Source organism: Lathyrus oleraceus, chromosome 7 (genome assembly GCF_024323335.1).
Source record: "Lathyrus oleraceus cultivar Zhongwan6 chromosome 7, CAAS_Psat_ZW6_1.0, whole genome shotgun sequence".
Taxonomy (NCBI): Eukaryota; Viridiplantae; Streptophyta; class Magnoliopsida; order Fabales; family Fabaceae; genus Lathyrus; species Lathyrus oleraceus.
In genome coordinates, this window is record NC_066585.1 from 541,626,004 (window position 1) to 541,770,182 (window position 144,179).

At 35.4% G+C, this 144,179-nt stretch overlaps 8 protein-coding genes and 1 pseudogene across 11 annotated transcripts; 5 read left to right on the forward strand and 4 right to left on the reverse strand.

Annotated features, from left to right (window-relative positions):
• The first annotated feature begins 933 nt into the window (after positions 1-933).
• LOC127104894 (GDP-mannose transporter GONST2-like) lies at positions 934-13,065 on the forward strand (annotated as a pseudogene).
• Positions 13,066-20,008: 6,943 nt separating this feature from the next.
• LOC127104895 (uncharacterized) lies at positions 20,009-53,726 on the forward strand. Its single transcript, XM_051042036.1, has 5 exons — positions 20,009-20,387; positions 20,505-20,687; positions 20,764-20,874; positions 20,947-20,996; positions 53,506-53,726. Exons 1-5 carry the CDS (start codon positions 20,236-20,238, stop codon positions 53,724-53,726), a joined length of 717 nt encoding a protein of 238 aa, XP_050897993.1. The 5' UTR covers positions 20,009-20,235.
• Positions 53,727-58,484: 4,758 nt separating this feature from the next.
• LOC127107205 (uncharacterized) lies at positions 58,485-65,738 on the forward strand. Its single transcript, XM_051044498.1, has 9 exons — positions 58,485-58,902; positions 61,061-61,294; positions 61,407-61,509; positions 62,889-62,968; positions 63,058-63,135; positions 63,242-63,333; positions 63,812-63,923; positions 64,970-65,095; positions 65,183-65,738. The coding sequence occupies exons 1-9, from the start codon at positions 58,648-58,650 to the stop codon at positions 65,297-65,299; spliced, it is 1,197 nt and encodes a 398-aa protein (XP_050900455.1). The 5' UTR covers positions 58,485-58,647; the 3' UTR covers positions 65,300-65,738.
• A 998-nt stretch (positions 65,739-66,736) lies between these two features.
• LOC127107206 (F-box/kelch-repeat protein At1g51550) lies at positions 66,737-69,585 on the forward strand. The gene is made up of 2 exons (XM_051044499.1): positions 66,737-67,423; positions 68,135-69,585. The coding sequence occupies exons 1-2, from the start codon at positions 66,997-66,999 to the stop codon at positions 69,088-69,090; spliced, it is 1,383 nt and encodes a 460-aa protein (XP_050900456.1). The 5' UTR covers positions 66,737-66,996; the 3' UTR covers positions 69,091-69,585.
• On the reverse strand, positions 69,535-74,844 carry LOC127107207 (kelch repeat-containing protein At3g27220). The gene is made up of 6 exons (XM_051044500.1): positions 74,375-74,844; positions 73,371-73,600; positions 72,332-72,502; positions 70,373-70,478; positions 70,046-70,252; positions 69,535-69,884 (listed from the first exon to the last, which is right to left on the reverse strand). The coding sequence occupies exons 1-6, from the start codon at positions 74,720-74,722 to the stop codon at positions 69,714-69,716; spliced, it is 1,233 nt and encodes a 410-aa protein (XP_050900457.1). The 5' UTR covers positions 74,723-74,844; the 3' UTR covers positions 69,535-69,713.
• Positions 74,845-80,187: 5,343 nt separating this feature from the next.
• LOC127107208 (uncharacterized membrane protein At1g16860) lies at positions 80,188-83,795 on the reverse strand. Of its 4 annotated transcripts, XM_051044504.1 has the most exons (6): positions 83,603-83,795; positions 81,812-82,527; positions 81,537-81,658; positions 81,189-81,344; positions 80,866-81,077; positions 80,188-80,679 (listed from the first exon to the last, which is right to left on the reverse strand). In XM_051044504.1, exons 2-6 carry the CDS (start codon positions 82,437-82,439, stop codon positions 80,487-80,489), a joined length of 1,311 nt encoding a protein of 436 aa, XP_050900461.1. In that variant the 5' UTR covers positions 82,440-82,527; positions 83,603-83,795; the 3' UTR covers positions 80,188-80,486. The 4 variants fall into 4 exon arrangements, with proteins under 4 accessions (XP_050900461.1, XP_050900458.1, XP_050900460.1 ...); XM_051044501.1 differs by having other exon boundaries at positions 81,537-82,527; XM_051044503.1 differs by having other exon boundaries at positions 81,537-82,513; positions 83,603-83,784.
• A 16,299-nt stretch (positions 83,796-100,094) lies between these two features.
• LOC127107209 (uncharacterized) lies at positions 100,095-102,184 on the reverse strand. Its single transcript, XM_051044505.1, has 5 exons — positions 101,715-102,184; positions 101,077-101,294; positions 100,853-100,981; positions 100,608-100,739; positions 100,095-100,463 (listed from the first exon to the last, which is right to left on the reverse strand). The coding sequence occupies exons 1-5, from the start codon at positions 101,995-101,997 to the stop codon at positions 100,350-100,352; spliced, it is 876 nt and encodes a 291-aa protein (XP_050900462.1). The 5' UTR covers positions 101,998-102,184; the 3' UTR covers positions 100,095-100,349.
• A 7,788-nt stretch (positions 102,185-109,972) lies between these two features.
• Positions 109,973-115,944, forward strand: LOC127107210 (ABC transporter E family member 2). Its single transcript, XM_051044506.1, has 12 exons — positions 109,973-110,268; positions 110,377-110,462; positions 110,566-110,663; positions 110,748-110,865; positions 110,961-111,050; positions 112,179-112,483; positions 112,600-112,795; positions 113,505-113,690; positions 113,774-114,046; positions 114,925-115,170; positions 115,299-115,437; positions 115,528-115,944. Exons 1-11 carry the CDS (start codon positions 110,166-110,168, stop codon positions 115,416-115,418), a joined length of 1,821 nt encoding a protein of 606 aa, XP_050900463.1. The 5' UTR covers positions 109,973-110,165; the 3' UTR covers positions 115,419-115,437; positions 115,528-115,944.
• Positions 115,945-116,479: 535 nt separating this feature from the next.
• LOC127107211 (AP2-like ethylene-responsive transcription factor At1g16060) lies at positions 116,480-121,735 on the reverse strand. The gene is made up of 8 exons (XM_051044507.1): positions 121,517-121,735; positions 121,345-121,427; positions 121,213-121,221; positions 121,032-121,120; positions 120,877-120,950; positions 120,752-120,802; positions 118,295-118,371; positions 116,480-117,189 (listed from the first exon to the last, which is right to left on the reverse strand). The coding sequence occupies exons 1-8, from the start codon at positions 121,636-121,638 to the stop codon at positions 116,732-116,734; spliced, it is 963 nt and encodes a 320-aa protein (XP_050900464.1). The 5' UTR covers positions 121,639-121,735; the 3' UTR covers positions 116,480-116,731.
• Between the last annotated feature and the right edge of the window lie 22,444 nt (positions 121,736-144,179).

The window sequence follows — 144,179 nt, forward strand, 5'->3', positions numbered from 1 at the left end:
TCAATTTAATTTTAATTGTTAGCTTTACTAATGATTCAAAACTCTAATTGATTTTAATTTTCAAATAGATGTTAGAATTGATGTCAAAAGTAATCTTAACAAATTATTGGATTAATTTGATTTTAATTGGTTTTTTTTCTACTGATTTTTTATTATTATTTAAATTGATATTTAAATAAGTCTTGAGTTCATCCATGTATCTTGGTTCATTTGGTTCACGTGTTATCATATGCTCACGGTCCTTATGATCCAATGGATTGGGGTGTTTGTTTCATTCATAAAGTCAAGTTGTTTTTCTTTGTTAAAGCCAAGTTTTAATTCACATACAATCACGTTTTATCCAAACAATTGAGTTTTCATTCATTCATAAGGGTATACATAGTCCACTACAAAAAGAAATCAAAAAAATTACATTTCATTCATGCATTGAGTTCTTAATGATCGTGCCACTCTTCCTTTGTCTTTTGGCCATATGTTTTTGTTTCACAAGTGACGCAAAACAAGCATGAAAATTTGATTAGAGATGATTGAAATGCTATTCCTTATTTGCAAAGAGCCTTCCATTTTGAACCAAAGTGTTACATGGTTGTTATAATACATTTCAAACAATACAAGTTACAGTGCAATTCAATCATAATTATGTCTCTTTTAAGACCACGGTACAACCAACAACAGCAATGGCTGCTTCACTGCCTCCTAAAGAGGGCAAACTCTTCAAGCTTACTGTTAAATCACACAAGACCAAGCAATATAAAGGAGACATCAAGGCAGCCGATGCTATTTTGAAAAATTCCCGGACCTTGGAGAGACTTTATCAATGAAAGGGTTTAACATTAAATTACATGGATCACAGAGAATACAGGGAGGCAATCAAGTGCTATGGAAATGCCTTGAGAATGAATCCTGATGATTATAGGTTATCAATCAGTTACTATGAGGGTCTCCAAAAGTGTGTTGGTTGGGAAGTACTCTGCCGATCAAGTAGATCAGGTAGTTTCGTTGTATGAAACACTTGGGCAACAATATAGGTGGTCTTCTGCAGTAAAGAGAATGCCCCTGGTTTTCTTACAAGGTAACAAGTCTCGAGAAGCTGCAGAAAGTTATATCAGGCTTCTTTTCTTTTAACTAAGGGAGTTTCCACCTCTGTTTTCTGATCTTCCTTCTTTGTACAATCATCCTGGGAAGGCAGACATTTTGGAACAAATTATTTTTGAGTCAGAGCATTCAATTAGGACATCAAGCCAATACCCTGATGAAGCAAGGCGTATGAATCTTGCTGACCGTGAATGTTTTAAGCGGATACGGCAGGTTCGGACCAAGGCGCCCAGCTTATGCTCCAGGAGACGGTTTCTAAAGTCTGAGTTCCTATAAAATACCTGCATGATACACACAAAGAAAATGTCATAGTGTATTCTGTAAAGAAGGGAAAAGCCGCAACTCCTCATAGAAGTGCCATAAAACCTTCAAGCGAAATGGCTTCGAATAATTTAACACAACAAAAATTGAAGGATCAGGGAAAGCTGGACTTGTCATGGAAAGAACGGACTTACACAGGTTACCCGGTCGCTGATAAATTCGATTCGTTTCTTCAATATGCATAACTTTTATCCTGAGAAATTTGCCCGGCTTCCTCAACTGTTACAGCCCCTCAATTAGAGATTCCAGATATGTTTAGAATGTCAGGATTCTCCTATGAATGTCGACGTTGGATTCAATATGGACTTTGCTTCTTCCTCGAAATATGCTGTTGGGATTACCATTGAGACCGAAATCACCATTGAAGAATTAAGAGTTTCTCGTGTTGCCCCAAAATTTTTACTGCAGTAAAAGATAAAACGATTAGTCAAAAGCTGTGAAATTTCAAAAATCCCAATTTGGGCATTAAGACAAAAACAAAAATGAAAGCGTAAGTTCTGATTACCTGTTCCAGAATCCATCATCAGTTAGGAAAAGCACTTCTGAGCGTGAAAAAGCGCTTCTGAAAGCTTTCTTCTTTGAACACCAAATACTTCCCAAACCCTAAAGCTGTGAGGATAAAAAGAAAAGAGGAATCAATCAGGGAGGAGGCGATTCGAAAACCCTAAGGAGGAAAAATTGAGAGAGAGCGGCGACCCCCACAAAACCCTAATTCGAAAACACAGGAAAAGAACCTAATCAACCGAAAAACCCTAAAAAACCATTTTTGAAGACGGCAAGGAGAACAAAAAACCCTTAACAAAAAGAAAGTGGAGATTCACCTTAACGCCATTTTGGACCAAGGATACTGAGAGTAGAGCCGGCGAACGCGCGTCCGAATTCGAGACGACGGAAGAAGAGCATCCGGAAGTGAGGATTCCACATTACCTTTCCTATTCCGTCAATCTCGTCGCAACTGGTGAGTTTTTTATCCTAATCCCCTCTTGATTCAGAATGAAGAAGGAAAGGAATTTGTGTTAACTTCGGTTTTTTGGAATTTGTTGTCTTTTAGGAAAGGATATGAGAAATTCATGGTCTTTCCCTTTTGATTTTTCTTCTATTTTTCTCACGTTGATTTGCTTTTATTGCTATTTAAAAAGAAACCTTCCCGTTTAAAATAATACACATGCCAAAGTTTACTATCCCAACACATTTGGCTGTTCGTTTCTGCCACTTGTCATTCATTGTTGTTGGTCGGTCATTATGAAGGCACTTCCCTAGATCCATTCCCTTTAATTTGGAGGTTTGAGCTTGACTCTTCGTCTCCCTAGGTAGCTTCATATATGGGCCGATACACAAAACAGCATGGGCCTTCTCTGAACCAAACACACACGACCCAAAACGGTACCAAGAATGGTTGGAGGTGCCTTCGGGCCCAAGTGCTCGGCCCATGCTGGCCTTTTGTTATTTGTTTATTATTTCCTTTTTCTGTTTATTTAAGCTATTTCATTGTTTATATGTTTGTGCCACTGCAAATCTAGCAGTTAGCTAGTCATGGCCTGGTGGAGATTGAGAGAACTTATCTCTTCTTGATCCTGGGTTCGATCCCCAGGTGTGTTGTGTTGGTTTCTTTCCAACATTCTTTTCATTTTTTTATTATTTTCTCCTATTTTCTTTAACTCTTATATTTAATTATATGGTCTCACTAATTAACTAACATTTTTTAGTTTATTTTTTATATAACTTAAATGATTTTTCTTTCCTTGGGAATTATGTAATTATTTTTTAGGTGTGAGGTATGTTTAAATCATGATAAGTCATCTCAATTTCATTGATAAAAAAAAAACATTCAAAAAATAATAATGATAAATATCGTGCAATAACACAAATTTGGTATCCTTTAATTGTATCCCTCATTCAAAAACCATTTTTAAACTAAAAATTATTTTTCTCGATTCAACGTCGACCCCTTTTTCACACCCTCGTAAGTCGATTGCTTTTAAGCATCGCCATCAACCTCACATGGCTTACTCTTGGGCCTTCTTACAACGAGCTCTTAAGCAACATCAACTTAACTTTCAATAATTTCAAACCTCGATACGTTAATCGTTTTAATTTAATATTCAAATCATTTTCAAAGTAAAATGTGAAGAAAAAGGTTACCTGGATGGAATGTCCAGTCGTAATCCCGAATATTAGGCTCAAGCTGTAAGAGCTTGCAAGTCGTTAATATTCGTCTTCACTCTAATATTCAAATCACTTTTCTAAATAAAAGTTGGAAGAAAAAGGTTACCTGGATGGAATGTCCAGTCGTAATCCCGAATATTAGGCTCAAGCTGTAAGAGCTTGTAAGCCGTTAATATTCGTCTTCTCTCTAATATTCAAAAATCATTTTCTAAATAAAACGTGAAGAAAAAGGTTACCTGGATGGAATGTCCAGTCGTAATCCCGAATATTAGGCTCAAGCTGTAAGAGCTTGCAAGCCGTTAATATCCGTCTTCTCTTTAACACTCTAAATTCAAAACCTATTCTTATTAAACGTGAAGAAAAAGGTTACCTGGATGGAATGTCCAGTCGTAATCCCGAATATTAGGCACAAGCTGTAAGAGCTTGCAAGCCATAAATATTCGTCTTCTTTTTAACACTCCAATATTCAAAATCATTTTCTTAATAAAGTTGGAAGAAAAAGGTTACCTGGATGGAATGCCCAGTCGTAATCCCGAATATTAGGCTCAAGCTGTAAGAGCTTGCAAGCCGTAAATATTCGTCTTCTCTCCAAAACACCTGTAAATATCTCAAACCATCTTCTTAATAAAGTTGGAAGAAAAAGATTACCTGGAGGGAATATCCAGTTTGTAATCCCGAATATTAGGCTCAAGCTGTAAGAGCTTGCAAGCCATAAATATTCGTCTTCCCTCCAAAACATTCATAAATATTCAAATCATTTTCTTAGCAATATTGGAAAGAAACAGACTGCCTGGGTGGAATGTCCAGACGTAGTCCCGAGTATTAGACCCAAGCTGTAAGAGCTTGTAGGTCACAAGTACTCGTCTTTCAAACTTCAAAATACCTAATTCATACCTTAATACTTTTTCAATAAAGATGGAAATGGAACATGGTGTATACCATGCACTCCTGAGACTAGGATTCGAGATGTATATCTCGCTCATCCAAGTTCTCGCCATCACTCAAAATACATTCAACCAATCAAACTCTTTCTCGCCGCCGTGCGATTAATCAAAACCTTTTTCATAAACGAAAGATATATTGTCTTAAGTGATGCAAAACAATGTTTCGGCCACGATTGTTGAGTAGAGATAAATGACGCTTTTCCGAATGTAGATTTATAAATCCGTTCGATGTGTGGTATGCGTTCACTCCTCATCTGTTTTGGGTAAAATAATGTTTTCGTCGATTAATACAGTATGACTTTCGCTAAAATCGACCAACAAACAAACATTTTTCTACCCAGAACTACGTAAGCCTTGATTTCTCTTTTGAGATACGTAGGAGCAGGATTTGTAAATCTTGTCAGGCCCACTAATAAAAAACTTAGGTTTAGTCCTTCGTTAAAAAATCCAAAAACATCTCTTCTCATCCTTCCTTTCTTTCCCACCTAATAATTCGAAAAGCCTAACATTTCTAACTAACATTAACACACACAACTGACCTAATGGTTCCCGTTGAGTACAACGGACGTGAGGGGTGCTAATACCTTCCCCTTGCGTAATCGACTCCCGAACCCTGATATTGGTTGCGATGACCATATCTTATCCTTTCTTTTGTCTTGGGTTTTATCGATATTTCCCCTTTCCTTTTTAGGAATAAATAAAGTTCGGTGGCGACTCTGTTCAGTCCATCATTGCGAGCGTGCGATCGCGCTTCGCTTTGAAGTCGTATCCCCATTTATTTCGAGGTGCGGCAGATGGCGACTCTGCTGGGGAATCCAAATCCCTAAGTGAGTCAAGCCTAGTTAGGTCGTTTGTGTGCCTTTGTTTGTTTACCTATGTGGCTTTTCTTTATTATTTGTATTATCTCTATTGTCATATTGATATAATCTGTTGTATTGGTTCGGTATGCTTTGGTATTTGGGTATCTGATTGCAAACCTTGTGGAAAAGACTTTTTACCCGAGTCTCGAGTAAAAACATAAGATAGGACGAGGTTGAGTAGTGCGGGTCCGCGAGATGTATTTCTCGTTGGGTCGGTACGAGAACCTTACTTAGAGTAGATTCTTGAGAGGATGTTGTCGCTCGGCAAGTAAGTTGCCGTAAGCTTCGATATTTTCTTTAGGATCCATGACTCTGAGAACCATTTGTAGAACCTTAGTTCTTTGCCTAACTAGGAAAGATGGTTGCGTAGTGTGGGTCTGCGAGATGTATTTCTCGTCGGATCGATGCGAGAACCTCACTTAGAGTAGATTCTTTAGATGGAGTTGATGCCCGGCAAGTAAGTTGCCGCAGGTAGCAAACAGTCTAATGGATCCATGACTCTAGGAACCTTCGTAACCCTAGATCCTACCCGGTGAGAACCTATTCTTGGAGAGCAATCTGATTTATCAGTACCTCAGACTTTTGAACCCGTGTATTGAGAAAAAAACAAATATGCATGGCTTGCATTGCATTCATTCACATTTCATTGCATTTGCATCTCATCATAACGCATGTCATTTTCCAGACAAAATACAAAAAAAAACTCATCCATCCTTTGTCTGTGATAAGCAAAGTGATTCCTAACACACGTTTAGAACAAAGAACCATGTCTCAAGAAATGATGGACGAGCTAAGGAAAAGTCAAGAAGCATTGAAGGAGGAACTTAATATTTTAAAGAGCCAAATGAGATGGGTCTTGGAAACCCTGCAAGCCTTATCGAGGAAAGAGGGCCATCCTATACCCATTGCTACAACAGAGAGAGCTACTACCCCGCATCCATCTGGTGTTACCCCAAGTCAAGGGAAATGTTATGTGGCAACTCCTCATTTACCAGTATATGGACCTCCCTCAAGGCGTCATCATCAACATCCTCTGGCTATTGCTCCTCAAAGTCACCAAAACCAGGTTCAAAACAAAAATCAGAATCAGAATAAGAGGAACAAGGATCACAATGACTCGATTCCGGTGCCATATAGCAAGCTCTACCCGCTACTGATCCAGAATGCTTTGGTGACCCCTCGAGCTCTCACGCTTGTGTCACCATACCTGCCATGGTACAATCCAAATGCAACATGTGAATTCCATAAAGGGGCATTGGGACATGACCTAGATTCTTGCTTCGCGCTAAAAGCCTTGGTACGAGGACTGATTAACAAAAAGAGCTTAGTTTTTGAAGAAGATCACCCGAAGATCAAGTGCGAATACCATACTGGAACAATGGGGCACTCCATCGAGGAATGCATGAGTTTTAAGCTCAAGCTGCAAGGATTAATTGACATAAGGTCACCAACACTCAAGGAGGAAGGCTCAGGTACATATACCTTGATTTCTGGGCCAGATAATGAGAAAGGGAAAGGACCCTTGAGACCCCTCAAGGTTTTGTACCACAAGGAAGATGTCAGGGATGTGGCTAGTGAGCTATCATTGTTTCCTGGTAAGAGCATTGAGATACCGCCTTGGATTTCCAATGTCACGACCCATACCAATGAAAGAAAAGGAGAAGTGAGTAGTGGATCCAGGAAGGTTGCGTTCAACGATGATATTGAAGGAAAGGAATTTGAAGGTCATCATGCCAATGTCAAAAAGCTTGTTGATCCCAACCTTCAAGTTTGAAGAAGTCAATTCCCTAAAGCTTACAATCATTCGGCTGTCTCAACATTTCTTTGTAGTTTCCTTGCATGTTGATTGTTAATTGCTTTTTTGTTTTCTTTGAATTGGTAAGATTAATGAAATGTTTATGCATCTTTTGAGTTAATCCATTCGTATTCACTCGTTTTTCATTTATGTTAAAAACAAAAATACTCCTCTCATTCACTTTTGTTTATCAAATCGTTGTGCTAACAAAGATTGGAGGGAGGATGATGAAAATGAAACACCTGAAATTGTTGTGATATGCTTTTGAAGAAAACTTTGTCGATGATGTAAGGCATTGTTTCAAATCCCCAAACACTGAAGAGATAAGGAGTTAATCCCTAGTCAACCACTTTGAGCCTAGAAGTTGGTGTTTATTTCGGATCTAAAACCCTTAATCTTAACCTGGGGCAGGGTAGTTATGTTCAGATAGTTTGATCATGCAGTCGATCTTTCAAAAATCGTCCATATATACACCCTCCAATTAGGTTCAACCACATGTTATCCTTCGCGCACATGTTGAAGTGTCGAGGAAGTTAAGAAAAGCTAAAATTAGTGTTGGTTGATCCTTATCCACCAATAATGTGGCAGTCAATACCTTTTAAAAAAAAATAAAAAAAGCCCGCTAGGTCAAATACCACAAGATGACTTAGGCAAAAGTTAGGGCATCCTGATGGACCAAAAGCTTCAAAGAAGCGGTCCAGGCAAAATTAGGGATAAAATAAATCAATCAAAAGAGGTCACCAAAATCCTCAACAAAACAAAAAAATAAGGTGACTGCCATTTCAAGAAAATTCGTCTTGAATCCTCATCACACCTTCGAACCTTCGAAGTCGAATGCGTGTATTGAATTAACTGAACATAGGATCTGGAGATCATCAAGAAGAAGGGGTGGGTAAAAATAAATTTTGAGCCTTATATCCTTTTGTTTCAAAAAAAAAAACGCGAACCAGACCACATTACAACCCTCAAAAGACCTAATTGAGGCAAGGTTTATTTTGAAAGCATACTATAACAAGGTTGTGTTAACTTGACTCCAAACGATTTTTGTTAATCATTTGATGGCACCAACTTGCATGCTGTGAATAACTTGATCACCATTGTGTTCTTATCAACAACTCTTTCATTGTATTTCACCCATTCATATCAATAAACTTTGATTTCAAATTTTGGCATAAGTATTGAATTAAAATTACCATTTTTGAATGAACAATCTTATTTGCAATTCAACACTTAGCATCAAAGAAATTCAATACACAGTTGAGGAATTTGATGGAGTGAAAGAAGTCTATTCAGGGGCAAATCGCTTTGAGCATCAGTTAATTCGAGCTAGTCACCCTAAAGGTCATCTAGCCAAGAGTAATCTGCTTCAAGAATCAGACCGGGGCAAGCCACCTCAGAGCTCAGTAAGTCCAATCACTCCATGGTTCAGTTAGCCAAGAGTAATTTGCTTCAAGACTTAGTCCGGGGCAAGCCACCTCAGAGCTCAATGAGTCCAACTATCCAAGGACGGTTAACCAAGAGTCTGCCATTCCAACATTTGTTTAGTCAAGTTCGGACGATTGCAAAGCTTCAAACACTTGGGGCAAGCCATCTCGAGGTAGTCTCATGGCAAGCTGTTTCCAAATCCACTTTCAAGGTGAACATTTCCAAAGACCCAACAAACTGGGGCAAGATGAGCCACAGAGGGGCAGAACCTTTTTCTTCGTGCTTTCAAACTGCTCAAACAAATTCTGCCATACGTCAACAACTATTGAGTTTAAGACGAGTGCCCGAAAATTATGCTAGCACGATTCATTAATCCTCCAAAAGGATCCCATTGGCAAGGTTGTGGCCATCAAGCTTGATAGAATGCTCCTCTGACAACATCTATCATAAAATATTTGGTTGAGTTCTCGGTGTTGAGGAATCATGAGCTTCCATAAAAAGCCTTTACAAACTCCCAGTCCACTCAAGTGTCAGCATTCTCATAGCATGATCATTCATATATCATGCATAAAAGAATACAAATCATGCATGGCCGAAATGTACTTCGTGCTCATTTTGCATTGACCCAGGTCTTGTTGTTGATCCTATATCCTTTGACCTCTAATTCCAGTTTGTCTTTGGTGCCCTTAAACCATCATCCGGTTTTTGCAGTCATTTTCAAATCCAACTCAGTTGGCACCTATTAGAAAATTTTCCATTAAGGTTCATTTTCTTTTTGGATTATCCGATGAATTTCCGGATTACTCCTTGGTTTATTGATGTATTTCCACAACTTGTCTGATGTATTTCCAGATGTTTCCCCATCTATCTGAGGTGTTCTCTGATGTGTCTGTATTCTGATGTATTTCCAGAATCTCCTTGATGTATCCTCTGATGTGTCTGTATTCTGTTATATTTCCGGAATATCACTTGTAATTCTGATGCATTTCCAGAATTTGTTTCTTTTACTCTCTGATGAATTCCCAGACATGTCACTTTTGTTCTGACGAACTTCCAGAACCCCTATGCCATTCCCTGGAATTATTTCAAGACTCATTGGTGTCTCCTAAACAAATCAGTTGTTACTAGGCATTATTCCAAGCTCAGTTGTTACTAGAACTCATTTCAAAGTCCAATTGTTGTTGGCACCAATCTGTTAAAAGTTGGTTGTAATCCTTTGCTTACAGTCAAAAGTCCAATTGTTGTTGGCAAAATCCGTTAAAAGTTGGTTGTAGTCCATTACTTACGGTTAAAAGTCCAATTGTTGTTGGCACGTACAGAGAGTTTAATTACCCTGTCTTTCCTGATGGTTCCGTGAAAGTCATGTATGACTTATCATCTTGAGGAATTTCCAGAAGCTTGGAGGTTTTTCGTGTTAGAAAACTCCAATGATGTTGCTTTGTATGTTTTCCAATGTTTCTCAGGTCATGTATGAACCTATTGGTAAAACTCCCTTTGATTTTTTTCCCAAGTGATGTCAGGTCATGTTTGAACCTGTTGTTGAGCTTCTATTTCGGGGTCAGGTCATACTTGAACCTGCTCTGAAGAGTTTTTCCAATTCTTGTTCAATACTATTCAGGTCATGTATGAACCTGTTGTTGAGCTTTATTCCGGTGTCAGGTCATACTTGAACCTGCTCTGAAGAGTTTTTCCAATTCTTGTTCAATACTATTCAGGTCATATGTGAACCTGTCGTTGAGCTTTTATTCCGGGGTCAGGTCATACTTGAACCTGCTCTGAAGAGTTTTTCCAATTCTTGTTCAATACCATTCATGTCATATGTGAACCTGTCGTTGAGCTTTTATTCCGGGGTCAGGTCATACTTGAACCTGCTTTGAAGAGTTTTTCCAATTCTTGTTCAATACTATTCAGGTCATATGTGAACCTGTCGTTGAGCTTTTATTCCGGGGTCAGGTCATACTTGAACCTGCTCTGAAGAGTTTTTCCAATTCTTGTTCAATACTATTCAGGTCATGTATGAACCTGTTGTTGAGCTTTATTCCGGTGTCAGGTCATACTTGAACCTGCTCTGAAGAGTTTTTCCAATTTTTGTTCAATACTATTCAGGTCATGTATGAACCTGTTGTTGAGCTTTATTCCGGTGTCAGGTCATACATGAACCTGTTCTGAAGAGTTTTTCTCCATGATTATTCCCCAGCATTGTCAGGTCATACATGAACCTGTTGTGGAAATTTCCATATTCAGGCTTAGTAAGTCAAATTGTGAACTTACTCTCTTGTACTCTAAGTACTGCTTATCAAATTCCACTCAGATTACTCCCCAGTGTGTGTCTGATTCTCCAGCAGGACTGTTCCCCCAGCAAGTTGTTTTTACCATTTTTCTGTCTCCCTGTGGGTCATCAGCATTCCCCACAGATTGGTCTGTCTTAGTAGCATCTCCTGTCAAGGGTCCACCATATCCCTAGCAGATAAAAAAAATCACAAAAAAAGAAAATCATGCATCCATGCATATCATATCATGTCATATCATATCATATCATATCACATCATGTCATAGGGATTCAGGATCAAAATCCGGGTCATCTTAGTATTTAACCATCTCCCACTATGATCATATGAAGAGTGTCCTGCTTCATATTCTCTAGTTGAAGACACTTAAATAGGGGCAACTGTCATACCCCGATTTTGGTCCTGAATTTTTTCCATTTTTTTATTTTTGTTTGGCACTTGGCCTAAGATTCATTTGCATACATTCATTCCCAAATCCATATTTTTGTTACACATTGGTCATTGTCTTTTTGATCATGGTGCTTTTGATTATAAAATGGATTTTAATCATTTTATTTAATTTTTCAATTTGATTTTAATTTCAAATTAAGCTTAATTCCAAATTTCAATTTAATTTTAATTGTTATTTTTACTAGTGATTTCAAAACTCTAATTGATTTTTATTTTCAAATAGATGTTAGAATTGATGTCAAAAGTAATTTTAACAAATTATTGGATTAATTTGATTTTAATTGGGTTTTCTACTATTTTTTTTTTATTATTATTAAATTGATATTTAAATTAGTCTTGGGTTATTTCTAAAAAATCCATTTTATATCCATAAGTACATTTCAAAATCAAAATAGCATTACAACATTTCATAAATTACAAAATCATGTTCCAAATTGCATTTCTCAACATTTTCATACAAGTTCATCCCATTACATAAATCCTACAAATACAATCCGAATGAACAATCAAAGCCCCATCAAGAATTTAACGGATCCGCTCATTCCAAGCCCTTGGTGGCTCTTCTCTTCACAGCAGTATCCCTTAACATCCGGCAAACACCCCTGCTATGGACATATCCACATCATGCTGTTTCCGCATCCAGCACATCTTTCAATGGAATTTATGAGCAAGGAAAGTTGTCACCGAACAACCAATGCAGAGCAAAGAGCTTTGTATGATAGGTATCTGAAAAGAAATAAAGCTATAGATGGTGATAAGTGCAGTTTTCATGTTGATGATGAGGAAAGGCATCGATTGCATGGATCGGCCAAGAAGTCTGTACCACTTATCTCCGGAACAGCTTACTGTATTTCCTCTTGCAGCATGATAATGCTGAACAAAATCGTCTTGTCAAGTTATAATTTCAATGCAAGAATATCATTGATGTTTTATCAAAACTTTATCAGTACTCTGGTTGTTGTTCTATTGGCTCACTGTGGCAGAGTTTCAGTTAAAAAGCTCAACTGGAGGTCAATTAAGGTTTGGTTGCCGGTGAATGTGATGTTTGTCGCCGTGCTTGTCTCAGGCATGTATAGTTTGAAATACATAAGCATCGCAATGGTGGCAATTCTCAAAAATAATGACTAATATTTTAACTGCAATTGGAGAGTTATGTTTATTCCGTAAACGTCAGAGTCCCAAAGTGTGGACTGCAATGTTGGTGATAATTATCTCTGCTGCCAGTTGAGGTGTTACAGATCTTCCTTTGATGCAGTCGGTTATGCCTGGCAGATTAAGATTATGAATTATGTTCTTACCGCAAGTTATTCGCTTAGCCTCAGGTGGGTAACGGACGAAGCGAAATCAACAAATCTGGTTCTCTAAATGAAGTGTCAATGGTATTACTCAATAATTTATTGTCTTTACCTTTTGCCATCATCATGATATTCCTTTTCGGCAAGTGGGATTAGGTAATACACGCTGATGTAGTTAAACTACCGGAGTCTTGGGTTGCTGCAACAGCCAGTGGACTGATCGGACTTTCTATCAGCATTACCTCGATGTGGTTTTTACATCAAACTAGCCCTACAACATACAGTCTTGTAGTTTCCTTAAACAAGATTCCAATCTCTATTGCTGGAATTTTAGTGTTCAAAATTGCTCTGAGTGTATCAAATTTATTCAGCATTTTATTTGGTCTCTTTGTTGGTATATTATTTGCAAGAGCCAAGACGTCTTAAACCAGAAGCCATCATAGTAGTAACCATAGAAATGGGAGAAACGACATCCCATTCTGAATATTCAGATGATTAGCCGCGTCATACACTTTTACATTTGATTGACGGGTTTGTTCGAAAGATAAGTCAGCAATACAAAAAGCTGCAGAGTTAATTGCCAGTGTTTGTATCAATGAACATATGCGTATTGCATTCAAGAAGGCTGGTGCGGTAAATCAATTAATATGGCTTTTGAATTCTAATGATGATGCAATCCGATTGACAGCCACTCAAGCATTGGAAGCGCTGTCTGCTAGCAATGTGGTTTGCCGCTTTATTGAGGCCAAGCCTCCATCCTAGAAACATCCATGTAACCAAAATTAGTTGATTAGAAATCAAGTTTCCTGCATCAATGTAAAACCATCGTTATGCTGCAACCATAACCGGTAAACTTAACCTGCATTTGATACTAATCAACGGTTGAATCTCACCTACGGAGTCACTTTCATCCTGTCATGAAATGTTGCAAAATATTGCAACACCTTATGCAATATGCGTATAAGCCGCAGTGAGTTACCGTCATCCATTACAGGAAGTTTCGGTTGCTTCAATAAGTCGTGCACCTTGATCCTGCAGTAGTTGATCCTGTCATGGAATGTGCCTGAAACTGTCAAATTTACAAATCATTACCATACGTGGCCAACTTCTAGCCATGACAACCAGACTGACTGTCAAACTCAGGAGTCTAAAATCGCTCAAGAGCAACCTTCACCTGAAATAGATGCTGAAGCAAGAAGGACCTGTCATGGAACAGATGCAAAAGGTTACCTCTCAAGATGATGTAAGTAATCCTATTCTATCACACAAACAATCCTTTTTGGAACAGCATTAGACAAAACCATAACCAAATTGTAAAACAAACCCTAAAGCTGTGAGGATAAAAAGAAAAGAGGAATCAATCAGGGAGGAGGCGATTCGAAAACCCTAAGGAGGAAAAATTGAGAGAGAGCGGCGACCCCCACAAAACCCTAATTCGAAAACACAGGAAAAGAACCTAATCAACCGAAAAACCCTAAAAAACCATTTTTGAAGACGGCAAGGAGAACAAAAAACCCTTAACAAAAAGAAAGTGGAGATTCACCTTAACGCCATTTTGGACCAAGGATACTGAGAGTAGAGCCGGCGAACGCGCGTCCGAATTCGAGACGACGGAAGAAGAGCATCCGGAAGTGAGGATTCCACATTACCTTTCCTATTCCGTCAATCTCGTCGCAACTGGTGAGTTTTTTATCCTAATCCCCTCTTGATTCAGAATGAAGAAGGAAAGGAATTTGTGTTAACTTCGGTTTTTTGGAATTTGTTGTCTTTTAGGAAAGGATATGAGAAATTCATGGTCTTTCCCTTTTGATTTTTCTTCTATTTTTCTCACGTTGATTTGCTTTTATTGCTATTTAAAAAGAAACCTTCCCGTTTAAAATAATACACATGCCAAAGTTTACTATCCCAACACATTTGGCTGTTCGTTTCTGCCACTTGTCATTCATTGTTGTTGGTCGGTCATTATGAAGGCACTTCCCTAGATCCATTCCCTTTAATTTGGAGGTTTGAGCTTGACTCTTCGTCTCCCTAGGTAGCTTCATATATGGGCCGATACACAAAACAGCATGGGCCTTCTCTGAACCAAACACACACGACCCAAAACGGTACCAAGAATGGTTGGAGGTGCCTTCGGGCCCAAGTGCTCGGCCCATGCTGGCCTTTTGTTATTTGTTTATTATTTCCTTTTTCTGTTTATTTAAGCTATTTCATTGTTTATATGTTTGTGCCACTGCAAATCTAGCAGTTAGCTAGTCATGGCCTGGTGGAGATTGAGAGAACTTATCTCTTCTTGATCCTGGGTTCGATCCCCAGGTGTGTTGTGTTGGTTTCTTTCCAACATTCTTTTCATTTTTTATTATTTTCTCCTATTTTCTTTAACTCTTATATTTAATTATATGGTCTCACTAATTAACTAACATTTTTTAGTTTATTTTTTATATAACTTAAATGATTTTTCTTTCCTTGGGAATTATGTAATTATTTTTTAGGTGTGAGGTATGTTTAAATCATGATAAGTCATCTCAATTTCATTGATAAAAAAAAAACATTCAAAAAATAATAATGATAAATATCGTGCAATAACACAAATTTGGTATCCTTTAATTGTATCCCTCATTCAAAAACCATTTTTAAACTAAAAATTATTTTTCTCGATTCAACGTCGACCCCTTTTTCACACCCTCGTAAGTCGATTGCTTTTAAGCATCGCCATCAACCTCACATGGCTTACTCTTGGGCCTTCTTACAACGAGCTCTTAAGCAACATCAACTTAACTTTCAATAATTTCAAACCTCGATACGTTAATCGTTTTAATTTAATATTCAAATCATTTTCAAAGTAAAATGTGAAGAAAAAGGTTACCTGGATGGAATGTCCAGTCGTAATCCCGAATATTAGGCTCAAGCTGTAAGAGCTTGCAAGTCGTTAATATTCGTCTTCACTCTAATATTCAAATCACTTTTCTAAATAAAAGTTGGAAGAAAAAGGTTACCTGGATGGAATGTCCAGTCGTAATCCCGAATATTAGGCTCAAGCTGTAAGAGCTTGTAAGCCGTTAATATTCGTCTTCTCTCTAATATTCAAAAATCATTTTCTAAATAAAACGTGAAGAAAAAGGTTACCTGGATGGAATGTCCAGTCGTAATCCCGAATATTAGGCTCAAGCTGTAAGAGCTTGCAAGCCGTTAATATCCGTCTTCTCTTTAACACTCTAAATTCAAAACCTATTCTTATTAAACGTGAAGAAAAAGGTTACCTGGATGGAATGTCCAGTCGTAATCCCGAATATTAGGCACAAGCTGTAAGAGCTTGCAAGCCATAAATATTCGTCTTCTTTTTAACACTCCAATATTCAAAATCATTTTCTTAATAAAGTTGGAAGAAAAAGGTTACCTGGATGGAATGCCCAGTCGTAATCCCGAATATTAGGCTCAAGCTGTAAGAGCTTGCAAGCCGTAAATATTCGTCTTCTCTCCAAAACACCTGTAAATATCTCAAACCATCTTCTTAATAAAGTTGGAAGAAAAAGATTACCTGGAGGGAATATCCAGTTTGTAATCCCGAATATTAGGCTCAAGCTGTAAGAGCTTGCAAGCCATAAATATTCGTCTTCCCTCCAAAACATTCATAAATATTCAAATCATTTTCTTAGCAATATTGGAAAGAAACAGACTGCCTGGGTGGAATGTCCAGACGTAGTCCCGAGTATTAGACCCAAGCTGTAAGAGCTTGTAGGTCACAAGTACTCGTCTTTCAAACTTCAAAATACCTAATTCATACCTTAATACTTTTTCAATAAAGATGGAAATGGAACATGGTGTATACCATGCACTCCTGAGACTAGGATTCGAGATGTATATCTCGCTCATCCAAGTTCTCGCCATCACTCAAAATACATTCAACCAATCAAACTCTTTCTCGCCGCCGTGCGATTAATCAAAACCTTTTTCATAAACGAAAGATATATTGTCTTAAGTGATGCAAAACAATGTTTCGGCCACGATTGTTGAGTAGAGATAAATGACGCTTTTCCGAATGTAGATTTATAAATCCGTTCGATGTGTGGTATGCGTTCACTCCTCATCTGTTTTGGGTAAAATAATGTTTTCGTCGATTAATACAGTATGACTTTCGCTAAAATCGACCAACAAACAAACATTTTTCTACCCAGAACTACGTAAGCCTTGATTTCTCTTTTGAGATACGTAGGAGCAGGATTTGTAAATCTTGTCAGGCCCACTAATAAAAAACTTAGGTTTAGTCCTTCGTTAAAAAATCCAAAAACATCTCTTCTCATCCTTCCTTTCTTTCCCACCTAATAATTCGAAAAGCCTAACATTTCTAACTAACATTAACACACACAACTGACCTAATGGTTCCCGTTGAGTACAACGGACGTGAGGGGTGCTAATACCTTCCCCTTGCGTAATCGACTCCCGAACCCTGATATTGGTTGCGATGACCATATCTTATCCTTTCTTTTGTCTTGGGTTTTATCGATATTTCCCCTTTCCTTTTTAGGAATAAATAAAGTTCGGTGGCGACTCTGTTCAGTCCATCATTGCGAGCGTGCGATCGCGCTTCGCTTTGAAGTCGTATCCCCATTTTTTTCGAGGTGCGACAGTTATGTATAGGTTTTTGAAGTTTAAAATGAATTGAACTTTATAATTGTTAGGATATTCAAAGATACTACCTTAGTTATGTATTTTCATCTGGATTAATTGTTTACTTTAATAAGTAGGAAAACCATGGATAAAACATGGATCTGTGCCGATCGAATGACCAAAGAATACGAGAGTGGGGTTTTGGAATTCGTTAAGTATGCTGTTCAACACGCTGAAAACCCCAGACGAATGCATTGTCCTTGCTTGCGTTGTTGTTATATTGGTAAGGTTGACGCACATGGATTGAAATCGCATTTGCTGAGGCATGGAATTGATCAAAGTTATCAGTGTTGGATATTTCATGGTGAGAAAATTAACGAGAATGTTGAATCGAGTGGAAAAAGTAATACGACCTATGCTTCATACGACAAAGACACGGAAACATACGATTGTGATCGAGTTGAAGAGATTGTAGAAGCACTGGAAGAAGATCTTCATGATTGTCCTGAAATGTTTGAGAGGATGGTAAGCGATGCAGAGAAACCGTTGTACAAAGGTTGCACTAAATTCTCAAGACTTTCTGCGGTATTAAAGTTGTACAACTTAAAGGCGGGCAATGGATGGTCGGATAAAAGTTTCACAGAGTTGTTGGCCCTTATGAGAGAAATGCTACCGGATGATAATGTTCTTCCTAATCGAACCTATGAGACAAAAAAAATGTTGTGCTCTATTGGTAAGAAAAGAAAGAGATGTTAGTGACTTAGGTAAATTATCCATGGTTTCTTTATTTATTTTTTTCAATTGTTTTGATTATAAGTTATATGTGATAATGCATGATTTCATTATATTTTTGTTTTCAATTGCTTTGATTATAAGTTATATCTGATAATGCATGATTTCTTTATTTTTTTGTTTTCAATTGCTTTGATTATAAGTTATATTTGATATTTGATGGTTTCCTTGGTTTATTACAGGTTAGACATGGCTGATGACCAACATGAGGAAGTTAGTAAAAAAGTATCCGCGGAAGAAGAAATTCGAAGAGGCATCACAGTAATGAGAAGGGTGGTCCAAGGAAGATCTCGAGGCATCATACTAGATGTCTATTGGAACAACCAGGGACAGCTTATAGAACCTAATGGGCATACCTTAACTAGTTTTATCGGTGCACTAGTAAGGAATGAAATTCCCATTACATGTGATGATTGGAGAAACAAAGAGCTGAATGAATCCAAAGAAAAAATTTGGAGTGAGATAAAGGTACAATCATTTGGCCCTTAATTATACGGTATCAATTATGTTTTTTCAATTACCGATACTAACTATCAATCTGTATGTTTTTCTTAGCGATGTTTTAACATCGAAGAAGAAAGAAGAGGTTTTTGTATGAAATTGGCCGGAAAGCTTCTAAGAGGGTTTCAGACATTTTTATCATCCAAGTTCCTTAAGGATGCGGATGGTAATTTTGTGGATGCGGAGCTTCCTAAAAAATATGAAAGTTTGATATCGGCTGAAGAATGGGAAGCTTTCAAATCCAAAAGACAAGACCCGGTTTTTCAAAGAATAAGTGCTACAAATCGGGAAAGAGCATCAAGTCCCGCATATCCGTACCGAAAAGGACGTGTCGGATATGGACGCTTAGAACAATCCATGGTAAGTATTTATAAATTGCGATAACAAATTTGTTCATCATATATTAGTTTTATCTGATCAAATTGTATGACTTAATGTGTAGCTGCAGAAGGAGGAAAGTTCAGAAACATCTCTTCCTGCACATGTTTTGTGGAAGGAAGCCCGTGTGGGCAAATCTGGAGTTCCTCAAGAAGAAGTTTTACACGTATACCAGAAATGTGTAAGTATAACATTTTTTCATTAATTGAATAACATTTTTATACACAAATATTTGACAAGTATACGGTATTCATCTGATTTTTCAGGAGGAGCTATCTCAGTCTTTATCTCCCGATGATACTAAGGGCATACTTAGTCGGGCATTAGATGTCCCTGAGTATTCTGGTCGGGTGAGGGGTAAGGGATTTGGAGTCACTCCGACCTCCCTGAGTATTAAAAAAGGAAAGGCTCCTAGTAATCGGGAGCTTCATGCAAGATTGGAAGCCATGCAAGCTGAGCTTGATGCATTGAGGAGAGAAAGAGAGGCTAGCGCCTCAACAGTATACAGAGATGCTTCGGACAAAAACAGTATCAACTGTACCTTTCAGCCGAACATTCCAGAGGTAATTACATATAATTGTCTTAAATTGAACTATTTGCTTAAATTATGTATTTGACATATATACACATTAACGATTTCTTGTTATTATTGGTTTTAGGGCATTTCCCATTGTCAGCTGTATTTGTCGTCACCATACTATCGGATGGTTGGCAAGGGAAAAGTGCATAACGTTAGCGGAGTATTACTCCACACTAGAGAGCTCCCTGCTGGATGTTTGAAGGTATCAGTTGATATTGCAGTTGAGCCGAATGCAGCATTACCATATCCTAGCGATGATTCGGATGCAACAACGGTGCACGAAGCAGTAGGTTCGTTTGTTGCATGGCCGACAAACCTCATATGCGTAGGATATGAGGTATGCTTAAAACTTATGTTAACTTTAATGTGTATATTCAAAGTTTAAAATTTATGCTTAAAATTTTACTTACATATTTTCCTTGGTTATGTTAAATAGACTCCCACAAAATCCAAATCAAAAGATAATGCGATTCCACGACATACCGAGTCCACGGTTTCAAGAAAAGAGGTAATATACAATTATATGACATATATTCATGGAAGTTGTTACATTCTTAATTTGATGTAACTATTTATATGACATGTAGCTTCAAGAAAATGAGGTTAGCAATGCCTCCGCACAACAAAAAAAGGAGGTTAGCAACGCCTCCGCACGGGTAAAAAGTTCTGGTGCTAAGAAGATCGTAGCTAGGAAAAAAACTACCACCAAGTATAGGTCGTGCCTCAGGACATTTCTAGAGATGACCGATATACCGACCGGAGGTGTTCGGACCCTACATATGGAGGTAGGGATTTTCGGCTTTGATTACGACCAAATGATTGGTAATGAAGACTTCATGCAAGTTTTTAGTCATGAAGAAATCGGCGTCAACGTTGTCAATACATATATTAGGTAAATCCGGTCTACTTTGTTTTATTAATTAAACAACTTATGTTAATGATGTTTACTTTATGTTAATCCGGTTTACTTTATGTTTCAAAAGAGGTGTTAATGATGTTTTTATATTAGGTTTTTGTATGACAAATTGATGCGCCCCAATGGTTTGGACGTGTCATTCGGATTCTTAGCACCCGCGACCGTCAACTTAGTTTTAATCTTAAATAGACCGGATACCGTGACGGAGTACGTTCTTCGGATCCTCATGGACAATAAAGATGCGGAGAAGTTGTTTTTTATACCGTTTAATACCGGGTTAGCATTTCATTCTAAATTCATCTATTATAATTATTTTCCAAGTTACCATCTAACATTTGCCTAATCATTACAGTGGACATTGGTTGTTGCTCGCAATCAATCCTATCCGAGAAATTGTGTATTATCTTGACTCGTTAGGAAATGATTGGACAACATACCCGGATATGAAGGTCCTAATTGACACGTAAGTGAGAATGTTCAAAATTTTTCTTAGTTTATGTGAATTGTTCTAATTGCTTCATTTTTATTTTATTAGCGTCCTACAAGCTTTTCGGGCCCAACGAGTTATCCAAACCTCAAGGAGGGGCGCCAACTCCATTACATGGATTAAAGTGGCGGTATATTTTTAATTACCACATTTTTTATTATATTAGTGATGACACTTGATAAAACTTAGGATTTATAATCCATATTTTTTTTTCATATGTAGTGTCCTCAACAACGTAATCAAATAGATTGCGGGTATTTCATGTTGAGGTTTATGCGAGATACTCTTGCTTTGGGCCAATTAAAGATTCCCACCGATGTATGTATTTCTAACTTATGAGTTATTTTTATATTTACACATATCTCATATAATTAAATAGTTGGAATTAATTCAAAATATGTTATATTATTATGTAGTACTTTGAGGAATTCAAGTGTGCATTTTATACAAAGGATCAAGTGGACGAAATCAAAGAGGAGTGGTGTCAATTCATGTTAGAGCTCAATGTTTGTTCATAAATTTGTGTAATTAATGTGTACATTTGTAGTATATGTAATGACTTGTAAATGTGTACATAAATTTGTATATATTTTGATACATTTAAGGCAAAATTGGTTTGAATTGGTATATATATATTTGTTAGCCAAAAATTGGTAGAAAAAAGGCCAAAATGGCATATATAAAATGTGATAATTGTCTGTCAAAATCTGGTTGAAAACAGGTAGAAATTCTGGTTTATAAACCTGGAAAAAATGTGGTTTAAAACAAAAGCTTCAAAAATTTTCGTATACCTTAGACAGCGCTTTTGTAAAAAGCGCTGTCTAAGGGGGGGATTAGAAAGCGCTTTAGGCAAAAGCGCTGTCTAAGGGGGGGGGGGCTTAGACAGCGCTTTTTGAAAAGCGCTGTCTAAGGTATACCTAAAAAATTAAAATAGGAGGGTCTTAGAAAGCGCTTTTGGCCAAAGCGCTGTCTAAGGGGTGGGGCTTAGACAGCGCTTTTCAAAAGCGCTGTCTAAGGTATACCTAAAAAATTTAAAATAAGAGGGTCTTATAAAGCGCTTTTGGCCAAAGCGCTGTCTAAGGGGGGGGCTTAGACAGCGCTTTTAAGATTTAAAAAAAGCGCTGTCTAAACCTTTAGCAGCGGAGGTTTAGACAGCGCTTTAAAGCGCTGTCTAAGGCTAAAAAAAGCGCTGTCTAAGGTCTTGTTTGTTGTAGTGTGAGTATGTCTGCAAGTTGAAATGAAGTTGGAACACGTTGAATTTTGAGCACGTTTGACACAACTCTTTCATGAATAAAATGGATGTCAAGTTCAATGTGTTTTGTTTTAGCATGTAGGTGGAAGATTTTCAATTGTTAGCTCAAATAGAAGTGATTCAAGCTGTAATAACTCTTGAGTTAGTTTGATCTAGACCGTGGGTGGATGTGTCATTCCAATACCTCAAAAATCTTTTGACTATGCTCCAATGACTATCTAAAGGATTAGCCATGAATTGACATGCTTTATTAACACTTAGATATTGTTAGTGTTACAAAAAGGAATTATGCATATCATTATATCTAAACTTGCTTGCTTTGCGATGACTGATCATAGGAGAGTGTACCCCATTTGTACCGACAATGTTGGCCCTATATAAAATATCCCTGGTATACTTTGTTTGAGTCATAAGAAGGAAACCGTTTGTTTGACATTTAACTTTAATGTCAAAAAAATACTTTGATTTGTCAAGTTTCTTTAGTGCAAATTTATCATGCTCAAAGGTTGAAGAACTCATTTTCATAAGTTTTATTTTGATTAAGAAATGGTATATCAAGGAATTAGTTCATATTTCTCATCTAAGGTGATATGCAACTCAATGTTTATATATCTTAGGTGCTCAAGAAACAATTATGTATTTTGATCATTAAAAAAACTTGTTTTTGACTTAGAAAAATTCAAAGTTTATTTTTACAACTATCTATTGTCATATATTTTGGGTTGTCATAAGCATGTATTTAACTTAGAAAAAATTTCAAACTTTATTTTTACTACAATCCATTATCATATTGAACAATGGATTGTCATGTTGCTACTGCCTAAACAACTTTTCAAAACTAAGCTTGCAACAATCAATTGCACCCCATACCACTCGATTATCACACGTTCATTTTTGAATTTTTTATCGTTGCAACAAAAGCAACAATCTATTGTTTGCTTAGAATAATCCATTGTTTTTGAAGCATCATGAATTTTTATGAACTTTGGCATACATTTTCATTACCTCTTTTCATGGTATCCATTCTCTAATCATTGTATGATATTTCTGATATTTCTTTAAGGTACCATAAATTTTCAAAAGGTATATTGTGTCATATAAATAGTAGTAAGTTTCATATCCAAACTTACCTCTTTCATAAAATATTTTAAAACAGTTCTTATGGTTTTTCAAGTGCTCATACAAAAATGACTTATAAATTTTTAGTGCATAATTTTCATACATAGAGAAAAAGTTTCATAAATCATTGAACACTTAATGTTTATATATTCTTGAATTGTTCATTGAAAGAAAAGATTTAATTTTCAAGATATTGGAAAATATTCAAACTTGTCTATATTCATTTTCATACAATTTGTTGTAATTTTCATCAAGTGTGTGATGATTTATATCGGTAAGAAAGCTGTTGTATTTATCACAAGAGATTGCAAATAGGGAGGATTGTATTTGTATTTCTATTTGTCGAAAAACGTTCTTTGAACCGGGTGATTCAAAGTCCACCATAGTTGTTGGTGTGTTGTAAAACCAAGGAAGGGGCGTGCTTCTTTGTTATTGTTAAAAGATTGTGGGAGAAGTTTTGGTGTAAGACTTGTACAAAGATCTAACAATAGTGGAAATCTTTCACAAGGGTGTGAGGGGACTAGATGTATCATTAATTGAAAAAGGGAACTAGTATATTTCTTTGTGCCATTTTATTTTTGTTGCATTTTACTTTTGTGTTTATCATTCATTCATTGTTCGTAATCCCAGAAAGTTTCAAAAAACTAGAAAAATATCATAAATCTCTAAAAACATTTTAAAACATAATTCACCCCTATAAGATTGCACACTCTATACTTACAATTGGTATCAAAGCGGATTAATGTAACTCGTTCCTAGATCTAGGTAAAAATGTCTTTCACTAATTTGGTTTTTAGAGATGGTGGTAGTAACAACAAACCTCCATACTTTTTTTGTGAACATTATGCTTTTTGGAAAATTTGCATGCAAACGTATCTTGAGGCACAAGACGATGATATTTAGAATGTTGTTGAAAATGATCCTTTCATTCTCATGAGTGTTGTTAATGGTGTTGTTACACCTAAATTTAAAAGTTCTTGAAATGACAATGATATAAAGAAAGTGTTATTTGACAAGAAGGCTAAGAGCATGCTTCAATTAGCCCAAGTATGAATGAATTCTTTCATATATCTCATTGTAAAACAACAAAAGAGATTTTGGATACCTTAGAAGTCACACATGAAGATCATGCAAACAAAGTATTGATGACATCATATTATTTAAGTGATAAAGAACATGAGGTTAGTGATTATGAAATTGATGATAGACCTTCATATGATGAATTACATAATGTTTTTCATGAATTACATGAAAAGTTTTTGAAAAATTTTAGAAAACGCTAAAAACAAAAGAAAGCTATTTTAAAACTAGAAAATATGGTTAATGACACAAAAGTGAAATTAGAAAAAGTCAAAAATTCTACATGCAAAAAATGTCAAGATCATGAATCTAAAATTGTTGAATTAAGCCAAGTGATCAAGAAATATGAAAAATGTCAATTTGGTTTAGAAAATGTGTTACGTAGTCAAATATATTCAAGTAATAAACGTGGACTTGACTTTTCTAATTTTGATAACCCTAGTACAAGTCATGTTATCTTTGTAAAAACTACTAACAAATTCAACAATAAGGAATCAAAGAAAGTACATGTTGTAAATCATCATAAAAGACCTTATAATAGAAATGACTTTTATGTCAATAAATAGAATCATGTTTTTAGACCTACTTATTTCTATTATAATGCAAAAGGTCATACTTCTAATGCTTATTACATAAGAAATCATGGTATTCCTTATGGTGAATATCTATGGGTGAGGAAGTGATCTAACCCAAGAGAACACAAAGGATATTGTGTATCTAAGTATTACTAATTGTTTTATAAGTACTTGAAGACCATGTGTTAGTATTTTTAAATCAAGATAGATCTTTCAAGATACATGACCATATGATATGATAGTTCTAAAAGTTTCATTGAATTAAAGATGTTGAAAAAGAATCAACGTTGATATCAAATTTGACTTCATATGATAGTATTGTGAAGAAGATAAGTCATCTTATGTTTTATCTTCCATATGTATAATTGAATCTTGTATGTGTTTGTCATACCCCAAAATTTGCCCTACTTTTTTTATTCAATTCTCCTAGCTTATGTTTTTGTTTATTTTTGCATACTTTCTTTCTATTTGATCATGCATTGATGGTTTAAATTCACCACCACCCACTTTCTTGTATGTGTTTGTCATACCCCAAAATTAATATAGGTGTCGGAGAATCATGTCTATATGACCATTTTCCTAGCCCAAAATTCCCACCGTCCTCTATATGAGTTACGACTTAACCATTGCATAAATCATTATCATGCATAAACCACGTCGTTTCACTCATGCATATCATTCATAAAGCATAACATGAAACCGTGCGAACAAGAAAAACCAACAAATCCAGTTTTATTGACTAAACCAAATCTCAACCTTTGCTTGGCAAACCACAAGACTCTCATCACGTTACATCCATTCTTAACGGGCAAATTTTTGGATACGTTAGTATTTAATCCTCTTCCACCTTGAATACCTGAAAAGATTCCGCAATTCTTATATTCAGGTTCAAGAAGATTAAATAGGGGCAACTGTCATACCCCAAAATTTGCCATACTTTTTTTATTCAACTCTCTTAGCTTATGGTTTTGTTCATTTACGTACTTTCTTTCTATTTGATCATGCATTCATCGACATTTGCATATGCTAACAAATTTATGTCAAAGGTTTGATGATAATAGATTCAATCGGTTTAAGTGGATTTTCGAGGTGGATATTATTTGATAATTATTCGGGTTTCTTTCCTGTATTACTTGTGGTGGGGATCATCTCTTTATTTGAGATTCATGGTTATCAGGAGAGATTGAAACGATCATCAATTAATTTGGAGGTTTGCTTGGATTCAAAGAAAAGGGCAAAGTTTGAATGAAAGGAATATATCATTCATTTATTAGAAAATATCACTTCTCAAAAGTACTAAAAATCATGGGTTAAGCCACTCAAAATTCAGCCCAAAAATGGTTGAAAAATCAAGGCAAATGCATGAAAATTCAAGTTAATTACTAATGACTCTTTGCCTTACATCTTAACTTGGTATTTTTCCTAAACTCCAATATCGTTGGTCTTTAACTACCCTTAACTACCTATTTCTCCACAAGCCATCAATTTACCTGATTATCCTTAACTACCATAACTTCCAAACTAACACAAAACTTCCAAACAAACACAAATCTCAACTTCCATATTTTTCACTCAATCCTAGTCACTCTTAACATTTAATCCTATGGTCGAAATTGGTGATCCGCAACTAAGGATTAAATTAATTTCTAACCATTGATAAACCAATTACTTGGATCACAATCCAAGGGTGACCATTCACCTACCAAGTTTATATAAACATGTCATTTTTCACATTTTGGGGGGTTAACTAACCTAACTTGGAAAATTCACAATTAATCATTATTTTTCATCACTTTTTCTTCTCAATCTCTCTCTCAATATTCATCTTTTCCCTCACCCTCACTAAAGTTTATCTTCATCAGCATTTAGAACTTCACATTGAAGTTCTAAAATGGTGGAACTTAGCCATCAACAATTTCTACATTATCATCAACAATTATCAATCAACAATTCAAGCATTATCATCAAAAATCATCCATAAACAATTTTTACATTATCATCATCTAAAGTTTATCAAGTTTCATCAACAATCATCATCAAAAGTTCATCAATTCAAGCTTGTTCATCAATATTCTATATTCTATATTATCTTCTACATCATTCATCATCAAAAGTAATCTTCAAGTCTTGAAAGTTAATTGGATTAAAGAAACTCATTCTTGAAGTTTTTCGGATTTCTTTTCTGCGCTCCGATTTTCAGCACTAACCGGAGCAAATCTCTGCTCCGTTGGTAATCCTATATCTCTTCCACATCCTTGTCATTAATTATTGAATATTTGGTGGTTGATTTAACTTAAGCTACTGTTTTACAATTGCTTATTGGATAATCTTTTTTTTTTTTGCATTAGTCACATAAACTTGGAAATAGTGATTTTTTATTTCTTAATTATTAATAACATGTGAATATATCATTTGGATTGATTTTTCATCACGATTCTGAATATGTGATTATTTTTTCGTTCCGGTGCATATTCTAGCTGAATCGACGTATTATTTAATTGAATTTTTAACCCATTTTTATCGTTTTTTCTGTATAATTCGTAGTTTGTTTCACAATTTGCAATATATGTGTGATTTCTTTGTGAAATTCCGATTTTAATGATATATTAACTTATCGAATTCGATTCCGTTATCCGTTACCAGAAACATGTGAAAAGCTGATATTTTCCGCTATTTCATTTAGTTTCAGTGTTTTATGTATTTTCACTTTATCTTGTTATGTGTATTTAATAGACATGGTAATTCATGATAGTCTGCTACATGTTATAAGTTTACCTTTCTAAATTAGAGGTACTATATATAATATAATTTTATATGTGATTATTATGGTAAGTTTTACTTTCATTATAATATTATATGCTTGCTATACATTTCAATCATGCTATACTACTTTACGTTTTGCTATTTCACTATTATTTTAGTTATGTTAGCTACTAGCATAAGTTAGCAAACTGAGTTGCCAATTTCTTATGGCTTAGTAATTACTATTTTAATTTTTTTTTCTTTATTAATTATTATATTAGTCTTATTTTGTTTTACTTAATATAATTACTATATTTTAAACTTTACTATTACTTTAGCTTTATCTAGTTTAATTGTTATATTACTTTCATTTCACTTAATTTAATTCAATTATTCACAAGTCATGATTGAATTGGTAAAGTTTTAGAAAAATAAACCTATATATTCTATATAAAAATTATCAAGCACAATTATTTTTTAGGATCTAATTTTTCCTTAATTCATATTAGAGTTAATCTAGTTTGACAATAAAAATAAGATTTTAACTTTCTTGATTAATTAGGATTAGATTAGATTTAATTATAATTAATCTTAATTTCTTTATTTTTTTATAATCTTTAATTAATAATTCATGATAAAATAGTTTGAATAAATTCTTGCTTGCTTGCTTTCTTCATGATAGTTTGACCTTATATCTTGCATAATCTCATGTATCTTGATTTAATTAATTGATTAAATTTCTTTTGGTCAATTAATTGATTAAATTTCTTTTGGTCAATTAATTGAATTATTGACTTTAGGATTTTTTTTAGTTATTCCTTTCAAAACAAATACATGCTCCCTTAGGATTAATTTTGATTTGGAATTTTAAATAGTTTTAAAACAAGTCTTTGATTAACAAATGCATGTTCCCCTTAGGAATAGCCTATGAATTTAATTCTAACCTTTAGATTAGGTGTAACCTAGTTCTCAAAATCAAATCAAAAAATTGATTCAAGTTGATCAAAAAAAATTTGATCAACTAAATCCTTTGATCTTGTATAATCCCACAGTCTAAATGGAGTGGCCAAAAGACCCTTGGTCACTTCATGAGATTTTTTCTGTAAGCTGTGGAGTTCGAAGCCTCAAGTCAAGTTCTCAATCAAGGCATCCTCAGTCATACCATGCAGTGGATCATACAAGGCACATCAAATGTGGTTCTTCAAGAGTTTGTTAAATCAAAGTTAGAATTGTGTGGCATGAGCCTTAAGCAATATAGAAGGAATGGGACTGAAGAATTCCTACCCCCATTATGAGTATCTTTGGGTATGAGACGCTTGACCCAGTTGCCCATCGTATTCACCCCTATTCATAGACTTTAGCACAATTCAAATCATACGATTGACAACTCTCTCCCTTCATAAAGCATCATGCAACAAGCAAAGGACTACACCAACAACTTATCAATCATGATTCAAGTTGTACGACACGAGCCTTAAGAAATGGAGAAGGAATGGGACTGGAGAATTCTTACCCCCATTCTGAATATCTTTGGGTACGGGACAAATGACCCAGTTTCTCATTGTATTCACCTCCATTTATAGTCTTTAGTGCAATTCGAATCAAACGATTGATAAGGTCTTCATCATTACAAGAAACAATTACCAATATTCTCCTCCAGCAACTTGAAAGTTAATATGAGAATTACATGCCACGTGCCTTAAGTAGTAAAAAAGGAATGAGACTAGAGCTTTCCTACACTCATTATGGATATCTTTGGATGCGGGACGTTTGACCCGTTGCTTATCGTATCCACATTTACTCATAGACTTTAGTGTGGTTCTTATCCAATAACTATTAAGTCTATTCCACTCTTTCAATCAATCAATCATCTCTTCTTGCCTCCTTAATCATCTTGCTTTCAGCCCTAGTGGGTTGAACTACGAAAGCTCTGATTTCCTTATTGCACTTTAAGGATACGTAGGTAGGAGAACCCAGTTTCTTCGCGAGCTACCTTATATATTGCTACCCTATTTGTTGAATTCATTCTTTATTCATCAATCAAGACTATCTTTTTGAGATCAACTATACTTCTCATTGGACTCCTCGTACATCCTTTTAGGACGATATAACGACAATCCACCTTATCAATCGAGAGTTGTTTGGGTCACACCCAAACATTTAATTCAATCTTTTTGGGTTTAAACACCACCTTGCTCTTCGATTTAGAGTCTATCTCTTTCTTGGATCCAAGATACTATTCTTCTTTGATCTCGAACTGTTTGTTCCCCATCCAGTGATACATTGTTCCTTGTACACAACAATACTTTATCTTGGGCCCCACTGTCGCATCCTGCGAAAAATCAACCGGCGAGCCTAAAAATAAAAACACACAGAGCCGCCACTAAACGTTATTTATCCCAAGATAGGGAAAGGAAACGCTCAGAGAAACCTGGAAAGACATGGTCTCGCGACCAGAGAGAAAAGGTTCGGGAGTCGGTTACGCAAGGGGAAGGTATTAGCACCCCTCACGTCCTAGGTACTCCTAGGGATCCACGTTCTAAAATAAAGAAAAGGTTGCTAAACATCACACACACACACGGGGAACGCAGGTGGGGTTAAGAGAAGGGAGCTCGATAAGGTATCGCACCTTATGCCTACATATCTTGTCTGGAACAAGAATCAAAGCCACTGTAGTTCGGCTTACGCACGCCAAACAACACAAAACAATAAAATAGATGGCAAACATGGAGCCCGACAACCACTGGATGGAATTACGTCGGCATCCGAACCAGAACACACTCAAAAGGGCAAACGTGGAGCCCGACAGCCAATCACTGGGCTTACGTCGGCATCCGAACCAAACACAATCAGATAACAAACAAACACACGCAAAAAAGAAAAAGGTTGCCCGGAGTGGTCTCGCACGACCACCTGCCTACATACCTCGTCTGGAACGAGGATCAGGGCGATGTAGTTCCCCTGAAAGGGACTAAATTGCTAACCAGAAACCGGGGAAAGACACGCGACTAGGGAGCTGAGACTCGAGCCTAATGTTGTCATGCATCGTTTACCCTAAGTTCGGTTTTCTGTCCTACTTGCATAAGCAAACTAACCTAACCAGGAAAGAAGCTAGCACACAAGCATACAATCATATCATACATCAAATGAGAACAGGCATCTCAAACAAGCATGTCAATCAGATATCCACATAACACGCACTATAGCCAAACAAGGGGGCTCAATCAATAGGTTTGACTGCCGAAGCGAGTCGTCTGTATGGGCTGGATTTGCTCTTAACCTTGCCATTACGAGGCTAAGGTGAAGCAGATGAAAGGATGAAGTGAGGATCAGACCTCACAGCTCTTATCCCTAACCAGGGAGAGCTGACAAATGAGCATGGGTCCAGAATAGGGGAACCCTTCTATACTCGATGACTCTGACACAACAGATCTTGGGCTTTTGATCTCAATGCTACAACCATGTAATGGGAGCAAGGAGATGACTCACTGAATAGTGGGGGACAGGTTGCTTGTCCCTACCTTCCACCAATTGCCTTACTTGAAGGACTTTTCCTGCTTGGGCTTGAAAAATAAACATACACAATCATTGCCTCTTAAGGAGGACTTCAGACAATTTGCCCGGCCCGGTAACAGCCGGGTCTCCAGACTACATGAAGTCAAGAGGACTTACCTCAATGCAAGTTGCTTAAGCAACGCAAAGCAAAAGTTCACAAGGAACTGAGCAACTAAAGTACCTGGAAACAATCCAACACAGTTAGTACTCAGACAGACAAAACCAAACAGCAAGTGTTCAATCAATCAAACTATACAAAGCAATACACAACACAAGGCAAGCTCAAAGCTTAAGCCTAAGCTTTACCACCTACAAAACAATGTTATGTTAGTGTACAAACATCAACAACATCAATTAAAATTGATTTGGATCATTCTCCATGTGCATTATGCGTTTGATCCTGAAACATCAAGCAAACATTAGCAACTAGACCACTAGGCCAAGCCTAGGGTCCAAAAGCAAGAAAAAATCTAAAACAGCAAGGTATTCATCAACCAACATCAAATTAACATCAAACAAGAACAAACATCATTGGTCTCATGTTTATATCATTCATTATGCTCATGCTATGCACAAAATAAGGCAAACTAGTTCAAATGAAGCACCAAGCATACAAGCAGAACTATTGCATTCAAATCCACATCACAATAAATCCAAAAATTCTCAAATTAATTACACCTAAACAGGGCCTAATCAAGGTCTACCATGTCAAATTTGAGCTCATTTAGGCAAATGGAACCATGTCAATGAAAATCAACAAAAACAGTCACAATTATAGGCTCCAAATCACAACATCAATACATGCTTCCACTTCAAAAATTCACATCTCATTGAAAACAAAATAGAAATGGATGGGACCAAAACAGGGAGGTCCTAACATGTGTCTACAACATTCATACCAAATTTCATGGCCATACAATACAACATGAGCATTTCTCAATCATTCTACCAACCTAGGTCACATGGACTTGCAAATTCAATCACCAGAAATGAAAAATCATGATCAATTAGAAAAGGCAGTGAAAAATTCTACAAAAATTCACCAAGCATCCTAACATGTCAACAATTCACCATGAAAAATTTCATTCAATTCTAACATGTATAGGTCAATCAATTAAATTCCACAAGTTGACATCAAGAGGTGTGACACAAATTGTCACACCTAAGTTCCAGAATTTGCTGCTCATTGACCAGGTATCAAAAATGCATGAAATTTACATATAAATGAGCATCAATGAGTCCACAATCATCACAAAAATTTTCAGCCATTTATTTTATGATATGAGTATTTCATGATCAAATTGCCAAAATGTATCAAAATGTGACATACATTAGAAAAGCCTATGCCAAATAAAATATTTGCCATGCACAACTTTGACCAATAGGTCAAAAATCATCTACATAAGTCAACAAAGTCAAGGAAAAAATCTCCATATTTTTAGGAATTTTTTACTATTTTTTATGAATTTTTTAAAGTGTTTGTAATTTTTTAAGAATTAATTGAACTAATATAATTAAATAAGATTCATTAATGGCATAATGGTAATATCATGAACAGTGGCGCGGGAAACGGCGGATTCAAAATTTCAAACAGAAAACACGGATCAAATGGCTTTTTTCCAGGAAATGCATCGTCTCTCTCGCGCGTCTTCACATGTTCATCAACGGCGGCATCGGTTTCGCTCAAAACTCAACCAAATCTCACAAATGAATAACCGTTCTCTTCCTCTCGCGACGTACACGACGAATATGCTACCTATTTCCTCTAACACTCACTATATCCTACGGATCGGACGATTAAAGGTTTGGCAACATACTTTCAAATCTAGATTTCGCACACTACAGTTCATCATAATCAAAACTAAAGGTATCACCATAACCTACGTATCATGATCTTTCAAACGCACATAAGCATTAAGAGAATCGTGACGATCGAATTTCACTCACCTGGAAATTGCAGCGCCGAAATTGTTGTTCTTGAGACTCTATTTCCACAAACAGATGAACAAGGATGATAATGAAGATGTTTGATGCGCTTACTTCAAGTCCAGGTAGCTTCTAGCGTCCGAATTCGAGTTTCACCATTGATGATGCACTTTTGGACAGCCGCGATTACAAACCTTTTCCTTCCAAACTTCCAAAACAGATTGAGATATTGATGAGAGGAGATGAATGCAAAAAGAATCTCGAAAATTGGTTGAGATTTGATGAAGTTTTGTGTTTATGGTGTTCTTGAGATTTTGATGAATTTGAGAGAATGTGAGAGGTTTTCAGATCCAACCTTGGGATGAATGATTTTCTGTTATGATTAACCAATGATTATGAATATATATGTGCACTTAATCCAAGCTTAATCCACCTAATTAGCAATTTTGACATGTTAAGTGAAATGGTAATTTTGTAAGTGAGGGCAAAATGGTCAATTCCTTTAGACAGCTCATGCCACCTCAGTGACAGCACATACACCTCCTAAATATCATATGTGAACTGTAGAAACTTGTTTCATGCTCATTGGTTGCTCCATTCTCAAATTCACCATGTGTATGCATTTGGTCCATTTTTGTCATTTCCATTTTTCAAGACAAAATCCAAATTAAAAGCCTTATGCATGAAATGAAAATTCAAACACATTCTAAATGCCATTCCTGAGGTGTTGGAAAAAGTCCCATTCAAAAATTCCAATTATTTTGACATTTGGACAATTTTGCCCCTGGTCCAATTCAGCTGTCCAGTTGAAAAGTGACTTTTTGCCTTGGCCATTTTTGGGAAAATCCAATTATGCACCCTCAAAGTACATGTCAAATGGAGTTTGTGCATATAAAGAACTTGCAATTTGGACAAAGTATGTGGTAGTTATGGCCTCCTGATTACGGATCTTTTCTGAAATTCACTGAGCCATATTTTGCAAACCGTACATTGGATTTTCAAGTTCTTGGACTTTTTGGAAAGGTGAGAGCAAGATCTACAACTGTCATGTTGAACAATTTTTCATTCGAAGCTTCCTTGGACTTCTGTTTTTGAGGTCAAAAACTTTCCATTTTTGGAAACTTCAGTTACCAGTCACCTGCTATTTTTGGCAGTTTTTGTCCTGACTTGATTTTCTTCATTCTTAAGCTTTGCAATGTCATTCAACACTTGTTCCAACATGAATGAAGTGTGTCTAACTTGTTTCCACCTCCAAATCCACCAGATCATGTACAGTTGACCACAGTTGACTTTTCATCTGATAGATGAATTTGGCAATGCATTGATCAATCTGAGCCCCAATTTCCAACTGAAATGGCTCAAGGGTGATACCCTAGTCTCAATAAGCACAATATAATCACAAAATGAACCCCATAATCATCAGAAACCTCATCTCCTGATCCAGCCCTGACTGGCCCAATACAACTGATTAGGGTTGACCAGTGGTCAAAACCCTAATCTCAAAGAATCTGCTTCAATCTCCTGATGACACCAACCATGATGATGATGTATCAATTCAATCAATATGAAGACCAATATCCCTTGAGAATCATGAAACCCTAATCCACAGCCCCATCCTCAGATGGCCCATGATCAGTCAATAACCCTAGGCTTGCACCTTGACTTCCTCACCTCCTGATTAAGACTTGGGAAGATGACTTGCACCATGTAACCACATGTTATGCAATATGAGATGCCTAATGCCCTAAAATGATATGCAATATGTTAATGCTAGTCCCAAGAGAGGAGGGCAAATTTTGAGGTGTTACAGCTGCCCCTATTCAATCCACTGTGAACCTGTCGATACGAAATAGCCTCGGCTTTCGGATGATCAGGATGAAGAGTGATTGAATACCAAGAACAGACGAACAATTTGCACTCTGATGGGATAATAATTAACAACGCCTGTCAGCATCGGCGAAGAAACAAACTCTGAACTTGTCGACCTGGATACCAAAATAAATGGTAACACAGGGATAACCATGGTCTGAACACCACATCCACTCGGGATTCTCATTCCTTTTTTGCTTTTCTTGAACCCCGAAAATTTTCTCTTCTTCTACCTGGTCCGAAAACCACTTCGGTCTGAACTCCGAAAAACTGGCCTGAATACCATAAGTGCTTCAACCTGATAGTCGGAAACTTCACTAATCACCACTCTAAGGGCAACACGTCAGAGGGTACACCTTCAACCAGACACTGACTGATGACTGGGAAGAAACTCGACGTTTACTGAACATCGGACGATGATGTTTACTGACACCAAAAAAAGCTCGACCAGACATTAACCAATGACCGGGAGGAAACTCGATGTTTACAGGCACCGAACAATGATGTTGACATGACATCAAACAATGATGCGGACAGACATCAAACAATGATGCGGACAGACATCAAACAATGATGCGGACAGACATCAAACAATGATGCGGACAAACATCAAACAATGATGCGGACAGACATCAAACAATGATGCGGACAGACATCAAACAATGATGCGGACAGACATCAAACAATGATGCGGACAGACATCAAACAATGATGCGGACAGACATCAAACAATGATGCGGACAGACATCAAACAATGATGCGGACAAACATCAAACAATGATGCGGACAGACATCAAACAATGATGCGGACAGACATCAAACAATGATGCGGACAGACATCAAACAATGATGCAGACAGACATCAAACAATGATGCGGACAGACATCAAACAATGATGCGGACAGACATCAAACAATGATGCGGACAGACATCAAACAATGATCGACCAAACACTTACTGATGTCTGGGAAGAAACGGTGGTTCCAAACTCACAATGCTGAACTCCTCGGAGCATCGTCTTCGCTGTCAGACAAAACCAAACCTCAAGCGGTAATCACGGCTTGAATCGCGCTGATCGCGTAACGTCTTCTGACTGTATCCCCATCTCTGTCCGACGGGAACATTTCCTCCAATATCGCACTACTGGAGAACATTGCTGATCTGACGTTGTGATGCTAATCTCCTCAGAGTAACATCTTCACCTTTGGTGAACCCCAAATCTTCAAGCGGTAACCACAGTTTGGGTTGCGTTGAATACATCCCTTTTCCATCTCCGTCCGACGGAAGGAGTCTTCTCCAGTGTCGTACCACTGGGACAATACCTGTGATCCAATCATGAGGCTATACTACTCGGAGTAACACTTTCATTTTCTGGCAAAATACCTCTCAAACAGTAACCACGGCTTGAGACTAGCTGACGTTTGCAATGATGCATGCTTGATTTCTTCTGCGTAATGCTCCATAATTATGGAAATGCTACGCGATTATTTATTTTTCTATGCAATATGCAATGCTTATTCTACATGATGAATGCATAAAAATATCCCCCTCAAGGGAATTTTCTAGGGAAAACGAGACTCTCTGCTGAGGAACTCGTCACTGCTCCGATTTCCACCCTGCCGGGGATAGCACTGCTGCTAGGAAATAGACAACCCTTGCTGGGGATACAGATCCTTTGCACCCAACCCTCTCGAGGACATGCTGGGGAATACCTCCTTTGCACCCCACCCTCTCGAGGACATGCTGGGGATACAGATCCTTCACTGCACTCTGTGGGAATACCACAGTCTTTGACTTGCTGGGGATATAGATCCCAACTCTGCTTTGGGAACCCTCACAGATACTCCCGCTGGGGAAATGAGCAATCTTCAACCTGCTGGGGGAATACCATCCAGACCCTGCTAGGGGAACGACAACTACTCCGCTGGGGAGGACCCAATCAATCCACATGTAGGATACCCTCGGCTAGGGATGCAGATATTCGTCTGCTACGAAAACTCGTTCAATCCACTGGTAGAATGAACACTGTTGGAGAGATATGTCATTGAAAAAACCCGCTCCACTCGGGGAATTGCTGGAGATATATTTCATTGAAACCCGCTCCACTCGGGGAATAACAACCTTCTGACCTGGCTGCTGAGGAAACACCGTTGTAAACCTGCCGGGTATAACCATCTTGACTCGGCTGGAGAGGTCCACAGACCTTGAATCTGCTGGGGAGCTAGTCCTATAACTCTGCTTGAGGACTTAGCTGAGGAAATGAGAAAAGTTGGTACAGAACACCCGTCGACTCGTCGAACCACGGTATCTACCTTCCAGCCTCGCATCAGCTTTCCACTTTTGGGGAATTTCCAGACTCGTCTGGACCTTTTCTGCTCCATCATCTTGCATTCCAAGTCGCTCCGCGCCCGACGAGAGACGTACTCCTGGGTTTTATACAGAAATTCCAATCTTCCGACTTTGAAGAGTCTTCTTGATTAATTCCAAAGGTCGTCGGACGTCTCGTCGTCTCTCCGTCCTTGCTTCATACACTCGTCCCTGATCGGACTCTGCGGGGAATCGCATACTTTCAAGTCTTCCGACTTTGAAGAGTCTTCTTGATTACCATCAAGGATCGTCGTACGTCGCAACGTCTTCGTCATTCTTTCATATATTAGTTCCTGAGCGAACTCTCTGGGGATCTGTGACAAAGCTTCCACACCATAACCTGCAAGTGAGTGAAAAAGTACCTAACAGTTCCTGCAAAACAGACCGTTAGATAAAACCGTGCCCCAGGCGTGTCAAGATTTCAACACTTGGGTCACCCAACCTTCCAAATAAGATTTCAAGCTTTCAATCTTATAAACATGCATTGGAAGGAACCTGTATGTCTTAAAATGCAAGATTCTTTATCAAAAATATCTGGATGTTTTTGCAATCAAAGCGGTAATGAAAACAAAAAACAAAATTATTTGACTGAATATGCATTTTATTGATTTGAAAAAGTGTGTGGCTCAAATCGAGCAATACAAAGGAAGCAATTCCTGAAAAGAGGTAATTGCGCACAAAAGGAAAAATCTATCCTAATGGCAATGTGAAACTCGTGATCTCCCCGAGTTCCAACTCGGTTACACCCCATATGTCCTCAGACTCTCCGTGCTTTCTGCCTTCTGAACAAGACGATTCCAACCGATCCCTACCGGGTATTATCCAAGATGCTTTAACCAAAGCGCAAACGATCATGCCAGACGCAGTTGTTCGTTTCAATCCCTCTTTTGCCTGGACCGCCCTTTCGGCTTTTCAGTCCACCGGGATACCCCTTTTTGCCCAAGTCGCCTTTCCAGGTTTTCGACTTGCCGGGTGTACAGTTTTTTCATTTTATATCCCTAATTTTTGCCCGAACCTTTTTCTGTTTTTGGTTCGCCGGGATGCCCATTCTTGCCTGGACTATTTTGTTCTTTTCGTCCAACGGGTCTTTTTATACGAAGTATTTTTTAACTGCGTCCGCATTCACAGGGGATGGAAAATCCTCACCATCCATGGCCGTTAACAACAAGGCTCCACCAGAGAAAACCTTCTTGACCATGCTGGGGATTCATGACTGAGTGTCCGTTTGCCCCTTCGATCGTCTTGAGGAGGAAGGATCCTTTTCAACACCATATCACCTACATGATATACCCGAGGTCGTACCTTTCTGTCAAAAGCACGCTTCATCCGCTGCTGGTATAACTGCCCATGACAGATAGCTGCTAGCCTCTTTTCCTCTATTAGGCTCAACTCTTCATACCGGGTCCTTACCCATTCCGCCTCTTGCAATTTCACGTCCATCAGGACTCTCAAAGAGGGAATCTGAACCTCAACAGGTAACACCGCCTCCATTCCATATACCAATGAGAAAGGAGTTGCCCCAGTAGATGTACGTACCGACGTTCGATACCCATGCAATGCGAACGGCAACATCTCATGCCAATCTTTGTAGGTTACCACCATTTTCTGCACAATCGCACCGTCGGTGCATTCCAACGTTATCCGGGCAACAAAATCTTATTCTCCTTAACCTCCCCATCAGACATCAAAATCCGTTCGGATTCAGGGTCAGGCCCCTCCTCCGGGATCGGCTACTCTCAATCTTTCGATCAGAGCACCTCGAGATGTCCTCATCAGGGAACTCAAACTTCATCGGTTGATGATCCTCAATGGGTTGCGGAGCGACGTAATCGGACAATACACTCCCTTTGATTGCTTTCTGAGAGCATCACAAATCAGTCAACATTATTTTGCACTCTTGCAACCCGTCCGGTCAATGTTGGCTTATCAAACACATACGCGATCGGATCCATCTCGGAAATCCACAAAGTGGTATGAACCAGCATAAACTGTCTCAGTCGGCGAGCAGCCTATGCCAAAGTACATCAAGTTTTCTCGAACAGTGAATGTATTGTTTCACAGTCGGTAAACTTTTTGCTAAGGTAAATTGCATGCTCTTTTCGACAAGACGCGTCATGCTGACCCAATACACCTCGTAGACCCCTCGAAGCTGTCCAGTACAGATTTGACAATTGCTCCTCCCACAGGAGGTATCAGAATCAGAGGTTCCTGCAACTTATTCTTTCAATGCCCCTTGGCAATCATTATTTCGCCTGACCGTTTGATCTTCCTTTTCAACAATTTGAATATGGGTTCACCCGTGATTGCTAGATGAGATATGAACCATGACAGGTAGTTCAATCCTTCTAAGAAACCACGAACCTACTCTTTTCTATTTCTCGGTTCAGGCATTTTGTTTTATTGTTGTTTTTCCTTGTTTTTTTTTTTTTTTTTTTTTTGCAGGATGAACCTCGATTCCTCCCTTATAATGAACCCCAACATCTTACCGGACCGCACTCTGATAGTGCGCTTATCTGAATTCAACCTCAGCTTGAATAGTCTCAACCCGTCAACCGACTTGCCCCGGTCTGCCAGATGCCCCACTTCTGTTCGGGACTTTGCTATCATGTCATAGCATTCAATTTCATGATGAATCATATCATGAAACAAAGTCACCATGGCTCTCTGATACAGGCACTGGCGTTATGCTTCTCCAGAGGACAGTCTTCTCAACGGTAGCTTGTGCACAACGACATTGGTATCCGACCCTGGCATATCCCGACATGACCAGGTGAAGGCATCCACATGCTCCCTTCAACAAGGCTACCATTCTGGTCTCGATTCGCCTCTGAAGCGGCTCCAATTTTCACTTCCTGACCTCGGCGGTGCTTGGAATAACAATCTCCATCCGCTCTTCATGCGGCTGAATCACCTTCTCCTCTTGTTTTGGCAACCTGGCTAATCTCCCAGCAGATCACAATCCTCTTCGTCTTCTTCTTCAGCAAGATAGATCGAATGGTCGAAGTCATATGAGGGGTAACCCAATTGTTATCAACGAGATCCGGAGAATTATTTTTGAACTTTGGGACGAGACAAATCAAAAAGAAAAATGAAAACAAACATCGCCATTTTTATTTGTTTTTAAACTGCAAAAATAAATGAAAAACAGGGAACACCGCTTTTTGACTGAAAAACATCCGTTTATTAATGATGCAGAAAATGCAAATTTAAACATGAGGTGGCCCTTACAATGAACCATTACGTGTCGGGCAACACATATGGCTTCCATGCATATAAACTGAAAACAAGAAATATTACTCTTCCGGACGAGTGTCAGTGACGATCTTGTTTAGGCCTTTCAGCTTCCTGGTACGCACGGCTTTATCCAACCACTGAACTTGCAGTCACTGTCAGCTTCTTTACCCACTGTATAGGCGTGATCTGAATCTTCAGCAATTGCATTCACCATCGCCTGACCATGTGCCGGCATGGGATTGGCATCAGCATTCAATGACAATGTAAAATTGAGGGCCTTGGAATCCACCAGGTCTTGGACTACGTGCTTAAAAGCTTTGCAGTCCTCTACACTGTGCCCGGGAGCACCCGAATGGAATTCACATTTGACATTTTCATCAAAATTGGCTGGCCTTTGATCAGGTCCCATAGGTGCCAAAGTCCTCAATTGTACCAGCCTCATATCTTTCATCTTTTTCAATAGGAAAGAATAGGTCACAGGCGGCCTGTCAAAATGCCGATCACTCATCCTCCTCCTGACTGGATATCCTACCCTCGGAGACCTCCGCTGGAATGGCTGACGCTGCTGTTGCTGTTGTGCAGGCTGATTGTCAGCAGGAATAGTTACCGCAGCGGTGTGCTGGTAGTAACGACCCCTACCGTGTCCTCTCTGGGCGTACACAGCACTCGATCCACCCTCATCCTTGCACTGGTCATTACCAAAGAATTTCTTCGGTCCAGACAACGAAGCGTTTCCTTGCATGTTCCCCATCTTCAGCCAGTCTTCAATCCTCCCCACCTTTTCGGCAATTACTTTCTACCCCAAGGCGAACTCTTGCATGACACTGATCAGCTCTCTCATCCTCTCTTTCAGCTCAAGGATGTCAGCGTTGAGAGGATCTATCAGTCTGGGAGTATTGCGCCTGGTGTAATATCTGTGAGGACGAGTTGAGTGCAAGGGTACAGTTCTACGAGCACGAGCAATGGTTCCTGAAACAGACAAGCACGTTAGAACCCGACACCTGCAAAACAGCAAACAGGTTAATATGCATGAATGCAACGTCCATCCATATGAGGAACACTTTGTCTCTTGATTTTGGTTTCATCGAGACAAATAATATTTCATCAATAACATTCTGACATCCGAATGTCTCTCAACCAGATTCTCAATCCATAGTACTCCCCATATGACTAGACGTGAGTTTGGTGCAGATGAATGCAAAATGAGAATGATGCAGATGTATGCAATGCATAGTGCCATCCTCCAAGTCATCTGATCATCTGTTGCTCTGAACTACAGCTCGGATCCCTGGACTGATCACAACCATCTGAGGAAACTGTAACCACAAATCTGACCCACGGGTTCCGAAATAAACGGAAGAAAGATACATCATCATCATCACCATCAGTCTCTGAGCAGACACATCACCACCATCTGAATCGGCCCGGGGAATCCTGAAATAAACGGATCCCCACTGATAAATATCTCGGCCCGGGGAATCCTGAAATAAACGGATCCCCGCTGATAAATCACGGACAGCACTCCGGCGTCTCTGAAATAAACGACCATAAATCCGACTTATAAATAGGACTCTGATCCACGGAACAACAAGTCACCATCTGAACATGCATCTGAAAGAAATCAACCTCCCCTCACAGGTTAATTCTAAACAGGTCATCCTAAGGCGGATAATAGTCTCGACAATCGGGCGGAGATACTCAATGGGTTTGCCCTCGCGGGTGTGCCATTGTAGCTCCCTTAAGATCGTCTAAACCAAAGATCCGGGAAATGATCGGTCATCAGAGTCAACAGCCCAAAAGAGATAACCCAACCAAAGTGGAGAACCCCACTGGAAGAGCACTTCTCAGATGAACCTCGTCCGACTTGTGGTATGTCACGTCGCAACAATATGCCCAACCGACACATGAGCGACATGAGACCACGCTAATCCTAGGTGTATACTCGGGCCTGGGTTTTAGCCCCACTCAGAACACCCACCCCAAACAGAGGGAACCACCTGCACAGAGGATGGCAACAATAATAGTATGATGCATGCAAGTATTTAATGCACATATATACATGGGTTAGAATAATAAATGCAATAAATCAAACATCACAAGCAACCTAAACTATCCTAGGACGCTAGGAAGGACTCGCTTAGGGAAGATGGACCAGCACAGGTCTACATCCGATAGTCATTCCCCAGCAGAGTCGCCAGCTGTCGCATCCTGCGAAAAATCAACCGGCGAGCCTAAAAATAAAAACACACAGAGCCGCCACTAAACGTTATTTATCCCAAGATAGGGAAAGGAAACGCTCAGAGAAACCTGGAAAGACATGGTCTCGCGACCAGAGAGAAAAGGTTCGGGAGTCGGTTACGCAAGGGGAAGGTATTAGCACCCCTCACGTCCTAGGTACTCCTAGGGATCCACGTTCTAAAATAAAGAAAAGGTTGCTAAACATCACACACACACACGGGGAACGCAGGTGGGGTTAAGAGAAGGGAGCTCGATAAGGTATCGCACCTTATGCCTACATATCTTGTCTGGAACAAGAATCAGAGCCACTGTAGTTCGGCTTACGCACGCCAAACAACACAAAACAATAAAATAGATGGCAAACATGGAGCCCGACAACCACTGGATGGAATTACGTCGGCATCCGAACCAGAACACACTCAAAAGGGCAAACGTGGAGCCCGACAGCCAATCACTGGGCTTACGTCGGCATCCGAACCAAACACAATCAGATAACAAACAAACACACGCAAAAAAGAAAAAGGTTGCCCGGAGTGGTCTCGCACGACCACCTGCCTACATACCTCGTCTGGAACGAGGATCAGGGCGATGTAGTTCCCCTGAAAGGGACTAAATTGCTAACCAGAAACCGGGGAAAGACACGCGACTAGGGAGCTGAGACTCGAGCCTAATGTTGTCATGCATCGTTTACCCTAAGTTCGGTTTTCTGTCCTACTTGCATAAGCAAACTAACCTAACCAGGAAAGAAGCTAGCACACAAGCATACAATCATATCATACATCAAATGAGAACAGGCATCTCAAACAAGCATGTCAATCAGATATCCACATAACACGCACTATAGCCAAACAAGGGGGCTCAATCAATAGGTTTGACTGCCGAAGCGAGTCGTCTGTATGGGCTGGATTTGCTCTTAACCTTGCCATTACGAGGCTAAGGTGAAGCAGATGAAAGGATGAAGTGAGGATCAGACCTCACAGCTCTTATCCCTAACCAGGGAGAGCTGACAAATGAGCATGGGTCCAGAATAGGGGAACCCTTCTATACTCGATGACTCTGACACAACAGATCTTGGGCTTTTGATCTCAATGCTACAACCATGTAATGGGAGCAAGGAGATGACTCACTGAATAGTGGGGGACAGGTTGCTTGTCCCTACCTTCCACCAATTGCCTTACTTGAAGGACTTTTCCTGCTTGGGCTTGAAAAATAAACATACACAATCATTGCCTCTTAAGGAGGACTTCAGACAATTTGCCCGGCCCGGTAACAGCCGGGTCTCCAGACTACATGAAGTCAAGAGGACTTACCTCAATGCAAGTTGCTTAAGCAACGCAAAGCAAAAGTTCACAAGGAACTGAGCAACTAAAGTACCTGGAAACAATCCAACACAGTTAGTACTCAGACAGACAAAACCAAACAGCAAGTGTTCAATCAATCAAACTATACAAAGCAATACACAACACAAGGCAAGCTCAAAGCTTAAGCCTAAGCTTTACCACCTACAAAACAATGTTATGTTAGTGTACAAACATCAACAACATCAATTAAAATTGATTTGGATCATTCTCCATGTGCATTATGCGTTTGATCCTGAAACATCAAGCAAACATTAGCAACTAGACCACTAGGCCAAGCCTAGGGTCCAAAAGCAAGAAAAAATCTAAAACAGCAAGGTATTCATCAACCAACATCAAATTAACATCAAACAAGAACAAACATCATTGGTCTCATGTTTATATCATTCATTATGCTCATGCTATGCACAAAATAAGGCAAACTAGTTCAAATGAAGCACCAAGCATACAAGCAGAACTATTGCATTCAAATCCACATCACAATAAATCCAAAAATTCTCAAATTAATTACACCTAAACAGGGCCTAATCAAGGTCTACCATGTCAAATTTGAGCTCATTTAGGCAAATGGAACCATGTCAATGAAAATCAACAAAAACAGTCACAATTATAGGCTCCAAATCACAACATCAATACATGCTTCCACTTCAAAAATTCACATCTCATTGAAAACAAAATAGAAATGGATGGGACCAAAACAGGGAGGTCCTAACATGTGTCTACAACATTCATACCAAATTTCATGGCCATACAATACAACATGAGCATTTCTCAATCATTCTACCAACCTAGGTCACATGGACTTGCAAATTCAATCACCAGAAATGAAAAATCATGATCAATTAGAAAAGGCAGTGAAAAATTCTACAAAAATTCACCAAGCATCCTAACATGTCAACAATTCACCATGAAAAATTTCATTCAATTCTAACATGTATAGGTCAATCAATTAAATTCCACAAGTTGACATCAAGAGGTGTGACACAAATTGTCACACCTAAGTTCCAGAATTTGCTGCTCATTGACCAGGTATCAAAAATGCATGAAATTTACATATAAATGAGCATCAATGAGTCCACAATCATCACAAAAATTTTCAGCCATTTATTTTATGATATGAGTATTTCATGATCAAATTGCCAAAATGTATCAAAATGTGACATACATTAGAAAAGCCTATGCCAAATAAAATATTTGCCATGCACAACTTTGACCAATAGGTCAAAAATCATCTACATAAGTCAACAAAGTCAAGGAAAAAATCTCCATATTTTTAGGAATTTTTTACTATTTTTTATGAATTTTTTAAAGTGTTTGTAATTTTTTAAGAATTAATTGAACTAATATAATTAAATAAGATTCATTAATGGCATAATGGTAATATCATGAACAGTGGCGCGGGAAACGGCGGATTCAAAATTTCAAACAGAAAACACGGATCAAATGGCTTTTTTCCAGGAAATGCATCGTCTCTCTCGCGCGTCTTCACATGTTCATCAACGGCGGCATCGGTTTCGCTCAAAACTCAACCAAATCTCACAAATGAATAACCGTTCTCTTCCTCTCGCGACGTACACGACGAATATGCTACCTATTTCCTCTAACACTCACTATATCCTACGGATCGGACGATTAAAGGTTTGGCAACATACTTTCAAATCTAGATTTCGCACACTACAGTTCATCATAATCAAAACTAAAGGTATCACCATAACCTACGTATCATGATCTTTCAAACGCACATAAGCATTAAGAGAATCGTGACGATCGAATTTCACTCACCTGGAAATTGCAGCGCCGAAATTGTTGTTCTTGAGACTCTATTTCCACAAACAGATGAACAAGGATGATAATGAAGATGTTTGATGCGCTTACTTCAAGTCCAGGTAGCTTCTAGCGTCCGAATTCGAGTTTCACCATTGATGATGCACTTTTGGACAGCCGCGATTACAAACCTTTTCCTTCCAAACTTCCAAAACAGATTGAGATATTGATGAGAGGAGATGAATGCAAAAAGAATCTCGAAAATTGGTTGAGATTTGATGAAGTTTGATGAAGTTTTGTGTTTATGGTGTTCTTGAGATTTTGATGAATTTGAGAGAATGTGAGAGGTTTTCAGATCCAACCTTGGGATGAATGATTTTCTGTTATGATTAACCAATGATTATGAATATATATGTGCACTTAATCCAAGCTTAATCCACCTAATTAGCAATTTTGACATGTTAAGTGAAATGGTAATTTTGTAAGTGAGGGCAAAATGGTCAATTCCTTTAGACAGCTCATGCCACCTCAGTGACAGCACATACACCTCCTAAATATCATATGTGAACTGTAGAAACTTGTTTCATGCTCATTGGTTGCTCCATTCTCAAATTCACCATGTGTATGCATTTGGTCCATTTTTGTCATTTCCATTTTTCAAGACAAAATCCAAATTAAAAGCCTTATGCATGAAATGAAAATTCAAACACATTCTAAATGCCATTCCTAAGGTGTTGGAAAAAGTCCCATTCAAAAATTCCAATTATTTTGACATTTGGACAATTTTGCCCCTGGTCCAATTCAGCTGTCCAGTTGAAAAGTGACTTTTTGCCTTGGCCATTTTTGGGAAAATCCAATTATGCACCCTCAAAGTACATGTCAAATGGAGTTTGTGCATATAAAGAACTTGCAATTTGGACAAAGTATGTGGTAGTTATGGCCTCCTGATTACGGATCTTTTCTGAAATTCACTGAGCCATATTTTGCAAACCATACATTGGATTTTCAAGTTCTTGGACTTTTTGGAAAGGTGAGAGCAAGATCTACAACTGTCATGTTGAACAATTTTTCATTTGAAGCTTCCTTGGACTTCTGTTTTTGAGGTCAAAAACTTTCCATTTTTGGAAACTTCAGTTACCAGTCACCTGCTATTTTTGGCAGTTTTTGTCCTGACTTGATTTTCTTCATTCTTAAGCTTTGCAATGTCATTCAACACTTGTTCCAACATGAATGAAGTGTGTCTAACTTGTTTCCACCTCCAAATCCACCAGATCATGTACAGTTGACCACAGTTGACTTTTCATCTGATAGATGAATTTGGCAATGCATTGATCAATCTGAGCCCCAATTTCCAACTGAAATGGCTCAAGGGTGATACCCTAGTCTCAATAAGCACAATATAATCACAAAATGAACCCCATAATCATCAGAAACCTCATCTCCTGATCCAGCCCTGACTGGCCCAATACAACTGATTAGGGTTGACCAGTGGTCAAAACCCTAATCTCAAAGAATCTGCTTCAATCTCCTGATGACACCAACCATGATGATGATGTATCAATTCAATCAATATGAAGACCAATATCCCTTGAGAATCATGAAACCCTAATCCACAGCCCCATCCTCAGATGGCCCATGATCAGTCAATAACCCTAGGCTTGCACCTTGACTTCCTCACCTCCTGATTAAGACTTGGGAAGATGACTTGCACCATGTAACCACATGTTATGCAATATGAGATGCCTAATGCCCTAAAATGATATGCAATATGTTAATGCTAGTCCCAAGAGAGGAGGGCAAATTTTGAGGTGTTACACCCACCTATACCCTTTTAGGAAGATATAGCGGTAGTCCATCTTGTGAATCAAGAGTTGTTTGGTTGGCACCCAGACACTTAATTCAGTATTTGTTTTTGGCTTTACCCTATAGCGGCAACCATGTTAGCCAACATAATGGTAAATGCTTGTTTACTCTTTGATTCCAAGTTCCATCCATTTGTGGGTTCCCTTGATACCATTGTGTTGGTGCAAGTTATTATTTTCATCACTTTTCTCTCTCTCTATTCTCGTGGCTCCACGAACTACGATTGCTCTGACTTTCTCATTGCATAATGAGAATACGTAGGCACGAGGATGTGAATCCTTGGCGAGCATACTCCTAATTATTTCTCCTTCCGCCTTAGGGCACCATTTATATCTTTCATGATATAGTATTTACCTTCGATCATAAACCACTCACTTCAGTGGCATATTATTTCTTTGACACCTAAATACAACTTTCTTTGGATATCCATATACACCCTTTTAGGACGATATAGCGGCAATCCGCATTTGTCCCTAGAGTTGTTTGGCCCATACCCATACATTTAATTCTTTCTTTTTTAGCTAAATATCATATAGTGACAGCCATATTAGTCCATGTATCGATTAACGTTGTTTCCCTCTATGGTACAAATTCCATTTTTCTTATGGATTCCAATATACTTGACGTTTGGTTTCAAACTACACTTCTTCAGTCACTTGTTATCAAACCTTCATTTCTATGACTTTGGTCACTTCATTCTGTTCATCTCCGTGATGCACTCATATTTCTACCTTTATTCACTCCATGTGATATACTGGTTATCTTTGAGCCAAATACACTACCTCTTTGTGCTCCTTCTTGCGTGACCTTGTGAACCAAGAGATGTTCGGGTCATACCCCCAAACACTTATTTATTCATATTTTCGGCATTACCCTATAGCGGCAGCCATGCTAGCCCACGTACTGGTAAAAGCCACCTTACTCTTGGGCTCATGTTTTCATCCTTGGTTGGAGTTCAAAACACAATTCTTTGGTTTAGACCATGTTGTTATGACAACTTTTTTTCATCTTCCACTACTAGTTCTTTGAACTACGGAGCTCCGAATTCCTCATTGCACTATGAGGATACATAGGCATGAGGACCCCAATCCTCACTGAGCACTTTATCTATTGCTCTTCCTTTCCTAATTCTTTTGCGAGTAATCTTCAGATAACACCCATTCAAGCGAGAATGATCAAAATGGTTCCCATGGAGTACCATGGATGTTTGTGGTGCTAATACATTCCCATTGCATAACCAATTTCCTTACCCATCATATCTCTTTTCCCTCGGGTTTTGTCGATGTTTTCCCTTTCCTTCGGGAATAAATAAAGTTCGACGAAGACTCTATTGTATGTTCGAACGTGTTATACGTTCGGGTATATTTCCGCTAGCTTTAGTGTTTATACTTTCATATTTCACTCATATTTCCCTTCTTTTTGATAATGTCAAATGGGGGAGAAGGATATATATTTCCTTGTTTTTATTTCACTATTGGTATAAAAGTTTATCAACCCAAAGAATTTTAAAGATTCAAGAAAAAGTTTCATAAACCATTGATCTTCATCCATACAAGACAGTTTCTTTGAAGTGAGCATGTGTTCTAGGAAAAGCACACAACAGTAACAACGCTTGATCTTCATCCTCGATTTTTACATCAGTATTTTCAAGATCAAGAATCATCTTGTTGAACATATCCAACTACTCGGCCAGAACTTTGTCTTTGCTCATCTTGAATGAATACAAAGCTTGCTTCAGGTAGAGACGATTGACCAGTGATTTAGTCATGTATAAACTTTTGAGTTTCTCCCAAACACCCAACGTCATCGTCTCCTTCGAAACCTGTCGAAGAATCTTATCACCAGGGCTCAATAAGATGGCATTGTGGGTTTTCTCTACCATAGTTAATTTTTCTTTATCCTTTAACACAACAGCCATGGCTATGTCTCCCTTCAACACTTCTAAGCAACCATGTTGAACCAATATGGCTTTGATTTTCAAGCGCCACAAACCGAAGTCGTTCACTCCGGTGAACTTTTCAATCTCATACTTTATTGACGACACCTTCTCTATGCTCACACACCAATTTGGTGTGAAAATGATGCCCGAATTACAAAGTATAATTGGTTTCTTAATCGGCAAGAAACCCACAAGGGTAGAAAAAAGAAGCAAGAAAAACACAACAGGTCGGTTATAAACTGCTATTCTTTACTTTCTCTTTGAAATAAGATTACAAATGTTACAGAATAGAAAATAATCTCTCTCACCTTAATTAGGATTTGCATTATGCAATGATGAGAGACTAGTATGCTATTTATAAGAAAACTAACATACTAAACTAATGAGCTTTTACACACAAGCCCATTACACAAGTTAACTTAGAGAATAAGCTAACTTAAACAACTAGGCATAACAAACAGGCCCAATTCGACGTGCTAACAATCCTAACATGCTTAGACTACATCATGTGAACAGAATTTGACGACATGATAAGGTCCTGTCGAATTGTCGAATCAAGAAGTTCCCCTTCGATCATACTAGAGTTCGATCCAATATCTCATATAACATAAGTCAGACAACCCTAAGTTCTTAAACAAGACAAATTTGGTTGTCTTTTCTTTAATATCTCATAAGGAGAGAACCTACATTTTAACTTGGGAAATCGATTCAGGACATAGAAAACTCTCTAATAAAATCCCCCCCCCCCCACCAGTGACATGCAACACAAGAATTCAACGTAATAGCAATAACTACTTCAGTAAGAGTTCTATTATTTCTTTATGTTTTACCATTCATTTCAGGAGAGTTTGGTGCAGTTGTTTTATGTATAATTCCATGTTGTTTATAAAATTCACTAAATAAACTAAAATAACATCCAATTCCCCTATTAATACAAAGTCTCTTAATCATGTTACTAAATTGAATTTCAATTTCAATTTCATTCACAAAAGACTTAAACATAACAATTTCACAAAAAAATTATTTTTAGTGATCGTGTACAAATCTACCCCAATAAACTGACTAACCCTGTCTTTTTCAGAAGAAAATCGGAAACAAGATTCTTTATAATCTTTAAAGTATACATGACATCCTTCAAAATTAAAGTATTTTCAGAGATGGACTATGCTCCACTTCTCCAATACTGACAACTTTGGTGGTGTCGACAACTCCCAACAACACTTTCTTATTCATGTATGTTTTGAACATTGCATGATCATAACAGACATGACGAGAAGAGACAATGTCTATCCACCAACCATCAAATTCACCAATCATGTTGATTTTAGTGATCAAAGTAGTAAATTTCTCTTCAATTAGATTAACATATGTTGTAGGGGCAACACAAGGTTTAAACTCGATCTTACATTTCTTAATCATATGACCTAGTTTTCTACAATTGAAGCAAGAGAAAATGTCAGTGACATTTCTTTATGGTGGTAGTTGTTGCTTACTAATTAGATTAATAGGGGCTCTTGAAGGGTTCTCATTCTTAATTCAGTTCAAAACATTTTAGTTCTGATTCTTTAATCATTTTCCAAATGGCTTCAGAACTACACCGAATTTCTTTTTGTTGTTTGAAACAACCAAGAATTTTCTTTTTATCTTGTCTCTGAGATTCTTTTTCAACTCGAAGGCAAATAATCAGACTCTCAATTAAAAATTCTTTTGTCTTATGGTGAAACAAAATTTAAAAAACTTTCAAAGTAGGTGGAAATTTGTCAATAATAAAAGCAATTTGAAATTGTTCATCTAAACACATACCTTTGTAATTATTTCATAAGAAATCTTATGAACTTCGTGGAATTATGCTTCCACGTACCTTTCATATGCCATCTGATACTTTAAGTAGCGGCTTACGACACACTTCTTTGTTCCAGTTCTTTAGTATCATATTTTATTTCTAGAGCTTCCCATATACGTTTAGCAGTCTCACGGATATTGTAGTAATCATATAGATCGTCAGCGAGACCGTTCAGAATGTGGTTTTTGCAAAGATAATCATTATATTTCCAGGTGGATTTTTTTCCTGATTTCTAAATCATCAACTTTAACTTTTGCACCAGAGTCTAATTCAGACGAGTTAACAGGTTTGTATGAATTCACAGTTTTGTTACCATTAGTTTATTCTGTTGATCTAGAAGGAACAACAGAAATATCCCCAGTAAGAACTTAATAAACCTTATTTAAGGTATAATAACATTTTCATTTTAGTTTGCCAATGTTTGAAGTGAGAACCCTCAAGCTTAAATGGTTTGTCAGAAGGACGACTGCAAAATTACCAATAACTTCTTTGGTAGCCATGATAGTTTCTCTAACGTCTTAAAATTGTTATTTTTGGATTTTGAAAATAGCCATAGAAGAAGTTAGGATGAGTCACGAAATGGTTCGCTCTCTTTAATACATTTCACGGAACTGACAAATTATGCAAAGAGTCGAACTACTGCGCCGCCTCCAAGATAAAACAACTTAGTTCTATATTGTACGATTACTACTTTCACGGTAAATGATCGATCTAGAAATACACTTTCTGATGGTACAAAGACCATTATAATATGGTATAAATATCACTCATAGTATTTGGCATAATAATCCATCGTAATAATTTCTCAAACTAAGAGAAATTCCAATAATTCCCCAAAGAGAATTCAATAATGACCATTTAACCACTCAAAGTGATTTCTCAAACAAAGAGAAATTTGAATAATTCTCTAAAGAGAATCCAAAAATTATACTTGATAATTTCCCAACTCAATTAAGGAGAAATTAACATAATTCTCTAAAGAGAATTCAAGAAAGTACTCAAAAAATTCAACGAGTAAAAAGAAAGGGGGAGATGTTGGTGCTTCGACAATTCGAAAGATGTAGAGTTATGAGAGTGAGGAAGGAAAAACTCAAAATAAGTTTTTGGTGTATTTTGGAATGAAACCGAAATTTTTCTTATATAATGAAGTGACCTAGCTAATATATCTCACATAAGCAATGTGGGACTAAGGAGTTTTTTCAACAAACACACAATGTGAGACTTAAGGAACTTTATTAAATTCATCTCCCTATATTGGAATATTGACATAATGTTCTAACATTCTCAATTTAGGTATAATGAGCACTAATTTTTTGTTCAATGAATAAATTATTTCCTTGATGATAAGTATGTTCAATTGATAAAAACTCAGTTGTGACAGCGTTGAGAGCAACATGGGTAGTAGTATTGTCCTTTTCTGCTAGGGAAGTGGGGCTACCATTGGTTGAGCTAGACTAATTATTGAGACCGGTTTCAACATTAGCTGCATTGATAGGAAGGATTACAACAATTTGATATATCAACAGGTTGTTGTGATATACTCCAAGTTGTAGCCCAAACCCAAGTTAGTTAGGGTTACAATTTGTTATGTTAGTTACTTAATATACAAGTAACATAGTTGTATATATACACATAATTATAATTCAGTTTTAACAGCTTTTTAATAATAACAATTCATCAATTATTTATCTCTCTCTCTTTCTCTCTCTCTCACACACACACATACACATACACACACACACACATTCATTCTCTCACTAAAAGTGCCTCATGCACTAACAAATCGGTATCTAGAGCTTCTTATTTGTGTTCTTGATCGTGTTTTCAAGAACTTCACGTTGGTAGTCGTGTTTTCCAGGGATTGTGAATTGCAAATTCTGCAGAGATGAACGATACCAATGGCATTTTGAATTCTCTTCCAATTCTTGACGAAAAAAATTGGAATCGGCGGAGTAAGCAAATGAAGTATTTGTTCGGTTTTCATGAAATCCTAGAAGTGGTCAACAACGACATCCCTGAGCTTACTGACAATGCAACTGGTGCTCAGAGAGTCATTCACAAGGATGCAAAGAAGAAAGATTATAAGGTTGCATATTGTATTTAATCTGCAGCAGATGCAATGAACTTTGATTGGATTTCTCATGTTGAATCGACGAAGGAGGCATATGATATTCTTTTCAAGTATTACAAAGGATGTGAGAAGTTTAAAGTCGTCAAATTGTAGGTGTTGCGAAGGCAGTAAGAATTGTTGCAGATGGGAGAAGAAGAAAATATTGCAGGATATATCTTAAAGGTGCATAATCTTATCCATCTCATGAAAGGTTATGGTGAAACCTTAACTAATAAGATGATGGTTGAGAATGTAATGTGTATGTTGACCTCTCACTTTGATCACGTTATCGTAGCAATTCAAGAGTCCAACAATCTTGAAACCATGAAATTGGAAGATTTGGTTGGTTCGTTGGAGGCACATGAGATGAGGATTGTAAAAAAGAAAGGTGTTCAAGATTCGATACAAGCACTACAAGCTCAGACATGGAAGAAACATGGTGGTTCCAACAAGTTCAATGGCAAAAGAGACAAGACTCAAAGTAAAATGTCTTGGTCGAACCCTCAAAATCATAAGGTCGATAATGAGGCTTCTGAATCCCCAAAAAGATGAGAAGGAAACTCCTATCAAAAAGACAAAGAAGAGAAAAAAAAAGGTGTGTGGTGTCAGGGACGGAGCCACACATATGAATGTGTAGGCACCTGCCCCCACTAAAAATTTATCACTTAAAAGTAATATTAATTATAATAATATTGTTATAATACTTAAGTGTCATATAATAAATAAATATCACAAATTAATTCTTAAAAATTGTTTCCACTTCACTATCATGACATCTAAATATAATTTATTTAATACAATACAATATAATTTTTGTTGATACCAATTTAATACTTTATGTTACAATAAATTCTGAATTTATTTATATTTTATAGTATGTTATAAATTTATTTTGTCAATAAATATGTTATAATATTTATTTATTTAAGTAATAAATATCTTATATTAAATATTAATTTATTATATTTTAAATATATAATTAAGTTGATATGCATATTATTATTGTAAAAATAATTATGCATACATCTAAATATGTCTCACAAAATAGATGGTTGATAATTTCTTTGAAAAATATTATAACAAAGTGATAAGAATTAATTTAATAAACATAAAATTGTTTTACACTAAAAACACATATACCTTAAAGTTGAACACTTACTTTTGAATTTTATTAAATCTTAGTATCTTCATCTAATAAAATAATGAAATTTAATAATATATTATATTTTAATATTATTTATTTTTAAAAATAACATTTTAAATTTATTTACACTAAAAGTATTGATTTATAACCAAAATTCATGGGTATCAAAAAATTTACTTATCTTAAATCTACATTTAGTATTATATTTGTCCCCACATTCAAAATTTTCTCGCTTCGTCCCTGTGTGGTGTTATAACTGTGAAAAGTAGGGTCATTTGGCTAAGAATTGTTGGTACTAGAAGGATAAGGGGGCGACAAAAGGCAAGGAGAAGGAGAAAACCTTGCACGCCGATATTGAGATGATTCCGAAGATATGGTGGTTATGGCTGTAGTTGCAAATGACCATGTCAACTCCAAAATATGGTTCCTTGACACAGGCTACTCAAATCACATGACTGGTAGGAAAGTGTGGTTGGCAGATTTTGACGAGTCGAAAAAGAGCAAGATTAAACTTTTAGATAATAGTTCGTTGCAATTAGAAGGTACTAGCAACATAGTTATTCAAATGAGTGCTAGAGCAAAAGTTATGATAAAAAATGTACTATATGTACCTGAAATAAAGTGAAACTGGCTAAGTGTTGGACAACTGGTCGAAAAAGGTTTCTCAGTGGTTATGAAATATGGAGCCTTGGAACTGTTCGACACCCATAATAGTTTGGTCTTAAAATGCCCTTTGTCGAAGAACAGGATATTTAAGACCATGATCAGTTCGACTGAGGTACAATGCCTCAAAATAGTTTTCGACCACATGAATAGTTGGTTGTGACATTGAGGTTTAGACACTTGAATTTTAGGTCACTCAATTAACTGATCACTCACGATATGGTAACTGGTATACCAAGTCTTTAGATGCCTAACAAACTCTATGAAGGTTGCTTAGTAAGGAAGGAATCCATAAAGTCTTTCATTTTGACTATGCCAATAAGGCCCTCTTGCATGCTAGAAGTAGTACATTCGTATGTATGTGACCTGTTTGAAGATCATATCATTGGAGAAAACAAATATTTTGTCTCATTTGTCTATGAGTATAATCGAAAACTTTGGATCTATGTGATCAAACGTAAAGGCAAAGTATTTGAAATCTTTAAGAGATTCAAGATGCTTATCGAAAACCCGAGTGAAAACAAGACCAAAGTTTTGCAAATAGATGGATATGGCAAATACACGTCCAAAATATTCAGAGAATTTTTTGTAAAACATGGTATTGATCATGAGGTAACTGCTCCTTACATGCCCAACATAATGAAGTAATAGAAAGAAGAGACATGACCATATTGGATATGAAGAAATGCATGCTGAAGCAGAAGAATTTTCCAAAATACTTATGGGGTGAAGTTGTCACCACTGTTGTTTATATTCTAAACATGTGCTCTACTAAGAAGCTGAAAAATAAGGTTCCTGAAGAAGTATGGAGTGAAAAACGATCATCGGTGAGTCATCTGAAGGTGTTTGGCTCTATTTGCTACAAGCATATTTCTGATGCTAAGAGAAGGAAGTTTAAAGATAATAGTTAACCTATGATTATGGTGGTAGGACTTCTTCAGAGAGAAAGACTCAACTACTCTGAAGTATATGCATTAATAGTAAGATTGGAGACTATCTGATTGGTGGTAGCCTTGTCATGTAAGCAAGATTGATTTTTGAATGGTCCCATAGATGAAGTCGTGTATGTCACACAACCTCTTGGGTTTGTTATACAAAAGGAAGTGAGGAAAGTGTACAAGTTGCAAAAAAAACCCTTTATGGTCTCAAGTAGGCACCTAGGGCATGGAACAAGAAGATCGACTCATACTTGATCGAATTGGGATTTATCAAATGCAAGTCTGAGTATGGTGTCTATGTTCAAGTTGTAGCACAATATATAACAATCATTTGCTTATATGTTGATGACTTACTAGTAACTGGAAATAGCATGAAAAAATTAATTTTAAAGAGTTGATGAAGAGGGAATTTAAAATGTCAGAAATGGGGAAATTATCTTATTTCCTAGACATGGAATTTCAAATATCGAAGCAAGGTATGATGCTACATTAAGGAAAGTATGTCAAAGAAATACTCAAGAGATTCAAGATGGAAGACCCGAATCCTGCATCCTCACATGTCTAACCAAATCTGAAACTGGAGAAACATGGAGAGGATAACAAGGTTAACGCTACTTTGTTCAAACAAATTGATCTATGAGGTATGTGTGCAATAACATACCTGATATAAGTTTCTCATTCGGATTAGTGAACATATACATGGATGAACCAAAGGCGTCGCGCATGAAGGCTGCAAGAAGAATCTTGAGATACTTAAAAGAATCAATGAACCGTGGAATCCTATTTCGATGAGACTCTGAAAGCAAATAAGTAATGATTAATTTCTATTCAAATGTTGATTGATGAGGAGACAAGGAAGATCGAAGAAGCACAACGAATTACTTCTTTCGAGTATTTGGTTCCTTAATCTCATGGTGTTTGGGAAAACAACTTGTGGTGGAATTATCATCATGTGAGGTTGAATATATAGCCGGATCCCATGATGCTTGTCAAGCAATTCGGATCAGATATGTGCTAGAAGAGATGAAGGTCAAAGTGAAGAAACCACTAGTGCTGCAGATCGACAACAAGTCAGTCATTAATCTTGTAAATAATTCAGTTATGCATGGAAGAAGTAAGCACATTGAGGTTATGTTTCATTTTCTAAGGGAGAAGGTAAACAAGTGTGAACTTGAAGTGAGACATTGATCGAGTGTTGGCTGACATTTTCACCAAAGAACTAGAGATCGACAGATTCCTAACTTTGAGAAAGAAATTAGGAATAGTTCAGATCAACTATGATTAGCTTGTTCTCAACAACTGAATTATAAGTGGGTATATTGTGATATAATCCAAGTTGTAATCCAAGCCCAAATTAGTTAGGGCTAAAGTTTATAATATTAGTTACTTAATATACAAGTAACATAGTTGTATATATGCACATAATTGTAATTCAGTTTTACTAGTTTTTCAATAATAATAATTCATGAATTACTTTTCATTCTCTCTCGTTCCTTTTCTCACTCAAAATGCCTCACACACTAACACATGTTATGCTAGAAATTGGTCATAAGAGGTTAGCTCGTTGATTTTTATGAGCACGATGTGGTCGTCTTAATAGATGACTGAAAAAATATTACTCACTCCGTCCCACAATGAGTGACCCATTTAGAATAAAAGAGTGTCCCAAAAATGAATGATTCATTTCAATTTCCAATGCATATTTTCCAATTTTACCCTTTAATTAATACTAGTATTACTTTTATCATTCCTAATACATGATAATAGTACTTTAGTAAAAATATCATTCTCTCTTTCAATTATTCATTTTTCTTAATCTGTGTGAAATGATCAACTAAATCACTCATTGTGTGAACAAAGAGAATAGGAAATGAAAATATAATTTTATTAAAAACCACATCATACACTTGAAACCTTTTTGTGTTGTGAGGATATACTTGTAAAATAACATGTTTTTAGTTCTTGTCATTCTCAAACTTATTTAATATAACTGGTAAAGTAAACAAATAAGTTTCCATAACTGACTGAATGTTATATCCGAGTCACGCCCTAACTCTCATCCCTATCAGCGAAGAGAAAGTGTATATATTCTCTCTTTGAATACGCCAACGGGGTTTAGCTTCAAAACCTCACCGCTCTATTTTCCATCATCGAATAATATCCCAATTCAATGGAAGCGATGTCGTTTCATTCGATCTCCGACACTCACTCACTCCTCCACCATCACCACCACCACCACCACACTCCTTCTTCCATCATCTCCGCCGGCGGAGTAACAACTCGACCTTCTTTCCTCAAAATCACCCAACCCTCACATTCACACTCATTGGTTGCGGCTCCTCTTCGTCTCTCTGCTTTCCCTACTCAACTTCCCAGCGAAGAAGGTGATGAACTCAATGCCTCCGCTTTACCTTCTCATCCTCGGGTACCTTCTCTTTCTCTACTGCTATTCGTATGCATCTCAATTAATTCTTCTACTTCGCTTAATAACTCGTGTTTTGATTCCGGCTTCTAGTTTGATTCTGTTTTTCTGTTGAAAGATTAAACTGATTTCAGTCGCATAAAATTGATTTTCACATGCTAATGTTCATTTTGAAATAATTGATTTTGTTAAAAAGTGGTTTGAATACAAAGTGTTTTATTTTAGGTTATGTTTTAAAACAATGAGTTTTATTAATTCATGTTTAAATTGTTTGGATCAAAAGTGATTTTGAGTGTAGATGTATCTATTATCACTTAAAAAATTTCAAGACTTGATTTTATGCTATTGCAAAGCTAGAAATCTAAGCTCGGGGTAGAATTGACTCAAATCTGACACCCTAACTCAATTCACCCAATTTAAGAAAATGGTTGAACTTCAATTCAACTGTCAAATAAAATGTGTTCAAAGTGATGGGGGAGGTGAGTTCAGGCCCTTCACTAAGTATTTCACTGAGTTGGGTATTATTCACAGGTTTACATGCCCACATACACACCATCAAAATGGTATTGTTGAACGCAAACATCACCACATTGTTGAAACTGGCCTAACCTTACTTGCTCAGTCTACCCTCCTATTAAAATTCTAAGATCATGCTTTTGTCACAGCTGCTTACCTTATCAATAGACTCCCTAGCCTCACACTTGACAATCACTCCCCTTACTCCAAATTACTTAACAAACCACCTGGCTACTCCACTCTTAGAGTGTTTGGATGCTCTTGTTATCCTTTCCTTCGGCCCCATAACTCCCATAAATTGGACTATAGGTCACAAGAATGTATATTTCTTGGATATTCTACAACTCACAAGGGATATAAGTGTCTTGCATCTAATGGACACGTTTACATCTCCAAAGATGTTTTGTTCCATGAGTCCATATTCCCTTACTCCACTATGTTCCCTACTACTTCTCAATCTACTCCAGCCTCCTCTTCTTTTCCTACGGTATCTTCTTGGTCTATGCCATCACTCTCATCTATTCCTGTCCCTCTACAGACTGTCAGTCCCTCATCTTCTTCTTCAGCCAACTCTCAACAATCCATTCCATCCAACACTGAACCTGTGTCCCTTCCCAGCTCTGATACCATGATAGAAGTGCATAATGCAGTTAGAGGAGACAGTTAGAGAATCTCTCATTGTATTTCATAATCAAAGTGATACAATGAACACTCTATATATAGAGAGTGGGAAAGCTATAACAAACTGTAACAAACTAATACAGCTCAACACTATTAAGCATAGAAACTAATAAATCCCTATCTATACTATATCTATCAGGAGCAAACATAACTAATCAGCAGTCAAACCATGTTTAACCTAACCAGACGTGATTACGGCCCGTGGAACCAAACATAGACTTAGGTGGTTTGGGTATATTGAGAGAAGACATGTAGATTCTATTGTAAGGAGAGTCGATTGGATGGAGAGATGTCAAACCACTAGAGGAAGAGGAAGACCTAGAAAGGCTATGAGATAAGTTATTAAGAAAGATCTCAAGATTAACGATTTGGATAGAAGCATGGTCCTGGATATAACATTATGGCGAAACTTGATTCATGTAGCCGGATCCCACATTTAGTGGGATAAGGCTTGGTTGTTGTTGTTGTTGTTGAACCATAAGGAAATCTAATTTGAAGCTCTCATAAGTGTATGTTTGTTTCACTGTTGGAGGAGTAAAAAAATATTGTAGATGCATAGAATTCATTTTTTGATGTGTATGAGTGATTTTGAGCAAGCGTTTTGATGCTGGAATTTCAGAGTTGATTTTAGTCCCAAATGTATGTTAACTCACTTTTATGTAAATATAACCAAGCACATTCTATCTTTTGTATGCAACCATGATTCTAAGCCTCAAACTTACTATTCAACTCACTTTATGTGAAGGTAACTATGCATAAATCATTTTTCGTTCAAATTAGATACAAAATCAATTTTTGCTACCATAGAACTAAGTGCACATGTATTTTAATTGCACAGTTATTGGAAAATTTAATGATTCATTATAAAGGGGACGTTGATTGGCCTGTTTTTATAGATGATGAGTAATATGTTTATCTTTGACATTTGAGTGACTTAATTGGGTTGATTTTTATTCTTCTGAAGGAAAATTTAAGCCATTCTCAGAGTACTGATGATGATGATGATAATGATGATGCACATGAGCCAATACAAACAGGCATGTCATGGTCAACTATTACGACTCCGGGAGGAAGTGGGTCGGGTGGGGGTACACGGGCTGGACTTTTCAGAACTCCAATTTCTGGTGGTGTCCAGAGTGCAACCTCGGCCCATGGTTTGCCTAGACCTGCTTTAGCAGTTCGCAATTTGATGGAGCAGGTAAAGTGGTGATTATTGTATATATTTTAGCAGTAGAACTGAACCTTGACCCGATTTCATTCATGGATTACCTTTATTGATTTTCAAATTATTTTTCCTTGTCTAATTCAAGGCCAGATTTGCTCATCTTTGCACTGTAATGTCTCGAATGCACCACCGACGAGAAGGATATCCATTTGGTTCTTTGGTTGATTTTGCACCGGATTCGATGGGCCGTAAGTTTGATAATTCTTCATTTGCTTGATTAGATTCTCATGTTCACTTATGAATATTTTATGCATTATGGATTTAGTTTTTGGTTGTATATCCTTAGTTTGAATAAAGTTAATAGGAGATTAAGTTGGGAGTTATGGGCCACTGGTCCAATGTGCCAGATATGTAACATTCTTGATAACTGGTTCTCGTAATCCTAGTATTTCGTTACCAAGTTAATGAAATGAAGCTACTTAAATAGTTGGTCGTGATTACAGTTTACAGATGATTGCATTCCAGGTTTGGTTCTTGCTCAGGAAAGAGTGAGAATATGATAAGAGCTGGAGATTGGGTAGAAAGTAGGCGGACTTACTAGTTGAACCCCTCTGCTTAAACTAAAATGCAAAAGAAAACATACGTTGGAGATTTTGCATCCGAGCAGAATGCTCCAGCCTGCCTAAGCCTTTCATCCCCTATCTGTTTTTCTCTTCCTCCCCCTTTGTTTTTGCCAATATTATAAAAACCGAACCAGTCATTGAACCGATAAAGGCACTGGTTCACATTTGAACTCACGTTGATTAGTTCAACTATGGTCAAACAAAGAGGTGATGCATAGTACATATTTATAATATTATGTACAAGTAATGTATTAACACAAAATGGCTATACTATATGATTTTTGAGATAAAGAAAAACCAATTATGGAAGTTCATGTGTATGGGCTTTATTAATTGTTTTGGACTGTTCAAACTAATTTTTTATCACTGATTTTGCATCAATTCTACTTGTTTTTTGGGTAAAATGAATTGAACATTTGATCAGTCTCAGATGGTCAGGTTCAGTTTATAAAGCATTGAATTTTACCATCGCCCTTTCTGGTAACTTCACACAACATGTGATAGCTATCCGTGTTACAGCCTTCCCACTTCCCATTCTTTTTTAACAAACTTTTCCCATAGCGTCTTCTCTGCAGTGGGTATTCTTGCTGTCCCAGTTCCTCTCCTGCCTCTCCTTTCACACATATGCATCCCACTACACTCATTCAACCTATCTTACTTCTATACCATATACATGCCCTATGATTATAATGAAAATTCAAATCCAAATGACAATTAATGACACAGAATAAATATACACAAAAATAAAGAATAACTGAAAGTTGACAGCCCACCTCAAGATACTTGCATTCTAAAGTGCCCCTGGATGCGTGTCGGTTTGGTGGTTCCATTTGTTCCTCTCCATTACATAACCTAGATAGTTCGATTCACTTCTGAAATTTGTTTCATGTTGATCTTGACCTAATTTGGCAGGTTATGGATCGGTAGGATTGTTGAACCATTATATTTAGTTGTTTCTTCATAGTATTTATCTAAAAAACATGTCTTGTATTCTTGATTTACAGATCCAATATTCTCATTTTCTCCTCTTGCAATTCACACAAGGAATTTGTTAGCTGACCCAAGATGCACACTTGTTGTTCAGGTTTTCTATTTGATATTTCCTATATGAGCTTTTATATTCTGCTTCTTGTTTTTCTCCATCTGGGTTTTATTGACAGTTATGTTTATTAGATACCTGGATGGAGTGGTTTGTCCAATGCAAGAGTAACTATTTTTGGTGATGTTTATCCGCTTCCAGAAGATCAACAGGTTATTTACCGATTAATTTATTCTTGTGGGTCAGAAAATGTGCACTTTATATTTTTAATTGAGGTTTATTTGCACATATATCATAATATCAAATTTGTACTAACAGGAATGGGCACATAAGCAGTATATTGCAAAGCACCATCAGGGTCCTTCTCAACAGTGGGGCAACTTCTACTATTTTAGGATGCAGAGTATAAGGTTGACTACTTTCCATCTATGCTGTGTTGAACAAAACATTTTGCTGCAAACTCTTTTTGGGGCAATTTACTTTGGCCTGGTTCATATTTGACAAAAAAAAGGGCCCATTATGGTAGAGTTTGATAAAAGAAACATGTTTTTCAGTTAGTCACGAAACAATCATATTTTTGGGGTTTGGTGAAGCATCGAGGTTATGTGTAGAACTTTTTGTTTTCCGTTGAAGCTTCCCATAAAAAGTTGTATACTCCCTCCAGTCTTAAATATAATTAAAAGTAAATATATTTGGTTTAAATTTGGACCTAATACATTTTGAATTTTGCTTATACTTATGGAGGGAGTAGTTATTTATAAGATGATATACTGAACTCACGATCCATAGAATCCATGCAGAATTGGAAATACAAATTCTACTTGCTGTTTGGTTTGAAAACTTGCATGCCTAAGCATACTTAATTAAATTATTTTTTGTCTTTGGCAGTGACATATATTTCATTGGAGGCTTTGGTACTGTTGCTTGGGTGGATGTAAAGGATTATGAAACCCTTCAACCTGATAAGATTGCAGTTGATGGTGGTGAGCAGTATCTGAAGGTAAATTTTCTGAATTCTAATGCAAATTGTTTCTTTCTACTCCATTTAGAAGAAAGATTATAGCTTCTGGAAGGGAGATTATAGCTTCTTAAGCATAGTAGCTGGAGAGTGGTGATGGATGCATAATTAAATGGATATTCACGTGCTTCACTCGGGATGTTTATATACGTTTACTAGTTAGCCCCTGCTTGTTTCCTTTTATTCACTAATGTCTTACATAATGTAGATTAATGATTTTGTTTTCCTGAGTCCTAACCCTTATTAGTTATTTCTCCCCTCCCAGAAAATAACCCTCAAACCAAAAGTTATGTTGATGTCCAAGTCTAGCTGTTTCAGTCAAATATTTTGCGATGACATTGCATCATTTAGATACTTGTTGATATGATTATCTAAAACCTGTCCTTGAGTAAAAGAATCTGAGCGTTAGTGACTCAGTGAGAAAGTGAAGAAGTGTGGGAAACTGTGAGAAAGTGAAAGAGAGAAACAAGCCAGATTACCAAAGAGCAAGCTCTCAGAAACTCTGTCTTTCATTACTATTTAGGACTCACTCATTGTTTGAGTTCTAGCATTTATAAGGGATAATCTACTGGTGGAGACAACTGTTAATACAGTTAATCATCTCTGAACATTTAACCATCACAAACTGATACATCTGATGTTAACAGCTTCTGTAACTAAACCAATGTTACTGAGCTACACAAGTACTATGGGCATGTTTAGATTAGCTTATCTGAGTTTATCTACTAACATAAATTTAGTGACACTGTTGGGGTGAATTTGTAAAAGCAGCTTCTGACATTTTTATAAGCTTTGTTCAACTTATTTTCATAAGTTTTCCAAAATATATTAAGAAAACAGCTTATAGCATTACAAAAATAGTATAAAATTATTTAATCATTTGCGCTATAAAAACAGCTTATACATAAGCGTTTATATTGATAAGCACTTGTGCTATAAGCTGCAAATAAGCTGTTTATTCAAACAGGGTCTATATCTCTTTCAGAGTTGTAACACTTCATTGTTTGGTTTTATTTTTGAAACAATAGGAACTCAATGCCATATTCTCAAAGCCCCTAAAGAAACTACTATCTAATGAGATTGAGGTAGATGATGCAGCACTCATATCTATCGACAGCAAAGGGACTGATATTAGGGTTCGTCAAGGTGCCCAGGTAAGCTTTTATTACAACTGTTAGTTTGCCAATTTAATTTTTGCTGCCTGCTGTTTTTCTTAGTATTATTTAATGTCTTGTATGCAGTTCAACATTCAGAGGATATCATTTGATGAAGGACAGAGTGTTGAAACATTAGAAGAAGCTAAAGCTGCTCTTCAGAAATTAATACACATAGGAAAAGTGTGCAATCTGCATAAATAAGGCGTTGATTTGCAGAAATAAGTCGCGTGCGCGTAATTTAGACAAGATTGAAGATTCCTAACCCTGCGAGCTTCTAATCTTTGACTTTTTTGGACACATTAATTTATACTTTTTGCTAAGGTGGCTGACATGCACCAGAAATTGTATCATATGTGCAACTGCAAGGATATTTTATTTAAGGCTGGTAGGCCACTAGACATTCCTGGATTTGCTGCTGTCAATAATTTCTGCAGTCACTACAGTCTGCCGATCTAAACCATTAGATAATAACGTACATTGTGATTTCATTCAGCAAACCAGAAATTTGAAATTAACCGTCTGATCTTCAATGACTGAGATCGTCGACTGTAGTGGCTGTTGAATGCACCAAATCCACTTCTGGCTCAAACTTGAAATAATATATCAGAACTCAAGAAATAAGTAATACTCTGTTTTTCTTCTTCTGGTTTTATACTTTCCATGTGGGAAGTTAAAATTTGATATGAACTTCAGTAGTTGCTTAATTAAATCAATCATTTTCAGATATAAAGTTGGGCTAAGCTACATTTGGTTTAAATTTTTTAAAATTAAAATGCTGCTAGTCAATTAATGCACTGTGGTTTTCTAAATATTCTAAATATTTTAAAAAATAATTTTCTTTTCACATTTTTTCTAAAACTTTTTTCAAGATAAGCTAATTCACGGATGCACTTACTTTGTGTCTATTGTCATAATAAAAACTTCCCAAAGATAAAGTGATTCATACATGCCATTACTTGAGAGTCCATTGTCATAAGAAAACCTTCTTTATTTCACAATAACCACGTTCTGCCTTTATTGGACAGATCCAAAGATGCTAATGTAGTTGAACCAACCTGACACGAACGAGATCTCTTTCAGTTTAATTAACGTAACGATGTTAAATCTAATGAGAATGTAATGATGTTAAACCTAATGACATTTTTTTCCGACTCGAGAGATTAGCCGGTACATTGGCGTGCATAGAATAAGTAGTTTACATCAAATAATTGTAGTTGATCCATTCCAAATTTCCAATGATTATCATTGGTCTATCCAAACTCTACTAATGATAGGTGGCAACCTAAATTAAAAGCAAGAACATGACCTTCTTAACGTGTAGGTAGAGTCTATTATACCTCTTAAATTGATGGGAATTTAGTCAAGAAAACCCCACATTTCAAACCACACTGTAAATTTTAGTTTCACTATCTTTGGCAAAAACAAAAGCTTTCATATCACATATAGTATCCATGCACAATGATTTTTGACAGTGTCAGAGATTTTTATTTCCTTCTTTCGTTCAAATTTTGTTTTTTTGAAATCAAAGTTAAAACTCTTGTCTTATCCTAACAAAATAAGCATGCTAGAAAAACAAGCCAAAACATGTTGAAAGAAAAACCAAGACTCATAATAATTCCATAGAAACGACAAGAAAAAAATGGGCACCCCACTAGCCTGTCAAAAATCAATCTTTATACACCTTTTTTTTTTTTTTACCATTATCTTCAACATGACACATTACTACACAAAATCAACAAAAACCAGTTTTTACCAATTCTCAATTATTAATCTACCACACCATCTACCTCAAACAAACCCTTTTCTCTGTCTTCTGCCAAACACAAGCCAACCAGAAAAAACATAAGCTTTTGTTCTTCCAACAGACAATAGTTAAGTTCAAAAAGAAAAAAACAGACATGGAAGAAACCACTAGTGTTAGTTATTGTAATCATAATTATAGTGGATCACCAATAACAAACATACCTCAAGATTACATCTTTACTATTATCCTTTTTCTTCCTATAGATGCAGTTCTTTCTCTATCCATGACTTGCAAGAGATTCAAAGCTATAACTTCATCTGACACACTGTGGAAATCTTTATGCAAGAGAGACTTAGGTTCCACATGTGTGGATTCATTACTCAAGTCTTGTAATTCCAATCACCATGTTCATCAATTTTCATGGATGAAACTCTATAAGCAAGTATACAAGATTGATTCTGTTTGTTGCCATAAATTGTCATACCCTCATGGAGATTTGGATTTCCCTAAAGCAAGAGCTTCTCACTCTCTCAACTTTGTTTCTGATTGTCTTGTTTTGTTTGGTGGTGGCTCTGATGGAGGTTAGTTTCTCTTTCCATATTTGTTTTGGGCTATTTTTCTTTGTTATGTTGTGATGTGCATCTTTATAAGTGATGGTTTCTGGTTTTAGACTAGATTATGATTAAATATTATAATCTTATCTTCTTTATTTGTGTATCATGTTATCTAGTTTTGATAAAGAGAGACAAGTTCTTTACCCTAAAAAGAAAGGACTTAAACAAAACAAAAAATATTATACTTAAATGCTTAATTGCAGTTTTAGTATTCGGAAGTCACTATTATGCAATTTTGATCCAAGTCCTAATTGTGCAACTTGAGTCTCTAAGATATCAAAATTGCTACAATTAGGTCTTCCCTCTAAAAACGTCTAATTTCTAAGTCAACGCTAACTTAGACTTGCATTTGCTATGTAGGGTCTTAGCGTTAAAAACTAGACCAGTTAATAGAGGGAAGACCCGATTGTAACAACTGGCTTTATAGAGGATCGTGTTTGCGCAATTGAAACACGAGGGCCAAAATTGTACAATTGTGACAGTTGAGTAACAAAAATGCAGAGTTCAGGATTTGATTCCTACTAAATCTCGACCATAGAATTAGTCTAACATAAGAGATACAATAGTCTCAGCAGTTAGATTGATCAAATGGCCGATGTTTCACTAAAGAGGTTGCAAAGAATAAAAGTCGAGTAGTTATGTGCTAGTCTATAATATATTTGTTCGTGTTTGTTTTAGGCCGACATCTTGATGACACGTGGGTGGCGTACATTGGTAATGATTTCCAGAAAATATTGAAATGGAAGACAGTTCATTCAGGCATTCCAAGTGGAAGATTTGGTCATACATGTGTGGAAATGGGTGATTTCCTTGTTCTCTTTGGAGGCATCAATGATCATGGAAACCGTCAAAATGATACTTGGATTGGAAAACTTACACACAATGAAAACAAAAGCATCACATTTTCATGGAAAATGCTAGATGTTGGGAGTGTTGCTCCACCTCCTAGGGGAGCTCACGCTGCTTGTTGTATTGATGGTAAAAGAATGGTAATCCATGGAGGAATCGGACTTAACGGCCTCCGTTTAGGGGACACGTGGATCTTAGAGTTGTCAGATAGTCATTGTTTCGGTACATGGATTGAGATTGCGATCCATCCATCGCCTCCTCCACGATCAGGACACACGTTAACTTGCGTTGCAAGAAATAAGACAATACTATTTGGAGGTAGAGGTTTAGGTTATGAAGTCCTTCATGATGTTTGGTTATTGGATACCTGTCAAGGTTACATGAGATGGATTCAAGTACTTTACGATTTACAAAATATACCAGATGGTGTTTCACTTCCTAGAGTTGGTCACACTGCTACAATGGTTTTAGGAGGTAGGTTGTTAATTTATGGAGGAGAAGACTCATCAAGACATAGGAAAAATGACTTTTGGATATTAGATATTAGTTCTATTCCTTCAACCGGAGCGAGTTCAAAGATAGTGCTGACAAGAATGTGGAAGCGCTGGAAATCAAATGGATATGAACCTAAGTCTAGATCGTTTCATCGTGCATGCGTAGATCCTTCTGGTCGTTATTTGTATGTGTTTGGTGGAATGGTGGATGGTTTAGTTCAGCCTGTTGAACCTTCTGGACTTGGGTTTGATAAAGAGCTCTTTCATGTGGAGCTTGTGCTTCAACTCTAAGGATTAATCAACAGATTCAGATTGTGTATAGTGCGACTGCACACAGAAGCGTCTGATAAAGGCTGGACAGTCAAGATTTCGATCTAGATTATGATTGTGCTTTAAATCTAAAATACTAAGTTTGAAATATAGACCAACTATAAGATCTTGATTGAATGATTTAGATTTGACTGCACTCAACTCAAATCTCTACTTAAGGAAACAATGAATCTCAACTCAAATCTCTACTTAAGGAAACAATGAATCTCATGTCACGTGCTATGTGTTAAGACCGGTATGTTATGTGCAGTATAGTTCATCAATGCATTTTCAATCACATAACCATTATGTAGTGTTTTTTACTGCTTTTTATAGTTTTGTCATTGTAAATACATAAAAACTATTGATTTACATGTATTAACTGCAACTACTTATTAGAAAGAGATATGAAGATTGTAAAAACTATTGGCATTGTAAAAACTTTCTTTTCTATTAATGTTGGATTTGAATTAGTCATTCTCAGTGAATTACAACAATGAACATTCTAGCGACAAAGATTATGTAACATTTTGGCCTCTTCACCTCTGCTGCAATTTTTAGATATTAAATAAAGAAGCTGCAAAAAGATTCCACAGCAATTGCTCTCACTCATTCAATTTTAATTTTGTTCTCCACATTTCTCCAATGACCTTTTTCGGTGATGGATCATCGGGTCCCTTGTCTCTCTGTCCTGAAGAGAAGTACAACCATCCATTCCAAAATCCTGCTAAAGTCGTTTTCACCCGGTATGGTAATTTTCCGATCACTGACCACTTCTGCAAAGTTGATAACATTGAAAACAAATTATCAGATACACTAATAAGCAATAACATAGTATGATGCATATAAGAATGTAAGTTGACAAAATGATTGAGTATGAACAAATTTGCGGCAGCAAAAACAAAATTCCTAAGAGCTTTATAAGAGAAGCCAATACCAAAGTATTCAAGTTAAACTGGATCACTTCTCCGTTTAAAACCATTTTCTTGGTTTCAGGGTGCTTTTCTGTTGTGCCTCCAAGAATAACAATCGAATTGTTTACAAGCACCCACGCAAATTCAATATGTGAATTTGGTTTTGGCATTGGAGGTAGCTCTTTCCACTTCATCTCGTCATCCAACATGTATACATCGCTAAAGACAACCTGATATGACAATAAACAATGAGTCACGGGGAGTGCCAGACTATGGAACAGAAGGAGGTTGGGTTGATCACAATAGTACTAAATAAGACAAGAACCATAACAGTTATATTTGCGACTTACCTCCATCCTGCGTGAGCACTTAAAAATAGGTGACCCAGGTTTGGCCATAAAATCGCCTTCTTGACCACCAATAACATAGAGACGATCATTGGCCACAACACAAGCCCTAAAATATGATATTTATCAGTAACAATTTGCATGTGACACATGCATGGTGGCATTCACATGAGAAAATTAATTTAAGTAAATCTAGGTTGAGATGTGTTGGACTCCGTTAGACCTCTTATACGAAATGTTTATAAGAGGAAAGGGCATTTATATTAGTTAGTGGAAATTACTCATAGTTATGGGACAGTTTCATTATAGGAGTTATGGGGCAGTAATTATTTAATGTATTAAGTTCGGCCTATTCAGTTTTAGGGAGTGGAAAAATATATAAGAAGAAGACACTGAACAGGGAGAGGCATCTTAGAAATTCAGAGTGGAATTTGGTGAGGGAGAATTCCAAGGCTCTCGAAATCCTTGGCGGAACCGTGTTCCCATACTTCTTTCATTTTCTCTTGTTGCTTTGTTTTCTTACAGTCTGAGTGTATATCTCTGTGAGACTGTTTTCTTCAAGAGATAATTCAATAAAAACATTGGTTATTCTATTATCTATCTATTTTGGTATCAGTTCTATCAACTGGTATCATAGCACTACGATCCTTGTTACGTTGATGGTGGTTACTAGAAGCGAGATGGAGGCACGAATGCAAGTGTTAGAACGTGGGTTTGAAGCGTTGATAGTAATGAAAGAAGTATGGGAACACGGTTCCACCAAGGATTTCAAGGGCCTTGGAACTCTCCCTTACCAAATTCCACTCTGAATTTCTAAGATGCCTCTCCTTGTTCAGTGTTTTCTTCTTATATATTTTCCCACTAACTAAAACTGAATAGGCAGGCAGAACTTAATACATTAAATAGTTACTGCCCCATGACTACGAAGTAACTGCCCCATAACTATGAGTAATTTCCACTAACTAATATAAATGTCCTTTACTCTTATACACATTTCGTATAAGAGGTCTAACAGACTCAAACGACAAGTCTGCGGTTTCTAATATATCTAAATTTGTCTGTGGTTTCTAATATATCTAAATTTAAAGGGTGGCAAAACGGGTCAGGTCTGTTGGGCATGCCCGTTTTGCCGACACTTTAGTGTGGGACGGGTTAAAGGTTTAGGCCCTCACCCTCTAATATGTCCGCCCCGCCCCACCCCGTTTTCTTTGCGGGCACGAGCATTTACATCAATTTTTGCGTTTTTAGGCTTAAAAGGTGCAGTGCCAGCGGGCTTTCCATGCCCCGCCCTCACTTTTTTGCGGGCTTTCCACGCCCCGCCCTCACTTTTTTGCGGGACGGGTCTCGGTTTTAGGATCGCATCCTCAACTATGTCCTCCCCGCCTCGTTTTTTGGCGGACTTTTACGGGGCGGGCATGCCCCTACTAAATTTTATACCCTAATCTCTTGAAAAACATTATCAAGCTCCATTCACCAGTGCTACACAATTTACTGAACTTTGCAGCACACAATTTAGATGAATTTTAAAGGATAAGAGAACATAATGAAAGATGATAATAGTACAAGTAAATACAACAAAAAATAATAAGCTGCCATGTTGCCACACTCCAAAAAAAATCATAAAGGACACTGAATTAGGAATGTAATATCCATTGGAGAAATTAAAACGAATGGAGAGTTAAAAAATAAGCAATGATGTTTTTATGACCAGACCAAAATGGTTCAAAGTTATGAAGATGTGGCTTTCCATGAAACATAGATAAAAATGTAAAGCAAAAAAATAAAGTAACAATAGTAATCAAATGCACTGGTTTGGGAAAAATTATTTGTATATACTTCTTCTAACTTCTAATCAATATTTTAATTGCTATAATAAAACAAAAATATCGCTACTAATATGTTATTTCTATATTTATAGTATTACAGCAGTACTCATCATATCAATTAAATGAATTGTGTAACCTGTGAGGTCCTCCACGGGGAATGGGTATTTCACTTCTCCACTCCTTTTCTAATGCTTTTCCATCCTTGACCGCAAGACTCCAATGTTCTAATCCAGGTGTATGTCGATTCTCTTTACTGCCACCCATCACATGCAATCTACCTCTCCAAAGCTGAGTTGCTGGTGCATATCTAAAATTGGGTACAATATTATCAAAATCTTCCACACAAAATCCGATACAAGAAAAATTACGTACATGAAATTAGACTAGTAAGCAACAAGAAAAATAAGCGTTTTTCCACTAGATAGAGTCAACTTTATGAATCAAACAAACACCATGGTATCCCAGCAAATCACATCTAGAGACAGATCATATGATCATTTTTTGTAGCCAAAAAATAAGTCAGACAAGTGGACAGAAACAACAACAAAAGCCTTTTGCTACTAAGCGGGCCGGACTAAATGGATCAAACTGCACCATAAATGTTTTTCCAGGATTCCCTCTACATCCACCAGAAGTCAAACTAGCGAAACCTGACTGAAACTGGAAACAATGACATTTTTAAGCTTAACCTATTCAGTTTCCAGAGTAGTTAACAATATATATGTTATTATGAATTTAATATTATATGTCTAATCCCACTTCTCTTCCTTTTTCTGTGTTTTTGCCTATATTCTCATTACTTCTTTGAAACTTCAACTTCCCAATTCAATTAGTTGAAGATGATTTTGATGAACAAATATGAGATGGACTTTTCAGACACCTCTGCATATCCAACTTCCCTATCATGATATTCAATGGAGATCACAATTCAGCAATGGTAATTCCTTTCTTAATAACTAAAATATGCAAGTGATTGATAGAACGAGTCTTTACGACTTCCTAAAGCAACATAAAGAGCTACTGAAGGGGGAAAAACATCTTTGATATTAATATCATACTCAAGGTGACAATTTGAATCATGTCAATTGCAATGAAATATCAGAAATAAATACATAAACAAACATATATGATGTGGTATTTGGAGAGAATAAGTACATACATTCATATATACATACCTAGGGACTGGCAAAGGAGGGAGATCGTTCCATTGCTTTGTTTCAGTGTCAAGCACAAAGTTACGAGCGGTGGGACCTCTACATTGTGGGCCGTACTGCCCAGTAACTATATAAATGTATCTTCCATCTGTCACCATTCCTAAATGTGAATGTGCCATTTCTTTTGGCATGTCAAAACGTCCTCCCCAAGTTCCATCAACAAAATTATATATATCAACATGAGAATGCACCTACAGAACACAATAGAATATAACAAAAAACACTCAGACACACTTGGAAGAACTTATATGGGCTAAATATGCAGGAAGCACCCGTGTAAGTGTTTCGATGATGTAACGGAAAAAGTTCATGATATCTCTATGCTCCATGCAGCTTATTTTTCTAAACTATTTTCATCTTACTCAAAGTGAACTCTCATTTCCTCTTCAATGCTAAAAACAGCTTACTATACATAAAAGCTATTATACAATTACAATAAAATAATGACTTTAGAAACAGTTTAGCTCTTATACAATAAAAGCCTGTTAGAAATAGCTTATACATAAAAGCTCTTATACAATAAACACTTATTCTATACATGCTTAACTAAACTTGTTAGAAACAGCTTATACATAAAATCCCTGATATATACAATAAATACTTAGGCTACATTTGGATTTGCTTATGAACAACTAATCTAGTCCTATCTACTAGCATGAGCATTTGACAGTGCATACAAACTAGTTTTTGAAATGATCATAACCTTATTTCAGTAAGCTCTCAACAATAGCTTAAGAAAACAGGTTATAACTTGTATGAAAACAACTTTACCAAAATTCAATCTTTGACTATTAAAATAGTTTGTATAAAAGTACTTATACGATAAACACTCAAGTAAGCTATTTGACCAAACAGACCTTTATTCAGTACCTCCTTAACTAAGCAATAAATCAAAACAACTGTTTGAAGTGTAAGTGAATGCAATAATAGAGCAATTGATATGAGAATGAAAAGGAGAGTATTACAAGATCAATGGTGCCATATCCAGCAAAAACAAAGAGACGATTTCGAATCTGAATAGCAGCACCATCAAGACGAGGAACAGGTGAAGTTGCCATTTTTTGCCATGTGAGTTGAGGACAAGGCAAATCTGCATAAGCATCTGCAAGCAATCTAACAGAATTAGCATCTTTCTTCTTCTTCTTCTCTTTGGGAATGGTGATGGTGGTTGAAATTTTGGAATTGGAAACAGAGAAATAGGAAGAAGGGGAAGAAGAAGCCCAGAGAAAATCGGCAATGAGAGCGAAACCTAGAAGAGCAACGCAGATCAGAACCAATTTGGCGGAACCCAGTTTCACCGACGGACGAACCATGTCATTCACCGTCAATGCAATCAGAAGAACTCAATCATCTCTCTAAACTTCAAATTCTCACTTTTTCTCTTTTTTTCTTTCTGTTTTTTTATTTTTCATGTTATTTCCTCTTGTTATCTTCGTGGTTACTTCTCCCCGATTTCACCATTAAAAAAAAGAATAAAAAGAGAAAATAAAATCAAAACAATTATTTTAATTTTATATATATATATATATATATATATATATATATATATATATATATATATATATATATATATATATATATATATATATATATATATATATATATATATATATATATATATATATATATATATATATATATATATATATATAATTAAATAATAAATAATTCTTCTTTTAATTAGGATATAAACACGTCTTAGAGACACACTTAATTAGGGTTGAGTGGTCTTTGAAGATAGTTAGATTGACAAAATTCACAAAAAAAATAAAATTGAAGGACAAATGTCTCGTAGAATGAGGAAAATAACATCTTCATTTACGTGAGGGAGAAAATGTTAAACGAATCGTTGAATGAGACCATCATATTCGTTGAAACTCTCGGGCGATGAGATAACTTTTCCATTATAAACACTCTTGAAAAAATTTACACATCTCAGGTATGGTCAAGGTTTGGTCGGATATTATATTACTCGTTCTTATACACACGGTTTGAAAATATCTGTGTATCTGAGTCCATACTCATGTGGCATAAATGTTTGTACTCATACTTGTACCTTATGGATACCTAAGTACTCGTATATGTACATGTTACCTCCAATTCTAGTAGAAATAAATTCATCAATTAAAAAATATCACATCATTTTTAAATTTTAAATAATATTAAAATCATAAATGTTTTATCGTTGAATTATGAAATAAACGAACACTTATATTAAAAATGTAATAGTTTGATAGCGAGTAGGTACTACGGTACAAGTACCCACATTCATACTTGTGTCCATACTCGTATCCATTTTGCGGATTTTTATCGGCCCATATGTGTTATTTTGTTGGTATCCACTTGGTATGGGTCCAATTTCCATCCTCAATAGAGAATTTCCATATCAACACTTTTGGATGAGGACAATCTATAAAGTGGAGCCATCTCATATCATTCATGTCATCACCGACGGATCCTCAGTCTTCGAGCAGGAGGTAGGTCATCTCTTAAAGAGAAAGTTATTATAGATAATTGATCCAGCTAGTGGTCACGAAATGAAATATTAGAATAATAAAATACCCATATTACTCATTTGTAAAGAATAGTTAGTCAATGAAATCCTTTTTTTTTAAATGGTTGCTTTTATGATGAATTTGATTTGTTGTAGCATGTGGTGCATTCAGATTTCAAACTCTAAACGGTGTGAGAGAGAGATTTTTAATTTTTCACAAAAATGTAAGAGAATTAATAAGGATGCAATGAACAACACTTGATTTGAATGGTAAGGGACTATCATTGTAGACTGGGTCATGTCTAGGTCCATAAAGAACTAGGCTACCTTATAGAAGAGATTTTAATTTGTCACCCCTCAAATTATACTTGGTATCCCTGTACTTTTAAAATGTCAAAACTGCTTCTGACTAAAAAGTGAATGGAATTCCCGTTCAAAATTCCTGGTAGGCTAAAAGAAAATTTTCAGTAGTGTACTGTAAATTTCCGGTATATCGGAAATTTTAAAAGTTTCGTTAAGTTCCAAATAATTCCAGAAAATTTGAAATTACCATTTGATACCGGAAATTTTAACTAGTGTTATTTGTTAGAAATTTTAAACGCTCAGGATTTTGACGACAATTTTGGATGGTTGTGATTGCACCGACAATTTTGTGTGGTATAGAGTAAATGCAAAGCTATATAAATAGGGGTCACTTGTTGTTTGATAAAAAAACATCTAAAAAAATGCAGCTTCCTCAAATTTTTATTAAGGCATAAGTGTACTTCAACGGAGCTTCACCTCCCAAAGATTTTTGGCTTCCGGATGGCACCACATCTCTCACCTGCTTGACGTTCAAGTTGAATGAATTATTGCCTCATACTGAAAACAAGAAGGTGAAAAAAATTGAGTTTCGTGAAGATTGGATTGATACTAACGGAAGGGTGAAATACAACCTTATTGAGTTGAAGATCGACAAAGATGTGAAGGATATGTAGATATCATTTTGTCGTAGGTTAATAAAGGGGTTGATCGAGTTAGATGTTAAGCTTTCAAGGTCTATCGACCATACAATAAAGATGATGAAATATCCAGAATCATCTGGTAGTGTCTAGGTTTTCTTATTTATCACTGTTTTTTTAAGTTATGTTTAAGTCATGTAATTAAATGTTAGTTTATGTTGATGTTGCATGAATCAAAGATAAAAAAATATTAGCTAATAAAAAAGTTTCTGATGAAGATGTCAGAGTAATATACAAATAATATATAATATACAAAAGATGTCTAAATAGACCCCCCCCCCCCCCACGGGCTATGTGTGCAGCAGGAGATAATCTAGTATAAACCTCGTCATTTGGGTTTACTAAACCCATAAGGTTATCCATAATAATTGCGACCATCTAGAGCCGTTACTGGTCATAAGCGTCAGTTGTAGGAGGCGGTGGCACGTCATCGACGAGTACCCTAGCATTAGAAGGCCCAACATTATTTGTATGCTCGGCAGGTGTGACACAGTGAGGTAACACTCTAAGTAACCATCCTCACACTACGAGGGATGTTGAGTAGGAACTGCTTGATCTCTAATGGCATGACCAGAGATGATAAATTTACTTTGAAACCACCAATCAATGCCCGTAGATGGTATATCTGGAACTGGTCATGGACTCTGAACATATCCATATTGCCACATACACATCAGGCAAGTGTCTAGCAATCATGGTCTCCCACCGCATATAACCTGAATATAATGAAGACACCTCAAACTCACGGTGGACTTCATGATCAGTGTATGGTGTCCAAATGACATCATCTTAGCGCATCAAAACTTCTCCTGTACTCGGCAAAACCATCGGGATGTGACTACCTGGCCCTCCATCTCCTCGCCTGTGGGGACCCCACTGGGAAATGTTGCACTCTCATGTCACAGATGGTGGGGAAATGCTCGTATATCCATCACTTATACCAAAACACAAACATAAAAAAACAATAAATAAGAAATTTTATTCATAATGATTAAATAATAAATAATAATTTCAAGTATACTTGTAACAGACTAAAACAACCAGCAAGCTGTCTAGTCTCAAATATTGTCGCAACTCTAAATGCAGTATACAGAATGGTCAACTCAGCACACCCAAAAGCCTTATTGGTAACCTTAAGGCTACTTAACGATATAAACACCTGACTTGTCTGCAAAAAGAGTACAGCTATTAGATTTGACATCTACACCCTAGCGACAACCTCATAACTCTCAGTCGCAACAAGTTTGTTGTACGTCTTCCGACGCCAAGACATACGAAGGTGAGCGCCCATGTTGAAGGCAAACTCCTTCTGCACAACCTTCTTAGAAAATCTCAAATTTCGTGCAACCGTCATACAGGCAAGCGACGGGCTAAGAACATGAGTCATCCAAAATCTGTCGCCGATGGGGAAATGGAACAATGAGGAGGCATTATCCAGAGGGATAGTCATCTCTCTGAACGGAAGATGAAATGAAGATATCTCCTTGTGTCATCTCTCAACACACGTAGTAAGTAGTGGAGCGTCGAGCATGGTTAGGGAGCAGTGGGCAAAATCAAGGACCTCGAAATCCCTTACAATTTGTGTGACCTGATCATGCATCATAATCTTTGGGATGTCTTTCAGCTTTGACCCGTGCAATGTCACCTTCAATGGGATACGATTCTGTAACAACCAAAAATTTAAAAAAATAACAATTAGCTTTTATGGCACAATAATAAACAAATTAAAGTTAAACATAAAAGACATATACATCTCCTTGTCATAGTCGTAACGCCACATGGTCGACATACTCAGTAAGCACCGACCAGTCAATGGATCCTCTAGGAATCCTCTATCAGTGTGTACAGAGGGATCGGTCGAATGAGTTGTAACCTCTATGTCAGCAGTAACAAATGGGATCGGATCGGCAACAACAACAACAACATCTGGTTAGACCACGGTAGCAACCACCTCATCAACAACCACCTCACTAGCAACAACATAAACAACAACCTCTTTCGCAACCTCCCCAGCAACAACCTCATCTGCAACAACGGCATCTGGCACTCCCACCTCATTTGTCACCTCATCTCTGGATTACTTAACTGATCGTACCTATCGGCGTCGAGTGCTACGACGTGTGCGAAACTGACTCTGCTCAGCCAACCGTTTTCAGTTGGAACCATTCGTCCAGCCCATATCTTGGAAGACTCAACCTCAGCATTCCTAGTCTGGTATGTCGTTCTATCGATAGATATGTCTGCAATAGTGTCGTCCATGTCTCTGTATTTCACTGCCAAAAGAAGAAGAAAATTATTTAAAAAATTATTAACTATCGAAAATTTCATAATCTACGATAAAAAACAATTTTTTTATAACTATTGGAAATTCTGAAATTTTCAATAAAAAACAAAGTTTTTATAATTATCGAAAATTTTAAAATTTTGGTTAAATTCTGTGGGATTTTGTATCATAAGTTTGAAAATTTTCAATAAAATTGTTAGAATTAATACTGAAAATTCTGAAATTTACAATATAAAATCCCGGAAATAATGATATTTGCGGTAATAAACGTATTGTTATTTGAAATTTACGATAGTATTTCTGAAATTTTCGATATCGCCTCAAACTTTTGTTAGTCGCGCATGGGTCGTGTGAATTTCAAAAATGATTGAAATCATTTTGCAATAATAGTGTTGTCTTTTCATACGTAATGGGAAGTGTCACATTCATACGGGATGACAAGTTAAATACATCCCATAAAAGGTTTAAGGATCTATAAACAAAATTATTTTACTTTTTAAAAAATCAACAAACTATACTTTTCTATTTTAATTATATCTATTAAATATCTTAGTTATCTGATTTTAATACCTAATTTTATTTCAAATAACTTATTTTGATACAATAATTATGACTTTAAATTTAATAGAAACCCAACCAAAGAATACTAAAGCAACACTTTACTATTTCTCTTGAGATTATGTGACCATTCTACATAATTTAATGTGTTTGTTTCATGAATTAAAATTACAATTTCAAGAATATTATTTATAGTTATTGGTTGGAATTTTATTCCCATTAATTTATTTAGCAAGTTATTAAAATTTATAAGAAATTATTTTTATTTATAATTTTGAAAATAAAAAAACAAAATGTGTTAAAATTAATGTTAAAAAAAAAATTATATAGTTTTTTTATCCCGCGAAAATGTAAGATTTCCAAATTTTCACACAAAAATAAATAGTAAAAATTTAATGAATAAATTATATTCCTAATAATAAAAATTATCCAGACATGCTATAATAATCTATTTAGCATGTTAGCATAACAACAACATGCTTCATACACATTTAAGAATTTTGACTTGCATCAAACATTACCAAAGTATAGAAATCCTAGAAAAACATGAAACCAATCATAACTATACAGAACTATTTAAAGAGAATGAAAAAATAAACACAAACACACACAGAATTTCTACCATCCATCTTAATCTATAATAATGTGTCAATATTTATATTCCACCACCACTAATAATAGAGGGGAAAAGAATACTATCTAACAATCACCAATTAGAAACATTCTTCCTCCACATAATCTTAAACTGGTATCACATCAGTCTTTGACATGTCCTCACATCTCAACACTATGCCTTCCAAGCTAGCAGGAAATATACATTTCAACCAATGGCAGCCTGTTGTTATTGGCTCTGGTGGTGGAACTATCATAAGCACATTCTCATTTCTCTGAACAACTCCCATTACACTCACTGTGCTTCCTTCTTTTATATGCCTGTATCACAAATTTAATCAACTTACACCAATCATATGTGTGACTGTTATGATTAAAATCAAATGTTTTTTATGTAACATTGTAGCACCGACGCGATACAACATTGACACGTGTGGTTACATTCAGACATTTTTATTCAAAATAAGGTTAGTTAGTATATTTGAAAATAGATAAAGGGAAAATTACCCTTCTTCTAGCCGCATGATGCGGTCGTCGCTTGACAAATTTCTCTCTCCCAACCACCGGAGGAATTCTGGAGATAACTCTTCTTTGGTTGGATTTACATTGAAGAGATTTGAGTCATCTACATATGGGGTCACTCTAGCACCATGACCAGTCTTAACTAATGCCCTTAAACCAGACTGGAAATCGGAGATGTAAAAGTCAACCACACGCCTCTGCCACATGACACACATTCCGGTCAATCGAGTCAAACAGAAGTAATACTCGCAAAACAATAAGTATATAAGTTTCATCACAGATCATCAGACAAAAACTAAGTAACTCACTTCGAGCAGTCTAAGGCCCCAAGAAAATCGTCGATGTGTAGGATTGGCAGCTTTTGAATCCCATCCTCGATACTCGTATAAACTTGTTGATGTATATACGCATCTGGGAACTTTTTGGAAAGATGACTCGAGAGGTACATTACCGCAAGTAACAACCTACAATGCCACGGACAAACAAAATACCTCTAAAGCTGATGCAGAATAGTTTATAATGCAAAAAACATACCTCTAAATAAAACATTTGAAATTAGCAGGGTAACATATATGACATAGAGAATATAAATCCATTACGAGAAGATGCGCATTTCAATAATAGCCGATGAGTTAAGCAAGAGAAGCAAAGCTTACCCCGGAAACCTTCACAAATTGCCCATTCTTTGCAGTTCTAAGCTCGGAGTCCGGATAATTAGCAACGAATCCCATTATAGCTCTTCTTCCCCAATAAGTGTTCCAAGTGAAAGACGCGGCAACTAAACCAAAGAGAATCACAACCACAATAAGGAGAATGGGATTGTGCACGGCTCCAAGAATAAAACCGCCAGCAATGAAACCCATGACAAAAAGCAGAATTAATAACCATAACATGGCCTTTGGAAAATTCCTTCTGAAGGAGTATTCATCACCTTGACTAAGAACAGTCACAGCTTGATTGTGAACGGCAGCAGCAGAACCTTGCAGCTTCATTGAACCTGTCGCTTCCAAAGGACCGGACACTTTCCTAGGAGCACCAGAAGAGTTTAGTGGGCCAGACGATATAGGCCCCGATGTAATGAGACCTGTTGTCGGAAGAACAGGGGCAAGAGGTCCGGAATTTTGACGTCCAGTTGGAGTTACTCCACCAGACTGAGGACCGGAAGACCTTTTAACCGGTTCCCCGTGCTTACTCAGCGGCCCGGAATTCGATTTCTTTTGTGAAGTTGAACCAGCCGCGCCACCAATAGACATGGAACCTGAAGTAGTATAGATAGCTCGAGCAGCAGCATTGGGATGAATTGGTCCGGAATGTGAACCGGCTCCTCCGAAAGATGTTGCTCGTGACGGTGCACCTGCTAACGGTCCAGACTTTCTGGACTTTGAGCCATCAACAGGAATATCAAACATTTTTCCTAATTCCCCCGACTTTTTAATGTCTCCGCCGGTATATGGCATGGCTGCGGAGGACATCGTTGGAACCCTTTCTTTCGGCTGCTCTGGCCGGCCTGATACATATAGGCCATTACTAAGCTGATGAGATGGGATTCTAGAACCCATCTACCTTTTATTGAAGAACTCTTCCGAGAACTAGCACAATTGTACTACCAGAAGCCGGTGCTGGACAGGTTAAACTGTCGACACAATACTGAAAATTTCAAAATTAAAATCCACAAACCGTAATAGAATTAGTGCTAACAGAAAAACAGTAACAGAAAAACTACACGCCTAATGAATAAAACAAAACTCAAATAATGATGAGAAAAACATCAAGCATTATAACAAATTCCGGGGCCTTATATTCTTAATTGACATAAATCTAACATAGACTACCGCCAACGAAAGCCTTGAGAACATAGTGAGTTGTGTTAAAAACTAACACGCGCGAGGTGAACAAGAATCAACGTATACGATAGCCAACTTCATAGCAGGTTCAACACGCAACCACACACATACAAATGAAGATAAATAGCATATCAACTTGCCAACACCATCACCAGAAGACAAAGAATCACTAGAAAAAGCAAAAACCAATAGAACATACATGTTCATCAGTTTTAATTCTAAAATAATTACATACCTATACAAAAAAGGGCATGTCTATAAATCATCATGAACACAGATTCTATCATAACCACTATCCTCCCACACAAATCTCATGCATAGATTATTGAATAAGGAAAACTAACCCTAAAGTTTATACTCAGAAAATTTCATGTAAGTGAACATTCATTGGTTCACAAAGGGACAAATTCTCGAGCTTTTTGGAGAAAAGATTAACACAATGTCAACATCCAGAAGATATTTTCAAACGTGTGGGAATCTATAAAATGAATAAACAAGGGACCCTGATCCAGTTTTTGATATTAAAAAAATTGAACAAGTCACAGATAAATTATAATTAAAAGTTGGCATTAAATTGACAAATCAAGTTAATAATTGAAAAAGGAAGCTTCCATGAATATTGAACCCATAAATCAAGCATGAAAACAAGCATCCAATGAAAAACAAAATTACAAGCAGCAACAATGCGAGTAAAAAGTCAAGTTCATGAACAGAAAATTAAGTAAAAATAAGGATCTAAAAACGAAATTGGGATCTCAAAAGCAATGAGTCTAATGTTATGTTAATTTTCTCCATAAACAAGATCAAGAAAAAAGAATTGAAATTGAAAGGATCTAAGAGAGAAGAGAGAAAACGAAAAGGGTATAAATATAACATACCTAAATGAAATCTGGAAGAACAAGTTTAGGAAAAAAAACAAGAGAGTGATGTTGTTGTTTTATAGAGTAAAGAAAGAAAGAATTGGTGATTCGGAGAATCTAAGGTTGTTGTTGTGTTGTTGTTTGTGATTTGTGAGACTGAGGTTTGAGTTGAATTGAGTTAAGTTCAGAAGAGTATGTTTGGTTTCGCTATGTAAGAAAATAGAAATTAAAATTAAAATAATAAAAAAATAGAAAATGCATTGAATCGTATCATTTCATGACACGTGTATGTATATTATATGTTCATTTATTTAATTTCATTTATTTCTATTTCTATATAAGGTACAAATAGATAGATATAGAAATTTATTTTGATGAGTTCATGTACAGGAAGAGTATAGAAAGGAGATAGAGTACATTTTTTTTTTATGTATCATTAAAACTTTTAATTTCAATTAATTTAAAAGTTGAAAAATATTTATATATTAATTAATAATTATACATGCCATTTAAAATTATTTAGTAGTATAAAATAAAATGTATCGGTTTAAACAGTGATAGATTGATAGGAGTGAAACTGAAGATAGATATTTTAATGCGAGATTTTCAGTTTTAGATTTTTGAATGGAAAAAAAGTATAATTGGGAGGAGATATTGCATTAAATATGGTTAATTAAGTTTTTTTTAGAAGATTGGTTTTAAATTTGGACTCAATTTAGTTAGCAGATTTCTTATGAGTTAATTTAAATTTGAAAAATTAGCAGTTATATTAAATAATTAATGTAAATTATTTTTTGAGAAATAATTCTTTAAAGATTGGTCTCTATATATATAGAGAAGATATCCAATTTATATTAAAAAGACACATATAAAATATTTTAATAATTTAATAAAAATAAATATAACACAAAATATATTTAAAAATTATATTTGAATTTTGTAATTCAACCATAAAATAACAGTATAAAATAATAGTATGGTAATCAAATTTACTTCCTTCTATGTTATCTTTACTCATCTTAGAAATTTAACAACACACAATAATGAAAAATGGTATTTTTTTTATTTATAAAAATTGAAAAAGATATATGGTGTATAAGTAAGAGATGTGTAACAAAATCTAATTACATCTAAAACATTTCACTGTCATTCAAACCAGTCAAATCAATAAATCAAAATGTTAGACACTATTTTATCTATTCGCCAATTGTAATAAAAAATGTTAAAATTGAGAATCAAAATGTTTAGACATATAATTTTATCTATTCAACAATAGTAATAAAAGAATTGTAAAATTGAGAATCAAAATGTTAGACATATAATTTCATCTATTTACCAATAGTAACAAAAAAACATGTAAAATCGAGAATCAAAATATTAGACATATAATTCCATTAATTATGAATCAAACAACTCTTTCAAAAAAAATGAAAACAAATCACATGCCACAACAATCTTACAACAAAAATATATTGAAATATGGTAGAAAAAAATCAATTAAACAGAAATAAAGATGTTTGTATGAAAATGAGAGATAGAAACTACGATTTAGCCGCATACATATAATGTAGTATGAGTGATTAACCGCATACATATAATGTAGTATGAGTGAACTTAAATTGAAAGTAAGGGAAAGAACATAAGAGCATAAAAATGAAGGAAGATAAAGTGAAAATTACATAAGAGAAAAAAAATAGAGGAAGAGTTGTATCATAAAATTCTCTTTAAAAATATTTTTTATTCTCCCATTAAAAATATATTTATTTTACTTTATATTATGGTTTAAATATGTCATTTGTCCATGTAAGTTGGTAAGATTTTGGTTTTCGTCCTTGTATTTTTTTCCAATAGTCCTTGAATGTTAAGATCCTTTTGATTTTCGTCTCTGACGCCAACTGTCTGTTACAAAAAGGGCAACATGGCAAACATTTTTGTCTCAGTTATTGATTTAACATGGGACGTGGTTTCTATAGACTAATGGTTTTAAAAGGAACGATTACTTATATGAAGGAAAATGAATCAATCTCGGAATACCTTTCACGTGTGGTGTTGTTAAGAAGGCAAATGAAGGTGTGTGGTGAATTAATCAACGATTTGCAGAAGATTGAGAAAGTGTTTAGATCTCTGGCTATAAATTTTGACTATATTATAGTGTCAATTGAAGAGTCCAAGAATTCATCTGAGATGAAGTTGGAAGAACTACAAGCTTCATTAGAGGTTCATGAGATGAGACTGAAGCAAAGGAACTAAAAAAGGGAAGAGGTGACTAAACAGGCACTACAAGAAATATTTATCAAGAAATTTGGGAAAGAGAAGGCGAAACAGGGAAAGAATATTGCTAATGATGAGAAGTCAAACAAGAATTCAAAGAATCATTCTGATTTGATCAAGAAGGCATGTGCAACAAGTATTATGGGAAGAAAATTGACATAACAAATGTGTAATGTTATAACTGCCAAGGATTTGGCCAGTATGCTCGAGACTATCGAAGAAAGAATGAAGCGCGAGCAAAAGATAACGATGAAGTGCAGTGTGCACATGCTAAAGATAGTGATTTTAATGATGTTCTAATCATGGCCAACACTCAGTCGGACACTGAGCAAAATAACATATGGTACCTGGATTCAGGATGCAGTAACCACATGACTGGTAATAAAAACTGGTTCACCAAGCTAGATAAATCAGTTTAGAAAGTGATAAAGTTTGGAGATGGTGGTCACATCACATCATGTGGATATGAGATGTCTTTGTTGTTAGAAAAGGATGGTCAAAATCCAGCATCACTGATGTGTTGTATGTATCTTCGATGCCAAGTAACTTGATAAGCATATGTCAACTACTCGTAAAAGGGTACACATGAATCAGATGAAGGTGTATCATGGTGATTGAAGGTTAATTCTTAAGGCATAATTGGCATATAACATGACATTCAAAGTATAGATCAACACGAAGAAAACAGTGTATGACTTACCTCGGGTGAGAGAACCAAGTAAGGTATGTGAGACAAAAACTGCAGAAGAAGACAAAATTTGGTTATGGCATCACAAGTATGGACATCTAAATTCAGAAGTTTATGTATGCTCAATCAGAAGAAGATGGTTTACGGCTTACCTCAGTTTAAAGAACCAAGTTGGGTGTGTGAGGAATGTTGCAAAGCAAACCAGGCTAGGAAAGCATTCAAGCATGACCTGCCAATGAGATTGAAGGAAAAGCTGAAGTTAGTTCACTCTCATGTATGTGGACCATTTAAAGTAAGGTCGAATTGAGGTAACTACTATTTCCTAACATTCATAGATGAATTCATCAGATAAATGTGGATTTATCTTATTGAAAGAATAGTGAGGTATTCACACAATTCAAGAAGTTCAAATTGCATGTCGAGAACACAAAGTGGATGCAAGTCGAAGAAACTAGGAACTAATGGTGGTGGTGAATTCATTTCTCGAGAATTTGCTAGATTTTGTAATGAGGAAGGTATAAAGCATGATCTCATTGCATCCTATACACCTCAGCATAATGGCATAGTTGAGAGGAAGAGTCAGAGTATGTTGAACATGACTAGGAGCATGTTGAAAGCTAAAAATATGCCAAAGAGATTTTAGGGTGAAGCAACTTCAACAGTAGTATACATTCTAAACAGGTGTTAAACCAATAATATATTTGAGAGGACTCCTTATGAGGCTTGGACATATGTGAAGCTGAATGTTAGTCATCTTATAGTGTTTTGATCAATGTGCTTCAGGCATGTACCTGAACAATTAAGGAAGAAACTAGATGATCGAACTCAGACTATGGTGCTCATAGTATATCATTTGATTTATGCATACAAGTTATATTCACCAAATGATGATAAACTTGTGGTCAGTCTAGATGTTCTAGTGGATTAAAGCAAAGGGTGGGATTAGAGTCATATCAGTTCGACAGGAGTCATATACAATTACAAGTGTGTTTGGAGAATACCAACAAACTGAAGCCACATCCAATTGAAATGTAGAACCACCTGAGCATAATGTTAGAAGATCGACTAGAGAAAGAACTGAATCGACAAGGCTAGCTGGATATGGGAGATTTTTAAATCAAGCAATCATTGCAGATGGTGACTTAATAGAAGAAGCGATGATGATGGTTGAAGCAGAACTAATTAATTTGGATCGAGCTATGAATGATTTAAATTGGTCAGCATCCATGAAATAAGAACTCATGGAAATTGAGAATAATAAGACATGAGAGCTTGTTGAATAGTCAATCAAGAAGCCAATTGATGTGAAGTGGTCTTACAAGTTGAAACGAAGGCCAAATAGTGAAATTGTCAAACACAATGCAAGATTAGTGGCGAGAGGTTTTCTGCAAAAACCTAGTATTAATTTCGACGAAGTCTACGCACATGTTACAAGGCTAGAGAAATCATAATTGTTGTGTCGACGATAGCATGTAGAAGGTGGAAGATACATCAATTGGATGTAAAGTCAACATTTATAAATGGACCTCTGGAATAAGAAGTTTATATCAGTCAACCACCGGGATTTAAAATCAAATGGCATAAGTCTAGAGGTGTATAGTTTGAGGAAGGCATTATATGGTTTAAAGCAAGCCCCAAGATGTTGGAACAAGAGAATATATAACTTCCTTATCGAAACACGTTTCACAAAATATATCTCTAAATATGGAGTGTGTGTCAATGATGCAAACAAGGTCATTTGAATCATCTTATGTCTGTATGTAAATGACTTGTTGATTACAGGTGCATATGAAGCATATATAAGAAAAGTCAAATCAAAGTTGATGCATGAATTTGAAATGTCCGACATAGGGAATTTGTCGTATTTCTCAGTGATGGAATTCAAAGACACAGGGGAATGAGTGTTCATGCACCAGAAGAAGTATTCTTAAGATATCTCGAAGATGTTTAAGAAGAGCAACCGTAACACAGTTGCTACGCCATTAGAAATTGGAGCAAAGTTGGGGGGATATATATGATGAGTTTGTAAATGAAACATTGTACAAACAAATCATTGGATCCTTTAGGTATCTTTGCAATACCATGCCAAATATTTGTTAAAGTGTCAGATTATTGAGCAGATTCGTAGAGAATGTAACACCCTTCTAAATACCCCAAATTATTATAATTAAAATAACAATATGTTCATCAGAGTAATTATGCCCCGAAGGGTGTCACACAATCATTTCACAAAAAATCATTAAAATATCCTGTCATGCTCATTTCTTTAATCAAATAAGATTCTTTGCATAAATCGCAGCGGAATAATTCAACATCAATGTAAAACATGTAACACAATACATGTCAATCATTCAACAACAGAAATCAAATAAATTAAAACATCCCCTCCCGATGTTACATCTATCAGAGCATGACCCATAAGAACTACTCTAGACTCCAAGCAATTGCTTCTACTCAACTCATTTCTCGTTACCTGAAAAATGGGTGTAAGGGTGAGTATCTCAATCAATATAATGAGCATTATAGAACAATATGTAATGCCAAGTAATTAACACATTAATTCACCCTAATCAGACTACGCATTCAGCAACAGCAATATTCGTTAAAACATCATACTCGACAGTAGATTCTCAACCATATTCAACATCAACAATATAACACACAATACACATATAATACTGGAATACATCCATTCATATTATATGCCATACATTTATTATGCAATGAGACTCTATGCATGCGGTACCGACTATTTGTGAACATATAGTTCAACCTCACCGTCCAAATCCAGGCACGGCTACCAAGCTCACTAGTCCCACTCATTTGAGACATAGTGACTCACTCACTAATTCCTCACCATGGGAATTAGCTACCACCCCAAATGGGCCATGAAATGCACGCTAATCACCTAGCATGCAAACATCAACAACAATAATCAAAATGATCTACTCACTAATTCCTCACCATGGGAATTAGCTACCACCCGAAGGCCACAATATGCATGCTAGTCATCTAGCAATGCAACATCAACAACAATCAAGAATAGACACATGCTCACACTCTAAGCCATAATACAGTCTATTCACACATGTATACATTCACATCATCATGTATACCATCACACATTATCAACATAATTAATCACAAAAGCATATCATATCATGCCACAAAATCAACCACAGTATTAGCCCGTTCTACTAATACCTATACCACTCAAAACAACGGGAACTGATCCCTACAACATCATACCTCAGCTAAGTCTCACTACTCAGCCTAAACAGTCAAAAACTGCACAACAGCAGCACAGGAATTCACAATCCTGCCCATACGCGTATTGCCTATGCCCATACGCGTATTGCCCAAATCCTGACCAAGCCATACGCGTATTGCCCACTTCCATACGCGTATGCTACGCGTACCAACTTCTCATACGCGTACCAACAGAGACAATTTTACGTTAAAAACATCATCTTCCTCATCCATACGCGTATTGCCTAGCGCCATACGCGTACCAGCCGTCTCATACGCGTATTGCCTAGTGCCATACGCGTATGACCAGAAACCAGCATTCTCAGATCTGCAATGGCTTTTCCGCTACGAGTTCTATTCGATCTCACCTTCCACGATTCAATTCTTACACAAAATCACTCCTATCGTCTTATACACTTCATATCCTGTTCAATCTCACAAAATCCTAACACTATTCCATCTAATTTCTACGGATTTGCTTCGATTTATCATCCAATTCCATTCCTCAATCATTTTCACAAATTCACCATACTCATCCAATTCAAAGGTAAATTAAAGGTCTATCACTACCCATGACATATTATCATATAATACCCGTTAATCAACGATAAACCCCCCTTACCTGAGTTAATCCGGCAGCCTCTGAGCTCCAAGCTTCTCCTTCCTTCAACCTTCGTTCTCTGGCTTTTTGCCCTTTCTGCCTCTTTTCCCTTTTCACGTGAAAACAATAAACCTTTTTACCAAATGGGACCTTTTTACTGATTTCCACTTTTATTCCAATTATAAAATAATAATCCAATAATAATAATTCCAATAATTATTATTCCCAAAAATAATAATATTAATCCAAACTTCCAATTATTCAATTAAATTAATAAATAAAATATTAATTTAAATTAAATAATTATCTTATTTTAATTGGGGTGTTACAACTCTCCCCCACTAAAAGAGTTTTCGTCCTCGAAAACATACCTCAATCGAACAACTCCGGATAAGACTCCTTCATCTGACTCTCAAGTTCCCAAGTCACATTGCCACCTGCTGATCCTCCCCAAGCTACCTTCACTAAGGCAATCTCTTTACCCAGCAACTGCTTCAACTCTCGATCCTCGATCCTCATAGGTGATGTTTCAACAGTCAGGTTATCTCTCACCTGTACATCATCTACTTGGACAACGTGCGACGGATCATGAATGTATCTCCTCAACTGCGACACATGAAAAACCTCATGCAAATTCGCAAGCGACGGCGGTAAAGCGATACGATAGGCTACCTCTCCTATCTTCTCCAAAATCTGATAAGGACCAATAAATCGAGGTGTCAACTTCTTCGACTTCAAGGCCCGACCAACACCAGTTATCGGAGTGACACGAAGAAATACATGGTCTCCCTCTTGAAACTCAAGTGACTTCCTCCTCTTATCATGATAACTCTTCTGACGACTCTGAGCAATTCTCGTCTTCTCTTGAATCATCTTAATCCTTTCTGTAGTCTGTTGAACAATCTCCGGTCCGACCACAGCACTCTCACCGGACTCATACCAACATAAAGGCGTCCGACATCTCCTACCATACAAAGCTTCAAACGGTGCCATACCAATACTCGAATGAAAACTATTGTTGTAGGTAAACTCAATCAAAGGCAAATAACAATCCCAAGTGCCTCCTTTTTCCAAAACACAAGCTCTCAAAAGATCTTCTAATGACTGAATCGTCCTCTCAGTCTGACCATCAGTCTGCGGATGATATGCAGAACTCAATCTCAGTTTAGTTCCCAAAGCCCTCTGCAAACCTTCCCAGAACTTCGAGGTAAATCTAGGATCTCTGTCCGAAACAATACTTGACGGAATACCATGCAAGCTTACAATCTTCTCAATATACAACTCGGCTAATCTCTCTAACGGATAATCCATTCTAATCGGAATGAAATGAGCCGACTTCGTCAATCTGTCCACGATCACCCAAATGGCTTCAAAATTCTTACTCGTCCTCGGCAAACCAGAAACAAAATCCATACTGATACTATCCCACTTCCACTCTGGAATAGCCAACGGTTGCATTAGCCCAGACGGCTTTTGATGCTCAATCTTTGACTTCTGACAAGTCAAACAGGAATAAACAAAACTCGCAATTTCTCTTTTCATTCCCGGCCACCAAAATAACTTCTTCAAATCATGATACATCTTTGTAGCTCCAGGATGAATACTCAAGCCACTACGATGTCCTTCTTCAAGAATACTCTTCTTAAGCTCGGCAACATCCGGAATACACACCCGGTCACCAAATCTCAAAACATCATTCTCATCAACTCGGAATTCACCACCCTGACCTTGATTCACTAGAGTCAACTTATCAACCAAAAGCATATCGGATTTCTGACCCTCTCTGATCTCATCCAGAATACCACTTGTTAACTTCAACATTCCCAATTTAACACTATTGTGGGTACTCTCACACACCAAACTCAAGTCTCTAAACTGCTCAATTAAATCAAATTCCTTAACCATTAACATAGACATATGTAAGGATTTCCGACTCAACGCATCAGCCACTACATTTGCTTTACCCGGATGGTAATTCAAACCAAAATCATAATCCTTCAGAAATTCTAACCATCTCCTCTGTCTCATATTCAGCTCTTTCTGATCAAATAAATACTTTAAACTTTTATGGTCACTGAAAACCTCAAATCTTGATCCATACAAGTAATGCCTCCACAACTTCAGAACAAATACCACAGCTGCCAACTCTAAATCATGTGTCGGATAGTTCCTCTCATGAACCCTTAGTTGTCTCGAAGCATAAGCTATAACCTGCTTATTCTGCATCAACACACCACCCAAACCCAACAATGAAGCATCACAATAAACTTCAAATAGTTCCGACGAACTCGGTAATATCAAAATAGGAGCAGTAGTTAGCCTTCTCTTTAACTCTTGGAAACCTTCTTCACATTTTGAATCCCAAACAAACGCTTGCCCCTTTCTAGTCAACATCGTCAACGGTAACGCCAACTTAGAGAATCCCTCAATAAATTTCCTATAGTAACCTGCAAGTCCAAGGAAACTCCTTATCTCAGAAACTGACTTCGGAGCTTCCCACTTAGATACCGCTTCTATCTTAGAAGGATCAACAGCAACACCACCTCTTGAAATCACATGACCAAGAAAACTAACCTCTTCTAACCAAAATTCACACTTCGACAGTTTGGCAAATAACTTCTTTTCTCGTAAAACTCCTAAAACCACTCTCAAATGCTCAGCATGCTCTTCTTCAGATTTCGAATACACCAAAATGTCATCAATAAACACCACGACAAACTGATCTAGGTACGGATGGAAAATCCTATTCATATACTCCATAAATACTCCAGGTGCATTAGTCACACCAAAAGGCATTACAGAATACTCATAATGTCCATACCTCGTTCTGAAAGCAGTCTTCTGAATATCCTCAGTTTTCACACGTATCTGATGATACCCAGATCTCAAGTCTATTTTACTGAACACGCTAGCACCAACCAATTGATCCATCAAATCATCAATCCTCGGCAAAGGATACCGATTCTTGATCGTCACTTTATTCAATTGCCTGTAGTCCACACACAACCTCATAGTACCTTCTTTCTTCTTAACCAACAACACTGGTGCACCCCACGGTGACACACTCGGACGAATAAATTTCTTATCCAACAGATCTTCCAACTGACTTTTCAATTCAGCTAACTCAACCGCAGACATACGGTACGGAGCCATCGATATCGGTCTAGTACCAGGTACCAAATCAATCGAGAACTCAACTTCACGTTCTGGCGGTAATTCATTCACTTCTTCCGGAAACACATCAGGAAAATCACACACTACAGCTAGATCGCCAATCACCAGTTTATCTTTAGCTTCCAAAGTCGCTAACAGCATAAACAACTCTGCCCCATCTGCCACTTCCTCATTCACCTGCCTGGCTGATAAAAACAAACTCTTTCCTTCCTCAATCTCAGGAAATATCACAGTCTTATCAAAACAGTTGATAGAAACTCGGTTGAACACCAACCAGTTCATACCCAGAATAACGTCAATCTGCACTAATGGAAGACACACCAGGTCTATCCCAAAGTCTCTACCAAAAATACTCAAGGGACAACTTAGACAAACTGAAGTAGTGGTTACTGAACCCTTCGCAGGAGTATCAATCACCATACTTCCAAGCATCTTAGATATCTCTAACTTAAGTTTCACAGCACAATCCAAGGATATAAAAGAATGAGTCGCACCTGTGTCAATAATAGCTACAAGAGGAAAGCCATTAATATAACACGTACCTCGGATCAAACGCTCATCTGCAAAAGTCTCAGAACCTGATAAAGCAAAAACCTTGCCTCCTGACTGATTCTCTTTCTTTGGCTTAGGACATTGCGGACTGGTATGACCTACCTCTCCACAGTTGAAGCAAGTCACAGTCTTCAACCGGCAATCTGCAGCTAAATGACCATCTTTTCCACACTTGAAACACTTCTTCTCATTACTGGTACACTCATGGATACGATGTCCAGCCTGACCACATCTGTAACACTTAACAGGAGCACTAGAATCTCCTCCACTAGGCCTCTTCATCCCACTCTGTCTCTGAAAACCTTTGCCAGTTGCATACGGTTTTCCACGGTCATTCTGACTCTTACTTTTCCTATCAACCCTTTGCTGATAGCTCTCTGCTCTAGCCTTGGAGTCCTGTTCGAAAATCCTGCAACAGTCAACCAAATCAGAAAACACTCTAATCCTTTGATACCCAATAGCCTGCTTGATCTCGGGACGCAACCCGTTCTCAAACTTCACACACTTTGAAAATTCCCCAGCAGCCTCAGCATAGGGAGTATAATACTTCGACAGCTCTGTGAACTTAGCAGCATACTCAGTAACAGACCGGTTACCCTGCTTCAATTCCAGGAATTCTATTTCTTTCTTTCCTCTGACATCCTCTGGAAAGTACTTCCTCAGAAATCTCTCTCTGAACACAGCCCAAGTAATCTCAGCATCTCCAGCAGTTTCCAACTCGGTGCGGGTAGCAACCCACCAATCATCAGCTTCCTCTGACAGCATATGTGTACCGAACCTGACCTTCTGGTTATCAGCACACTCAGTCACTCGGAAGATTCTCTCAATCTCCTTCAACCACTTCTGAGCACCATCTGGATCGTATGCCCCTTTGAACATTGGAGGATTGTTCTTCTGGAACTCACTCAGTTGACGAGCAGCTCCCATTCCCACAACATTCGGATTTCCTCCAAGTACTCCAGCTAGCATACCCAGAGCCTCAGCAATCGCAGCATCATCTCTACCTCTTCCAGCCATCTCTATTCTGAAAACCCAAACAAGCTAAACAAATAAGTACTGATAGGGTTACACAACACCTATCCCGTACAGGGGAAACAGAATAATTACGACTCGACACGACCGACTATGCTCTGATACCACTAATGTAACACCCTTCTAAATACCCCAAATTATTATAATTAAAATAACAATATGTTCATCAGAGTAATTATGCCCCGAAGGGTGTCACACAATCATTTCACAAAAAATCATTAAAATATCCTGTCATGCTCATTTCTTTAATCAAATAAGATTCTTTGCATAAATCGCAGCGGAATAATTCAACATCAATGTAAAACATGTAACACAATACATGTCAATCATTCAACAACAGAAATCAAATAAATTAAAACATCCCCTCCCGATGTTACATCTATCAGAGCATGACCCATAAGAACTACTCTAGACTCCAAGCAATTGCTTCTACTCAACTCATTTCTCGTTACCTGAAAAATGGGTGTAAGGGTGAGTATCTCAATCAATATAATGAGCATTATAGAACAATATGTAATGCCAAGTAATTAACACATTAATTCACCCTAATCAGACTACGCATTCAGCAACAGCAATATTCGTTAAAACATCATACTCGACAGTAGATTCTCAACCATATTCAACATCAACAATATAACACACAATACACATATAATACTGGAATACATCCATTCATATTATATGCCATACATTTATTATGCAATGAGACTCTATGCATGCGGTACCGACTATTTGTGAACATATAGTTCAACCTCACCGTCCAAATCCAGGCACGGCTACCAAGCTCACTAGTCCCACTCATTTGAGACATAGTGACTCACTCACTAATTCCTCACCATGGGAATTAGCTACCACCCCAAATGGGCCATGAAATGCACGCTAATCACCTAGCATGCAAACATCAACAACAATAATCAAAATGATCTACTCACTAATTCCTCACCATGGGAATTAGCTACCACCCGAAGGCCACAATATGCATGTTAGTCATCTAGCAATGCAACATCAACAACAATCAAGAATAGACACATGCTCACACTCTAAGCCATAATACAGTCTATTCACACATGTATACATTCACATCATCATGTATACCATCACACATTATCAACATAATTAATCACAAAAGCATATCATATCATGCCACAAAATCAACCACAGTATTAGCCCGTTCTACTAATACCTATACCACTCAAAACAACGGGAACTGATCCCTACAACATCATACCTCAGCTAAGTCTCACTACTCAGCCTAAACAGTCAAAAACTGCACAACAGCAGCACAGGAATTCACAATCCTGCCCATACGCGTATTGCCTATGCCCATACGCGTATTGCCCAAATCCTGACCAAGCCATACGCGTATTGCCCACTTCCATACGCGTATGCTACGCGTACCAACTTCTCATACGCGTACCAACAGAGACAATTTTACGTTAAAAACATCATCTTCCTCATCCATACGCGTATTGCCTAGCGCCATACGCGTACCAGCCGTCTCATACGCGTATTGCCTAGTGCCATACGCGTATGACCAGAAACCAGCATTCTCAGATCTGCAATGGCTTTTCCGCTACGAGTTCTATTCGATCTCACCTTCCACGATTCAATTCTTACACAAAATCACTCCTATCGTCTTATACACTTCATATCCTGTTCAATCTCACAAAATCCTAACACTATTCCATCTAATTTCTACGGATTTGCTTCGATTTATCATCCAATTCCATTCCTCAATCATTTTCACAAATTCACCATACTCATCCAATTCAAAGGTAAATTAAAGGTCTATCACTACCCATGACATATTATCATATAATACCCGTTAATCAACGATAAACCCCCCTTACCTGAGTTAATCCGGCAGCCTCTGAGCTCCAAGCTTCTCCTTCCTTCAACCTTCGTTCTCTGGCTTTTTGCCCTTTCTGCCTCTTTTCCCTTTTCACGTGAAAACAATAAACCTTTTTACCAAATGGGACCTTTTTACTGATTTCCACTTTTATTCCAATTATAAAATAATAATCCAATAATAATAATTCCAATAATTATTATTCCCAAAAATAATAATATTAATCCAAACTTCCAATTATTCAATTAAATTAATAAATAAAATATTAATTTAAATTAAATAATTATCTTATTTTAATTGGGGTGTTACAGAGAAACCCTAAGAATGTCATCTCACTACAGTCAAGAGAGTGTTGAGATACATCAAATGTACGATTGATCACGGTGTGTTGATGCGAATCCAAAAGAATACCAGCACATATTAGAGGTATATGGCTACACTAATTCAGATTTAAGTGGAGTCGTGACGAGAAGAAGACTACTGCAAACTACATATTCATGATCGAAAGTGCTCCAATATCTTGGAGCTCAAGGAAGCAAAATGTTGTGGCTTTGTCATCACGTGAAGTTGAGTATATGGTCACATCATAGGCAGTATGTCAAGCATCATGGATAGATATGTTGCTCGGAGAACTCAAGATAATGGAACCATATGAAAATAAAGTTGTTTACTAACAATAAGTCAGCTATCGACTGACGAATCACCTCGTGTGTCATGGTCGATGTAAACACGTAGAGAAGAGGTATCATTTTCTTAGGAATCAAGTTAACAAAGGAAAGCTTGAACTTGAGCATTGCAGAACATAATGGCAACTAGCTGACATACTCATCAAACCCCTGAAGAAAGTCAGATTTGACGAGTTGCAGAGAAGCATCCGAACGAGAAGTCTCAAAAACATGAATTATGGGGGTGTTAGAAGTTGTAATTCAATATTCTGTTGAAAGCTAGCATTCGACTGTGCCGAAGTAGCTAGTAGAGACGTAGGAGTCAGTTACAACATATATTTGTTATATCGAAATGTGACTTATAGTTTTGTACTTTGCATTTTGTATAGTTTTGGGCTTGGGTCTACTATATTTTTTCTCCCTTCTTTTTCTATCATCTTTCTTGAAAACCCTTTTGTTCCAATAGATTACGGGCCTCGACAGGACCGAGGGTTTGGAGATAATGTGCTTTAATTGTGTGAATACTTCTTCGCACTTTGACATTTGTTGAAAGTATATCCCCTTTCTTAGGATTTTGTAGAATGGAATGGCATGCTAAGCAGGCATGGAGATAAGTTTGTTCAGGACGGTGAACATATCGTTCAAATTCATTATTCTTTCTTTGGTGGGTTTTTTTTCATCTTAATGATGGTGTCATGGTTATTCGGATTTTCTTCAACTCTTATTCCAATGATGTGGAGTTTGAGGAACTTGTCGATTTTGACTATGAAATGCATTTTTGGGTTCAATCTCTTGTTAAACTGCCGTACAAAGTTGTGAGGTGATTTTTTGTATAGTTTATGCTCTCTGGATTTAACTATCATATTGTCCATGTTAACCTCCAACATGTCTCAAATTTCTTCCTTAAAGATCTCATTTATCATCCTCTGGTAGGTCCCACATGCATTTTTTAAACCAAAAGACACGACATTATACATGCAATTGGTGTGTTTTGTCGTGAATGACATCTTGTTTTAGTATTTCTTATGCGCCGAAATCTGATTGTATATAGAACATGCATCCAAGAAGAAGGATAAGAGCTTGTACAACATACTTATCTACATACTTGTGTATGTTGAACATATGATATGCATTTTTAACACAAACTATGTTTATATCAATGTAGTCGACACATATGTGTTACTTATCACTTGCCTTCGTAACATTTTATAATCATTCGAAGTGTGAGGAATCTTTTAGAAAGATTGATGTTATGTTGTTGGCATGTTACACTGAAGTCAATAACCGATATCTCTTCCAAGAAGCATGCAAATAGGTCTGCATTGGCCTTGAGATGATGAATTCACATTTTAATTATGTGTATGATTTGATTTAATTTTTTTTTAAAGTGAATTGGTTTTGACTAAAAATAAATCAAATATAAATTAATTTATAATTTAATACACTTATATAAAAATGAGTTGAGTAAAAAATTTAGATGTAAAAAATCTTAATTTATAGCTTCAAATTAAAATCAATTTTAAAAGCAAATTAAGTTTTATTAAATGTCAAAATTTTACATTCTTAATAAATTTTAATTTATCCAAAAATAAAATCAACCACGCACTATTTACTAACCGATCTTTAAAAAATTACTTCATATACAATTTGTGCTTTGATTTATATATTTTGATTTTTTTTTATGTGTAGTACAACTTAATTGATAGGTGTATAAAGTGCTTTTAAAAGTGAAATTTCAACCAATTAAGTAAGTTAAGTAATTACAACATACTTTAATATATTACTTACTCTGTTTTTTATTATAAATTTGTTTTGAAAAAAAAAAGTATACCACAATATAAATCATTTTACATGTTATTTTTTCTATTATATCTTAAAAATTTATTATTCTCTCTCCTTTCAATTATACAAATTTATTTTTTCCATATCATTAATAAAAGACAATTTTGTAAAAACATTCATAATTTCACATTTTCATACAATAATTATTATTTTTCTTAAAGTTAAAAACTATTTATAATAAAAAAACGGATAGTATAATTTTGTTGAATTGACTTGTGTTTTGTTAATTTAAATGTTTGTATTTATTATATAAAAATTTATTGCATAACTTAAACAAAATAAATTAACAAAAATATTATCTTTTAAAAGTTAAAAGAAATTTAAGTAATCATCTAAAATGAAGAGAGAACAGTAACAAAACATATATTGAGGGTGATTTTATATAGTCTATAAATATATATTCCTCTTTATCCTCCAATTGGCCCTACTATTCCCATGATTTTTCCTAAATTCCAACTTTTGACATGTGCATTGAGTTTGAACAAATTCTAGATAACTCCTTTTTTTTTTGCCCCCCCATACATTAGGAAGTGAAATTTGAAAAACATTTTCAAATTGGGGATCTAATGAAAATGAGGAGCCATAAGGACTTTGAATGTAAAATTTTCTTGTTGCAAGAATTTGAAGGACCACAAAATATAGCCTCTCCCACATTTGTTTTAAATGTTTCTAAAATCACTCATCTCATTTCTAAAACACAAACCTTGTTTTACTTAGCAATTATACATGATGAAAGGATACAAAATATGGACTATCATTAATTTTATATTCATCTGATTAATATACTCCTTGGAAGCTGGTAACCTAGTGACACATGAATGAGAGTTGTTCAACTTCATGTTTTATACAACTTTCAACTCTTTGAGCCATTGAGTATGCAGAGGACATGGATCCTGCTTGCCTTGGGCAGTAGCTTTCTCAGAAAGAGAATAAAACCAACCATTTCTCCATTTGAACTGCAAACATTGTTAATCATTAATAAATATATCACTATTCTCAATCGCGGTTTCTTCAAATTTATTGTCATACTATCGATATGGTTGTATCTATGTCTGCTAGTGTTTGGCATTGCAAATATGATAAATATTTCAACTTTTTACCTCCTTAACTGCTGTGGGAAAATGAGCAACGGCTCGAGAATACGCACACAATCGTTCTTCAATGGCTTCTTCAAATGTTAACCCCTTTTCACTTGCTGCTGCTGAGGCTAGCTCAGCTATCAGGCTACATAACTGGAAGTGCAAATATCAGTTACTTCAGTTCTGCTTATTGTCTTTCAACCAAGCAAATGATGATTGGCAGATAAGCATATTGATTTTGAGATAATGAGAATAACAAAGCTTACTTCGGAACGAAATTCGTTTTCCACAATACCAACAGAAACCCCTCCGTGACGTGCTCCAACAAGCATGACAGAACAAATCCATATGAGCTTTTCTAACATCTGCTTTTGAAATGCTTCCTTCTCCAGAACCTGGCTTTCAACGCCGATCAACACATGATATCATTAAAGTATGTTTATAACGAAGAAACGGAAACAAGAAAACCTTGCTAGTGGTAAGACATTACCTTGCAAGAGAGGCCTCCGGCTAGCAATCTTTCAGAAACAGCCAAAGACCACTTTCCATAAGCAGCTGTCAATCCTTCAGGATTCGTATCAGTCTTACCATCAGTAGGGGTCTCTCCGAGTTTTGACACGGCAAAATATGCTAACACTTGGTTCCCTTCCTTCAAACCTTTACTCTCAAGCCATGGTTCCAACATTCCATTCTGGAAAAACACCAAATCTGCCACACCAATCCACAATAACATTTAGATCGACTTATTTGAATTTATCTGTTTGCATAAACATGTGTGAGACTCTTTAGGAGAGCTTACGCAAAAGCTTATTACATGTCCATAAGCTTGTTTCATATTATTTCTATAATCTCTCCAAGATAGTTTATGCTTAAACACTTATATGATATAAAATCATTTTATAAGCACTTAATTCAGATGTTTATCCAAACAAGCCTAAGAATGCAATACTTATAGAACTAAGAACATGTTTGGATTAACTTATTTTAGTTTATCTATCTATAAACTATTTTCAGCTTATTTTTATAAGCTCTTGAGAATAGCTTATGAAAACATGATATAGCTTACTCAAAAATTAAGAAAATGTAACTAGTTGGAAAGAAAGAAAAGAAGATGGTGTAGTATTATACCGTTCCATCTGGAAAGAGGAGTGTATTGAAGAACAGAATCAAGATCATCATTTCTAGTACAAACCAAAATAGGACCTTCGAAATCAAGAGGAATTGACTCTCCACGTTTTACGAGAACGTCTTGACCTTCTCCCAAATCTTGCAAAGCCTTTCCGACTCTTCCACCGCCGACAATGACGGCGGGAACAACTCTAGTGGTGGTGGAAACCATGGCGGAGACTTTGAATCTGAAAGAGGGAAGCGTGGTGGTGAGAGTGGAAAAGCTAGAGATAGAGAAAGACATTGGTGTTGAGTGGAAACGATGAAGACATGTTCTCTCTCTTTTTGTTGAGTTTGATTGTGTTACGATTTCACTGTCACTCGCATCGCATCACATATGCGCCACTCGTTCTTGGTTTTCTTACGGGGAAAGTTCTATCTTACATCCACCGTTCTTTCCTCCACGTTTTCATTTCTGCGACTTGTATTTTCCATCCTCCACGTTTTCATTTCTGCGACTTGTATTTTCCTTTTTTTGTTTTTAAATATTATTTTCGTCATAGTAATATATATAATTTTTTTCCGATATAAACCAGTATATCTACCTTCTACACATAACTAATTACTTAAAAAATATGGGAGAACCACAATGGATATTTAATGGTTCATTATCATCTTCTCGATAGAATTCCACTAGAATTAAAATTGTCATCAAGAACAATCAAGTTGGTAATAGGTCGATTCTATTCTAAAAAACGATATTTAGTATTTTTGAATTTATTACTTTAGTACGAGATGAGGCGACACTTGTATATCTAGATATATCAAGAATATTTGTAGGATCGTCTCTCATATTAGTCATGGATAAAACAAGGAAGTGAGAAATGGTAAGTGGTAAACGATGAGAGAAATGGTACCTGAAAGAGCTTAAGTCTGCATAAACGATTAAAACAAAGAATAGTTACGAGGATGCGATGAATCGAGAAAATGTAGGATCTAAAGAAGAAAAAGAAGACAAATAGAACATAAATCATTATAGCCCATGAGAAAGATATTAAGGTTTTTATAAGGAGAAAAAGTTTGTAATTTCTGCAAAGAGTGGAAACGTGGTAAGGAAGGTGAACCAATATTTATATATTGAGACGAGACAAGTAAATCAACCGAATGTAATAAAAGAAAATGAACGGATGAAAAATAACAGTTGGATTTGCCTCGGTATCGTAACGATGTTCGAGTACACTTGAGCATGCTGGAGGAAAGTGTTACGCCCTAGTCTAAAGAACTAAGGTCGCATGTAAGAGAAATCATGTTAGACGTTTCAATGATAAGACTAACATTTAATGAACATGCTCCCAAGGTCACTCGTGGCGGCTCCCAAATCTTTCCCACTTCTCCAAGTGATGGATCTGTCACGATAAACCTGACCTAGTTTTCTTAAATACTTCTTCTTATTGCGTCACAAAAGGCCTCATGAACAATTGTTCTTGGTAGGCCACTATCCCAAAAGAATATAGCTCATTCATCAATCTTAGCCATTCCACAAAAGCACTGAAGGCACAATGTAACTCTACCCTAAAACTATACATTGGATCTATGCCAGGGGTTGTTACCTATCGTTAGATATCATCATACTGCCTCCTGCATTCCATGCCAAGATGTTAGAGAGCATCCATAATTATCATTCATATATAAGACAAAACACGTGAGACTTTAGGTATTCTTTTTTCAATCCATAACTCATTTTACACCCTAACGACATTGTACTGGATTTCAAGTTCACCGTATCAAGGCTTTACTCCATGATTTCATGAAGCATTTTTGCTTCCCTAACTGAATATTCATGTTCGTTATATCTGGTAAACAATTCATTTAGGAGTATTGAGAGGTACTTTCTTATGTAAAATTCCATGACTCTTGCACTAATACCCAAATGGGCCCTAGTTATACTTAAGCATGAAACTCTTTGGAAATGTTAAAAAAAAAATATATTTCGTATAAAATTGATACATTCATGTCTAACTTGAGTGATTCTTAATGAAGGTAACAAAGTATTTAACACCACCAATGGACCTTTCAGATGTTGAGCACACGTTTAGGCAACGCACAATCTGTAATTTTATTTCTTTTTCTCTCCCCATTTGACCTTTGAAACGACAATATGTTTTGCTTGACTACTAGAAAGTCTTCACAAGATTCAAGTGTTTCCTCTTTATGATTGAAATATGTTTCTTCTTAAGAATCTATAAACCTTTATAGCTCGTGTGGCATAGTTGTTTGAGCTACATATATTTTCTTATGGTTTTAGATACATTGATGTCTCCCTTATTCGTCATTTGTCTTGATTTTTTCCACAAGAAACAATCACTAGTCTTGATTTTTCCCACAAAGAAATAATCATGATTTATTTACAATTAGTCTTGATTTTCCCACATGTAACTTAGTTGTTTGAGTCGCGTAATATATAACTATTATTGATTTTTCCCACAAGAAATAATCATGATTTATTTATTGAGACTTTGTCTTCCACTTCTAGATTTATTGATTAGACCAACATCATCTAACTTTCTTAGTGAGATAAGGTTTAGACGTGTAGTGATATATTCGTGAAGGACCACCAAGGGAAAATGAGACTATGCCACCAGCATGATGTGATATCCTCTTACCACCAATAATGGGGATAACCTCGCCCGAGACACTCCTCACTCTCCATGTATAGGGGAACATGTGAAATGACAAATCTTGGTTAGAGAGAGTCTCACATAAAGAGATTAAACCATGTCTTCATAGTAAATAAGGATTCAACGATACACTACCATGACTAGATGGGCGATTGTCATTCTCAAGAAACCCTAAGTGCAGGCCCATTGGACTTTATAAATATCTTATCCCTGTAACGATGAATGAGAATTCAATATACACATAAAACACCACATAAGAAACAAAGCTTCTCACCTCATACGAGCTTTCTCTCTCCACGCCAAAATCACCTTAAAATTTGGTCACTCACCACTGTGAGCTTGCCCTAAAACCACCGAAAATCCCTAAAGCCTCTAGTCACCCTACCAACATAGGGACACGGTAAAACAGATATGAGCCACACTTTCCATTATCACAACCATTTTTATTACCTTCTCCCAAAAATAGCCAAGAAAGATCTAAGATTTGTGGTTAACACCATTGTTAGAGGTTTCACCAGCATATGATATTCCATCTCCTCCCAAAGGAAATAGGTCAAACAGGTGTTAACTGCGAACGTGATATCCCCAGGCCTATCCAAAGCCACATTGAGATGACCAAAGGAAAAACTTGTTTTCTCTAACATTGACGCCATCGGAGTTCACCCTCAGGACAACGACCTCGTGGTCATCACTGGGCAATATGGTAATTGTGATAGCAAGGGATTCTTGATAGACCCAGGAAGCTCACTTGACATCTTATTCTTAAGCACCTTCCAAAAGCTACAGTTTAGCATAAAGACGTTTTAGGGTTCACTGATAGGCTTGTTATACGAGCAGGTACAAGTAAAATGTCACATAACCCTAGAAACAACCTGCAACATTGGTTCAAACCCCAAGGCGATTGAAGTCAATTATCTGGTGGTGGACGTTTTATCGCCTATAACATCATCCTTAGCAGGCCAACCATTAACTTGTTAAGGATGATTATATCCGCCATATACCTGGTTCTGAAATAATTGATACCCAGTAGGAGAGTAGGGACGGTCCTAGGAGACAAAGAAAACACCCAAGAGTGTTACCACTATAGCTTGACAATAAAGGGTGAAGATGTCCCCGACGAGGCAACCCCTTTCCCAAAGCATAAGACACAGACACCACATGCTGGATCCCATTTTGGGTATGGAAAATGAAAGGATCAAATCCACATAAGATCTTAAGGAGGTTCATATAGGTCTTTTGGTTCACCATGTAACAAAGATAGGCACCTCCTTTTGTGAAGAAGAGAGTTCAAACTAGTCGACTAACTCAAAAGAAACATCAACTTGTTTGCTTGGACTCCATATGATATGTCAAACATAAATACTAGAGTGGCGTGCCATCGCCTCGTTGTCGAGCTTTCTGTGAGATCGGTGTCTCAAAGAAAGTGGAAAGTTGGCAAAGAAAAGATAGTCGTCATCGACGAGGAAGTATAGAAGCTAGCAAATGTCGGTTTCATCACAAAGACAAAACCCAACCTGGATAACCAATGTTTTTATGATGAAGAAAGCAACAATTAGGTGGTGCATGTGCATATATCTCACCGACCTTAATACAACCTATCTCGGAGGACCCATGACCCTTGTCGGATATTAATCGTCTGATTGATGGGTGCTCGGGCTACTAGATGTTGAGTTTAATGGATGCCTATTCGGTGTATAACCAAATTAAAATTGATCCCATTGGCACACCCAAGAAGACATGCCATATTCTCTCATTAGATATGGAAGAAATTAGAAGTCCAAGTCAACAACATGATAGTAAAGACTGTGAGTGCAACTTTCCGCTAGAAGTATTTTGTCTGACTTCAAAACTATGATACTTTAGCATTTATGTATATTGAACTCCGAGTCTTAATGTGCATTTTAGCATTAGGAAGCATCAAAACAAGTTTTGCTATAGGTAGACACATGGAAGCAAAATGTTCATATGTGTCGATACATACGAGTTACAAGTCGACACATGTACCTCATTTTTAAAGCATGTAGCCTATTTTAGATGTAAGGCCTCTACTGACCTATACAAGTCGACATATGACTTATACAGGTCGACACATGCATCGAACAGGTCGACACATGACTTACATATGTCGACACGTGCATTAAAAATATTTAAAATTTGCATTCCTTTTCAAATCTTTTGTGTTCCTTTTTGCCTCCAACTTGCACACACATATATACTTCACGCATGCATCATTTCTAGTAAGATTATAGAGTAAACCTACATGAAACCGGGATTTCAAAGTGTTCTCGTCAACTTCAACCTCATTATATGCATACACACAAGCAAACTACACATAATCATTCTTTGTTTGGGTGCCATATAAAGTCGGTCGATAATGCCTAATTTAGGTTAATTGAATTGTAAATTGGGTTGATATCTTTAAGGGTTTCAAATACGAAAACCAATGTGGGGTTTCCCTTCAAGATCGATTAGAGAATTGAAGGTTTTGGAAAAGGTTACGCAGTTTGGATCTTATTGAGTGAAAACTTTGAAAAATGGAAGGTTCTTGCAAAGGAGTAATGTGGGACGATGGATCATATTGGGAAATCTTATGTTACAACAATTAACAATTTGGATTCGATCGAGTGAAAGCTTTGAAAAACAAAAGGTTCTTGCAAAGGAGTAGCGTGAGATTGTGAATCAAATTAGTATTATTGGGTTAGTTGATGAAACTTAGATCAAAGGAAGATAAAGTGTTAGAATCAACATCAGACTTAGGGTTTATAGGGTTAAATTTCTACATTTATCTTATATTCTACTTTTGCGAAGTAAGGTTAATTACATTATCTCAATTCGAGTTTGAATTAAGGGCGGACATATCCATAACGAGGTCAATTAGGGAACGCCCTAAAAATTCCTTATGTACTCTCTCTCTCTCTCTCTCTCTCTCTCTCTCTCTCTCTCTCTCTTCTCTCTCTCTCTCTCTCTCTCTCTCTCTCCCTCTCTCTCTCTCTCTCTCTCTCTCTCTCTCTCTCTCTCTCTCTATTTTTCACTTGCAAATTATTGAATTCATCGATTGTGCAATCAATACGTTTAGTTAATCCTTATGAAAACCACTTGAAAAAGGTTTTGTTGAGTTGATCACAATCCTTTAAATTTTGATTGGATTTAAAGATCTACAAAACTATACAATTTTCTAAACGAAATTGATTGCACACAAGGTGTTCAATAATCTGTCTCAATAGTATTTATGTGTATTTTGTCACTGGAAACAATCTCTACTTTTAGTATTATATTCAAGTGTTTGTGATTAATTTGTTGTCATTATAATCACTTTGATTCAATATACGCATATCCGAGTTTTTCGATAATAATTCGGTTAGACGATTCGATATGGGTCACTTTCGCTGTGCCATACAATTTTTAAAATAATTTGTGTGCTTCTTTGGGGTGCAAGCGAGAAAGTCCATTGAGTTTATGTTGACAAAGATAGGCATCAAAGCAAATCCAGATAAGTGTCAAGTTGTCATCGACATGAGAAGCCCCACTAATATTAGATAAGTGTAACAGCTAACGGGTCGCCTCACAACTTTATCTCGTTTCCTCTCTTGTGCGGGCGATGATGCCTTTCTTTTCTTCGCTGCCCTAAGAAAGAAGGAGAAGTTCGAGTGGATAGGGTAATGCGAGAAGGTGTTACCAAGAATATAAACTTTTCTCACATTGTCGTATATCCCTACTATCCCACAAGAGGGGTAATCATAGCTTTTCTACCTTTCAGTCATGGACCAAATGATGAGCATGGTGCTTGTCCAGGAGACAAACAAGAAAGAGCGATAAGTGTATTTCATAAGTAAAGTGTTCAAAGGTGTCGGGGCCAACTATCAGAATTTCAAAAAGCTAGCTTCGGTAGTAGTCATCACGAAGAGGAAGCTTTGTCACTATTTCTAAGGCCATAGAATGCTTGGAAAAACTAACCATCATGTCCGACAAGTCATCAAGAAGCCAAATATAACATAAAAAATGGTGTCTTAGGCAGTAGAAGTGTCAAGTCACACGTTCGAAAATATATTTTTTCGAAATTTAGCTCCCTATTTGACAAAGAGGCACCGTAGAGTGGACGTTGTTACTTAACCATGCCTCAAACATCAAAGGGAGTAGCGCCAAGATAGTTATAAAATGATTAGGTAATATATTAATTAAGAAATCATTGAAATTTTAATTCGTGGCTAGTAACAACAAAGTTGAGTATGAAGATCTTATATCCGATATGGTCATCGACCTATAATGGATGCTTAAAAGCTAAAGAGAAAAAATGATTCCTAGTTTGTCGCCAACCAAATGGATAGGGAGTACCAAGCAAAAGAGCCTCGAGTCATAAACTATCTCTACAAGGTGCGTGATTTGTCAACGCACTTCAAGTCTTTTGAAGTAAAGTATGTGCCCGGGGAGTAGAACTTCAGAGCAAACCTTATATCTAAACTCTACGGCACGAAGGCAGAGAGATATAATAGGACACTGATACAAGAGACTCTCGTTGCCCCTAACATTGAGGCAGATGAAATATACACCATGGAAACCTCCCTAGACTCAAGTTGGATATCACCCATAATGCATTATTTATAGGAAGACAAACTCCCCCCCAAAAAGAGGGAGGCGAAGAAAATTCAGAAGCAAGGTGCTAAATATACCCTTATGTCGGGAAAACTCTACAAGATGAGAAAAGCCTCCATAATGCTACGATGTACAGGGAAGTATGCAATTACTCTTGTCTTTGCTAAAGTTCGCCAAGCGACATATGACAACCACATTGGTGACAAGGCTGTCGCCCATAAACTACTTAGGGAAGGTTACTATTGGCCCACCTTGTTAAAAGAAAATGTGTATTTTGTTAAAAAGTGTGACCAATGTCAAAGACATGCTGCCCTGCATCACGCTCCCGAATAGCTTTTTCACTACATGACACCGTCCTGACCTTTTTACTAGTGAGATAGACATATGCTCATTTCCTCTAGCACCCAAGCAATTGAATTTTCTGATTGCGGGAGTCGACTACTTCATAAAGTGGATAGAGACGAACGTTGTCGCTAAGAGTTTGTCGCTTCTACTAGTAAAAAGTCATTTACGAGTGGATAAAGACAATACTTATACGTATACTCTTGCAAATATTGGTATTACTTATACTTCTTTCATCTGGTTTACTTTTGTTCATAGTAAGATATAAACTAATGACTTGCTAAACAAATCTAGTATCTTTAGACGTAAACTTTTTATTTATTAAAGATCTTAGTTTGATTCCCCTTTATATCTTGTTATCTTACTTTTATTTTATGGAATTTCCTCATTAAAAAAATTTTAATTAACTTTATTTGATCACTAAATAAATTAAATATCTTAATTTAATAAAAATTAATATAACTAATATATAATAATTATTAAAATATTAATAATTAAATAATATTTAAATATAAAATATTTCAACTTATAATAGACTCATACTTTGCAATAGTCTAATTATTACTAATTTAAAAATTTAATTGATATATATATAAAATAATGTTTATTGTATAAACCCAGATGTTAACAAGCCCAACACAATAGTAAGATATAAAAGATCAGTGTAAATTGGATAATCCGACCCACAAACCCGATTCCAGTGGCAAATTGAAGCAAGGAACCCTAGCTTTGCTTTTTCTTTATCCTTCCTTTTCCCCTTTTTGAAACCTCCTTCTGCTTGAGCGTTTCAAGCACACGCTTTTCTCTCTCCCACCCAATCTCCACCTTCGTGTAATCATCGATTAAGGTGGTGTAGGGAACCATGTCAGATCGATTGACGCGTATTGCCATCGTCAGCAACGACAGATGCAAGCCCAAAAAGTGTCGTCAGGAGTGTAAGAAGAGTTGCCCTGTCGTCAGAACCGGTAAGATCCATTTTTTCACTTCAACCTTAGATTCAGTTTTTTGCTGTTGTAATTTTCTGGACCTGTGTCGAATTTCGATGATCTGAGTAATTATCCGTGAAATTACAGGTAGATTGTGTATTGAGGTTACTTCTCAATCAAAGATTGCTTACATATCCGAGGAATTGTGCATTGGATGTGGTATTTGTGTTAAGGTATTGAAGATTCCATTATCTTGCTGTTTACTTTGTTTGTTGATGATGAGTTTGGGGTTTAGATTGATGAGCTTGTTTGTTTGTTGGTTATGCATTGGTGTAGAAATGTCCTTTTGAAGCTATCCAGATTATCAACTTACCTAAGGATTTGGACAAAGACACCACTCACAGATATGGTCCTAATACTTTTAAGCTTCACAGGTGTGTAATTCAGCTCGTTTTCCTGAGAAGTCCGCGTTAGTATGTTTTTCTTTGTTTTTTTTATTGAAAGAGTTGTAATTGTAGGTTGCCGGTTCCTAGGCCGGGGCAAGTGCTTGGTTTGGTTGGGACAAATGGAATTGGGAAGTCCACCGCCCTCAAAGTTTTGGCTGGAAAGTTGAAGCCAAACTTGGGTCGTTTCACTGTAAGAACCTAATTAGTTTTTATTTTTATTTTTAATATGGACAGACACTTGTTAGGTTTTACTGCATTCATTTTAACTTAGCTTTTTGTTTGTAGAATCCCCCTGATTGGCAGGAAATTTTGACCTATTTTCGAGGATCTGAATTGCAGAATTACTTTACTCGCATTCTAGAGGATGATTTGAAGGTGATGTCTATGTCCTTATTCAACATCATTATTTATATGTGCAGGGATATCTTAATGATTTTGACTTGGTGGCTGTATGAAACAGTGATTATGTGTTTCTCTAACCTGTAATTTTTTCTGTTACAAATTAGTTTTTCTGTATTCTTTATATTCTTTAACCAGACTTTTTATTAATGATTATGAACCTTCCGGAGAATTTCTTTAAATGAGAAGGGGTACACAAATTCATTGTTTATCATGTTGACATTGACTGGAATATGTTGTATCTGTGGCATTGCTATGTAGAAGTAACTACTAGTAGGTGTCTGGTAAGATACTACAACTTAGATAATGTTTGCAGACCTGGGAAAAATCCAAATGCACCTTTGATACTGTTAGTTTATTATTAACCATGTCATCAAAGTACTTCAGTATTACAGATTGGAAGACCTTATTATAGAGAATAGAAACATTGTTTAGAAGCTTTGAAATCTGTAGTTAGTTACTACCTCTGTCCCTGTATGTAAGACCATCATATCGGTCAAAACACAAGAATTATTATTAACCATATCATCAAAGTAATTCAGTATTACAGATTGGAAGACCTTATTATAGAGAATACAAAAATTGATTGGAAGCTTTGAAATCTGTAGTTAGTTACTACTTCTGTCCCTGCATGTAAGACCATATTGGTCCAAACACAAGAATTAATAAAACTAGTTTTTACATTAATTGAATTTGTCAATAATGTACATTCTCTTGCCTAAATGGCTGGTCTTTTAATTCTTTTTATTTAACTGGGGGTATTTTTTTTTTGTGGAAAATAATAATTAATGCATCTTGTGAAATTTGAAGAGGGACAATAAAATCTTACTAGAGGGTCTTATATAAGGAGTATATATGATTTCATGTTTCAGTACTGATTCTGTACTAGAAGTAAATGTAGCATTATAACAATCACTTCAGAATCCCTTATTTTTTAAAAACATTTTTATCTTTACTTGATAGCCCAGCATATGTTGCGCTTACAGTTTTCTGAATGTTCATTAATTTAAATTGAGCTGTTGTAATTTGTTTTTATAAGATAGCGCGTCACTGAATTTTTTTTCCGTCTTCTAATTGTGCTTATTTCAATATATTATTATACAGGCTATCATCAAGCCTCAGTATGTTGATCACATTCCAAAAGCAGTGCAAGGGAATGTAGGGCAAGTGCTAGACCAAAAAAATGAAAGAGATATGAAGGAAGAGCTCTGTGCTGATCTTGAACTTAATCAAGTTATAGATCGTAATGTTGGTGATCTTTCAGGGGGTGAGCTCCAAAGGTTTGCGATTGCGGTTGTTGCCATCCAAAATGCTGAGATATACATGTTTGACGAACCTTCCAGTTATCTTGATGTGAAACAGAGGCTGAAAGCTGCACAAGTTGTTCGTTCATTACTAAGGCCTAATAGGTTTGTTTATTTCTCAGTTAATTTCGACTTTAAGTATTGTTAACATCATTATGTGTACTCCTTGATTTCCGGTCAAGATAAATCTTTATTTTATTTGCAATTTGTCTTTTTTTCAGCTATGTAATTGTTGTTGAGCACGATCTTAGTGTCTTGGACTACTTATCAGACTTTATTTGCTGTTTGTATGGCAAGCCTGGTGCTTATGGAGTTGTAACACTTCCTTTTTCAGTCAGAGAAGGAATTAATATCTTCTTGTCTGGCTTTGTTCCAACAGAAAATCTTAGGTTTCGGGAGGACTCTCTTACCTTCAAGGTATTTATATAATCTATCTCCCACCTCCCATTTACAGAATTTAAAGCCATTTTGGTGTAAAAGTGAATTTCGGCACTGAGATTTATTCAGTGGTGTTTGTTTTTACATTTCAAAAATAGAATTGAGTAAAGTAGTGCTGAAAGTAATTAGTTTCTAAATATATTCAGCAAATTCTTTATTCAAATAAACACAGCAAATATTTCCTTCTGTGTTGCATCATTTGTATTAGCTTAATTTGTATTCCCAAGTCCTTATAGTATGTTAGGATTTTTATTTAGGTCTTTATAGTTTAGAACTTTCCTAGTTTTTCTTCTAAATAACCTCCCAATCACTTGCCATTATATTTTTTTATTTAAAACTTAAATGATGTATAGGAACTTATTGAGCGATATTATATCGTCTTTTCATTGGATATTGTAGTTTGTCCAAGTTTTCAAGAAGTTAATCAATCATAAATTATAAAAGACTTACGGGCTAATAAGAGCATATAAGTCACTTATTTAGAATTTAATGAAAGAACCTACAGTGTAGTTTTTATTCGACCTTTTATATTGTTTTATGTTAAGACTTTCAACCTGAAAATGAAAATACTCTAATAAATTAGATATGGGGTTTAATTTGTGTTACTCAAAATTTCTGTTCTCTATTTTTTCTTTTTAAAATAAAATACCAAATTTATCAAATTTACCTTGCTTTATTTTGTGTCTAGGTTGCAGAAACTCCTCAGGAAACTGCCGAAGAGGCTCAAACATATGCTCGATACAAATACCCAACCATGACCAAAACTCAAGGCAATTTCAGGCTTCGTGTAGTTGAAGGAGAATTTACGGATTCTCAGATTGTTGTGATGCTTGGTGAGAATGGGACCGGAAAGACTACATTCATTCGAATGCTGGTATACTTTTATTTATTTTTATTTACCAAACTGCAATACTGCATAGTTTTTATCATGTCTATTCACCTTCTCCTTTTGTCCAGGCTGGTTTATTGAAACCTGACGTTGTAGAAGGTGGATCTGAGGTGGAGATGCCTGAGTTCAATGTTTCATACAAACCTCAGAAAATTAGCCCTAAGTTCCAATCAACTGTTAGACACCTGCTACATCAAAAAATCCGTGATGCATATACGCATCCCCAATTTATGTCAGATGTGATGAAACCCCTACTTATCGAACAGTTGATGGACCAAGAAGTTGTGAATCTTTCTGGTGGAGAATTGCAAAGAGTTGCCCTATGCCTTTGTCTTGGAAAGGTATTTTAAGTTTCATCCTTGAGAACTGCAGAAGATTGCTTGTGCACCTTAACTCTAGTGTCTGTTCTGTTTTTTATTTCCTTCTTAATTTTTTGAATAGCCTCATTGTTTCCTTTATGCCAGTGTTTCCTTTATAATTTCCTTTCAGAGTGAGCAATTTACTTTTGAATGATGACAAAATCAAAGGATTTTATCCTTGTGAAATCTTTGATTTGTTATAGATATGCATCAACTGTTCAATATTTTGTCTATGGTTGACTATTAGAAAAAGAGAAAGAGGGCATAATTGAGAGAAAGGAATGAATCTGTTGCATTGAATGTAACAGAATTAGTGATGTTAGTTACATCAAATCAAGCAGTATTTATAGAAATACTGATGTGCTGCTGATGCTGAGTTATTGTGAAAGCTCAGCACTGAGTTAGTTGCAACTTAATAACTAGAACCTAGCTAGCTAACTCATCAAGAGATACATGTATATTAATTCCTAATATGCTCTAATATTGAGTTCTACTTCTCACTTTTGAGAAGCCAAATCCATGTTGGTGATGTCAGCTGGATTTCATTCCATACAACCAATACAAGTTAAATGCAGTGTCAAGTTTTTGGATTCGCTGAGACAGTTATTTTTTATCTCTTGAAGTGTATACATTTTAATTCAATGTAAATACTAATTCAATCCTGATCCATAACTGTACTACTAGTACTACAGTAGCCTATACACTTCTATTTGTGCTGACATTGCGACAAGATTTTTGAAACTATATCTCTTGGCTTTGTTGTGTGTTTGTTTTCCTACTTGAGATGTACAATCCTATTCATTTCAAACTAAATAGCATTTATAGTTTTCTGATCGGTTGCTATCCTCTTGACACAACAGCCTGCAGATATTTATCTGATAGATGAACCAAGTGCATATCTTGATTCTGAACAACGTATTGTTGCTGCGAAAGTCATCAAAAGGTTTATTCTTCATGCAAAGAAAACAGCCTTTGTGGTCGAGCATGATTTCATCATGGCAACTTATCTTGCTGACAGAGTTATTGTCTATGAGGGTCAACCTTCAATTGATTGTCAGGCAAATTGTCCACAATCACTGCTGACTGGGATGAATCTTTTCTTATCCGTAAGTGTCACTATTTTTCAACATTTCTTTTACTTCAAAAAAGTTAAAGTATAATGTATTCAGAAAAACAAAAATTATGTTGTGGTATTTGTTTGTATGATTGTCTAATGTAATCATCACTGTTGCAGCATCTTGATATCACATTTAGAAGAGACCCAACTAATTTCCGCCCAAGGATCAACAAACTTGATTCAACCAAGGATAGAGAGCAAAAACACGCTGGTTCCTATTATTACCTGGATGACTGAGTTTTACTCAAAAGGCAAGGTTTGTTTGTTTTTGCATTTTTGCTATTTTGCTCCCGGAACACTACCTTTTGCAGCAATTGAAATCTAACTCTGTTTTCTATTGTTGCAGTGTGCTCTTTTGCCAATGTGCAGCGCAACAAATTGAGCTTCCCAGTTTTAATTTATTTGATGCATTGACATATAAGATAGTCCTTTTTCTGAATGGATAGAAGAGTTTGCTGCAGGCAGAGCATATGTTGGTTGATGCATTTGTATATGTTTCCTTGACATTTAGTGATGTTGCTCATGACCAGTTTTGGTATGATTTTAGTGGGTGAATCTGCTTATTACTCAAGTTTACGGTCATGGTTTCACATGTGAGAGAATAATGAGGCCACATATTAAGTTTATTGCTATCTCGGCTCTCATAATTTATTAGCTGAATATGTATCGAAGTATACTTTTACTTCCATGTTCCTTGATTTTGATAGATGGTTTCTTTTTGAAATATATATTGCTACTGAAAGGATTGTTATTTTCATGGTTATTTCATAGCACTTATTCAGGCCAAATGATGTCTCTTTTACTAGCAACGTACATTTTCAAAATAATGTGATTCTGTTTGAAGCAAAAGAAACTTGAATGACTGAATTCAAAATAAAACAAGAAATGCCTCTTTTAATTTTGAACCTACTCATTCTAGTCTTACAAGTAGGCAGGATTAATAAATAAACAAAATATCTCTATTAATTAACCATACTTTACAAGGATGCATAATTAATAAATAAACAAAATATGTGCGTTGTATCAAGATCTTTTAGCATGTTAAAGGATTTTATAGCAAACTCGATTTGTCGTTACAAGTATCAAGATCTATGAGAAATTCTATTGTCTTTTTGAAGTTTGTCTAAATTTTTTTCCATTGCTTTTCCTTTTAACAATAATTGTTATTCAAATCCTTTTTTTTTTTTTTACCAATATCAACATATTTTTAAAATTAAACTAGGAAAAATAGTACTACTACTAGTGCCAAGTTACTGGTGTAAAACCCCTTAACGATGATTAATTAACAAAAATGAAAGTTATCTGAAAGGCAGGCAATTAATATATTTATAAAATGAAAGTTCCATTTAAATAAAATAAAAGCTAATAAATAGACTAGGACTTACAAATAACAAAACTAAATTGTTAATATAAAACCCTTACATGCCATCTTACTAAATGCTGTAAAACAATTACTCGAATTAACAAATTATTCTTTTCTCTTTAAAGAATCTCCCATTCTATATTTTTTTTTTTGGTTGATGAACCTTGTACATAATTCCTCGCTGTAATCAAGCATCAAGTCCATAATGAAAAATTGGTGCATCAATTGAGGTCAAGTCCCCAAATATCAAGTCATCATCATTCTCATTGTAGATACTTGAATATTGCGTTTCAAAGATTGTTTGAATATCTTCAGGAAAATTCCGATGCGGCGGAATTGACTCAACAAGCGGTGGAGTGTAACTATCTTCCACCGATGACGACGACGTGGTATTTTCTAACATTTCTTTGAATTTTGACGAGTTTATGATAAAATCAACGGCTGAAGATGTTGTTGACGTGTCACCACCTTCAACGATTTCTTGATTAAGATCCAGCTCTTGATTATTATTGCTAGGGTTCTGATTATGATTGTTGTTGTTATCGTTATTGATATAACGGCTTAGATCAAAATTTGTAACGGCGTTAAGTCCTCTGTATTCTATTGCTGCCATGTCATATGCTATGGCTGCTTCTTCTTGTGTAGCTGTTCCATATAAACACATTAGTAAATTGAGTCAAAAGAAGTGGGAGAAAAATAGTAGAAAATATTTAGTGCAATTTCCCCCCAATTAATGTAATAAATTAAAAGATAGAGTAAATGAGTGATAGGATCATAGTATAAAAAATAAATAGGTTTGCTAAGTAGTTGAAGTTTGGTGATCAATATTAGAAAACCTACTAGATTTGATTGCATGATATTTTGACCTTTACATTATCCTACTACTATATTTTTTTTGAGTATGTAATGTGGGACCATTTTGAAAATGTAGTAGGTACTTATCTTGTTGGCATTTCAAGGCAGGCACCGTTCAAGTAGATTCCCTCTACTTTTTTATTTATATATATATATATGAGAGTAACAAATTTAGATGATGGCTTCAATTGCGAGTCAAAATTTAAGTGTTTGATTCAAATATACATAAACTATGGTTTATTAATAAATAAAATATTAAGTTTATAATACTAATCCATATCATATATTTAATATCTTGAAATATTGAGAGGAGAGTTTGTGTTATTTAGTATACTTTAATAGGCGAAATATTAAATTTATAATAGAACAGAAATGATTCATATACTTAATATTTATTTTGATATTTTTTTAAAATCTCCAATATTTAGGATATGGGCAACTCTTTATGAACTTACAAATTTTTTGTTTGTATTAGTATATTTTATAATGATTATAAGTGTGGAAAATTGACTAAATATTTTAAAATTATTATAGATTTTTTTTTTTTTAGATTTTGCTTCCACGTGTCATAAGGACACATGAGACTCTTAAATGCAAATAAATTTAAATATGTAAAGCCATACACCTATGTCCATAAGAATAGGAAAGAGTGATACCCCAAAATTCATGAAAATGACTTTTCCTTTGTTTGGTTTTTCTAAAACCATTTTCCGTCCAAATTAATGCGTGTCTCACTCTTTGTAATATTTGTTTTAATATACTAGTATTGGTATTCTTTATTAGATGAAATATTCAATAAAAATATATATTAGACGAGGGTCTTATTAGATGAAATATTCAATAAAAAAAAATCCAATAAAAAATATATAAAATGATACACAATGAAAATAATTACCATAAGTTCCAAGGTATAAGTATTTGTTGCCAAAGACTCTGCCAATTCGAGCTTCCCATCTTCCATTGTGGTGGTGTCTAAATATTTTAAAAATAAAAATAAAAATAAAAAGTAAGAGGATTTGCCACCAAATTAATTACTCAAAATTAAATATATGGATGGGGATATGTAAATGTCAATAGGAATGGTATGGACCATAATGGCGGTGGCTACCCATTTGTCATCCACTAACTTGCATAGAGAAATGATAACATTCAACATTAATTTTATCAAATCTATATTTAATGCATTTGTTTTGTATACTTATCACTTTGTTCTTTCTCCCAACATTTTAGTAGATATCAAATGTGTAGAGACACCATACATCATTCAGATTCAAACACAAACACATGATATCTTACTTATTTATTTTTAAAAAATTAAATTATAATCACTATATATTTTGACAAAAAAATTCAAAATTTGAATTTTTTTTGAATAATAATAATTTGTGTCAATTTTAACAATAAATTATTATATTGATAGTAGTTAGATAGATAGAAATATAACAAATAAAATATTTTTTATTAGTAAAAAATTACTAATAACCATTATATTAATATTTTAAGAAAATATAGTTGAGACATAACAATAGAAGAAAATATATTTATAATTAAATAGAGAGATCACATGTTTATAAGTTAAGAAAATCTTATTCACAATTTAATATCCAAAATTTAAATTTTAATAACTCAACTCTTACAAAGTTATTTATATTAGAATGGGTTAGATTTAATTCAAGTTATAAAATATTAGTTGATTTATAAATATGATTTAAATAACTAAATAATTCGACTCTAGTAGTTAACGACTTCATTAAATAAAGATTATTTTAGAGTATTTAAATTAAAATTTCAAATGAAATGATAGTTAATCAAATTTTATTTACCTTCAACTTTAATATATATATTTTTTTATATCAGAAGATTAAGATGAATAATAGTTAGAATTAAACTTGAACTACATTTATTCAAAAGAAAAATAAAACTTGAACTTGAACTATATTGAGTCAAAAGAAAAATAAAACTCTTAGACCACATAAGTCAGCAAAAAAAAGTACTTCAAATTCATTTTAGACACTAATTGACTATATCTTTTTTAGGCAGACAGACTAGGCTTTTTGGTACAAAATTGACTATAGAAACAAGAAATTCCAAATTTTTGGAATGGAATTCTTAATCATTTACATTTTCTTTTCGGTAATCATTCATTTTCACATATATTCTCTCTTCTTATTTTTCTTCTTCTTCTTGTATAGCTATAACATATTTTTCTTTTACACTTTTTATATATCTAAAATCATTTATTCTTTATAAAATTTAAAATACTTCAATTATTTTTCTTTTTCCTTTATATATATTTTAATTAAATTCGACTTCAATGACTTAACAAGATGACTTATAACTTATTGTGTTCCCAACTATTTGAATCACCTCCTTATCAATTATCTCAATTATTTTTCTATCATTTCATATTTAAAAAAGAGTATGAAATATGATGGAATATCAATTATTTAAATTATTTGAAATTAGATGGAGTAGAACGAAATAAAATAATATAAATTTTATTTAATTTTATTAGTTGTCATTATATTTTTTTCACTCGATCAAATTGTCTTATTTTTTTTTAAATTTCTAAATAATAAAATAATATATTTATTCTTCTCTACTTTGGTGCGATAATTTGATAATACGATACCAACCTTAACTAATATACCTGCAATTATATATATATATATATATATATATATATATATATATATATATATATATATATATATATATATATATATATATATATATATATATATATATATATATATATATATATATATATATATATATATATATATATATATATATATATTTATTATTTAATAATATTTTTAAATATTCCAAATGATTGTTGAGGTGCTTGATCTTAGCATAGTTGAGATATACAACTAATTTATAAGAATGATTTAATAGTTTTATGTTTTCTACATTTGTTTACCTATGATACATTTGTAGGTAATGTAAGAGTTGATTTTTCTACCTTATTACTATTACACTTTCCTTATCAATTAACCGACCACGTGGGTATCATGGGTTAATCTATACTATAGCCTAGCCTTCCCTATAGCTTATAGCTTATGCTCAATCCAATCCCAACCTATAACTTCAAATTGCCAACATTCAATCGATATACGTGGATATCATAAAATGAACGGAGCAGAATGAAGTAGAGCGGAACAAATTATTCTATTATTTGAAAATTTTAGAACAAAATAAGATAAATTATTCATTCTGTTCAAATTGAAGGAAAAGAAATATAATGATAAATAATAAAATGAAATAGAATTCATACCACCCCATTCTGCTCCGTTCCATAAAATCATTCAAACATTACAAATGCTTGCATTGAAAATAGTATGCATACCTTGCCACACCTCTGTATTTTGACACTCCTCTTGAAAATCCACTGCTTTTTCTGCATATTATAAATTCATTCATAAGTATCATATTAAAACTCATCTTCTTCAAACATTTTATCACTAACTAAACCTTCTTAAGGATCCAATATATTCTTCTTTTGATTGTCCCTCCATTTCTTTCACCTCCTCTTCATAATTTGATACCTAAAAAAAACATATTTATATAATATATAAACAAACTCAAAACATTTATATATCAAAATTATGAAAGATGAGAAAAGTTACTTGAAAGTTGAGAATTGTGGCTTGGCCCCAATACTTCAATGCTGCCAAGTCATAGGCACGTGCTGCAGCTTCTTCATCATCATAAGCCCCTAAATTAAAAACCCACTCATTTTAATCTTTTTATCCACTTTCAATTCTCAACAACAATTTTATTCTTTATTCAAAATCAAATTAATCATACCTAGATATACTGCATCCATTGATTTCCATTGCCATTATTAAAAACCAAAAACAAAAAACAAAAAATGACATCAAATCAAATAACTGAATGAGATCAAAAATATGAAAATTTATTTATTAAGAATTGAATAACCTTGTCTTCCTTTCTTGCTTTGTGATTGATTCCAACAATTCTTATCCCACAAATGAGCTTCATATCGACCTGTCCAACGATGTCTAAAACAATAAAACCCATTTTAGAGAACACAAAAACATAAATAAAATCAAAATTTGAATGGATATAAATATAAATATATGTATATAACCTTGTGACACCTCTATAAATGGAGCTTCGTTGTGGAGGTGAGTTTCTTGGGATGCTTTTACGTTTACGTTTCACCATGGTGGTAGAAGAAGAAGAAGAAGAAGTATGAGATCTCTTTGCCATGAAAACTTTGACTCAGAAAAAAGATGAGAGATGAACACTGCACTACATACGCTTACAGTTCGAAGAGTGATGGAAGGGACATACTTATATAAATATATGACTAAGTCATCCAATAAAAAAGGCATTCATTAATTTTATTTATAAATAGTGGAGCAGAGTGAAAAAGTAGGTTTAAATATTTATTTCTATCTCTTTTTTTTATATTTTTAATTCAGGGTTTTATTTTTTTACACTAAAATTAATTGTATTTTGTATGAGTAGAAAATATATTTAGTTTTGTTTTTTAGTTGTTGATGTTATAGTGTAGTTGGTAGTTGAGTTGAAAGAATTCAAGATGGGAAAGTGAAGGTTAAGGTGAAATGATCGAGAGAGAGATATATATGTTCACCCATGGACCATTATTTCTACCTATTAAAGAATTGTTTGTGTATTTTTAAAACTATTATGTAGTCCTTCTCTTATTAGGTAAGGTATAAGGTTTTTGAAATTGCAAATGGTATGCCTCTAAAAGTATATTTGGATTGCATAATAAATTTCTCAATCAGTTTTAAATCTTTGTTATATATATATATATATATATATATATATATATATATATATATATATATTCCTTATTTTTAGCCACATTGCACAATATTATTTCTTAATTATTCCACTTTTAGTAAAGCTTTTGAATCTATAACAAAAGAAACATGATTATAGAAAAATTTGTACATGTTAATTACCTTCCATGAAACTAACCCTAAAATTATACAAAGATGAGAAAGATCAAGTGTCTCGTCAAAATCTATCAAAATAATAAATAATTTTAAACCAAAATCCTCTTAACAATGTTATAGAAGATATTTTAAGAAAAGTGACAACTCGAAGTTCTTTAAATGCGTGAATTTATAATGTTTATGATGAGTGAATGATCATGCATTATGACACATATTTTCCAATTTTGTACTTTTTTTTATATTTTAAAATTTAAGTCATAATTAAATTTTGATTTATATCTTTTACTAATTTTCAAAATAAATTGCATTTTAATATTTGCTCGTTGTACAAATCATAACTTGAGTTACGAGTACGAAATTGACACGTACAAGTATGACTTGGAAAGATTAGAGAAAAACATACATAAAAATATTTTATGCTGATTGCAAATGCTAGTTTAGAATGATGATCAACAAAATGTTTAGTTTTTATACCAGATTTGAATCCTTGCTAAAATTTTATTTTGAGCCATTTTATGTTATTAGGTACGATAGTCTCAGAGCCAAAACTATTAGATTACTTTAAATTATTTTGAAAGTATAAACACTAACACAAAATAATAAACCTAGAAATCGAAATACTTAAAACAAACTCGTTTTAGCTTTCTTTCATGTTCGACTAAATTGAGCATAAATTTGTTGTTTTGTCAATTTGTTAAGACTTGAGGTTTTTATATATATTTTTAATTTCATCACTATTATTTCTTTCCTATATGATTTTATTTGTATTATAATGCTTAATTATAATATCAATAGAATTTATAGGATTTAGTTTGACAAAGTTTGGTTCCTTAAGGCATAATCGACATGTTATAGTTTTGTGACGCTTGATTGTTCAACTATAGCTCAATGAAAAATATGATACTTTATCCATTAATATATACCTAGAACTCAAAATACTTAAAAAAAACTCGTTTTAGCTTTCTCTCATGTTCGACTAAATTGAGCATCGATCCGTTGTTTCGTCAATCTTTAAGACTAGAGGTTTCTACATTTTTTTTAATTTCATCACTATTATTCCTTTCCTATATGATTTTATTTGTATTATAATGCTTAATTATAATATCGATAGAATTTATAGGATTTAGTTTGACAAAGTTTGGTTCCTTAGGGCATATTCGATAAGTTATAGTTTTGCGACGCTTGATTGTTCAACTATAGCTCAATGTCAAATATGATACCTTATCCAGTAATAGGAATTCATAATTTGTATAACGTTGATTGAAATTTTCTTAAATTACTCTATAGTTAATTAGGAATAAATCAAAATTAGAGATTGAACCCTAAAATTGGCAGGTCAATCAATTTTTATTCATACATACTTTTAATTGAAATCCCCAAAAAATGTCCAAACTAGAAAGCCCCACCTTCTAACTTTATTTATTTTTGTACTTTCCAAAAGTACAATGAGGATAACCTTGTGTTTGTAGGGCTGTCTATGGTGTTTAGGGTATTTTGACAATGGTTAGGGCTAGCTCGTGTAGAAAGATGAGAAACTATGTATATTGCTTCTCCAAGTAAAAATTTGAGACCCCCTTTCATCCCTAAGACTCATATATTTATAAAGACTCATTGGGCATGGGATAGAGAACCAAAAAACATTTTCCCTAACTCCTTCATCTAAAACATAGGAAGATGAGACTTGTTCTCCTTTGAATCGTGGAGAAGGAAGTTTTCCTCCTTGTCTGATCTCTCTAGTCGATTACCTCTTGGACATGTCACCACCTACATTTCTTATGGTGGATGGGTAATTGAATCCATATCGGGAGGCCCAAGCCCAATTGAGTGGCCTGCCGCCCAGTTACATGCGACCTTATGCCCCCTTTTGGACAAACTATCACCATATGTTAGGCGCTCACCCAATGTCGGGGAAATTGGTTTGTATCCTAAAATCATGGACCTTACTTATTAGAACCCTGTAAAATTTCCCCAATACACATTCCCTCAAGCATGAGATCTTATAAAAGACAAAATGATTTAATCCAGGCAGAAGGTGATATATTTCTAGACGAGATTTAGATAGTAGAGTCCCTTAGGAGAGACTTCGTAAAGACAAATCCCTAAGGCGAGACTTGAGTAGTCAAGTACCTTAGGCAAAAATTCATAAATGAGAGCCCCTCAGGTGATGCTTTCAATCGAGTCCTTCATGCGAGACTTTAAGTTGAGTACCTTAGGAGAGACTTGAGTTGAACTACTCAAGCGAGGCTTGAGTAGTCAAGTCTTTCAATCGAGACTTTAAGATAAGTCCTTTAGAAGATACTTTTAGTAGATTCTCTTAGGAAATACTTTAAGTTGAGTTCCTTAGGAGAGAATTTTAGTCGAGTCCCTCAGACAAGGCTTTAAGTTAAGTCCATTAGGAGAAACTTTAAGTTTAGGGGGTTTTAGGACATGAGGAATTATGAAAAATATCATGTTCGTAAAAAAATTTAAAGGAAATATTTTCAATTTCTCCACCATGATCGCTTCTTACAATAATGATGTTTGAGCTTACAACAATGACATTTGAACTTTTCTCATTTTGAACATTTTTACAAAATATTCTAAAAACTTCAAAAGAATAATCTTTATGTTTCAAATAATACCCATGTAGATTTGGAAAAAATCATCTACAATTATGAACCCATTCTCTTCCCACCATATGATTGTTAGTTTTTACTGAAGCAATCTTTCAGGATATCTTATCCAGTAATAGGAATTCATAATTTGTATAACGTTGATTGAAATTTTCTTAAATAACTCTATAGTTAATTAGGAATAAATCGAAATTAGAGATTGAACCCTAAAATTGGCAGGTCAATCAATTTTTATTCATACATACTTTTAATTGAAATCCCCCAAAAATGTCCAAACTAGAAATCCCCACCTTCTAACTTTATTTATTTTTGTACTTTCCAAAAGTACAATGAGGATAACACTGTGCTTGTAGGGCTGTCTATGGTGTTTAGGGTATTTTGACAATGGTTAGGGCTAGCTCGTGTAGAAAGATGAGAAATTCTGTATATTGCTTCTCCAAGTAAAAATTTGAGACCCCATTTCATCCCTAAGACTCATATATTTATAAAGACTCATTGGGCATGGGATAGAGAACCAAAAAACATTTTCCCTAACTCCTTCATCTAAAACATAGGAAGATGAGACTTGTTCTCCTTTGAATCATGGAGAAGGAAGTTTTCCTCCTTGTCTGATCTCTCTAGTCGATTACCTCTTGGACATGTCACCACCTACATTTCTTATGGTGGATGGGTAATTGAATCCATATCGGGAGGCCCAAGCCCAATTGAGTGGCCTGCCGCCCAGTTACATGCGACCTTATGCCCCATTTTGGACAAACTATCACCATATGTTAGGCGCTCACCCAATGCCGGGGAAATTGGTTTGTATCCTAAAATCATGGACCTTACTTATTAGAACCCTGCAAAATTTCCCCAATACACATTCCCTCAAGCATGAGGTCTTATAAAAGACAAAATGATTTAATCGAGGCAGAAGGTGATTTATTTCTAGACGAGATTTAGATACTAGAGTCCCTTAGGAGAGACTTCGTAAAGACAAATCCCTAAGGCGAGACTTGAGTAGTCAAGTACCTTAGGCAAAAAATCATAAATGAGAGCCCCTCAGGTGATGCTTTCAATCGACTCCTTCATGCGAGACTTTAAGTTGAGTACCTTACGAGAGACTTGAGTTGAACTACTCAAGCGAGGCTTGGGTAGTCAAGTCTGTCAATTGAGACTTTAAGATAAGTCCTTTAGAAGATACTTTCAGTAGAGTCTCTTAGGAAATACTTTACGTTGAGTTCCTTAGGAGAGAATTTTAGTCGAGTCCCTCAGACGAGGCTTTAAGTTAAGTCCATTAGGAGAAACTTTAAGTTTAGGGGGTTTTAGGACATGAGGAATTATGAAAAATATCATGTTCGTAAAAAAATTTAAAGGGAATATTTTCAAATTCTCCACCATGATCGCTTCTTACAATAATGATGTTTGAGCTTACAACAATGACATTTGAACTTTTCTCATTTTGAACATTTTTACAAAATATTTTAAAAACTTCAAAAGAATAATCTTTATGTTTCAAATAATACCCATGTATATTTGGAAAAAAATCATCTACAATTATGAACCCATATCTCTTCCCACCATATGATTGTTAGTTTTTACTGAACCAAAAAGATCTATGTTAAAAAGTTTAAGAGGTTATGTTTGTAGAGACAATATTTTTTGAGTGGAAACTACTCTTGACTTGTTTTACCCATGTGCAAGCTTCACATATATTATCGTTGTCAAAGTTAATTTTGGGAAGTCCTCTAACTAGATCTAATTTAGATAAATATGAAATTGTTTTCATACTTATATGACCAACTCGTCTATGCAATATCCATTTGTCTTTATCTATGGTTATAAAGTAAGAATCTAATGGTAGATCATCCAAGTATAATACGTGTAAAGTTTTTTTGTTCCATTAAGCCAACTCAATTAGTAGTTGTGTAGGGACATGAGATGCATGAGAGCGGGTTCGAATCCGCGATATCTCACTTGTTCATCTCAAAAAAAGGTGAATTCTAGGCAGTAGGCTACGTGACCAATTTTTGTTTTTGTCTAGATCCAGAGAAGAGGATTTCTTCATAGTATGGTTTCTTAACTATGCATAAGTTAGGTTTAAAGGTAACTTCATAAATATTTTCACATAATTAATTGATTCTTAGTAAGTTATATTTTAAACCTTCAATATATTAAACATTTTCTATTAAAGCATAACCATTCTTACCAATGGTTCCAATACCTTTGATTTTGACCTTGTCATTATTTCCAAATGTTATTGATCCTAAATCCTTTTTATTTTAATGATAAGAATCATTCTTTATCTCTTATCATGTGTCTTGATCAGTCATTATCCAATTACCAAAGCTTTTTTATTGATTGTCAGAAGACATACCAGCATATGAGATTAGGAGTTTTTTAGATACCCATAATAACTTGGGTCCTTGATGGTTTATGTTGAAAGTCCTTTTACTTTCATTAGATTTAAATTTTATGGGTTTAGAGAGAATTCCCTTTTCCTTTTAAAATAACAATTTGATTCATGGTGATTTGTTTTCTTATAGTAAGAACATATTTGATCATGATTTACTCTTTTATTCGTAAGAAAGCATTCTTTTCTAGATGTCATGTTTTCTTGCAAAATGGGCTTTTCTTTAATTTCTCACTTGTATGAGGAATAAACATGTTTTCATACCTTTTTTTATACCTTTTGAGGCTCTAAAACCTATTTTGACTTTATCAAATACTTTTGATTGAGATTTCATTAATTTTTTTTTGAATAGTTTAAGTAGATTTGACAAAAGTAGTAATATCTTGAGATAGAATTTTCACTTTATTTTCTAGATATTGAATTTCCTTCTCTATTTGAAAAATATTTTCAGCACTTGGTTGTTTCATCCTTTCATTTAGAGTTTTTTGATGCATAGACAAACTAGCGTATGGTTTATATAAATTTCGAATAGTCTCAAGGTGATGTTCATTCAATTTTTGCAGTTTCTCTTTTTAACTAAAAAATTTGCTCTTTTTAAAAGAAGCATTTTTAGATAATATTTTTTAACCTTCTAATAGATTATCAAGTAACATTTTCATAGTTTTGCTAGTATGACAACAATTAAATGTTTACCTCCTTAGTGTCTGAGCTTGTCATTAAGTAGACATTTACTTCTTCATTTTCTCTTTCTGAGTTTGAATTTTCAGAGTTATCCCAAGAAGTCGTCATTGATTTATTCTTGAAAGGAAATGATATTTGTGTTTTTTCTGTTTAGAGGATATTCAATTTTGAAGTCTCCCATTTTGTTGCATCCATAGCATGTAAGATTGCTCTTATCTATTTCATTTTTCTAAATTTCCATTTTGTTCTAAAATGGTCTTCGATTCTGATTTCTCATAAAAACCATTTGTTGAATTCTTCTAGATATTAGTGCTAGATCTCATTTGTCCTCAGAGTGAGGATATGTAATCTCCTCAATTTTTATTTCATGATTATGCGATTAAGTACTTTCTCCTCGAATTTATAGGCTTTGGAGGGATTTGAGTGCAATCATTTTACCTTTATTTTGTGGGTTGTCTTAAAATATCAACTTTTCATGAGCGCGTAACAATCCAATGAGTTATTTAACCCGTAAATCCTTTATATCCTTTTCTTTTGGGATGGTCATGATCACAAGTCTTCAAATCTTTGGAAGACATTTAAAAAAAATTCTGACCCTCTCACGAGTTGTATATATCTTTCAAATATATTTGAGATCGTTTACAATGATGGCGAGTCTAACAAAAATTTCATCTATTTTTTCATCTTCTTTAATTTACAAAGTTTCAAACCTTTTTACTCGTATATCTATTCTTTCTTCATTGACATGACTGATGGTTCCTTCATGATGGATTTTAAGAGCATCCCATATTTATTTTGAAATTTTGCGGTCCTTTATTACATCATATACTTTGATGCTTAAAGCACAAGATAAAATAATTTGGACTTTAGAGTTTAGAAATACCTTATCACTTTCATATTTGATCCATTCAAGGAAGAAAAAGTTAGTGCAAAAATAAGATATTGTCAAATGTTTTGTGTGTGTGATATTTTGGTTAACAGTATAATAAATAAAAGGAGAATATTTCAAGAGAGAGTGATAACATAAAATTTATTTTTGTTTGCCAAATTGGCTACTTTAGTCCTCACAGTCTATGGGATTTATTTCCTATAACTTGAAATAATTTTCCTTCTAAATCTGCACCTTTTTCTACTATGTGTTCTCTTAACTTCACCAGACTTACACTAGATATTAACTTAACTCCAGTATGTAACACTCTAAATCCCGAAACTTATATGAAAATATTTACACGATAATTTAAGGTGTCACCAACGACAATCCTTCAAAAACACATCAAATCATTTGAAACTACATAGCGGAAAAACATTTCATAGCAACTTCATAAATAAATTAATAACTTCAAAACAACAAAATCAACATCAACTCAAAAACATAACAACTCTCGTCCCTAATGTTACATGATCAGATCATTAGAAAACCACTAATGAATGACAAAACGAATAAATAAAAGCAAAGAGTAGCTCCAACAAGCCACCTTCCACACACAACAATAATGATCACTCTTGAGTATCTGCAAGATGTCCATGATGGAGAACATGAGCAAAGAGGATGAGAAAAAACATTCAAAATGAACAATGTAAAAAATGCTAAGACAGAAAACATACATCATAACACATATTCATTCCATAAACCAGCATTACCAATATCTCACACCCAATCACAAATAACATGCATGTATATGTTTACAATGCAACTCACGACACAAAGTGAGACTTATGCATGTGGTACCATTATGGACAACACATGTCTATCTCGCTCCTGATTCCCCTTCATAGGACCAGAGCACAACAATTTATTACTATCACCATAAGTAACGCTTCACTGATTCCCATATGGAACCAGCTACCCGCTCCTGAATCCCCACTATAGGAGCAGAGCACACCAAAATTGGATCGAATCCTATACACCATGATGCATGACTTTCAATAACATGCATTATCACCAAAAGAATCACCATGCATTTAACACCATTATGCATAACATCATTCTCAATACACAATAATTAATCAATATTATAACAATTAACAAATAACACCAAACAACAACACCTCATCAAATGCATATTCAGACAATATTCAATCATGTTAATTCATTATAACATCAACTCGTCATTACGTAAACACAATGATTCACTATTTAGTCATACATGCTATTACATACGTTCCTACAACGAACATATAACTATAAATCAATTATCTCACCAAGCACTACCATGAGGTAGCTCTGAGCATAACACTTCAAATGGCACCTCATTTGGTCCTACGAAACTAAATTTACAGCCAAAATCGTTGGACAATGCAACATAATTCAAATCAAAATTGTTCAAAAATTGGCCTACAACAATCGATTGTCATAAAACTTGTGTACATTTCTACTTTTCAAAAAATGCTTCAAAAGGCCACTCAATCAATTAATTCATTATGACAATCGACTATCATAATTATATTTTTCGAATTTTGCACGAGTGCAGTCGATTGTCAGGGAGAGGCAATCGATTCTCATTGCTAATTTTTCCAAAAAAACCCAGTTTTCCCCCTGTTCTTCATCTCACTCATTCTTAACCCAACATGTATCATTCCAAGCATGATTTCTACAATCTTAATACTCTATAATTCAATTTGCTCAGTACCCCAATATTTTTTACAAAAACCAACATCTCATAACACATTAATCAATCATGGTTCATGGCAATTTGTCATACAATTAATTCAACAATTCCACCAACAATCAAATTCATGACCAAATCTTCATACATTCATCAATGACATAAATTTATATATGTATAAATATGATGATTCAAGCATGTTTTCAGTCACAAAATCACATATATAAACACGATTAATCACCAATTTCTAGATTTCTAACACAACAACAATTCATCAAAAACTAAATCACACAACCCTAATGAGAGCAATTACCTCTCTTCTTTATCCTATCATTCAATACACCTATAGTTAAAGCCCTTTCTCTCCTTACCTTAGATTTTCCAATAACAAGTCTCTAATCAGAAATTTCTTTTCCCTCCTTAAGTCCTAGACTTGTTCTTCTCACTTTATCTCCAACTCCAAATTGTACGTACTATAAAACTCTCTCAATTCCCACACTCCTCTATTTATATATAAACTTAATTCTTCTATTTAGGTATTTCCTTTACTACCCCAACTTATTATCCCAAATATCCCCATTTTCCCCTTATTTCTAAACTAACTCCCATTTCCTTTTTAATTTAATTAATTAAATAATTTCTAATATAAAACCATTACATTCTATTTTTATTTATTTCTAGTATTTAAAAATACTAATATTCTAGTTACTCTACTAAGCACCTATTCTCACAATACTCTACCAATATCAGTACACCCCATCAACACATATAATCACATATTTTATTTTAATTTTAACACCTAATAACCAAATAAATACATAAATAATTCAACTAAATCAATTAATCGAATTTGGGTTATTGCAACTCTCCCCCAGTTAGAGAATTTTTGCCTTAAAAAATTACGTGAAGGAAATAAAGTCGGATACGACTCTCTCATCTGGCTCTCCAACCCCCAAGTTACTCTTCCACCTGCTGGTCCTTCCCACACTACCTTCACTAAGGCAATATCCTAAACACACAACCGTTTCACTTCTTGATCCTCTATCCACATGGGAAATGCCTCAACAATCAGGTTCTCTCTCACATGCACATCATCCACTTGGATCACATAAGACGGATCCTGAATGTATCTCCTCAACTGAGACACATGAAATAGATCATAAAGATTAGAAATTGGCGGTGGCAAGTAAATCCGATAGGCCTCCTCTCCTATCCTCTATAACATCTGGTATGGACAGACAAAATATGGCGTGAGCTTTTGAGACTTTAACTAGATCAACTTTAGTTACCGGAGTAACTCAACAAAACACATAATCTCCCACTTCGAACTCAAGTGCTTTGCTCCTCTTAGCATGTAACTCTTATGGAGACTCTACAAAGCTTCCATCTTCTTTGGGATCATCTTGATCTTCTCAAAAGTTTGTTGCACAATATCAGGTCCAATCACCACACTTTCACCTGATTCATACCAATACAAAGGTATCATACACCTCCTACCATACAACTCCCCAAATGGGTCCATTATAATACTTGAATGGAAACTGTTATTGTAAGTGAACTCAATCAACGACAAGTATCTATCCCAAGCACCCATTTATTCTAGCATACAAGCCCTTAACAGATTCTCCATGGATTGAATAATCCTCCCCGTCTGACCATTCGTCTGCAGATGATAAGCAGAACTCAACTTTATCTTAGTACCCAAAGCTTCTTGAAACTCTTCCCAAACCTGGATGTAAATCTTGGGTCTCTATCCGGCACAATGCTTGACGGAATACCACACATGCTAACAATCTTCTCAATATACAACTCAGCCAACTCCTGCAAAGAATAATTGATCTTAATCGGTATGAAATGAGCCAATTTAGTTCACCTATCAATAATAATCCAAATGAAATCACATCCCTTCATCGTTTTCAGAAAACTTGTCACAAAATCCATGGAAATGTTATCCCACTTCCACTCAGGGATACTCAACAGTTGCATCAAACCCAATGACTTGTGATGTTCAATCTTTGACTTCTAGTAAGTCAAACATTCATAAACAAACTCAACTACTTCCTTCTTCATTCCGGGCCACCAAAACATTTTCTTCAAGTCTTGATACATTTTAGTGGCACTAGGATGAAGAATCAGACCACTCATATGACCTTCCTCAAGAATATTCTTTTTAACTCATGGCACACAAACCCTGTCTCTAAACCTCATCATACTATTCTCGTCAATTCTGAAATCACATATCTTACCTTGATTGGTTAACACTAGTCGGTCAACTAATCCCACATCGATGTTCTGACCTTCTTTGATCTCTTCAAGGATATCACTGTTCAACTTCAACATATCGAACTTCACACTATTAGGGTTCTCTTCACACACCAAACTCATGTCTCTGAATTGCTCAATCAATTCCAATTCTCGAACCATAAGCATCGACATATGTAACGACTTCCTACTCAGCGCATCAGCTACAACATTAGCTTTACCAAGATGGTAGCTCAATCCAAAATCATAATCATTTAGAAATTCAATTCATCTCCTATGCCTTATATTTAAATCTTTGTGATCGAATAGATACTTCAAACTCTTGTGATCAATGACACCTCAAATCTGGAGCCAAACAAATAATGTCTCCAAATCTTTAACACGAATACCATTGCTGCCAACTCTAGATCGTGCATAGAATAATTCCTTTCATGAGCCCTCAACTATCTAGAAGTGTAAGCCATAACTTAACTATTCTGCATCAACACACCACCTAGCCCTATCTTCAAAGCACCACAATACACCACAAAGGACTCACTCTGATTCAAATAAATAAAAAATGGAGCAGATGTTAACTTCCTCTTGAGCTCCTGAAAACTCTATTCACAATGCACATCTGAAACATAAACTTTACCCTTTCAAGTCAACTGATTCAAAGGCAATGTTAACTTCGAAAATCCTTCAATAAACTTCTTGTAGTAACCAGACTAACTAAGAAAACTTCTAATCCCTGTAACAGACTTAGAAGTCTTCCACTGCAACACCACATCTATTTTCGATGGATCAACAACAATACCATCACTCAGAATTACGTGAAAAAGGAAACTCACTTCTCACAACCAGAACTCACACTTTGACAACTTCACATACAACTTATTCTCTTTCAAGGTCTGCAACATAACTCTTAGATGCTCTACATGCTCTTAATCAAACTTGGAACATATTAAGATGTCATTGATAAACACGACCGCAAACTGATCTAAGTATGGATGGAATATTTTATTCATGTACTCCATGAACACTCCATACATATTAGTCACACCAAACTACATTACAGAATACTCATAATGAACATACCTCATTTTGAGTGCAGTCTTCGTAATATCTTTTGACTTCACACGAATTTGATGATAACTTGGACGAAAATCAATCTTGCTAAACACACAAACACCTATCAAATGATCCCTGAAATCATCAATACTCGTAAGTGGATCCTTGTTCTTGATAGTCACCTTATTCAGTTGTCGATAGTAAACACATAGTCTTATGCTATCATCTTTCTTCTTGACTAGCAACATTGACGCACCCCACGACAAAACACTTGGCAAAAGAAACTTTTTCTCAAGCAACTCCTCTATCTGTTTATTCAACTCACTCAAATTTGAAGTAGACATTTTATAAGGATCCATCGATACAGGACTTGTACCAGGTACTAAGTCTACGACGAACTCAACTTCGCACTCCAGCAGAAATCACTGATATCATCTGGAAGTACTCCTGGAAATCGCACGCCACTGGTAACTCACCAGTCGCAGTTGCGCTCTGAGCCTTTATAGAAGCTAATATCATAAACACTCCAACCTCATCCTTCACGAACTAATCCACTTACTTAGCAGACACAAACAACTCATCACTTGCATCAAACTTTGGAAATGACATCGTCTTGTCATCATAGTTGATATTAACATGATTGAACATGGTTGAACTCCAACCGGTTCATTCCAAGGAAACATCGAGATTTCTCAAAGGTATACATACTAAATGTATATCAAAATTGTTACTAAAAATAGTAAGTGGACATATCAAACAAACCCACAAAATGGTTACCAGACCTATATCTGGGGTATGAACAATCATACTCTCAACCATAAAAGACAATTTCAAACGCAACCTCTTAACATAATCAAGCAAAACAAATGAATGTGTTGCACCTACACCAATAATAGCAATCAACGGAATACTATTAATAAAACACGTACCTCGAATCAACCTGTCTAAGCTAGTAGTCTATAACCCTAACAAAGCAAATACTTTCCCTACATACTGTGCCTTCTTCTGTTTCTAATAATTGGTACTAACATGACCCTGTTCGCCGTAATTATAATAATTCGGCCTAACACTCTTACAATCTGTAATAGGGTGACATATCTTTCCATATTTGAAGCACCCCAGAATGTTATTCTTGCATTCATTAGCACGACGACCCAACTCGCCACACTTGAAACACTTGACAGAAGCGGGAGTCTCTCCCTAACTTGGCTTTCTCTCATCTGAAGTTCTCTGTTTCCCTTTGTCATCTGGACAACTATACGGCTTCCCACGATACCGGTTCTTCCCCTTTTTCTCACTAATGCTCTTATAGTGAGTAGAACAAGCCCTCTTTTCCTTATCATATATCCTACATTTGTTCAGCAATATAGGAAATCAACGAATCTCCTGATAACCAATACCTTGTTTGATCTCAGGACACAATCCGCTTTTAAAATTGATGCACTTCAACCCATCAACAACCACACCATAATAGCATGGAAAAAATTTCACCTGCTCTTAAAACTCAGCGACATACTCAGCAACTGTCACATTTCCCTGCTTTAGCTCGAGGAACTTAATCTCCTTCTTGCTACGCACATCCTCAGAAAAGTACTTCTCTAGGAATTACACTATAAACATAACCCAAGTAATCTCATAACTAACAACCTCTAGTCTGTGGCACGTATTGTCCCACCAGTCCTAAGCTTCCTCTGACAACATATAAGTACCAAACAATACTTTATGTTCCTTAGTACAAGCCATCACTCGAAAAATCTTCTCAATTCCTCTGAGCGATGCTTGAGCACCCTCGAATCATATATGCCCTTGAACATTGGTTGATTGTTTCTCTGAAATTTTCTCAATCCACAGAACTTAACACCAACCTGATTCTACTGACCCTGTAGTTCCTGAGCCACTGACTCTAAGGCTTCAACAATAACGTGATCATATCTTCTGTCCATTCTGGACACCAACAAAAAATCATTAGAAGAAACAATGTATCGATAATATTCATACACATGTCACATATTAGGGAGTAAACAACATTACAAAACCTGGTGGGACGAACTGACCTACTTTGATACCAGTATGTAACACCCTAAACCCCGAAACTTATATGAAAAGGTTTATACGAAAATTTAAGGTGTCACAAATGACAACCCTTAGAAAACACATCAAATCATTCAAAACCACACAACGGAAAAACATTTCATAGCAACTTCATAAATAAAGTAATAACTTTAAAACAACAAAATTAACATCAACTCAAAAACATAACAACTCTCATCCCCGATGTTACATGATCAGAGCACTAGAAAACCACTAATGAATGATAAAATGAATAAATAAAAGCAAAGAGTAGCTCCAACAAGTCACATTTCACACACAATAACAATGATCACTTTTGAGTATCTACATGATGTCCATGGTGGACAACATGAGCAAAGGGGGTGAGAAACAACATTCAAAATGAACAGTGTAAATAATGCTAAGCTAGAAAACATACAACATAACACACATTCATTACACTAATCATCACTAATATCTCACACCTAATCACAAACAACATGCACATATATGTTTAGAATACGACTCACAACATAACATGCTACTTATGCATGTGGTACCATTATGGACAACACAAGTACATCTCGCTATTGAATCCCCACCTTAGGACCAGAGCACACCAATTCATTACTATCACCATAAGTAATGCTTCACCGATTCTCATCTAGAACCAAATACTCGCTCCTGAATCCCCACCATAGTACCAGATCGCAATAAAACTTGACTGAAACTCGTACGCCATGATACATGACTTTCAACAACATGCATTATCACCAAAATAATCACAAAAGTATTCACCATGCATTTAACACCATTATGCACAACATCATTCTCAATAAGCAACAATTAATTAATGTTACGACAATTAACAAATAACACCAAACAACAACACCTCATCAAATACATACTCATACAATATTCAATAATGTTAATTCATTATAACATCAACTCGTCATTACGTAAACACAACGATTCACTAATTAGTCATACATGACATCACATACATTCCTACAGTGAACACACGACTACAAATCAATTATCTTCAACACTTCAAATGAAACCTCATTTGGACCTATGGAACTAAATTTATGACCAAAATCGTTGGACAATGCTACATAACTCAAATAAGAATTTTTCAAAAATTGGCCTACAACAATCGATTGTCATAAACTTGTGTATATTCCGACTTTTCCAAAAAACGCTTCAAAAGGCCACGCAACCAATTAATTCATTATGACAATCGATTGTCGTAGTTATATGTTTCAAAATTTGTATGAGTGCAGTTGATTGTCGGGGAGAGGCTATCGATTGTCACTGCTAATTTTTCCAAAAAAAAACCAATTTTCTCCCATGTTCTTCATCTCACTCATTCTTAACCCAACATGTATCATTCCAAGTATGTTTTCTATAATCCTAATACTCCATAATTCAATTTTCACAGTACCCCGGTAATTTGACAGAAATCAACATCTCATAACACATTAATCAATCATGGTTCATGGCTATTTGTCATACAATTAATTCAACAATTCCACCAACAATCACATTCATGACCAAAGCTTCATACATTCATCAATGGAAGAAATTTATATATGTATAAATATGATGATTCAAGCATGTTTTCAGTCACAAAATCACATATATAAACACAATCAATCATCAATTTCCAGATTTCTAACGCAACAAAAATTCATCAAAAACCAAATTACACAACCCTAATAAGAGAAAGGACCTCTCTTCTCTACCCTATCATGCAATACACCTATAGTGAAATCCTTTTCTCCCCTTACCTTATATTTTCCAACAGCAAGTCTCTAATCAAAAACTGCTTTCCCTCCTTAAGCCCTAGACTTGTTCTTCTCACTTTTTCTCCAACTTCAAATTGTACTTATTATAAAACTCTCTCATCTCCCACACTCCTCTATTTATAAATAATCATACTTCTTCAATTTAGGTATTTCCTTTACTATCCTAAAATTATTCTCCCAAATATCCTCATTTGCCACTTATTTCTCTACTAACTCCTTTTTTTTTTAATTTAATCAATTAAATAATTTCTAATATAAAACTACTAAATTCTATTTTTATTTATTTTTAATAATAATAAAATACTAATATTATAGTTATTCTACCAAGAACCTATTCTCACCACTTTATGCCAATACCATTACACCCCATCAACACATATAATCACATGATTTATTTTAATTATAACACCTAATAACCAAATAAATATATAAATAATTCAATTAAATCAATTAATCGAATTTGGGGTGTTACATAATAAACTTACAATATAATGAAAAAGTTTTATATCACTTGAGGATATATAATTTTCAGAGAGTTTTATGATATCAAAGGTAAGCTACAACTTCACTTTGATTGTATTTTAGATTTTATTTCTTTTTTCTATTTGTTCTTCAAATTACATTCCTTTTATTTTGACCATAGTCACCATTTACTACTTGAGTTTTTTTCTTTATTTTTTTAAACATTTCCTTCCTTCCCAATTTTATTATTTATGTACAGCCTTGGAGTTCTAATGCTCTCCTTTCGTTAAGAAAATATATGAATGTTGTTATTCTTTAAAAATCGGCTAAATATTTAAAAAAAATCACATTTTAAGGCTTAAAAGGGTTGTAAAAGAATTGCACCCTCATAAGGTATGCTTTTTGGTCAAGTATTTTTTCACTTAATAAACAAGCAATGCCTTGATCATATTCATGACATTATTTATACCAAGTAATAACAAGAATGCTGAAAAATTATCATAGTTAGATTGCATGTCCAACTTCATTCATTTTATGTAAAACATGAGGTATGCACTCATATCACATGGTCATGCTATTAATTTAAAAACATGAGGTATGCACTCATATCACATGTAAAACATGGCTTATGATTCTTGACTTATATTTCAATATTTTCATCAAACAAGTGATAAATTCAAACTGTGAATTAAGAAACTAATTTATGGTCATGCTATTAATTTAAAGATAATCACAATATTAATCATGAATGAATCATTTTAAAACAATAAACCTTTTTTATCACGCCATCATTCTTGATTTTATCCTTATCTTAAGCTTTGATTCATCTACAATTAGCTTATTCAAATAATTTAAACCATGTGCTGATGAAAAATTCCAAACAAAGTTTTGAATTTTTTTGAACAAGTACTTAAATAAATCAATTAAATCATAAGTGTTTTTGATGTGTATGCTCATTTTTTATCTCCATTTCATTCCATCCTTTGTAGAGAAATCTGGTTTGTCCTAAGGTCATCAATATTGGGTTGTCCTATAGAAGAAGCATAAAAACTATCTAAGTCGGGTGAATCTCGCTAAGCGAGTTAGGTGCAACAAAACTCGCTTAGCAGGCCATATGACTCGCTTAGCATGTTATCTACTACTTTCAATGGTACATGTTGTACTTGTTCAAATTTCACACACATTCATAAAATCACACAAATATTCATCCATAGACGAGGTCCAAAGGATACTCAGGTGTTTCAGAAGTTTGAACATGCTCAAGTAAAATGCCTAACATGTCCAAATTATACTTTGTTCATGGCACTTGTTAGTACTACATAAAAACTTATAAAAACACACAATTTGTTCAAAGCACAACAAAATTAACTAAAAATAGTAAATGAAAGAAAATAAGCTTAACAATGATGGAAACATGATGCAGAAATAACTTAGTCATCATCATCATCTTCTTCTTCACACTCAACCCATTTGTCTCCCTCTTCCTTTTCACTCTCCTCTTCATCCTCACATTCTTCTTCTTCGGCCTCACTTTTACCATTGCCTCTTCCACTTCTGCTTCACCTCCCTAATTTTTGGATAAAATGGTATGTTCAGAAGTCAACGTAGATCACTGATAAAATTCTCCTGTGCATGTAGATGATCATAGGGAGAATGAGGTTCCTAAATAGGGAATTCTAATCTATTCATAGAATCATGAATAGAAAGAAAACCTTGTGGTATGCATCAATAATACCCCAAGTGTGAGTAAAGTAGGTACATATATTATTATTCACAATGTCCAAGATTAAAGGTTGTTGTTGGTGTTATTGGGGTGCTACAGGTGGAATGGTTGAACATATTTATTCTCTATGATTTCTTGCTATACAATAATGGTGAAAAAAATCTTCGTCCATTTTTGCATTAAGGAAGCGATGGTGGTAGTCTGGGATATCCACTTCAAATGTTTTGTAGAGTCTATTGATCAATTCTGAGAAGGATAAATGAGGTTTTGAAATTGAGTACACAATTTCCCAAATCCTATCTGAGATGATTTTTGATATGTCTATCTCTTGTTTGGTCAAAATATACCAGTTATGTTGGGCCGACTTGAGGGTTGTTGGAGAGATATTTAGTTTAGGGGTGACATTAGATAGGATAAAGGTTAACCATATTTGGGCTTCTATGGTGAGATTGGATCTTTTAAATTGGCTAGGTCTGCCAACTCTTCCTACTTAATATGTTTCAAATCCAATGCAAATATTAGCTGTAATCCTATCATAGTCCCAATTATTTCTCACAACTACCAAGAGAAAGAGTCTACCTCATATGGATTTTCCTTAAAAGTGTCTTCTAAGTATTCATGTATGGTTTCCCTATCGTATGAGACTTGTTAACCTCTTACGCATGATACCCTTGATATCATGGCATCACCATCTGAGGTTCGCACCCTTAACTATGCCTTGAACCATCCTATTTTTTGCGGACTTTTGCAGAACGGGCCTTAAAGGACGGACGTGCCCGTTTGTCACCCTTAGTTTTTTGACACTTGACTGTTCAACTATATCTTACTGTCAACTGTGATGCTTTATCCAATAATAATAATTTAGAATTCACATAAAGTTGATTAACTCTTTCTTAATTTACTCTATATCAAAACAGAAATATAATCGAAATTAGAGATTGGACTTTAAAATCGATAGCTTAAAATTGTCAATTCAGTGTATCAATCAATTTTTATTCGTACACACTTTTAATCAAAATTCCCCAAAATTGTCTAAACTCAAAAACCTCCCTATTGAATTTATTTGATTCTAAATTTAGATAATTAAATTAGGAGTCCTTGCGATACGACTCGAGAGTCACTTCACTATATAACATTTTTAATAACCTATTTTTGACCCCTGTGCAACAACGAATCAACGAACCACACCATTTATCTGACTTTAAAATTTATCAAACAAAGGAAGACATCTTTAAAAAAAATCAAAATATTGAAAAACTACTAAAGAGATTTAGAATACAAAAAGAAATCTCAATTCCCATAAGCACATCATACTACAATAACAAAAAGGAAGAAGGTAAATCGTTAGAAGAGAGTATGTATCAAGGTATATTGAATTATTGAATTATTGAATTATTATTATTATTATTATTATTATTATTATTATTATCATTATTATTTTATTTTTTATGGGCTTAAAATAAAGTACTTCTATTTAGATTTTTATTTTTATTTTTTATTTATACAAAAACTACTCTTGGTATATAACAACAAATATTTAAGTTTTTGTAATAAGTTTAGGATATATTAATGGTCCATAAACAAATATTTAAGCAATGAGTAAAACACCATCGCACTCAAATGATGATATCACATTCAAACACTATTGGAGTTGGTTGAAAATATACATTCTGAAAAAATTCCACATCGTTTAGTTTTGTGAATGAAGAGGGTTTGCATAAGACTATATATATGATTCAAGTTCTTCGTTCCAAGATGCACCAATCAAAAGCACTTTAAACTTGTATTTGACTTTCTTTGTTCCAAAATGCACCAGTCAAAAGCACTTTAAGCTTGTATTTAACTTTCTTTGTTCTCTTATATTCTTGTATTAGAGTGTTGTGATATGTAGTTAAACATTTATTTTGGAGTGTGTGGGTGTACTAGAGGTCTGAGTTAGTTAAGGGTGTATTATATGTTGTAACAATTTTCACATAGTGTTAGTCTCTTGTTGTCTATTGACAACGGTCGTAGTTTTTCTCCGGTTTAAGAGTTTCCATGTTATGTTATTATGTTGCGATTGTGATTCTCTCGATTTTTTCTATGTATTTATTTATTTATTCCCAACAACTGATATCAAAGCTTTTGGTTCGATTCAGGGATAAGTATTCTTAGTATGCTCTGTGGTTGCAGTTTTGTCTAATTTTCCACATCAGAAAAGAATGGCAGAGTCATGAAAGAGTTGTTAAACTGTAGTCACGAATTACACTATAAAGTTTGGGCTAGAGAAAATTGATGGAATAATTTTTGTGTGTGGAAAGTTCAAATCAAACATGTGTTATTACAATCAAGATTACACAATGTGCAAGATTATGTTGGCGGTTGAAGAACTTCCTGCCAACAAGGAAGTTGCACCATAATGTTTCAACCTGGTTTTTGACATCTGAAAATTCTTGAAGTGGTTTAGATTCAAGTTAATTATACTCTTATTTAGGTGGAGTATGATAGTTTTTAAAAACTATGATTATCGGTGAACACAATGTGAAATTCTTTGAGTGGTTTAGCTTTAAGTAAAATTTATTCTTCATGATAAAGTATATGATTGTTGATGATGATAATGTGAAATTCTTGAAGTGGTTTATATTCAAGTGAAATATATTTATCATGAGAGAGTATAATATTTTTTAAAACTATGATTTTCGATGAAGACAATGTGAAAATTCTGGGAGTGGTGTTGCTTCAAGTGACTATACTTTTTATGGTGGAGTATGATTGTCGGTGAAGACAATGAAAGTTGATGTATTATTTTCAATCAAGGTGGTGATTGTTGAGATTGGTTGAAAATATACATGTTGATACTCTTTATGGTGGAGTATGATAGTTAGTGAAATCAATGAAAGCTTATGTATTATTTTCAATAAAGGTGGAGATTATTGGGTTGACTGAAAATATACATGTTGAAGAAGTCCCGCATCGCTTAATTTTGTGAATGAAGAGAGAGTCCAAGACTATATATATATGATACAAGTTCTTTGAAGTATCACATTGTTTAGTTTTATGAAGGAATAGGGATACCAAAGCTATTTATAGGAATTAAGTTCTTCATTCCAAGATGCACCGGTCAAAAGAACTTTAAGCTTATATTTGACTTTCTTTGTTCTCTCATACTCTTGTATTAGAGTGTTGTGAGATATAGTTAAATATTTGTTTTGGAGGATGTGAGTATACTAGGGGCCTTGCTTAGTTGAGGGTATCTTATGTTTTGTAACAATTTTCACATAGTGTTATTCTCTGGTTCTCTATCGACAACAGTTGTGATTTTTCTTCGGTTTTAGAGTTTACACGCTATGTTCTTATGTTATGATTGTGTTCCTCTTTTTTCTCTATGTTGTGTTTGTTTTTTCCAACAAACAAGAAAGAAAAATAAAATTAATGAAAAATCAATTTTTAAAAAATAAAATTTGAATAAAAAATATGCATATGAATAATTCTAGATTTAAAAATAACTAAAAATCATTTCTCTCTAGTGAATAAGAAGAAAGAGAGTATTGAAAAACGCCTAATCTTTCTCAATTATTCCCTTTCAATTATATATATATATATATATATATATATATATATATATATATATATATATATATATATATATATATATATATATATATATATATATATATATATATATATATATATATATATATATATATATATATATATATATATATATATTGAACAACAATCAATTTTCACTCTATTGATTGATTAGCCTTCACACCACTCTTCGCTCAAGTGATACACACTCAAGGTTTGAATTATTCAAGCTTGTTCCTCACACTTTAGAATTGAAAAGAAGAAAAAATAAATGTTGGAATAGAGAGAGAGGAATGAGGAAGAAAATGAGAGTTTTATTATTGTGGTATCTTTCAATCATAATGATGGGTTATGTTTATATACACATTAGCCACCCAAGTCAAGTCTTAAAAACACTTTGTCTAAAACTGTCTCATATACCCAGAACTGATATACCTGTCCGAGTCTATGGTATAACCCCCATGTATATTCTTAAAACAATATAGATAACTAAAACTGATATACCCACCCAAGTCTATGATATACCCACCCAGATATATCCTTACAAGCCAAGCAGTTTTCTAACAAACTTTCAGAATAGAATTTATGTTGCATAAAATGATTTTAA

Bases quoted from the DNA above. Each gene is read 5' to 3' on its own strand.
- LOC127107210 (XM_051044506.1), top strand. From the start codon at position 110,166: ATGTCAGATCGATTGACGCGTATTGCCATCGTCAGCAACGACAGATGC. The intron at 112,484-112,599 runs GTTTGTTTATTT...TCTTTTTTTCAG, and splicing joins TCATTACTAAGGCCTAATAG to CTATGTAATTGTTGTTGAGC. The intron at 115,171-115,298 runs GTAAGTGTCACT...TCACTGTTGCAG, and splicing joins GGATGAATCTTTTCTTATCC to CATCTTGATATCACATTTAG.
- LOC127107205 (XM_051044498.1), top strand. From the start codon at position 58,648: ATGGAAGCGATGTCGTTTCATTCGATCTCCGACACTCACTCACTCCTC. The intron at 61,510-62,888 runs GTAAGTTTGATA...CTTGATTTACAG, and splicing joins TGCACCGGATTCGATGGGCC to ATCCAATATTCTCATTTTCT. The intron at 65,096-65,182 runs GTAAGCTTTTAT...TCTTGTATGCAG, and splicing joins GGGTTCGTCAAGGTGCCCAG to TTCAACATTCAGAGGATATC.
- LOC127104895 (XM_051042036.1), top strand. From the start codon at position 20,236: ATGACCGATATACCGACCGGAGGTGTTCGGACCCTACATATGGAGGTA. The intron at 20,875-20,946 runs GTAAGTGAGAAT...TTATTTTATTAG, and splicing joins ATGAAGGTCCTAATTGACAC to CGTCCTACAAGCTTTTCGGG. The intron at 20,997-53,505 runs GCGCCAACTCCA...CAAATTCTGCAG, and splicing joins TATCCAAACCTCAAGGAGGG to AGATGAACGATACCAATGGC.
- LOC127107207 (XM_051044500.1), bottom strand. From the start codon at position 74,722: ATGGTTCGTCCGTCGGTGAAACTGGGTTCCGCCAAATTGGTTCTGATC. The intron at 72,503-73,370 runs GTATGTATATAT...ACCCAATTTTAG, and splicing joins CCTCCTTTGCCAGTCCCTAG to ATATGCACCAGCAACTCAGC. The intron at 70,479-72,331 runs GTTACACAATTC...ATCATATTTTAG, and splicing joins CCCCGTGGAGGACCTCACAG to GGCTTGTGTTGTGGCCAATG.
- LOC127107208 (XM_051044501.1), bottom strand. From the start codon at position 82,439: ATGGGTTCTAGAATCCCATCTCATCAGCTTAGTAATGGCCTATATGTA. The intron at 81,345-81,536 runs GTAAGCTTTGCT...GTGGCATTGTAG, and splicing joins AATTTGTGAAGGTTTCCGGG to GTTGTTACTTGCGGTAATGT. The intron at 81,078-81,188 runs GTGAGTTACTTA...GTCATGTGGCAG, and splicing joins GGGGCCTTAGACTGCTCGAA to AGGCGTGTGGTTGACTTTTA.
- LOC127107206 (XM_051044499.1), top strand. From the start codon at position 66,997: ATGGAAGAAACCACTAGTGTTAGTTATTGTAATCATAATTATAGTGGA. The intron at 67,424-68,134 runs GTTAGTTTCTCT...TGTTTGTTTTAG, and splicing joins TGGTGGTGGCTCTGATGGAG to GCCGACATCTTGATGACACG.
- LOC127107211 (XM_051044507.1), bottom strand. From the start codon at position 121,638: ATGGCAAAGAGATCTCATACTTCTTCTTCTTCTTCTTCTACCACCATG. The intron at 121,428-121,516 runs GTTATATACATA...TTATTGTTTTAG, and splicing joins ATTTATAGAGGTGTCACAAG to ACATCGTTGGACAGGTCGAT. The intron at 117,190-118,294 runs GTAATTATTTTC...TATATGGAACAG, and splicing joins CTTATACCTTGGAACTTATG to CTACACAAGAAGAAGCAGCC.
- LOC127107209 (XM_051044505.1), bottom strand. From the start codon at position 101,997: ATGTCTTTCTCTATCTCTAGCTTTTCCACTCTCACCACCACGCTTCCC. The intron at 101,295-101,714 runs GTATAATACTAC...TTGGTGTGGCAG, and splicing joins TCCTCTTTCCAGATGGAACG to ATTTGGTGTTTTTCCAGAAT. The intron at 100,982-101,076 runs GTAATGTCTTAC...GTTGAAAGCCAG, and splicing joins CCGGAGGCCTCTCTTGCAAG to GTTCTGGAGAAGGAAGCATT.